This window comes from Ctenopharyngodon idella, chromosome 13, assembly GCF_019924925.1.
Source record: "Ctenopharyngodon idella isolate HZGC_01 chromosome 13, HZGC01, whole genome shotgun sequence".
NCBI classification, from domain to species: domain Eukaryota; kingdom Metazoa; phylum Chordata; class Actinopteri; order Cypriniformes; family Xenocyprididae; genus Ctenopharyngodon; species Ctenopharyngodon idella.
This window is the reverse complement of record NC_067232.1, coordinates 27,421,607-27,565,785: the sequence shown is the minus strand read 5'-3', so window position 1 is coordinate 27,565,785 and position 144,179 is coordinate 27,421,607. Positions and strand designations below refer to the sequence as shown.

General features: G+C 36.3%; 3 protein-coding genes across 4 annotated transcripts; 2 read left to right on the top strand and 1 right to left on the bottom strand.

The window, feature by feature from the left end:
- Positions 1-7,643: 7,643 nt before the first annotated feature.
- On the top strand, positions 7,644-21,665 carry msh6 (mutS homolog 6 (E. coli)). The gene is given in 18 exon segments (XM_051916670.1): positions 7,644-8,002; positions 10,109-10,314; positions 10,424-10,599; positions 10,916-11,475; positions 11,477-11,730; positions 11,733-11,918; positions 11,921-12,046; positions 12,049-12,093; positions 12,096-12,533; positions 12,536-12,667; positions 12,670-12,996; positions 12,999-13,469; positions 14,260-14,552; positions 16,038-16,155; positions 16,237-16,326; positions 16,425-16,579; positions 17,718-17,917; positions 21,446-21,665. Coding segments are annotated over 18 exon segments (4,092 nt in total). The 5' UTR covers positions 7,644-7,769; the 3' UTR covers positions 21,528-21,665.
- Positions 21,634-52,605, bottom strand: fbxo11a (F-box protein 11a). Its single transcript, XM_051916785.1, is given in 23 exon segments — positions 21,634-22,955; positions 23,894-23,992; positions 24,077-24,185; positions 24,264-24,371; positions 26,007-26,117; positions 26,704-26,847; positions 26,938-27,014; positions 27,503-27,588; positions 27,779-27,901; positions 29,235-29,415; positions 29,522-29,739; positions 30,973-31,110; positions 31,200-31,306; positions 33,532-33,643; positions 33,809-33,915; positions 34,466-34,598; positions 34,860-34,943; positions 35,292-35,421; positions 35,798-35,891; positions 35,894-35,938; positions 36,022-36,106; positions 36,711-36,838; positions 52,283-52,605. Coding segments are annotated over 23 exon segments (2,637 nt in total). The 5' UTR covers positions 52,371-52,605; the 3' UTR covers positions 21,634-22,825.
- A 5,094-nt stretch (positions 52,606-57,699) lies between these two features.
- foxn2a (forkhead box N2a) lies at positions 57,700-123,499 on the top strand. Of its 2 annotated transcripts, none has more exons than XM_051916769.1 (6): positions 57,700-57,880; positions 112,135-112,685; positions 115,955-116,079; positions 119,712-119,761; positions 120,132-120,200; positions 122,302-123,499. In XM_051916769.1, exons 2-6 carry the CDS (start codon positions 112,152-112,154, stop codon positions 122,745-122,747), a joined length of 1,224 nt encoding a protein of 407 aa, XP_051772729.1. In that variant the 5' UTR covers positions 57,700-57,880; positions 112,135-112,151; the 3' UTR covers positions 122,748-123,499. The 2 variants fall into 2 exon arrangements, with proteins under 2 accessions (XP_051772729.1, XP_051772728.1); XM_051916768.1 differs by lacking the exon at positions 57,700-57,880 and adding an exon at positions 88,730-88,894 and having other exon boundaries at positions 122,302-123,498.
- Positions 123,500-144,179: the final 20,680 nt, after the last annotated feature.

Below are 144,179 nucleotides of genomic sequence, written 5' to 3'. Positions count from 1 at the left end.
GCACAAAACCCGCCGACAAACAAACATTGTCCTAATGAGCGTCCGGACAGTTTGTATGTGCTCATTCACGCCGGCTCTGGCTAATTAGATGCTTCTGGTGGCACATTTGGCTGCTGTACATGCAGAGCGTCTCAATTCTCAGCATAAATCAAACTATAATAACCTCACTGCTGCATCCCGCAGCGCCGGAGCCGCATCAGCCTCTGTGGAACATAAAGATGATTCAGCGACTCTATAGACGAGTGAAGCACCACTACATCTCCGAGAACAGAGACATCATCAAAGCCGCAGAGCTCGGCTGGAGCTCTCACTCCATTTTCTATCGTTCTGTTACTCTAATTTTCTCCTGTGGAGGAAAAGGCAAGGCTACAGCTGTTGTTCAAATGTCGGGTTAGTGAACTGAACAAACCTCTAAAACTATGCATTAGATGCAACTTGTCCTAAACTATTTGTGCTTCTGCTAGAGACAGGAATGATTCCTCAAATCATGACTCATCATACAGAGGTCTGCTGTTACAGGAACGCAAGAATATCACAGGCCGCATTTCAACGAATTTCTGATTTTTGCACAAATCAGATAATTTTGCATGCAAACAGCAAAAACACATATCAGATTTTAGCATCCAATTTGGACCACTTTCATGTAGTTTTACATCCAATATGCTTCCAATATCAATAGTCTAAACTCTCAGGTTCTCCTCTTATTTCACTATTTTTCGCCATTAAATGGGGAAAAATAGGGGAACAGTTTGAACAATGTAAGACTGAACACCGTTACTGACAATCCTCATTTTGGCTGCGTGAGATTCTCCATCTTGTTGTTGTTGAGCTGTTAAAGCTCCGCCCTCTTCTGGGAGCAGCAGCTCATTTGCATTTAAAGGGACACACACAAAAACTGCGTGTTTTTGCTCACACCCAAATAGGGGCAAATTTGACAAGCTATAATAAATGATCTGTGGGGTATTTTGAGCTGAAACTTCACAGACACATTCTGGGGACACCAGAGACTTATATTACATCTTGTTAAAATCTGGAATATTTATATATCTTCTAAGAGTGAATGAGGAGTATGTTATATCACTGACCTTTTGCCATCTTTATGACTATTGTGACAGATTGTGTACTTCAGGCTGAAGTGTGGTGTGGCTGAAACAGCTGATTATACACTGACTCTTGAGGGAAGGTGTAAGCGCAGGTTAAGACCGAGGATTACCGCAGTGATAACCATATAATCCAGCACTCCTACAGGGAGTCATTTACCAGATCAAGTGCTATGATGCGAGTCCTACAGTGTGTGTCTGCATTAAACATGCTGAGGGAGAAAAGGACAGTCGGATGAATCCCTGAACAGATTAAGGTGTAGATTAAAGGTAAATTGTGTTCTTTTTCAATTAAAATTAGTTTTTATGTAACGTGCTGCAAAGAAATCTGACTTTTACCTTCAGATGAGAAAAGAAATCTATGGAGAAATCTATTCTTTGTTAATCTTCTAGGTTGAATTAGTTCAGTCATCCTCGTTTTCCACCTGTTTGTTTCCTAGGTTACAGATTTGATTAGTGTCCTTAGTTCAGGTGTGTCTTGTTAATTAGTCTCATTAGCTCCTCTGTTTTCCATGTGTATAAGCCCTAAGTTTATGTCTGTTCTTGGTCAAGCTTTGTTTAATGTTATGTGGTGTTTGTAGTTTGTTTTCCTGGTTATTTCCCCTGTTCCTTGTTCGGATTACTCTATTAAAAGTTCTTGAAGATAGAAGGCCTTTATTAACCCACTGGAGTCGTATGGATTATATAATTATGATGGATGGATGCATTTTTTGGGCTTCAAAATTTCACCCCCCATTCACTAACATTATAAAGCTTGGAAAAGCCAGGATATTTTTAAATATATCTGATTGTGTTCGTCTGAAAGAAGATAGTCAAAAATTTTCATTTTTGGGTGAACTATCCCTTTAAAGAAGGGACTTGAGCCAAATAAGCAGATATTACATGCTTCATCTTTAATAACCTAAAACAATAAGACCAAAACCTACTTTAACAAGCAACTATAAGAAAGCATCTGATTAAGATAGTTTCTGCTTGTGTTGATTCTGCTTTTAAATCACTTTTTTTCACAATGCAAATTTTAAAATAACACATCTTTGCCAGAACCGTTTTAGTCAAAATCTTTATTCAGCGTGCAGATAGCATTGTTTGTTTTTTTGTTAACACAAAGGTTGCAATGTTAATCACAAACCGGGTTGACCTAGAAACCGGAGTAATCGAGATAACAGCTGCCGCTGCCCTTGAACAAAGCACTTAACCTCAGCTTGCTCCAAGAGGTCTGTCCCTGAAATTAGCATACTACAAGTCGCCTCGGATGAAAGCGCTTGGTAAATATCAACCATAAAGCAAATCTCATAAAAGCAAATGAGCTAAACCTCCGACATAAACTCAGCGAAGATGAATTCAATGTCGCCGAAGGTCAGCGTGATGCTGGACCAGGTTAAAAGAGCCTCCTCGTCCACAGGTGCTGATTCCTAATTACCTTCTTTCTGCTGAGACATTCAAGTCTCAGATCTCCAATTAATGCTCAGATTAGCTCTCGTCGCCCTGTCCTTTCATTCTATCTTTCTTTGAAATTTCTTCCCAGCAGGCAGTGGGCTGCGTGGATCGGGAAATGTTTACACTCCAGACAGTGAGATGATGAAGCTGTCTGAGACATGCACATTCACGCTTGGTAAACCCTGAATGCATTGAAATTCTGAACACTTAATTATAATTAATTACGGAGACATTAAGATAAGCTCCTTAAAGATGAGTTTGCTCATTTATTCATCCGTTCCGAGTTACTTTCTCATGCGAACGACTAAAGGAGATGTAAAATGTTTATGATGCCCTTTCCTTTACAACAAAAGTTTAGAAAAGTCAAGTTATATGTTTATATATACTCACAACTCTGAATTTTTTCTCGCAGTTGCGAGTTTATATCTCACAAAATGACTTTTTAAGTAATAAAGTCAAAATTGCGAGTTATAAAGTCAGAATTGTGTGATATAAAGTCAGAATTGCGATATAAAGTCAGAATTGCGTGATATAAAGTCAGAATTGTGAGATATAAAGTCAGAATTGCGTGATATAAAGTCAGAATTGTGAGATATAAAGTCAGAATTGTGAGGTATAAAGTCAGAATTGTAAAATATAAAGTCAGAATTGCGAGATATAAAGTCAGAATTGCGATATAAAGTCAGAATTGTGACATAAAGTCAGAATTGCGATGTAAAGTCCGAATTGATTGATATAATGTCAGAATTGCAAGATATAAAGTCAGAATTGCGATATATAAAGTCAGAATTACGTGATATAAAGTCAGAATTATGTGATATAAAGTCAGAATTGCAAGATATAAAGTCAGAATTGCGAGATATAAAGTCAGAATTGTGATATAAAGTCAGAATTGCGTGATTTAAAGTCAGAATTGTAAAATATAAAGTCCGAATTGCGATATAGTCCGAATTGTGAGATATAAAGTCAGAATTGCGATATAAAGTCCGAATTGCAAGATATAAAGTCAGAATTGTGAGATATAAAGTCAGAATTGCGATATAAAGTCCGAATTGCAAGATATAAAGTCCGAATTGTGAGATATAAAGTCAGAATTGTGAGGTATAAAGTCAGAATTGTAAAATATAAAGTCAGAATTGCGATATAAAGTCAGAATTGCGTGATTTAAAGTCAGAATTGTAAAATATAAGTCCGAATTGCAAGATATAAAGTCAGAATTGTGAAATATAAAGTCAGAATTTTATGATATAAAGTCAGAATTGTGAGATATAAAGTCCGAATTGCGATATAAAGTCAGAATTGTGATATAAAGTCCGAATTGCGATGTAAAGTCCGAATTGATTGATATAATGTCAGAATTGCGATATATAAAGTCAGAATTACGTGATATAAAGTCAGAATTATGTGATATAAAGTCAGAATTGCATGATATAAAGTCAGAATTGCGTGATATAAAGTCAGAATTGCATGATATAAAGTCAGAATTGCGTGATATAAAGTCAGAATTGCATGATATAAAGTCAGAATTGCGAGATATAAAGTCAGAATTGTGAGATAAATGTGACTTGACTTGGAATAGGATCTGGGCCACAAACACAAAGGTGCTGCATTCACCCAGAAACTACAGTTACTGAGATGGCTGCCATACTCCGTCATGACTTAGACCTGGAGTTAAGTGCTTAACTACAGTTTGCTCCATAATTATATTCTCTGCAATTAGTGTACTGGAAGTCATTCTGGCTGAAGCATCTGCCAAAAGGCTGAGAAGCAGAACGATCTGGAGGAAGGAGGAAACTCTCTCTCAACCGTGGCCAGACGCTGTGTGTGTCATTTTGACTGCTACAGGGAAACCTATTAAACAAACAGCAATTAAGCTTCAATGATGCCAGACAAATCCATTTGAGAGAGGAGAGTATTATAAAGCAAGGTCAAATTAAATACACCCTCATAACTGTAATAATTATTATTACTGTTGGCAGGGTACAAAGATAATAACATCATCAGTGAGCATATAAGAATACCTAATAAAAACACATGCACATCTTGACATGACTTGATCGGAGAAAGCAAAAACAGAAACATATGTTGTGATTCGATGCTGATTCAGGCTATAAATTATGACTCATCATCATGGCTTGTGTTATTTTTACCTGTTGTAAAGCTTATGGGGGTTTTCATATCCATATGCCAAAGAGCTCTTTGGACTTTTGTTATTGGACCTGCTTTTCCCGCATACACTAATTGGATCAATTATTAATTTGCCAAATGGAACATTACAGGTTAGGTGCTAAAAGGTGCTGTATCGAGTTTTTCTGTGTGAAAGGTTAAACAAAAAACATTCAATGCCTCATAACAGATAAACACCTTAGACGCTAAGAATAGTCAGAATAGGGAGCCGTAACCACCGCAGGCGACTTAATGAGAGAGTCAACAGAGATTGGAAATTATCCTGACTAAACAAATGACAGCGTGCAGCTGAGAAAGTGTTCACTTTAAAGCACAGCTTGCTACCAAGTCTGTGTTATTATACTTCAGTCTGTCAGATTTAATAATCAGTGTTACTGAACACACCGAAAGTCATGAAGATGAAACCTACACCTCATCCTCCCATAGAAATACACAGAACAGGAGTCTTACAAACACCTCTGCAATTGCTTAAAGGGGTCCTTGATTATGATTTTGCTTTTTTAACTTTAGTTAGTGTGTAATGTTGCTGTTTGAGCATAAACAACATCTGCAAAGTTACGACGCTCAAAGTTCAATGCAAAGGGAGATATTTTCTTTTACAGAAGTCGCTTTTTAAGGACTGGTAGGGACTGCAACGAGCTTCTTCCCAGGTTGGTGACATCACAAACCCAAAATTTACATAAACCCCGCCCCCGAGAACACACAACAAAGGGGGCGAGGCCATGTTGGGCTGCTTTAGAGAAGAGGAAGAGTTGTTGTAGTAGAGTGTTGTTGACATGCCGTCATTTTACGCCGGACTGCTTCACAAACGAGGGTCAATTCAACACAAAAGATTAACATGACGGCACATGCTAGTGGATGAGTTGAATCAACTCCACAGCAACTACATAAATTTATCCACTAACCATTCAGAAACGTCTAAAAGTTGTAACTTCTTCCTGAGTCTCTCCATCAGTGTCGACTCCGGTTTGAACAATGTAAGGCTGAACACCGTTACTGACAATCCTCATTTTGGCTGCGTGAGATTCTCCAGCTTTGCTGTTGTTGAGCAACCGAAGCGCGAGCTGTTAAAGCTCCGCCCTCTTCTGGAAAGCGAGAGCAGCAGCTCATTTGCATTTAAAAGGACACGCACAAAAACGCGTATTTTTGCTCACACCCAAATAGGTGTGAGCAAAAGCAAATAAAACCTATTAGAATTATTACAATTAACAGGACCCCAAAGTCACAGACTTACAGGATGCTTTTAATAGGATGATATCAAAATAATGACCGACCCATCCTACCCAAGACACATGAAGAAAATTATGAGACCATAAAAAGTTTTACAAATCAACACAATTAACAGCTTCTAACCCATCCTGTTGTTCCTGTATTGCATATCCCATTCATATCCATACACTATACAAGTCTGAGAACACTGAAAGATGCTTCAATTTTGCATTACGACTAATTTTATACGTTTTCTCATTACAAATTACCAAAGTAGGAGAACACACTTACATTTGATTCGTCACCTAGATGTTGCAGAATCTCATTTTTACAAAATAACTAACATTTTTTTAACAAATTATGGATCAAAATACTAGAAGAGAAATGTCCGGCCATTTGCTGTGTGATCATGCTAATTTGATGTGGGACGTTACACGGGCTAACACTGCACTCTGCTGACGTAATAGGAAAACTGCATATGTCATAACAATATCTTTCTAGTCCGAATCCATATCTCTTTCAAACTAATATGCTGCCTTCTCTCATACATCAAATAAATAAATAAATACATTTACACGTACTCAAGAGTCCCCTCATGACAAACTTAAAACTGTGGATCTCAAAATAAATGAGGCTTCACGACCCGAGTGGGTCTAATGAATAAATTAATAATATAATAAATAATATAATAATAATATAATAAAGTTTTTCAGTGTCACTATCAGCTGTATCGTCCAAACCCTGGCAGAAGCGGTCACGATAAACTGTGATTGGTCCATTCTGACAGCGCGGAGAAAAGTAACAATACATTTTTCCGCGCTGTTCACAACGGACTAAATCATAGTTTCTATCGTGATTCCAGGACAAGGATTAAAAATATAGTGTTTTTGTGGACGGATTTATTTATGATGGGATTGCATGATAGTAATAGATATAAACAATTAGATTTCGTTCTAGAGCAAAAATGTCTCTAATAAGCAAAAAAGTAGTGCCCTCTTTTCTCATAAGTATGGAATTATTGTTTATTATTTATTTAAAATAATAAATAAGTAAATACATAAGTAAATGTACAAAGAAATATAATTTAAAAAATAAATCCTATTTATACGTTTATTTCCTTATTTATGTATAATTGTATTTTTTCCACTTTTATTTATTTATATATTTATTTTTACATTTCTTTGTCCATATGGTAATGAGCCATATTTTGGCTTTGTACATAAAGTTTCACATTATTTGTATTAATAATTATACAATATAGGCCTAAACTTATTCTTTAAATCGTTACGGACGTGACAAAGTAAAAATAAGGTAATAAAAGTATAAATAATAATTTATTTCTGTTTTTTTACATTTCTTTATATATATTTATGTATTTATTTATTATTTTGGCAGTTTTGGAATTCCATAAATAACAACATACTATTAGTAAACACGCTACTTTTCCCCATTATTTTACATTTATTGTATTTGTTGCTTATTTTTTGTTCTATTAGTCGTTAACATATAAAAACAATGATATATATTCTAACATATTCTAAAAGTATTAATACATATACGCGTTCTAAATGAAAAAAAAAAAAAAACGCATGTCATATCAGCCACGTGGGTAGTGTAAAAGGATACACAGAGGCTCCTATTGGTCCATATTCTCGCGGCGTCACATGACCCTCCTCTTCCCTTTCCGTGTCCACCAGCAGCAGCATTTTCCCGCGAACTCTCAGCTCCACATCAACTCAGCTGAGCTGGACAGTTCTGGGTCTGTTGGAATGGAATATATATGAATTCATTTTTTGCATAATTGAACTCCATATTGCACAACACCCTTTGGGAAACATGGCGAAGCAAAGTTCCCTTTTTAACTTCTTCACCAAGTCGCCGCCTCTGGCAGTGAAGGCCAAATCAAACCCTTCTCCAGTGGAGGCAGATGCAGTGAGCAGATCCAACACCTCACCTAAAGAAGAAGCCAAAGTCAACAGCAAGAAAACACCATCAAAACCTGTCAAATCTCAAGCTAAAGCTGGACATGCGAAACTGTTCGGAGAGAAAGCAGACACTGCAAAGGAGAGGTACAGTAACTGCAACTCTATTTGTGCAATGCAAAGATAATGTACTGGTTACCATGGTGACACCATGTCAGTACTATGGTACAGTAATGGTATCATGTGATGGCAAAATCATGGTACATTGATATACATTCAATAGCACTAACATTTTATTTACAAATAAGTACCATGGTTATTTGGACATGTACTATGGTTTTATCATAGTGTAGGCTATACCACATTATTATTATTTTTCCTTAGTTATATTTAAATGTTCTTTCTGTACACATATGTGTATATGTACCTGAAAAACCACAACAAATTCCTTAAATATGAGTCCACGTGCTACTTTTGCCTGTTTGGCGGGAGACTGTGGAGGAGGCGGATCAAATTTCATTGCGCCTTTCGGGATTTTTTTTTTTTTTTTTTTTCTCTAGCTAGCATTGTCCAATAGGAGCGTCCGTTACAAAAATTCTCCACAGCAACAATCCGTTACTTCGTAGTAAAAGCCGTTACTACAGTTATCGCTAGTTTAAATAATAATACATACATTTTAGATCGATATATACAATATGAGGAGGAAAAGAGTGTAAGATTCCTTAAAGCGTGTTATTTGTTTATTTGTATGATAGTGGTGGCTAATAATACCAAGTTAATTTTATTTTATTGTACAAAAACTGTAGTATTGGAGCATTTAACTGTTACCAGTTGCTTTTTTTTTAATTTTATTAAGCATATGAATTGTTGTGTATTCTTTAAAATGTTATATTTAATGCTTGTATTTAAAGGTCGATCATTGTTTTAAATGTGTTCATACAAACATAGTTATGATACAGTTATTTCATACTAATAGACCCTTTTCACAGTCCGTGATGACGCGTTTTAACGGTCATCAATATCGTAAATCCTGCAGTTATTTATATATATATATATATATATATATATATATATATATATATATATATATATATATGTACTTTTAAAACGATGTTTTATAGTATATTTTACCGTTGCATCAAAAAATAAATAAATAAAAAATAACGCCGCTGTGAGGGTGTTTCTAATACAGCGGCTATTGAAGTGACTGTAAAAAAACATCTTTCTCTCTTCTGACTGCCGTTATCAATTTATCAAAAATGCCGTTACCGTTATTTATTTTTTTTTTTTTGTCCTCTTTTTTGAAAGTTATGAAAACACTATTTTGGAGTTTTTCTTTTGCTATTTGTGCAAATGGAGACTCAATATATTTAATGAAGTCTCTCATTCACCGCTACAAAAGTTTCTAATCACATTCAATCGGAAATGTCCTACTTACCCACTTCTTAAGTCGTGATTACGAGTTCGTCGTGCTTTGTTGTCGGAAAGAACAGGAATAATGGTCCGAAATCGCGTACTGTTAAGTAGGTACTACATTTGAATTTAAATTTACTTCACGACCGCTGAAAAAGTATGTTCTATATATAGTACGAATGCCTGCAGTATGAATGAATTCGGACGTAGTACATCCGCCATGTTGTTACTGTCACATGACCTACCAGCGTCAGTTATGTCCCTTCAACTCCATTAACAAATCCTCTCCCGTGGCCTCATGGGATTGTAAAGTGTCCATCGTATGCGCACTTCAGAATCTCACCGGAAGTCATCCGGGTACTTTTCGCGTACTATATAGTAGAGAAATATTCGATTTCAGACACAGCACATATTTATTGGGAAAATCTTAGTAAACCAAAGTGATATTTAGCGTTCCATTCATTGACAAACATATAAATATTCACAGCGTATTTCGGTGAAATACGGACTATTTTCGCCGTGTATATATAAAACACATGAATTAGAAGCATATTGTATAAATATGCTTTAATGACGGAAAAAGGTGATGTTGCTGAAGTGGAAAAAACTTGTAAAGCATTCCTGTCACAGCAGTAATCGTTCTAGCCTCCGCCATGTTCAAAGTTCAGAGTAGTAAGTGCGACTTGCGAGGGCGTTCATATCCAAATTTTCATCTTGTTGACGAATTCAGAAGGTTAATGGACACGTATGTAAACTATTCAAATATTTAACGTAGCATTCATAAAGTATTTGGACACTTAGGCCAAAATATGTATCACAAAGATTATTGTTTCTCCCCAGAGAACAGTCATCCATGTTTAGTGCTGGCACTCTGGTATGGGCCAAGATGGAAGGACATCCCTGGTGGCCCTGTATGGTTGTTCCTCAACCTCTCACCGGACAGCAGATGAGGGGCCGTGGCCGAGACCAAAGGCTTCACGTTCACTTTTTCGATGAACCGCCAACCCGTGGTTGGGTTAACACAAAATACATAAGAGAGTACCAAGGTGAGCAAGGATTTATTTACAAATTAATGGTAATTAGAATATCAAATATTATTCAAGTGTGTATAATACTTCATTCTGACCTAACATCTTTTCTTGTTATTCTTTCAAGGCTCTGATAGCACAGATGCCAAATCCGGAGGCATGTTCTTCAGCGGTAAGCCTGTTATACGTAAAGCAATGGAGCTGGCAGATGCTGCAATGAAGCAGAGTCCTGAGCAGAGACTGAAGATGTCCGTGTGCATGGATCCCTCAGATGAAGAAGAGGAGAATGATGAGGATATGGAGGTGAGCAAACACTAGATCGAAGTAAATTAATATTCACGTAAAAGATACATTTAGTTTTAAGGGGATAGTTCAACCAAAAATTTAATTTCTCTCATAATTTACTTGTCTTAGTCTTTCCAAACCTGTATGACTTTCTTTCTTCCATGATTTTGAAGAACATTACCATGCAGAATATAGCGTCTACAGGCAAAAACGACACACAAAACTAGTTCATATGACTTATTTGCTGTATTCCAACTCTTCTGGAGTCATGCAGTAGCTTTTCATGAGGAACAGACCGAAATTAAAGTCATTATTTACCTATATTTTATTATAGGTTGAGAAATCAACCATATCGGATGTGGAAATGTCTGAGGAAGAGGCTGAAGAAAAGAAGAAGCCCAGCCGACGTTCATCTCGTGCTGCAGCTGAAAAGAGTCAGAAGTCGAAGCGTCGGCGCATTGTGGTGGCATCTGACAGCGATGACTCCGGTGAGGAGTTCAAACCTGATCAAGCAGGAGGAAGCAGCGACGAGGAAGAGGAGGAGGAGGAGGAAGTGAGTAGCGGGGCTGAGGAAGAAGAAAGCGAGCCGGAGCCCGAACCAGACAGCCCTGTGAAACCGGTCAAGCGCAAACGTCCTTTAGAGAAGCCTGCTAAATCAAAGAGCAAACCAGATACCCCAAAACGAGCACCTGCAACTCTTCCATCCGTGGCGTCCAACACTAAGTCTCGACTCTCTGCTTTCTCCGCCCCGGATAACTTCGAAAGTCAGAGTAGCAGTGCAAATGGGACAGATGGAGGATCTACTGTGTGGGACCATGAGAAACTCGACTGGCTGCAGGACGGCAAGAGAAAGGACGCACAGCGTAAACGCCAATCTGACGAAAACTACGACCCCGACTCTATACGTTCCTGATGATTTCCTGAACAGGACGACGCCTGGAATGCGCCGTTGGTGGCAGCTGAAGTCTGAGATGTTCGATACCGTTCTGTTCTACAAAGTTGGAAAGTTCTACGAGCTCTACCATATGGACGCAGTGATTGGCGTCAACGAACTCGGCCTTACCTTCATGAAGGGTACTTGGGCCCATTCTGGCTTCCCCGAGATTGGCTTTGGACGCTTCTCAGACGTACTTGTGCAAAAGGGCTACAAAGTGCTCGTGTGGAACAGACCGAGACCCCTGAGATGATGGAAGCACGATGCAAAACATTGGCGCGTCCCACCAAATTTGACCGCGTCGTCAAGCGAGAGGTTTGCAGAATCATCACGCGAGGGACACAGACGTACAGCGTGCTTGACGGCGCCCCTTCTGAAACTCAAAGTAAATATCTGTTGAGCATTAAGAGAAGAGCGAGGAGGACAGCGCAGGCCATGGCCACATCTACGGGGTCTGTTTCATTGACACCTCGGTGGGACGCTTCCATGTCGGTCAATTCCAGGATGACCGCCACTGTTCCCGGTTGCGTACCCTGTGGCACACTATTCTCCAGCCCAGGTTCTTTTCGAGAAGGGCAACCGTCAGCTGAGACGTTGAAAATCTTTAAGGCCCTCTTGTCATCCACTTTACAAGAAGGCCTCAATGCTGGTTCACAGTTTTGGGATGCCCAGAAGACCCTAAAGGTCCTTGCTGAGGAAGACTACTTCAAAGAAAGCAAAGCGTCAACTGATGATGAAAAGGGATCAGTGCTGCCTCCAACTCTCAAAGCTATGACGTCCGAATGTGACGCTCTAAGTCTCACTCCAAAGACGGGTTATGAACTCGCTCTTTCGGCCCTTGGTGGCTGTATGTTCTACCTAAAGAAATGTCTAGTGGACCAGGAGCTTCTTTCCATGGGCAACTTCGAGGAGTATGTTCCTGTCGACGTGGAGATGGAGCAGGCTGGAGGAGCGTCTTGTTTCTTTGCCCAGACCCGTCAAAGAATGGTTTTGGATGGAGTGACCCTTGCTAACCTTGAGATCTTCAGAATAGCTCACCGGGTCTTGAGGGAACCCTACTTGAACGATTGGACACGTGTTGCACTCCCTTCGGCAAAAGGTTGTTGAAGCAATGGCTCTGCGCCCCTCTTTGTAATCCATCCTCCATTAGTGACGCTTAGATGCTCTGGAGGACCTGATGGGCGCTCCGTCCCAAGCGACCGAAGTCACCGACCTACTAAAGAAGCTTCCGGATCTCGAAAGGCTACTTAGCAAGATTCACAGCATGGGTACTCCTTTAAAAGGACAGGACCACCCGGACTCACGAGCAATTCTGTACGAGGAGGTCGTCTACAGCAAACGTAAGATCGCTGACTTTCTCGCAGCACTTGAGGGATTCAAAGTTATGAAAGAAATCGTGTCGATCATGGAGCCCGTCGCTGAAGGCTTCCGATCGAAACTGATGCGCCAAGTGGTGCTCCTCAAGACAGAAAACGAAGATGGGCTTTTCCCGACCTCTCGCCAGAGCTCAAACGTTGGGACACTGCTTTCGACCATCAGAAAGCTCGCACCACAGGTGTCATAACTCCAAAAGCTGGCTTTGATCCGGAATACGACCAAGCCCTAAACGGAATTAAAGACTGCGAGAGAGGCCTGCAGGAATACCTGGACAGACAGAAGAAGAGATTGGGCTGTAAGAATCTATCCTACTGGGGAACGGGAAGGAACCGCTACCAGCTCGAAGTTCCAGATAGTGTTTCCGAGAGGAGCGTGCCAGAGGAGTACGAGGTGAGGTCCACTAAGAAGGGCTGGAAGCGGTACTCTACCAAAGAGATCGAGCAGCTGTTTTCAGAGATACAGAGCTGGGAAGACAAAAGAGATGCAGCGCTGAAGGATTGCATGAGAAGACTCTTCTACAATTTCGACAAGAATTACAAAGACTGGCAGACAGCTGTTGAGTGCATGGCAGTACTTGGTAAGAAAAATAAACTGTTTTGTGTCAAATGTTTTTGTTTTCATCAAAACATTTCATATAGAATATCATATATACCACACCAGGTTTTGACATTAACTTTTTGGCTCCTCAGCCACTCTAGCTAGTGGTTTTCCAAAGTTACTAGCCATTGAGCATTTTCCCTGGCCACAATTTTGACATCAATACCATGGAGAAAATCTGCCATATAGATATTTTTAATATTATCTCATAATTTGGCAGCAGGTATATTAGGCTGCTGTCACTTTAAGACCTGACGCACGGATCCATTATACTGTTACACATGCGTTTTCTTTCTCAACTGTTTATCTTCACTTCAAACATAACTGACTGTGTTTACGTGAATACTCTCAGACCGGCATTTTGACATTATTTTGTATGTATTTGACTGTTTAAGCACAATAAGCAGCGAAAAAGAACTCAATTCAGTACTGAGAGGGTGCGCACTTTGGGTGTGAGCACAAAACCTGCATTTGGCGGGTGTTAATATTAAGCCCTGTACCATAATTTACATCAGTAATGCTATATTATTTTCAACTCCTAGCTGAAAATAAGCAGTTTTTTATATTAGACTAGTTTGACTTTTTATTCCTGAATTTTACCTTTTTCAGAATTGTGGACTGTTTTGGACAACAGAAACTGCTCCAAAAGTGGAACATTTTCAATAAAATACCATGCTTGCTTAAAAAAAATTAGTTTTAACTCAATATGTGAAATTGGTACTAGAATAATAATTGGTAAAATGATACATTTCTGTTGTTCTCACCACCAGATGTGCTGTTGAGCATGTCCCGGTACAGTCAGAGCGGCGACGGGCCCATGGTGAGACCAGAGATGGTTCTTCCGGGTGACGGGTCTCAGTCGCCCCCCTTCCTGGATCTGAGAGGGTCCCGTCACCCTTGTGTCACCAAGACCTTCTTTGGTGATGACTTCATTCCCAATGACATCTTCATTGCTTGCCCTAGCGGTGAAGAAGAAGAGGGTCAAGATAACGGTAAAGCACTTGCCCCATGTGTGTTAGTCACCGGGCCAAACATGGGAGGCAAGTCCACCCTAATGAGACAGGTGAGTGTTGGTAATCAGTTTTCAAGATGACAAAAACATTATTCATGGTGTTAATTAAATGTTAATGAAAGTGAGCATTGTTTTTTGGGTGAAAACTATAAAAAACCTAATTCAAATGAATAAAACTGAAATAAAAACTAAAGTCACACTGGTATTACCATTCATTTCTTGTCCAAAATACATTTTACATTTATGATTTTGACAGATCCTTTTATTCCTAAAATTCATGCTCTCATAAAATACACTTTATGAGTTTATGAATTCTTGGGAATTGAATCCTTGACCTTGGTGTTTCCATACTTTACTGTTTCAACTAAAGAAATACAATCCTTAATTTATTTTCAGTTTTAAAAATCCACTAAATCCAGATCTCCAATCTAGTCTGATGTGACGTTCAGTGTTGCAAAGGGAGTAGATGAAATGTTGTGTCTTCAGCTCATGTTTGAAAATAATTATGAATCGACCCAAAATAACTGATTTAAACTGAATCATGACCAAATTTCAGATTTCATTGTGCATGTAGCAAAGAATTGTAATCGAATCATTATCAGAACGAATATTTTCACTCTTACAACCCTAATCACTGAATAATGACTTTGAATGTAGTCAAGAAACATTTAGGCAAACTTTACCCGATAATGTGTTCAGCAGCTGTTCAGGCAGGAAGAAGGATGTGGTCTGAGCTCCTATTTCTGGAAATGCAGGTTTCTACATCATGTTTTCAGAATGTTTAGTTGTTTATGCCTGGAAATTCTGTCAATGAACATAATATTAATGAAACCTTCAAAAATCATGGAAAAGTCTTGGACATTTTTATATTATATAAATTGTTTTAGTAAAGGCAAACTCAAAAGGAGTGTGAAATCTACACATACTGAATTTATGACCTATTAATTGAGAGAATATATGGAATATTTGTACATTTAGGGATTAATTTCTCTCACTGCAGGACTATTGAAGTCTTGATGTTGTTTTTGTGCTCTACTAGAACAGGTTTTCCTGCTTGAATGTTCATTGTTTTCCTCATATTCTCCATTGTTGCAGCTCCTCTCTTCCCAGTCTGTCAGTAACGCTGTTTAGTTCCGTCTCTATGAAGCCCCTCCTTCTGAAAAGCACAATGTGCTCTGATTGGTCGGCTGGAGCAGTGTGTTGTGATTGGTGTGTTTGGGAAATGTCCGCCCCTTACCATAACCGCCAGTTTCAACACACTACTAACTAACTCAACCAGGCCCCGCCCCTTTATTCTGTGTATGAATTATTTAAATGAGGAATATTGTGAAGAAAACTCAAGATTACAATGGAGGCGTTTCAGGGAGTTCAGAAACACTGACACTGATATAGAGAAGAACTCCCGCTGGAGGGACTTTTTCATGCTCAAACAGCAACATTACAAACTAAAGAAAGATGAACATGTAAAAATGCTCAACTCCCTGTTAAGTAGAAATAAAGTAATATGCAGATTCTTTATACGCCCATGTCTTTCAGTGTGGTCTGGTGGTGATCTTGGCCCAGCTGGGCTGTTACGTGCCTGCTGAGAGTTTGCGTCTCACTCCCGTGGACCGAGTGTTCACTCGTCTTGGCGCGTCTGATCGTATAATGTCAGGTAAGTTGCTGCTTGCTTCTTTCCCGTTCAGCGTTCATATGTGTGCTTTACTTTGAATACTTAATCTACCATGTTTTCTAGGTGAAAGTACGTTCTTTGTGGAGCTCAGCGAGACTGCTAGCATACTTTTGCACGCCACCAACCACTCCCTTGTCCTGCTTGATGAACTGGGTAAATTATCTGTTCATCTCACAGTAATCAAATGTAAAGCGACAGTTATGAGAGAATATCTCGGTGTAAACTGAATAAGTGTTCTACTTGAACTGCAGGCAGAGGTACGGCCACGTATGACGGCACAGCCATTGCGAGCGCAGTGGTGAAGGAGCTGTCGGAGAAGATCTGCTGCCGTACCCTGTTTTCCACTCATTACCACTCTCTGGTGGAGGACCACGTCCAGGACCCCGCTGTGAGACTCGGACACATGGTCAGTTTCACCGTCTTCTTCTTCCTACAGAAAGTATCACTTAACTGACCAAAGAAAATACATACTGTGGAAGTACAGCCAGAAGGCATTAAAGGGTTAGTTCACCCAAAAATGAAATTTCTGTTATTAATTACTCACCCTCATGTCGTTCCACACCCGTAAGACCTTCATTCATCTTCAGAACACAAATTAAGATATTTTTGATGAAATCTGAGAGGTATATGACTCGTCCATAGACAGCAATATAATCAACACTTTCAAGGTCCAGAAAGGTACTAAAAACATTGTTAAAAGAGTCGACGTGACTGCAGTGGTTCAACCTTAATGTTATGAAGCAATGAGAATACATTTGTGTGCCTAAAATAACAAAATAATGACTTTATTCAACAATATCTAGTGATGGGCGATTTCAAAACACTGCTTCATGAAGCTTCAGAGCTTTACGAATCATTTGTTTTGAATCAGTGGAGTGCGTATCAAACTGCCAAAGTCACGTGAAGTTTCAAAACACTTATGCCTCGTTTACTGAAATCATGTCATTTTGGCGCTCTGAACCACTGATTTGAAACAAAATATTCGTAAAGCTTCATGAAGCAGTGTTTTCAAATTGCCCATCACTAGATATTGTTGAATAAAGTCGCTATTTTGTTTGTTTTTTTGTGCACAAAATGTATTCTCGTCTCTTCATAACATTAAGGTTGAACCACTGCAGTCACGTCGACTGTTTTAACGATGTCTTTAGTAGCTTTCTGGACCTTGAAAGTGTTGGACGAGTCTATGGACGAGTCATATACCTCTCTGATTTCATCAAAAATATCTTGATTTGTGTTCTGAAGATGAACTAAGGTCTTACGGGTGTGGAACGACATGAGGGTGAGTAATTAATGACTGAAATTTCATTTTTTAGTGAACCAACCCTTTAAGACATTTTATGTTTACATTTCACTGACCCTTCGTAAGCAAGAAAGGTCTTGCGCAATAAAGTCGACATGAATTAAAAAATGGACCGTATTTATTTAAGTCTTTCAATAATTTGGCTTGGTTCACCTATAATTTGCTTCCCCAGGCCTCCCATTCGATAGGAAACAGCAAAGCACTGTGAAATAAGTGATTGTGTTTACATTTGTTTTTGTCTCAGGCCTGTATGGTGGAGAATGAATGCGAGGACCCCAGTCAGGAGACCATCACTTTCCTCTACAAGTTCATCGGTGGCGCGTGTCCCAAAAGTTATGGCTTCAACGCAGCCCGCTTGGCAAACATCCCGGAGGAAGTCATCCAGTCCGGACATAAGAAGGCCCATGAGTTTGAGAGGAGCACCGTGTCTCTCAGGATATTCAAGTAAGACACTTTATGAACCGTGTTCAGATTGGACCATTTTGCGTTGTGACGTTTTCATGACGATTAAGCACATTTTCCCCCAAAATGATCAATATAATCTGTTTGGGCACACTTCATTAAAGCTGCTGTCCATAACTTTTTTTAGTTAAAAATGATCCAAAATCAATTATTAAGCAAGTACATAACCAATCAGTGCTCATCTTCTTACCTTAACCTGATTCACAGCGGTAAGCTTGTAATAATGTTTTCTAATTTGAGTGGTTCGGGTCGGTTTCTGTGGGAAATACGAGTTTGCCTTTGTTCGTTTTTGCGTCATTAATGTCTGGATAAAGGAGTCCCGTCTAGTAGGCTATATCGCGTGTGTGGCTGGAATAATTAAATTTGTCATTTTGATGGTGACCTGTAATCAAGAAAGTTCAAAACGAAAGTCATCACTAACAACTTGTGAATCACCAGCAGTAAGACTTCAGAGTGACTGAAATTAGATTACATACGTGGGATTACACGGTACTTACAAAATATTTGTATTTCAACGAGCTCTAACGAACATTTAATTGCTTTTTGAGGTTAAACGAACAATATCTTTCAAATAAATTCGAATGGGATAACGCTTAGACTGTACAGAAATTGAAATCTACGGGTAACGCTAATACACACTAAATAGGACAATACAATTTGAGAACAAAGTATAACAATAATAAATATAGCTGCGAGCAGCAGTTATCGGGGTTTCGGTATTTCACGGCCTTTAAGCACATGCGTAAAAAGGTATAAAGGTTTTAATTAGCAAGCCCATAACCATCTCCATATAGATGGAAAAGACCATTTACAGCAAATACAGCTAATTTATCATAGGAAATATATAGTTTTTAAAGTTTTTAACAGTTATCGAGGTTGAGCCAGAAACCTAGGACTAGTTCGCCAAAGTTGGTTTTTGAAATAATCTCCAATATTTAACGAACGATTCGATGGACAGCGGCGATCCTAGAGGCAAAGTTGCTCAGAATGAGGAGTTCTTCCATGTGGTATGAATGTTTCACATGAATAATATGAAGGCGCCCCCCGGTGGACAATTTCTTTTGAATTTCTCACAAGCCTCTAGGGCTGTGAGTCAAACATGCCGAGCAAGTTTCGTTCCGATCGGCCTCCGTTAACCTTGTCCGATAGCTGCTCAAACTTCATTGGCCGATGACGGCCATGTTTTTCGAGATACGTCAACGTCCTCATAGACAGTCACGGCCCCTCGGATGAAGACGCTGCAATGACAATTTAAGTTGATCAGACTAACGGTGAAGTAGTTATTGCCGTTTTCAGGTTTATTACCTGTTATAGCGCCACCAAGTGGTCAGTCGCTGCATCCTTTTTCACGCAACCACAGAATGAGCTCTTACATAGGTGTGCCAAGTTTGATGAAAATATCTCATTTTGTTCACGAGTTAAAGCCATTTTAGTAAAAGTGGCTCCACCCACTTTGAACATTTTGGCGGCCCCTAGGGACCTTGAATCAAAATTTAAACCTTTTTTTGATAATTATTGACAATCAGACTTCAGAGAATCTCGCTGCACTGGTTTGGTTCTGATCAGTTCGATAACCTAGGACTAGTTCCCAATCCGAATCCAAGCGAATCTATCCGCCTTGAGTCAAGGATTCCAACGATATAAAACACTTGAGTCTACGCCTAACGGTTTAGGAGTTATGTTATATTAGGAGATACTTTTCACCGCTGTAGCGCCCCCGTCAGGCCGTTCGGGGCGAGCCTTGGTGACATTGTAGACAGTGTGAGTACTACCAGCCCTCAAAGTTTCAAGTCTCTACGACGTACGGTTTGGTCTGTCCGATCACTTTTAGGGGAGAACGCTGATCCTTGTATGCGCACACGCGAAACTCTGTATATTTTTTTATTTTACAATTAAATTTTTTTATATTTATAATTTCCGGTTTGTGTATACTAAAACCTGTTTCGTTTGTGCTTCACTGCGTATGAAGAAAGCAAGAGTATGGATGCACATGAATCAAAGATCTATTTACTCAAAAGTTTGCAGAAAATGCGAGTATGGATGTGCATGAATTAATAACGATCTGTTTGCTGAAATGTGGCTTTCGTAGGGCAGTACATCACGGACTTATGTCGCTTTAAAGCGTTCTCTGTGACGGCCGGGAAACCGCGACATGAATGGGCTGATGGCTGTGTGCATTGATCTTTTTGCCAAGTTAAAAAAAGGCTGATACAGTAAAAAGTGCTCAAAATGTGGCTTTTGTTAGGGCAGTGCGTCATATTTCAAGGACATAACTTTGTGGCAATTAAGAAATCGCGCTGGGAAATGGGCTGTGTGCACTGTCATAATGCCACGTTTATTGGTTCATGAAACATTGGTACAGTAAAAATGAAAAAATTTGGATTTCGTTAGGGCAGTATAGGCTAATAGGCCTACTATATTGTTCCATATAAAAGTACTGGAACTGTTAAATGTAGGCCTACTAAAATGTCGTATTTCACAAGATCAAACGCCCCTTTATTAAACCACTTTGTTGGATTTAACGCATCCTTACAGGTGGCAGAGAAATGCTTGTTTTCTTCATTCAGTTCTGACAGCGCTCATTGCGAGCAGAGCCATAGACGTAAAGGACTTTAAGGGAGGCACATGTTTAAAAAATTTTTTTTAAATAAATTAGCTGGATTCATCCTAGATTAACTGGTCTAAGAAAGCCAAATTTTGAGCAAATACAGCTTATTAATTCATGTGCATCCATACTGTAGCTTTCTTCATAGGCAGTGACGCACAAATGAGACGGGTTATAGTATACACAAACCGGAAATTTTAACACGTGCGCACGTGAAACTGTTTTTTTTTTTTTTTTTTTTTAAGGTCCCTTTAGGGGCTCCATACCACTGGTAGCATGATTTATTGTAAAAAAAAAAATTTCAGTTGGTCAGAACAGAAGTGGCAGACATGTTACTTGCTTGTTCAGATGACATTTTCCAGTGAAACTTGCGCCGTATCTTCACTGGACGCGCCTGTTGAAAAGCATTTGTCCTTTGTGTCAGTACAACATAAATAGAACGAGACATCAGTTTATTGTCGGAGATGTCGCTCGTCTTGCACCACGTCATCACTGATAACAATGGGCGCCTTTTGTCGCGCCGCTCGCGTCCGGTGTAAATACGGTGTTATTATTTTGGACGTACTTCCAAGATGTAGTATCTAATTCTGAAGTACAGTTAATATCCAGACTGGTGCATGACAGACGTACACCTCAGAACATTAGATTCGTCTGCGCTGATGCACAACCCACGTAAAGAAGATCATTCCACAAATAACTGCAATCGCAGGTTTCAAACAGAGATGGCGACAAAGAGGCAAAACTTACAACTGTGATTAATGTGAAAAGTTTCTCAAGTACCAAAGCAGCACATTAAAAGGTTTTCTTAGTCAACTCTGGAGTCATGGCGGGGGGGAAAAGTTATTTCAGTAATTTTAATGTTTTGATTTTACTTAATTTATTTACAGTGTTATTTCTTTTGACAGGAAATTGTGCTCATTCGCTGAAGACTCCACCGCTGATCGTGAGCAGTTCACCACACTGGTTCAGATGATCGGCAGCCTGTGATGGAAAACGTTTCGTTTTTGTTTGTTTCCAGTATTTCTGTTCACAATTCCATGAGTTATTTTTTTTTTTGCCACATAGAAAGCAAGCAAGCATCTCACTACTGAAATGATCTAATAAAGTTTATTTTTAAAAATGTAACACGTTCCTCTTTGACTAGGAAATTAAACTTTTGATTAATTACTACCAGCTACATAATGGTTATTGAGTACTTCACAATATATTAAGTCTAGATGTCATGGAACATGCATACAATTCAGGCTGTATGAGAACCCACGGTCACCAAATACAGTTGGATGGAGGGGGGAAAAGCACAAAAAAAAAGCTGTACAGATATTCCTCAGAGCTTCAAATAAGCAAGAAGCCTCTTAAAAATCTCCAGCAATGTCACTTCCTCTCGCACGTCAACTCACTCGGAGTGAAATGGCGCGAGAACGCCATGCTTTCGCAAGTCTGGTGTCTTGCGTAACCTTTTTTTAATCTATCCTGATGTCGTCCAATCAGGATAAAGGGGCGGGGATTATCATTTAAATCACTTGGGCCAAATCGTTCCCACTTGGACGCTTTCCTTTCACACTCAAAACATTGCTGGAGAATACTTAGTGTTTCTTTCTCTTCTTTTTTTTTTTCATCCTCAAATCTCTTTCACAGAAAGAACATACATCCTGCGACATGAGAACAAATACAGCAATCTAAGGTATAAACAACCCCAAAATTAATATACTTAATAAAATAAAAAGACATTCAAGTACATTTAAGATTTTTGCTTGAAAATACAAAACTACATGAGAAAGCATTAAAATCAAACCTCAATAACTCAACATCTTTAAAAAAAACAAAACCAAAACTGAAGTGCTGGGTCATTTTTTTTTCCCCGTACATATACAAGAGTGCGGTGACGGCTGCTTGGAGAACAGGTGCATCATGGGAAGCATTGTGAGTCTATTCGCTCTAGGTCCGTTTCTCTCGTATGTGGCTCAAACCACACTCTTCACCGTCCTCGTTTACCATCCGTCATCCCACAAATCCTGAGTCGCCACCTTCCCGAATCCCGGTGCGTGATCCGAGAGCATCGCAACCGCTTGCAACAACGGTAGGGAGAAACAGGATCACAGAGTGACTGTGTTTGCATTTGTTAAATAGAAATGTTTCCTCTGTCCACGTTTACACAATGCTTTCTTTTTTAAAGAGTTTCTCCTTTTTTTTTTTTTAATAAAATTGAATTATTTCTAGCGTGTAATCTCATCTGCACTGGACTGAGCACACAGAGTCTGTAGGTCGGGACGGGCCGGCGCTCTGCTTCAGTTGTGCTGCAGCGTGTTGGACTCTATAGGAGGGGCCGAATCGTACAGCGTGTCTGTGTCGTGAGTCGGCTCTCCGGCTAGTGTGCACGGGTTTGACAACGTCCCTGCGCCGCAGTCACAGAAAAACCTGCAGACAAACACATTCGATTAGTAAACTATGAAAACTGTTTGCAGCATTGATGATAATCAGAAATGTTTCTTGAGCAGCAAATCATCATATTAGAATGATTTCTGAAGGATCATGTGACACTGAAGACTGGTGCTGAAAATTCAGCTTTGATCACAGGATATAAATTACAAATATATTCACATAGAAAACAGTTAATTTGAATTGTATTTCCCTATTTTAATGTATTTTTTATCAAATAAATGCAGTCTTGGTGAGCAGAAGAGACTTCCTTAAAAAAACAATACAGTATTGAGAATCTTTTTTTTTTAATTTTCTTTTAAATTTGCATATGTATACTATAATGATAATACAAAAAATAGTCAATCTGTACTTAATTTAATAAAAAATAAAAAAAAAAAAAGATACAGTTATGATAATTAGCCAAAACAAGGTCGGTTTGCATCAAATTTAAAAATGTTTGGATCATATTTTACACACACAAAAAATATATAATTATGTTTCTTAAAATGTAATAATAATTATAAAATAATTATAGGGTGATTTTTAAACATTTTTAGATCATATTTTTTATGTATGTATATACACACACACACCAATAATTTATGCTGATTAAAAAAAAAAAAATCCAAATACAATGTTATATCCAAAAATTGTTACTGTTATAGATGTTTTTGCATGTGATGACAGTTGGAGAGAAAATGTGCTCAAGCAAATGTCACAATTAAAAATATATATAAATGGCCCTTTTTATTATAATTTATAAATCGGCTGATTCCGATTCCTGGCCGGTTGATCGGTGCATCTCTATTAGAAACGTCTCTTTTTCCCACATTTCTTCCAAAAAAACATTCCTTAAAAATAGGCTTCTCTAATGCAAAATTTTTAGTAATAAATGCAAAGCAAACTCATGGTAAGATTTGAAGGGCATGACTGACCTATCATGTCTAATAAATTCTACGTCGTGCCCTTGATGGCATTTCTTGATGCAGTTCACACAGATGGCGTTGCGGTCTGTGGTGTTACAGGTGTGACACCTGCACGGAAAAACAGAGCAGTGAGAAAGCAGCCGCTGAAGTTACACGCAAACAGTTCAAATGGACATTCCTGAGGAGCGTTACCTGTAAAAATCGTGCATTGGATAGCTGGTGTAACTGGAAATCTTGTACAGGCACTGACCTCTGCTCACCGCTTTCTCAATGGCATCCTGATTGTTCATGATTTTGTTGTCTGTGAAGAAGATTAAAGGGGAACGCGGTTCATTTCAAGTTCATTAAAGTGAGCAGATTCAAAACGTTCTCAGTTTACCTTTCATTGTGACGTTGACACCAGATGCAAGAAACAACCCACCGAAGCGGTTGTTGAAAATCTGATTGCCTTCTAATGTCGCCGTTGCGTGATTTGTGATCTCAATACCTGCAAACAGCAATTATTTGCATATAATGAATATTTAATATGCATCTCATATCTGTATGATTCTGTGAAAAAGCATTTTCATTGTCATTTCAAGCTAAATCAATTCTCCATATCGATTATTCAGAGTGATATCTGCTGATAACGATACCGATAGTTTGTGAGTTCTGCCTTTTATACCTTCTTTTAAATTAATGATAATTTCATTATGATTAATAATTAATCATTATATTTTGAAAAAAAACTTTATTCTCTCCATTTCATCAACTTGTTTCAGAGTAACTGGTATCAGTTATAAACAAACACATTACTCAAATTAATATTAACACACATTAACTAAATTCTGAAGATTAAATTAATATTTCTTAACTCTCTGAATGTTAGTCATTCATATGATTACTATTAATATTGAACATCAATATTATATATATATTATATATATATTATATATATCGGCCCTCACTATCAGCTGTTTTTAAACTATATAATTTGCTTTTATTGGCCGATATATTGGTGCATCTCTAATAAATATCAATATATGCCCACACAAATCTGCAGAAAAAGACACTAAAAATGTTTACTATAGAAAATCATGATAACAGGGCTGACAATCCTAACAAAACATAAGCGATATTTGTTTATCCACATGCTTCCTGTTCACTTCATGTCATCGTTTGTTTTACATTTACAGAATAGTGCATTATTTTAAATTCTACTTAAGATGGTAAAAACACTGATGCGTAATCTGAGGACACGACTTCAAAAATTAAAAAAAACAAAAAAAAAAATAAATAAATAAAAAATTAATGGCAGTGCAATAAATACTATCATGTATACATCCAAATGCACTTTACAAGTCATTTTGTACTCACTGTTCTTAGAAATGTCTTTTTTTCCCCTAGGGATGCACCGATATGAAAATATTGACCGATACCGATAACCGGTAATTCTTTATATTTGAAAGCCGATAACACACACATATATATTATATATATCCTTTTTGAGAGCCTGATTACAAAAACAAAAGTTTCACCATTAAATCCATGTCCCAAACACACAAATAATGTTCTCATTATAATTTTATGTAGCCTATATGACAGACTTGCGCTGTACGTTGTACTTGACTATGATTTCAATCATATTTCAAGCAATTCAAAACAACAGTGCGCATCTGAAGTGTCTCAGCTGGAGGAAATAATCCATTATTTATCGGCTTTAATATATCGGCCAAATTTTCTTATCGAACCGATAACAGTAACATTAAAATATATTGGCCGTTAACAGATATGATGGTCGTATATCATGCATCCCTATTTTTTCTCCCACATTAATACAAATTTGAGGAGAAAACATGCTTAATTGTTGTAAAAAAAAAAAAAAAAAAAAATCTTAATGATCCTACAATAGGCTCCGTGCAAAGTAATATATTTTTTTTAATAATAAATGAAAAGCTTTTCTGAAAATAAATAAATAAATAATAATAAATTGTACAAAGAGCCTTTATGTAAATTTTTCTTAATTGAAAATGTGCATATTTGCTAATACAGAAATGGAGAAACCTTTAAAAATTAAATAAAAGTTCAACTGATGTTTAGAAAAGACCTAAATTATGTACGTCTAAAAAAAAAATGACTTTACCAGCAGCAAATCCGTCGAATATCCTGTTCTTGCGCAGCACAGGGTGACTGTTAGTGCTAATGAGGACTCCCGCCTGGGCGTTCCTGAAGATATCGTTCTCTTCCAGCAACCCTACAACATACAAACTCAACATCATGATGCTGAAGTGCACACACCTGCTCAGTACTTCACACTGTCAGTTCAAATCCCATTATTCGTGTATCCGACTGGAATCTGATCTAAATTATTGACTGTCCACACAGAGTATCGCAACTGTTCAGATTTGATTTGCGTGTCCCGTGTCACTCTTTAGTTTTCCGGAATATCTGCATGACGCTGCATTGGTAGGCATTCGCCAAAAACAACTGCAATATGGAGGGGTTTGCAATACAGATGTTGTCTTATTTACTGGGAGTGATTCTAGCGAACCAGCAGCTCACATAACACCCAGTACTCTCATCTGTCCTTTTTGGGAGATAAAATGAAACTAACTGCTGATTCACTCGCTCTCTTGAGAGCATAGTTTTATATATTTAGAAATAAAGAGCTATGTAGTGCAATCATTCAACAAGACAGCGTCAGCTCCATTTGAGACCAACAAGATTTTAGGGCCGGAGTTGAACTGATCTTTCCGGCCGGACACAGGCCGGGAACTTTATTGGTGGAAAAGGGGTACGAGATTACATGAGACATAACCGAGCATGAACAAGACCATCACCTCGTCCTCCGTTGAATATGCAGATTCCTCCGTCCCTCCCGTCGTGGATCTTGTTCCTGCGGAGTGTGGGGTTGCTGTCGGTCTTAATCCAAACCCCAGCCATGGCGTTGTCAAAGATCTCGTTGTCTTCAATAAAGCCTAAACCTGAGAAGAGATTCAGAGGACGCTTATTTTTCTGATCGAAACAGAAATATCAGCCTTTATATCAATCGAGACCTCAAAAAGGAACATTACCTGAATTGTAAACAAGAATTCCTCCATTTTGTCCACCCCAGATCTTATTCCTCCTAATTTTGGGATTGCTGCCAGTTCTACAAAAAGAAATGCAAAAAAAATATTAATTTTGTGTCACTACTTTTTAAAAAAAGTCATGTCATGAAAGATACATGATGGTAGAGCTCATCGTGATCATAATCACAAAAATAATTTACTCATTTACTTTGGAAATATCATGCATTTATTAAAATTCTAAAACAAATATTTTCTACTTTCTTTTTAACAGTAGAACTTTGAAAATAAATGCAATAATAAAAACAATAATACAAATTATATATATAAAAATATAAATATATAAATAATAATGATATAAAATTTACATAAAAATACACAGGACCAAAAACAGGGTTAAAAGTGAGAGCATGATTGTGGCACAATAATCATTTTATCACGATTATCATATTAGTTGAAAGCCAAAATCATAAATGAAAATAAAATTCATAACTGAAGTATCGCCCAGCCCGACATGATGGTTCTCGAAGTCTCTTAAACCTGAAAATTAGGATACAATGACGCCACTGACCTGATCTGAACTCCAGAGTACATGTGGTTATAGATGTCGTTGTCTTCTAGCACCCCGTGACCATTATCATAGAAATAAACGCCCACCTGCGACAAAAACACATTTAATGCATCACTGCAAGAAGATCAAGAGACTTCGATCTGGAGTAGTCCATCTCAAATGCCACCTGTGCGGTCATGCTTATGCCAAGTTTGGTCTTTTGAGCCATAAAATGCCAAATGGGAAACATTTGGAAGCAGGTCACATAGATTGAATGCAGATCGGAAGTGTACGTACCTGTTTTCCACTGTGTATCCTGTTTCTGCGGAGCACAGGTGTGCTGCCCGTGGTCACCCACACACCGGCCAGCGTGTTGCTGTACACCTCGTTCTCCTCGATCACACCCTGACCCTTCTCATGCTGCAAACCAGAGACAGAGAGAGAGAGATGGGAAATCAGGGATGAGTCTAAGCTGATGAATTAGTGAACAACCTGGTTATTACAACTAGAACAGGGTTGATGAAAAGCTAATAATTAAAGTCAAATTAAATCCCTATTTTTTTTTTTATAGAAAATTGCAGTATTTATAATAAATGATTTATACATGCACATCATTATTATGCGCCCTACATTTGTTCTTGTTTGAAAAGCAGTTTCACTCGGATATACGTCACAATAGGGAAGAAAAGACTATCACAACTTCAGTTTCATGCTATTAAATCGAATGTAACAAAAAGTACAGATGCACTGATATATCAGCCAATAATCTGTATCGGCCGATAAAAGCACACTATTGGCTATAAGCCGATATTTTAAAAATAGTCAGGGCCGATATATCCTGTCAATCAAAAGAGGGCAGAAAAATGCGCTGAATTTGTGCTTTGTGTAAAGAAAATGCTAAGAAACCAGTTTAATGTTCAATATTAATAGTAATTATATGAATTAATAACATTCAGAAAGTTAAGAAATATTAAATGTGTGTTAATATTAATTTGAGTAATGTGTTTATGTTTATAACTGATACCAGTTACTCTGAAACAAGTTGATGAAATGGAGAGAATAAAGTTTTTATTTGCATTTCTTTCAACATATAATAATTAAAAATGATCAATTATTAATTATAATAAATTATAAGAACCGATAGAAGGCAAAACCCCCAAATTATTGATATTGGCAGATATCATTCTGAATAATCGGCTATCGATATCCGTGGAGAAATTTAGTATCGGTGCATCTCTAATAAAAAGTAATATTTTATACAGCAAGGATGCATTAAATTAATCAAAAAAGACAATAATATGTAATTGTATTTAATAATATATATATTTAATAATATAGTAACACTTCAGTTTAGGATCCAATTCTGACTATTAAACTAGTTGCTTATTAGCATGCATATTACTAGGATATTAGCTGCATGACCATATTCTACATCCATAATCCTACCCAACACCTGAACTAACAACTATCTTACTATTAAAAAGCAGTAAATTAGGAGTTAATTGAGGGAAAAGTCATAGTTAATAGTTAGTTATAGCGAGAATTGGACCCTAATCTAAAGTGCGACCATAATATATGTAATAATATTTTGCAATATTACTGTTTTTATAAAATATCAAAATAAAACATTTCCTAAAAAAGATTACATGTGTCATGTGACCATCAACCAACATCAGAGAAAATCTCAGTGGGACTTTTTACATCTAACAAAATAAGTTTGTGAATTATAATGTGTTTTCGTCTGTTCACTCACCACATAAATGCCTCCATGCTGTCCGTCGTGGATCTTATTGTGCCGGACAATCGGGCAGCTGTTGGTCCGGATCTGGATTCCAGCTAAAGCGTTGCCATAGATGTCGTTCCCTTCGATGAGACCTCGGCCGTCGCCGAATATGTAAACACCACCCTGGTTGCCATTAAATATGGCGTTACCCCTGCGATTGATCAGACGAGAGGTTGTCATTTTGCACTATACAGATAACGCAGTATGTACTGATATGATTAGACTGCAGAAATCATATACTTATGTCTATTAATCACCTGATCGTGGGGTCGCTGTTTGAGGTAATCCACACACCCGCAAAGTTGTTTGCATAGATCTTGTTCTCGATGAACTGGCCTCGGCCCTTCTCGTGCACGTAGATGCCGCCCGTCTGTCCGTGATGGATCTCGCAGCGCACTACTGTAGGGTTAGCATACGCCTTCACCTCGAAACCTGCTATCCGGTTCCTGTGGATGTTGCAGCTTTCAAAGTAGCCCTGCAGAGGGAGCCAGAGAGTCACGAAAACCAGACTCGCATCAGTGTTTTTGCCAGGTTCAGAGTTACATACTACTCTTACTTGAAATGCAGTATGCTGTGCAAGTATACAAGTTTTCTGTAAACTACAAAACAAGGATATTTTTAGCAAAAAAAGGCAAAAATGAACAGTTTATAACGGTTATCATTTTCTATACTATTTAAAACACAATAATAATAAGTATGTGGAATGCAGTATATACTTTATTGCATGTAATACATCATAATTTAGAATGCGAGTCAAAAAAAAAAAAAAATTAAAACTAAATAGAAATACTAAACAAAACTAATAAAAATGACAAACGCAAATAACAAACTAAAATTTAAGTGAAAACTGAAAATATAAAATAAAAGCCAATTCAAAATATTAATGAATACTGTATAGTATATAAATAACTAAAATAACAAAAAATTGTATTATTTGAAAATAGAGTTGAAATAAAATTTAAATATTAGATGATAAACTTGAATTTAAAAAACAAAAACAAAAAATAGAAATGTTGCCTTGGCAACTAACTGAGCTGAAGTACTAAACTAAAACAGAAATTAAAAATAAATTAAAGCTAAAAAGAAATACTAAAATACCAATAAATGACAAATGCAAATAACACAAATAAATAAAAGCTAAATAGAAAAACTAAAAAACTAATAAAAATGACAAACGCAAATCAACTAAAATTTAAATGACAACTGAAAATATAAAATAAAAGCCAATTCAAAATATTTTTAATAGTATATAAATAACTAAAATAACAAAAAAAAATTCATTAATTGAAAATCGAGCTGAAATTAAATATAAATATTAGATGATAAACTTGAGTTTAATTTTTTTTTTTTTTTTAGAAGTGTTTCCTTGTCAACTAACTGAAATAAAATAAGTTGAAGTACCAAAAAAAAAAAAAAAAAAAAAAAAAAAAAAAAAAAAAAAAAAGCTAAAAAGAAATTGACAAAGCGCATAAACTACTAATAACAGCAGGAAAACTAAAAATAAAAGGAAAACTTAAAAAAAATATATTTAAATTATATTAATAAATAATATAAAAATGTTAAAAATGTTTGGTTTAATTCTGAATATCCCTCATGACTCTGTATGTTTAATATCAGCCCGTGGATGATTAAGAGAAAAACACACAACCACTAAGACTCTTAACTCACAGACACAAACACGGTGAGCAGAGACACAAAGCGTTTTTACCATGCCATGGTCAAACGTGAACACCCCGACATCTCTGCCGTGATGGATGTGGTTCCGTCTGATGATGGGATTGCCGTGGTTTTTCACCCAGATCCCCGCTAGAGCATTATTGGATATCTCGTTGTCTTCGTAAATGCCCTGCAGAGCAAACGGAGAGAGCGACGGCGTGATTCATCTGCTACAGAGGACCAATCTAACGGTATACTGGGGACAGAGTTTCATATTACCTGTGCGTGGTCCGTGATATAGAGCCCTACATTCTCACAGTCACTGATGTTACAGTGTTTGATGGTGGGTGACGCTCCCTGGCCACTGACACACACTGCAGAGCCCACTGCACACAGATAACACACGGCCGTCACCATCAGACACTCAGCGGACGGGTTCAGAAATACAAACGCAACTCAAAAATCTCTAAATACACATGATTTGAGGTCATATGCATGTTTTGTTTACTCAGGAAAAGCAATTAATAAGCAGTGCAGTGGAACGCAAAACACGTGCTGATTTAAATACCTAACCACAATTATGAGCCACAGTAATGACGATGCTTGACTTCTAGACACTCACTATTGAGCACTACAACAAACGTGCAATATATTATTATGAGTAGTGGTAGTAGTAAGTAAAGCTGCATGATTAATCAATCTCAATTCAAAACACCCATGCGATTTTATTCCTAAAGATTCAGCTATGTCTATTAAACCTTTGACAAGTATGATCACACCGATTCAGATCTGCGTTGGTGCTGCTGCTGACCCAGAGAGAGCAGTTGTCATGTATGAGTATGAAACAACTTCACAAACAGTCTTTTCAACCACACAGTATCATTATTTGTGTGTTACAATCATTCAAATGATCACAGAAGTACTGGGGTAAAAGTTTATATATATAGTTCGGATATAAACACTGATGTCTACTGTTGCGATCAAACTTTTTGAAAGTAACTTGATGCTTCAAATACAGATTGTATCAATTACATCGTTACACCAGTAGGTGGAGACTATTTAAAAGATAAATAAATTCGTCACTGAATCACTCATTCACCAGATTTGTTCCAAAACACTGATTGATCCAGTAATAAAACAAGGAGTCATTATGAGTGAGTCATTGAATCATTCATTCAAACCGATTTCTTTTTAAAAAAAGAATGAATTTAAATTAAATATTTTTTAAACAGTCTTCAGCAATTGACATTTTGTCAGAACCTCTAGTAAATGACGTTTTGTTTTAGTTGTCTGTTCAGAATCGTGGGAGAATCGTGATTTCTATTTTTTTTTAAAAATAGTGATTCTCAATTTACTCATAATCATGCAGCTCTAGTAGTAAGTATATTTTAAAGACATAAATTATACATTCTTGTAGATACAGCACTATATATAAACTTTACATGTTTATTGCATTCATGTGGTTTTTAAGTCTATTGTCTATGTAAAATTAAAGGGTTAGTTCACCCAAAAATAAAAATTTTACCCTCGAGCTGTTCCACACCCTTAAAACCTTTGTTCATCTTCGGAACACAAATTAAGATCTTTTTGATGAACTACCACTTTCAAGCCCCAGAAAAGTAGTAACTCCCAGTGGTTTAACCTCAATTTTATGAAGTGACACAAGCGCTTTGTTTGTGCAAAAAAAACAAACAAAAAAAAAAACAAAACGAATTTATTCAACAATATCTAGTGATGTGCTATTTCAAAACACTGCTTCATGAAGCTTCGAAGCTTTACGAATCTTTTGCTTCGAATCAGTGGTTCGGAGCGTGTATCAAACTGCCAAAGTCATGTGATTTCAGTCAACAAGGCTTCGTTACATCATAAGTGTTTCAAAATTTCAATAGTTCACGTGACTTTGGCAGTTTGATACGCGCTCTGAACCACTGATTCGAAACACAAGATTCGTAAAGCTTCATGAAGCAGTGTTTTGAAATCGTCCATCACTAGATATTGTTGAATAATAAAGTCGTTATTTTGTTTTTTTGCCGCACAAAAAGTATTCTCGCCACTTCATAACATGAAGATTGAACCACTGCAGTCACATGAACTGTTTTAAATATGTCTTTAGTAGCTTTCTGTGCATTGTAAGTGTTAATTTTTTGCTGTTATTGGAGGCCTCACTGAGCCATCAGATTTTATTACAAAAAATCTGAATTTGTGTTCTGGAGATGAACGAAGGTCTTACGGTGTGGAACGACATGAGGGCGAGTAATTAATGACAGAAATTTCATTTTTGGGTGAACTAACCCTTTAAAAGTGGTAGTTGCATTGGATCTCTATGGAGGGACAGAAACCTTTCAGATTTCATCAAAAATATCTTAATTTGTGTTCCAAAGATGAACGAAGGTCTGTGGAACGACATGAGGGTGAGTAATTAATGACAGAATTTTCATTTTTGGGTGAACTAACCCTTTAACTGTTTGTTAATTTTTGCACATTGTATGTTTTCTTGCTCTGCGAGAAGTTTCGAAGTAAGATTGTACTTATGTACAGGGTACAGCGTACTATGACGATAGTAAAACCTTGATATAAATGGAGAGAAAAGAAAGAAGCAATCTGCGGTCACCTGTGCAGGTACTGCGGATGATGCAGTGGTCAATGATGGGGCTGCAGTTGACGGTGATCTCCAGGCAGTGATGAGCGTTGTGATGTTGAGCTGATTTGTCATCAGGATTGAACTGCAACAGATAATGCACATCTGTTACAAAAACACCTTTTTGTTTTCCCGTGCATGAAGAACATACAGGTTTGGAACGACATGAGGTGAGCAAATGATTACAGGATCTTCATATTTAGGTGAACCATTGAACCTTTTACTGAAGACCGCATATGAAGAAACTCACCTTTATTGTCATATATCCTACATACGCGTCCTCTGATCCCTCCATGAACACAAACGTTGAATCTCTAGTGTTCTCGATGATGACTTTATCCGCTACTTTCCCTGGAGCTGCAAAAGCACATGTAAGATTAATATTTAGGTTATACAGAAGAAAATCTCACTATCATTTGGTTTTGAGTCAATAATTTTTATGAAATTAATACTTATATTCTGCAAAGATGCATTAAATTGATCAAAAGTGACAGTAAAGACATTTATAAAGTTGTTCTTTTAAACTTTCTATTTATGAAATAATCCTGAAAAATCAGTTTCCACACAAATATGAAGCAGCACGACTGTTTTCAACATTGATGATAATCAGAAATGTTTCTTGAGCAGCAAATCATCATATTAGAATGATTTCTGAAGGATCATGTGACACTGAAGACTGGAGTAATGATGCTGAAAATTCAGCTTTGATTACAGGAATAAATGACAATTTACAATATATTCACATAAAAAACAGTTATTATAAATTGTAATAATATTTCACAATATTACTGTTTTTACTGTGTCAAATAAATGAAGCCCTGGTGAGCAGAGACTTCTTTCAAGAAGATTAAGAAATCTTATTGACCCCAAACTTTTAAACAGAAAATATTCACATATATTCTCATACCAGCACCAATCATTGTGATGGGCGACTCGATGTAGATCCATTCATCTGTGTAGATCCCAGAGTGGACAAATATCAAACCGTCAAAATGGGCTTCCTGAACCCCTCCCAGAGCGTCTTCAATGGTGTCATAATACTGAGGAAAGAGTTGCAAAATTACAAAAATCATTTTGACTCGAAATTACAAAATAAAGACTGAGACACATTTGAAGCAGTTATTTGAACAAACTCTTAGCACTGAATATTAAAGAGGCGATATGTAGAATTCAGAAACACTTGTTATTAGCGACACCGGTGGCCGTTAAGTGAACTGCAGCCAGCAACTTGTTGATGCCTGATGCTTAACAACATCCATACAATGAATAAACAAACCATAGAATCCATCTACAGGACTCACCAGCATGTTTTCTCGTCCCTTGTATCTGGCCGGGTTACTGTAGAAATGTTCTGCGAAGCCAGGCTTCACATGAGCACCTTTATACTGCAAACACAAAGGTCAGCGATCCGTCAGTCAGTAATATGCTCTCATAAAGCTCAGTGATGAAACTAATGATTACTGACATGTCAAGATCTCCCTAATTATCACATTACGACACCATCTGTCCGCTTTTGGGTTCAGAGGGAAAAGACTAAATCACTCATTCTCAGATTAGTACTGTTGTGCTTGCTCTGAGGCTATTATATACACAATACGCAAGCATTTGCAGTCAAATGAGAATGACAAAAATAGCCCATTTAATTGTAAAAGGTCAGACAGAGCATGGAAAAAAGCTCTAAATACTAAATTATGATTTTTAGTTCAAAACACATCATAAATGGGGATCAGTACCAGTTGCTGAAAGCTCTCCTTCCAGGGATTGGGCTGTTCATACTCCTCTGGGTTGATCTGGTAGAACTTCCCAGACTCGGGGTGCATCATGGGACGTGTGTACTCGAAAACCTCCATGTAGAGTCTCTTCCTGCAGACCAGATGAGAAGAATCGAGATCAGTGACACTTACAAAAACACTACACTCTTAAAAAAAAAGGTTCAATATAAGATAGATCAATTTTAAAGAACCATTTGAATGCCAATATAATGTTTTAAATGATTTTTTTTCTAGTCATAAAGTATGTTTACGAGCTGTTTGTTTAATAAAATTTGATCAAAATAAAATAAATAAAAATTAATGATCCCATGATAGGAACCCCTAGAAGGTTCAATGTTTTGTCAATGTTTTCTCCAAAAACATTTTTTTCTCTCTAAACATTTTTAATCTTTTTGGCTAAAAAGGCTGATTTGTTGATTGAGAAAACCAAAAAAACACATACACTTTAGTCCAAATACCTAACTTACCAGAGGATGGGGTCGTTGGCTAGTTCACTAAAACGTTTACACACACAGGCCGCTCGACACAGGTCCTGCTCCAACAGATAGGAGAAGATTTTAGGACCACCTCGTCGGGAAGCTTGACCTGCAGGTACTGCTCCGCCGGGGACTGGAGCGGAAGAGAACCAGCGTTAATGAAAAGTCATCTAAAGCTGATATCAACTGTAGGCAACATCAAGTCTAATGTCCATTACCAGGTAAATCTTGTGATTTTCCCGACACTCTGGCACGTTTTGCCCGATGCCCAAAGTTTTCTGTTGTTGACGTGGAAGCACCCTTTGAACAAAGAAGAGTTTTCACCTGTTAGTTATGGCACATACAAAACATTCATGCTCAACTCTTTTTATTTCATGCAGAAAACCCGAAGGGAACCGCAGAATCCAGTCTTAAAAACGGAATTAACAGTATAATGTGGAACGTCATGGAATTTGGCAAATTTTCGATGAATTAATCAAAAATAAGGCTGAATTGCGATACGGACTAGTGTCTGTGAATATTAAAGCGAAAAATAAAACATTCCACAGGGCCCTTTTATTGTAAAAAAGAAAACCTTTTATGAATTCAATTGGTTAGACACATTTTAAGATTATTAAAATGTAATAAATGATTAAAACACAATCAGAAAAATTTAAACCGAAAACAAAGAATTTGAGAAAAATAAAACTGCTGTATAAGCTTCATTATTGTAATAAATCAGACATGCTTTTTGATTAATAAAGACTATTTTAGCCATAAAAATAGAATGCAGAACAATTAAAAATGGGAAACAGATTGCATTAAAACTGCTGCCTAAATTAATATTGCAAACACTTTTTATGCATACTACACTTCAAAATTGCTTCCTAACATGCTAATTTGATGTTGAGCAGCTTTTACACACCTCCATGTTGGTCTTTGTTGGACAAGCTGTTCTCTTCGGTAACAGAGATTTTCTTCGAAGTTGGTACGGACTATTTTGAGCGCCTTGACCGGATTCTTCTGCAACCATCTCGGCAGGATCTGCCTCATCTGTAAAAAATAAAAAATGTAAATCTACAGTTCATTAAAAAAAAAAAACAAAAAAAAAAAAAACTTGTTTCTTAATAATATAGCATATTAATAAACCTAAATAACACCGAAAGGTCACACTGGATAAAAAATAAATAAATAAATAAAGTTCCAAGCACACGCATAAAGTGGGAATTCATGCACATAAAAGCAAATCTCTAACTTGACAGTCATGTTTTTAGGAAAAACTGCTCATATCATCGATAGACAAAATAATATTTGCAAATTATACAATTTTTTTTAAATACATTTCTTGACTGAAGCCTGAGTGGCATTTAATTCACAATCTATTAGGGGTGTGATGAGATCTCGTGAGATTAAAATTTGACGAGATTTCTCGTCGAGGTGAAAAGCTGTCTCGTGATATTGCCATGAGTGTGAGGGTGAAATTAAGATAGAATATGCCACCGCTACGTTTACATTAGGCCTCCACTGTCCACCGTTTATAGAAATAAAAACCATTTAATTCAGTTGGATAACGGTCACTTCAATCCCATCCAGCTCATCCAACAGGAGCAGAAGAGTCGTACGTAGTGCAGCAGGGATCAGAGTTCACTGATCACATGACGACAGTAAGTGACGAGATGACTGACGAGACCATGGCGGAGGATTCGTTGCGCAACAGAGCCTAAGAGTCTGATAAAGGTCTTATCTTGTAGAATTCGCGCTCAGCACTGCTGCTCCCTATTCACTGAGTATGTGTGACTGCGAAAGTGGAAGTAAAACGTGAGCATGCATTCAAACATGATTTCAATAACCCGCATTTTGAAAGCCAGTCAGTTGAGTTTGTGGCAAAACCTTTTACAATGCTTGAGTATTGTTGTCTTTTACTGCATATGATCAGAAAGTAGAACTGAAACGACATTCATTACAAGATGATTAGTTAAAACATTTCAAATGACTATTTTTCTAGTCATGCATTTCATCATTGAGGATTTCTTAAAAATACTGTGTAAAAATCTTGTCTCGTTCTCAATCTCGTGAGCTAACCGTCTCATCACACCCCTACAAACTATCTCTCCTACTGTATATATCATGCAAAATTAGGGTAGATCATCCCAGATAATAAAGCATTGAAGATTCAGTGGGAAATCTATTTTTTTTTTTTCTTCTAACAATAAATAGCCTCATCAACATACTTTTAGCACTTGAAAATGTGCGAACTGAGGTAAAACTCTAACTTTCCAAACAATGGCAGGCACAATGATCACATACAGCCAGGGTAATAATCATCCAAAATCCGAAAAGCTGCTCCACACATCAAGAAAAATCAGCTGTGTTCTTTCTCTAGTATAAGACTATCATTAGGAATAAAGACAAACAGCATGCACCCTACCAAATCAATTCCCAGAGTCTTGCCTCAATGCTCCAGAATGTATTTCCTCTGCACTCAAACACATCTAAGACACCAATGAATAGTCAATATTTGCATAACTCATGTTTTCCCTGTAATCAGACATCCAAAGTGTCTTTGAATGTGGCGATTGCAGCTCAAACAATAATAATTCAAGGCAAATGAAAGATTAAGGACACTGCGGTCCTCGTCCTGACACACTTCCAGAGATAAACGCTCAGATCAGCAAAAGGTGGAACAACTTGGACTTCAGAGTTTAACAGCATATTGAAATCTCATTAAGGCACCGTACGACACATTTGTAAGGCAGTGCCAAAACAGTTGGGAAGGAAAGCCGCGGAGAGGCCGTGACCTCCTCCAAAAAAAAACACAAGGCTGATCTCCTCGGCAGCTGTAGCTAACGGAGCAGGTGACGCCAAACGCGGGTCAAAAGAGGCAGAGGTTGAACGGGCCGGCCATAACACCCATCCGGGGTGAATTAGCCATGCGGCATCCCTTTAATGACACTCCTGAAACCCGAGACGGAGCCGCCCCGCTGCCGCAGCCCAAACACATACCGTATTTCCTCTCCAGACTCCAGCGGGTCGAACGGCACCTCTTCAAATAGAAACGTTAGATTCATTTCAGAGAATGCTGATAGAACATAAAAGCCAAGTTCATTCAGAAATAGGTAACAGTAGACATCACACAGCGGTATTAGCCTAGTTACTAAAATAAATATGGTGATCTCAATATTTTTTAGTCTGACTGACTCAAAGAAATGTGAAGACATACTTCACACTTAAACTGCATCTTATGCCAACTTCTTGGTTAGAAGACAAAAATGCAAATTTTATGCTGATGGTCAAACATATGTGTGACAAGGTGGACACTTTTGCAAACACGTCATTTACCAGCGTACAAAACATATGTTGTGCTTTTACAAACCATCTGTTCTATATACAGTGTGTAAACTTAGAATTAGAGCATCCCACATAATAAAAGCATCAAAGACTGAATGGGAAAAATTATGACATACTATAATTAAAGTATGCATCCATCAGGGCTCTACGCTTACATTTCTTTTTAGGATTTAAAAAAAAATTTAGGAGCACCATTCTGATCAATGACAGAAATGAACCTTCCCATTACAGGGTGACATTTGACTCCTTCAATTGATTTCCAGGGTCTTTTTTTAACCTTTTTAAGGTCATTTTTTTCTAACCTTATTAAAATACAAATTCTTAAATTTATATTTATAAACTAGTAGGTGGCAGCATGTCACCGTCTTTGTCATGGAATCATTCATTCAAAACGACTGATTCATTCAGGAACGAAGCAAGTGACTGTCTTTATGAATGAGTCATTGAATCATTGACTCGCCCGATTTGTTCAAAAAGGCAGATTCAATTATCAGCGAAACGCCGCTGTGTTTAGCTTGGAGATGCATTGTTTGAAACTATTTTTGTTGACGAAATGGATCACAATACTGTGTCTAAAAGTTAAGTCACTTAATATTGACTTCTTGTTTACTGAACCGTGGTGTAAAATCAACATCACATTTGCAATCGTGCTGATATTTAGGGAAAACAGCAGTCTTGCTCATATGATATTGCTTAACTATATCATATATTATAAATACTGAAAACAAGAATTCATACAGGGGCATTTTTGCACCCATATCTCAAATTCTATTAATTTTCAAGCCCTGTTAATTTCCGGTAATCCGGTATCTGATAGATTTACAAGATTATAAAATTTACAAGTCATTCATTTACAAATAATTGCAAAAGCATTTCATAAATACTTTTAATAAAAAAAAAAAGAATATTTTTCTATTAAATCTCTTAGTCTGCATTTATATTGCTTGATGCACATCTATTTTTTGGCATATCATATTTCCCATACATACATTGCTATGGCTATCACTTTGTAAATACTGCAATGTCCCGCATTTATATGTGAACGTCACTTCAGAAACTTTGCAGAGTGTAAGTGGCTGTTGGTACTCTTGGCAGCACAAAAAAACAAAACTTCTATTCAGATTAGGGATGGGCATTTTTCCAAAATACTGTATTTGAATATTTGAGCTCGTAAAAAACGAATATTCAAATATTCGTTTATTTAAATGACGTTAAACGAGAAGGACTTTTTTTTTTTTTTTTTTTTTTAATTCATCAAGATTTTGTAACCATTTCTGAACAAGCTTACGATTAGGCAATATACACAACAAGCTTACATTATATCTTAAGCTTTTCTTTTAGTTCAAAGCTTTAAACAATATGTGCAAAATATATAAAAAGAACAAAAGCATTTAAGCTCAAGCAGCACGAACAGGAAAAACGCTAATAAAGCAGACAGCGCCAGTTATCGTACAGAACTTACATAATACACTCGAGTCAGTATATGGTTATCGTTTTCATATTGTTTCACATGTTCAAGTTGAGAAAACAATAACATCCACATGGTCGGGTGAGAAAACACACTGCACTGACAGACGTTGCAGAAACACAAAGATAGGTATGCTAAGCCAAGTTTCTAACAGCAGCACTTTGTGTTTTCTGTTCGCAAATATGTCTCCCTCGATGAAACTTAAAGGAAGCATATGTCTCAAAATCATTTTGCTATCAGATGTTATCTTCTCGGCTCACTTGGGGTACAGCGGCGCTTACCTGTCATGAATGCAGTGATGGACAGCTGTCTTTCCTCATTCAACGGGTGTTTTGATTTCATGTGCTTTCTCAATATGGTGGTGATATTATGATAACTCGGTTTCATTAATTAATTTGATCAAAAGTAATTCCATTTCGTAAGATTTGTAATTCCAAACTTCGCGAGGCAGACGACAACATTGTGATGATCAAATAAAATTAACTTGTTAAACGAGCTCCACAGCGCCACCCGGAGCATTTAGTTATAACTGCGAGTTTTAGTGCTTAGGATTTATCATGGATTCAATGCATTCACGGCCAGCAAAGCAACATAGTAAAATTCGAATAATATTTTTTTTTTTTTTTCGAATATTAATTACATATCGAATATTCGACTATTTATGCATACCCCTAATTCAGATTCTGAAATAAAAGACCAAAAAGAACGTTGACTTGTATTCAAGTCTTTCTTGGGATATAGTGCACAAGTCGCGCAGAATTTTCTATGAATTTTGTTGTTTTTGGAGTCTAACAGCTGTGGTCACCATCTACTTCCACTGTACGAGGAGAAAACCCAACATGAACATTCTACTAAACATCTCTTTCTGCGTTCCCCACAAGTCATACAGTTTTGGTTGAAGAAGAGGCTGAGTAAATGCTGATTTTTGGGTGAACTAGTCCTTTAATTGTCCAAATTCTCAGGAGAAAGCGCTTCATAATTGATGGGATCTCTAAAGGGCACATCTGACAATACACTCACTTGCAACAGCACAATATTGCAGTAATATTCTCAATGGTCATTGCTATGGTAACCCTCCCCATCTGATGGAGGTCACATACAGAAGGTGGTCACATACAGGACAGCATCTCTGCAGCATCTCCATTTATTCTTCAATTCTAGCATTGACTTGTACAGCAGAAAAAAATGAAAGTTCAAGTTCAAGTACTTTATTGCACAAAGCTGCAACAAGAGATTGCAAGAGACTGATTGGAATAGAAACAATTCAGCTCCATCAAAAGAGAACAAGAGACATGAAACTTGATCTGTCAATTATACAGTTTAGCAGTCATTACAAAAATGCAGACTGCAGAATGCCACAAATGACTAATCAGCATCAAGTTATATTAGTCTCCAAGCGCTCGGCTTTATTGACTTTAGCAAGAAAAACAGAGACAGTAAACAGGTTTAATTTTGATATCATGTCTTCAAACCCTGATAATAACTTTGAACGAAGCAGTGGGTGAAGACTTGAGTGTTTGTTAGACTGCTGAAGACGTTTGGACGGGCCTCTTCGGGCTTCCTTCACGTCTTTAATCTCACAAAATGAGGTTTCCCCCGAACTGAAAGTGAAACTAACTGCTGTTGTGAAGAAATCGAAAGCAAAACATTTAACAGTAATCACATCAAACGGATGATTAGACTAACAAGGGGTTTCAAACCCATATCATCACAATGTCATGCAGCAAATAAGTCTCTAGACCACATCATGTGCTATAATATGACATATAAAAGAGGTTCCTCAAATCATGAAGACAACAGACAGCTCAGAAACCAAGAAAAATCCAGCATCCTACACCTCAACAACTCTGGGAAAACAGGAAAAATTATAGCAGAAGACTCGTGATTTAATTAAATCTCTGTTGACAGACTGTCTTATGAATATCGGACACAAAAATGCGCCTTATCAAAAATGCAAACATCAATCTGAGTAACAGTAATTGGTTGAGTACCAGTGTTCAATATGCATTTTCAAGAAAGAGCTTGGCCTACTGGATTTGCAAAATATTTCTAGGGTCATTTTACAGTAAAATCAAATCTTTAACAGATTCGACTTAAATTTACATTTAAAAAAAAAATGCATATTTCATTGCAGGGCTCCAGACTGCAACTTTTTTTCCTGCAGACTAAATTTTGTTAGAAGTCACACTGGTGCAACCACCACATTGCCCAACTGATAAGAGTTGCCATTTCTGTTGCACGTAAACATCAAACGGCAAACGAAACCGAAGCAGAACGAAACTGTGTTACTCATTTGAGCTGCAAAGCGTGGACCAGTTTTCGGCTCAGACAATAATAAACACTGAACTGCAGCACGAGCACAGAATAGGCTCTCACGTACCGATCTCGATCACGCGATACTGTTACTACAGAGTGTTGCCCTGCCCTGGCCCACTGGATCTACATGACGAATACAGTGTTGTAGCCTAACCACCACGAAACTCAAACAATAAATGCCGTTTTGATGCTCTTTAATGTGGCGTGACAGATCACTGTACAGGCGCCTCATTTCAACCAGCAGCGCGGAGCGCGAGTGTATGTGATCATCTCTTCCTATTTAATACTAGTTACAGAATAAACAAGAATGAACATCTGAAGGTATATTGAAAGATACAGTACAACTTACTGAAATGTATAATATCTAATGTAATTGCTCAATCAGTGTTTCAATGACGGAAAAACATCAATAAATCAGCTTGTAAACACTGTCACATAGCATTTACCTCAGGCGAGTCCACAGCTTGTTAGTTTGTCAGAGAAATGAACTCTTTTGCTAAATATATGAACTGTATTAGCCTACATATTCATTACTTAACTTGTTAGTGATGTCTTGATTATTTAATGTATGTTTAAATAAATCGGTCATGAACATGACAGCCACTGTGTAAATGATTATATTTCTACAACGAATTAGAGTAAAAAACATAATTTTATAATCAGATTTAGAAGTTAATGCCAAAAATGTGCAGTTTACATGAGGTAGTTTGCATACAATTTGTTATTTGAGTGTTGATTATTATATCTAAAAATAAGGAGCAACTGTATTTAGGCTAATAGTTTGGGCTCTGAACCTTTATTATTATTATAGCAATGTGAAAGTAATATATTATTACAGTAATATAGCAAGTAGGGGCTCCCTATATAGTTTACAGCATTAGCAGAGATCATTTTAATTATCCTTAAGAAACTTTTAAATTCATTTAAAGACAGAGAAACAATTTGTTCAGTAAACTACTGTTTATTTATTTTTAAAGCAATTTGTTTAGTTTTCTCCCCCTGCTGTACCGAACCGTGACCTCAAAACCGAGCTAGGTACCAAATTGTCAGTTTTGTGTACCGTTACACCCCTAGCTTACTGTAACCATGGTCACAGAAATAGGCAAATAGTTCAAATTATTAATTTCAGGGTTCATGCAAACTTTTAAGAGTGAAATTAAAGCACTTTAAGGACTTTTTAAAGTGGTTCACACTTTTTCCAGCACTTCAAAGCTTTAATTTTAATGTTATTTTTAATGTGATTTGTAAAACTAAAAGATGAAGGAAAACTAATGCTTTGTGGCAAACAAACTTATTTAAAAAAAAAGACATGAAATTACCAATATAACCAGTAGATGGCAGCAGAGGAGCACTTATTAGCCATTTCCACTCCCTAATATATGGAAAAATAGTCTAAAGTGATAAAGTCTCATGAAAAACAAAAGCTTTTCTTCAAATTGTGACTGAATTACACAGAAAGCAATTAAAGAGCGCTTATTTTATAATCACTAAAGCCGTCGGTAAATTCAGCATGGTATTAAATATTCTAATAGTAGAATATTTAGACATTCTCCATATAAAAATGTTGGTTTTTGCACATTACTGTTGTTAAATAAAGCTTTTAAATAATTTTAGATATCAGTTCAAACTCAGTGCTTTTCTGTCAAATTTCCAATAAACAAACAATGTAATATTATAAGTAACTGCACTTATTGACAGAAATATACCAACTTATTAAATGGTTTTGTCTTTTGACCATTAAAATAAAATGACAAGCACCTTAAAAACACAGGTGGTAAAGAGAAAGTCACATGATGAATCAAAGTTCACAAGTGTTCTTTCCTGAAGTTGAGGTAAATACTAATAAAAGGTGCAAAACACCATCATGATAACATACTCGACACTAAAATAATACAATACAGTTTAACAACATAGATGCAACATAAAACCCTAATGAACGTAACTGCCTCATGCATTCAAGACTTTATACCAGTATTCAAAAGTCAGGCTCTGTAAAGCTGCATTTAAGCAAAAAGTAACAACCACCCAAAACCTACAAAAACCTCAGTTAGCACAGATTTACATCACTACATAATGCATTTCTAAATTTGCACTGTGGATTGCCAAGTTCAGTTTTCAGCCCTTAAGTGCATTTAGACAATAAACATGCTGTTTAACTATCAGCTATTAGCAGCCTACAAACCCAACAGCGGCACTTGAAACTCAATATACTGAGATGAGCGTCGGGACAAAGGTCAGGATTGAGATACAAAGCAATTCACTCAAATTTAGTATCATTCTCATCAATAACACCAAGACAGGCCGACATCTCAAATCTGTAGCTAACATACATGCAGTGTGGTTCAATAATAAACACGACAGGCGCTTTAGGCGGTTTTCTAAAGCGATACTAATATTAACCACTAACATTTCTAGTGAAACTGCTGATTAAAGATCCCTCAGAGGCATCAAATGGTGAAAGTCACAGTCATGGTCATCCAAATGCCACATTTCAAATTAGCACCAACATTACCACTGGATTGCCACCAAACATGACACGCTCTTTATCAGCACGTTGTGGGAGGATGTTATTAATAAAGCATTATAATCTGTAGTAAGTCTAGTTTACCTTCAGGTGAGTAGGATGCCATTCTGCACGGAGGATCATCCGTGAATGAGACACATCCTGCTAACGCAGCGCTGTTGCTCTGGTTGCACCGGGGGCTCTCCAGGGCTACTAGTCCAGTAACCACTACAAACACGGTGTCCCATCAACTAGTTTAACACAACAGACAGCATGTTGTCTCCAAACAAAGATCATCCACACTCAGGCATTTAAAAAGTGTTTTCATTCTGTGGAAACGTTATTATTGAATAATTATTGCGGTGTCCTGCACACTTGCACAGCATCTATAAAGTATTTAAAACAACATTTTTATAATTTATTTATCATTACCATGTCATTTGAAGTCCTCAAATAAATTAAGAGACTACATAATAAGAAATGTAGATTTTTCATCAAATTTAAAGGGGACCTATTATACCACTTTTCACAAGATGTAATATAAGATCCCCAGAATGTGTCTGTGAAGTTTCAGCTCAAAATACCCCACAGATCATTTATTATAGCTTGTCAAATTTGCCCCTATTTGGGTGTGAGCAAAAACACGCCGTTTTTGTGTGTGTCCCTTTAAATGCAAATGAGCTGCTGCTCCCGGCCCCCTTTCCAGAAAAGGGTGGAGCTTTAACAGCTCACGCTTCGGTTGCTCAACAACAACAAAGCTGGAGAATCTCATGCAGCCAAAATAACGAAAGTTTTCAGCCTTACATTGTTCAAACCGGAGTCGACACTGATGGAGAGACTCAGGAAGAAGTTACAACTTTTAGACGTTTCTGAAATTTATGTAGTTGCTGTGGAGTTGATTCAACTCATCCACTAGCATGTGCCGTCATGTTAATCTTTTGTGCAAAACCCGTATGGACGCCCACTATACATAGCGTACCTGTTTGCCAAACAGAGCCATACACACCAGGTTAACGTTTATGATTGCTATCAAATGCTGTGAATGGTCTAATATTTTTTCCAAAATATCGCTCGGATATCACATGATCAGTGCTGAAAAGGTGCTAAAAAAATAATGCACAGGTCATGAGACTAGACATAAACAAAATCTCACACAAAGCTAGTGAAATTTTGGCCAATTCAAAAGCCAATTTGATTTTAATAAAATAATTTGTTGCTTTTATCTATTTGAGCCACATTTTATCATTTCAATCCATTCATCCAAAACCAGAAGGAAAAAAGAGAGTAAACAAATAAATCCCACTTAACCTACTGACTAAAAGAGCTTCTATCAAAGTCCATTTTCTTGAGAAAGTCTCACGCTGGGAGTACGCCTGACAGCATGTTAAGCTTCACTGAATAGCGTTTAAACAATCTGTAACATCTGAATCACAATACTGGATCGCCCCACCTTTCATTAATATTCTTTTCAAACTACAGCCACTAATCTTCAAAGACATACATGACTCCCTACAGGACACACATGAATAGATGGTGAATGGGATTTAGATGTTATCAGCTCAAGGTATTTGACTTAATGAAGCTTGTGAGCTTCACTGGTTCATTACAGCAGCAGTTCATCAGCAAAGTCATCATTGTTACGAGTTTGTGTGGAAATTAAGGTTATTGATAAACATTTATTGCATTGAAACTATACATTTGATCAGTTCATGCATTCCCTAGGAATCGAACAACAGTGGAAACACAAAAGATTACCACTGGGAAACAGAAGAAACATCTAACTAGTAGTCACCAAGCCCCAATTTAAGTAAGAAATCATGAACGCCGGTTGCAAACCTCGCTGTTACTAAACACCACATAGATCCTCTAAGTTATGGGTATTTCTCAGTCCAATTCTGGCCCATCCTGTTTTAAAGCTCTGCCGTTTGACCCAGTTTTCGTAAGAAAGATACATTCCAGCTTATTTCCAAACATTCCCTTGCAGTGCCCCAGTGGAGCCGACCAAATAAAAATATGTGCCAGACTCACCTTAACATGAGAGTTCCTGTAGCATCATTGCTATTACTCACAAACCCAAAGATGTGTTCGGGACGAACTGCAGAACACCACCAATGCAATAAACATCTGACAAAAAACATACATCCTAGACCTAGAGTTTTACCATGACAGTAAATTCAGCTTTTCCAGGAAGTACTCTAGAAGGTGAAGCACCTGCTATGAGAAGACCTTCTGTTAATCATCTCAATGTTTTGGTTTATGGTGGTAAGATATGGGAATTATGGGACATTAGGACTGAGCTACATTATATCATGCCACCTGTTGCCACATTTATAGAAGACTCTGCCAATGCGGAGGAAAAATGGGAAAGCTAGGGCTGCAAAAATAATCAAAATAAAAGCAAAATTGCAATATGGTTTGTGTGATTATTAGGGCTGGGTATTGACACAAATTTCACTTGATTTTGATTCACAAGTGTGAGATTCATCAATTAACGAAGTTTTTATAATAATGTTATAATAATAACTGAGATAATTCTGTTTCTAAACCAATTTATTTTTTGAAATATAAACATTTAAATGATAGCTATTTTCGTTGCCGGATTTATTCAAACTTACATTACATAACATGTTAAGTAAAAATATAATGAATATGAAATATAGTGCATATATTTAGCAAAATGTTCCTCTCTAGCTAACTATTCTAGCTGAATATCAAGCTATGGGCATTGAATGGCTTTTCTGAGGTAAATCTAACATTACGTGACATTGTTTACCAGCTGACGTTTTTCCACGGTTTAAACTGATTGAGAATAATATGTATTTTAGTAAGTTGTATGATATCTTTCAAAATACCTTCTGATGTGCATTCACATTTATTTTCTGCTTTAACTAGTAGTAAAGCAGAAAAGATGATTGGTTTACGTGCTCTTCGCACTGCCACTTCTCTTGAACTGAGGCGCTACATCTGTCACGCCACATTGAAGAGCGCCAAAACGGTATTAATATTAAGTTACCATTAGTTAACTACATTAGTTAACATGAACTAATAATGAACTGCACTTCTACAGCATTTTCAGCATTAACTAATACATTATTAAAATCAAGAGTTGTATTTGTTTACGTTAGTTAATGCACTGTGAACTAACATTAACAATGAACAGCTGGATTTTTATTAACTAACGTTAAAAAGAATTGAATTGAAACAGAAATGAATCGAGTTGCAAGCTTGTGAACTGAAATCAAATCGTGAAATGTGTGTCAATGCCCACCCCTAGAATTTCGCAAAAACTGACAAAATTTGAAAGATGAGACTTTGTTTAATATCAAAAGTAACAAAGCACAAAGCTTATTGCGATTTATTGAATGGAAGGCGCGTTACAAATATCCGTTTATTCTTCAACTGAAAACAAAGACTAAAAAACATGCTTGTGTTGATAAATGACATGCAATTAATTTTAAAACGTATTGTATGATGAGAAAATGCTGTATTATTGTTACTAAAAATAAAGCTGCATCTGATTATGCTATGTTAGCTGCTTCACAAAATAGTGTTTTCCTCTGAGGCGTGGTAAAGCATGGTACTCGCAAAAAATCAAGAAAATTAGATTTAAACCATAAGACTAAACGTGCTGAGCTATATAACAATAATTCGTTTTCTGTCTATAAATATATCAAAACAGTTGTTCCCTTGTCTAATAAAACATGTAATAAATTAAAGCGTCTTTGGTGTTTCCATGGTTTCTACAAAATAAAACCGGAAACCGAGGTAACGCGGGTATAACGCAATTGACAGGCGACTCCTCACACGTCCCGGAGCCTTAGTTAAAACACTTAGTTAGTTGCAAACATTTGGGATATTGTAAGTACTCAAGTGAACAAAATATACAACACTGGCCTAGTGGTTTTTGGATATTTTACTGCAAATATCTTACATATTGCACCTTTAAGACATAAATATTAGTATTGTAATTGTACAGTAGTATTGTAAGAGAATATTCTATTAAATTCTCTATTTTTTCCAATAGTAATATTGAGTTTATTCATATTATTTAGTAATAATAATCATAATAAATAACAATAATAATTCTTATTATTTTACAGTCATATTGATATATAATCACAAAATATTTGGCCAAATTGCAGCACCACAAACAAGCAAAGCAAACCTAGAACAAGGATATGGAAGTAAAATAATAACTAATGTCTAATGTAATCTTGTTGAATTGCACTAACTGAAAAAAAACAATGCATAGCATTACCAGTGCTTGCATTTCAATGCATTGTATTTTCAGTAGGGGTGTAACAATATATCGTGTCACAATATATCGCAATACAAAAATGCAACAATATTGTATCGAATATGCATTGTGCATAGTTCACCCAAAATGAAAATGATAAGTTTCGTGATTTTAAAAGGAGGGCTCTTGCTTTTTGTTTATTACCCATTTACAATCTGAGTAGTTTAGTTTTTCATGCTGCCAAGTACACTGCAAAGTTTCTGGATTGACAACCGTATTTAAATGTGCGATTGAATAAGAAACTGCGATGATAGACTAATGGACGAGACAAAATGGGACGTACTTCATTCAACAGTTTTTGCTCTAGTACCAAAACTGTTACAGAGAACTAGAGCAAAAATTGGTCAAGATCTTGTATTGACAATGCAAGAGGTGAGCACTCTGTAAAGTCTCCTCCAGCACATCCCAAAAACTTTCAATGAATTCAAGATCTGGACTCAGAGATGCAATCCATGTGTGAAAATGATCTCTCCCAACCATTCTTTCACAATTTAAGCCTGATGAATCTTGACATCGTCATCCTGAAAGCTGAATATGGCCATGATGTGTCTTCCTACATGGTTGTTTAAGAAATGAAAAGCTACACACTCCATCAATTGGGGTTAGAAGAACTGTTGCCAAACATATTACATGGTAGAAACATAATAATCACTGCAATAAAAATGCATTTGCCTATTTAAATGCAAACAGCGACTTGTTTTGGGCCGGGCAGCGTATATTGTACATATGAAATGACATTCTCATCTTAACCAAAATGTAGCTCAACTCAACAACAGCATGAAGAAGGCCGTTTAAAGCATGTTTTCAATGCAACACCTGTCTCACAACCTCGATTACAGAACATTCCCATAAGCTGACAGCCATTCATTTACATACCCAGAGCTGCTCTATGTGCTGAAACCATCCTTCAATTTCAGTCTCGCTCTAGTCCCATGACAACACTCTAATTAGAAGTTAAGATGTGGTTAGTACAACCAGCTCTCGAGTTTGATTGCCTGAATCCCAAACAAGGTGTCCTGCTGTTAGATTTGCATGGCAAATTACCAAACTATTACAGCTGTTGGACTGGGTGGCCAAAAGGACTAGAGGTTCATCAGAGTTTGGACAACCTTTGAAAGCATTTGGATGGTCAACCAACCTGGCAGTTAATCTGTCATAACCATAATATAACCAATCAATGATTACATGCAACACAACACTGTTAATCAGAAGGGCTCATGACCCAACTATCAACCAAAACTGTTTACTAGTCATTACAACTCATCAAAAAGCCAATCAACCCCCAACAACAATAAACAAATCAATGTGGGCGTCAAGTTTACAACATCCAACACAGCTGACTAATTAAACCAAAGGAAAAAAAGTAAACAGGAAGCCTTTGCAAAAGTAATACCATGTTTTTGGACATTTACTATGGTGCACCTGGAAGTACATTGGAGCATCATGTGTACTGCCACAGTACTTTTCTGTAAATGCATTTACTCATAGTTTACATACTTCGAAGTACACCATGGTACACCCATAACAACAAATTACCATGGTAAATAGCCAAAACAGTAGTGTTGAACTTTGATATAGACCTTACAAATTGAGTATTATAATGGAATCATTGTGCTTTGATGGTATCATAAGGTAATACTGCGGTACACTTAACAAATACCATGGTATTTACATGATACTTCAAGAATACTACGCTGCTACCATTGAACATGTCTCTGTGACATTGTTTTTAGACATACTGTGGTAATACAAAAGTATGTTTTACATCTACTTTCTTGCACCATGGTACTACCAAAGTATTCATGGAAGTTCCCTGGAAATCCATATTACACAAATTTCAGTACCACGGCATATATTAGTGTACCATGGTATTATCATTTGACACACACCATCACTGTACCATGGTACTGCCACAGTACGTCTTTGTAAAGGAAATTACCATGGTACAAGTCCAAACACTATAGTAAACGGGTGTATATTACGATACTAAAAGAAAACATATTCATGTACAGCGGTATTTCGAAAAATACCATGGCATTACCATGGTGCTTCTGGTTCTATTAAGTGTATTCACTGCAAATGCCCGAATTAAAGAGTTTAAGCTATAATCTAATAAATAATGGTTGTGATAGTGGCATTTACTCAGGTTTGTGCTATAATTTGTTGGCTTAGCTGTTATGCTGCTAACAGCAGATGCTAACCATCACAGGGCTGTAAAACAACTGACCGCTGCCATTTCTCACAAATATATAATCGTCGGTGCCACCATTTAGACTAGTCAGACCAAAAATCAAGACTAGTTCATTCTGAAACATACATTGTCAAAATGTACACGTTAAATTGGGTTTATAGTAGACAGGAGAGCAAATCAAGCCCCGTTGAACAAAGCGCGGCCTGCGGGGAGATCAGAAGCCTCGGTGTTTCCTGACGAATGAACATTAACACAAATAACCTCAAAATACAACATCACCACACGAATGCTGCTGGAATCTACACAAGCCTTCTAAAAGGAGAGGGACTGATGTGAATCAAGGCCAAGTTAGTGTTTGTTGTAGATATATTCACCCCTTTCTGCGTTGTTTCTGTCCGGCGGTACCGGGCGCGGCCTCGACACTCGCCGGGGTCTGCGGTTAGTCGCTCTGACGGAGTTCATTTGACGGGTTTCTGGTTAAAACACACACCGCTGCAGCCCTTTCCTCTGTATCCTTACACTGTGCTGAGCTCGGGAAATGTAAATAAAAGCCTAAAGTGCATTGCACTGAGAATCTGCTTGGTCTGGGCTCCGGAGAAGAGGTTTTACTGTCCAGGCGCTCCGGTCCGAGAGCTCCGATTTCGATTTTCAGTGGCAGGAGGAGCCATTTACACACACACTCACACACACTTACACATACACACTCACACACTCCCATATACAACCACATGGCGCTGCACACGACCAATCACAGTAGATTTTCCTCTTACAAAAAGTACCATGGTAATACCATAGTATTACCATATTATATACTATAGTAAATACCATGGTACATGAAAATGGTAAGCATTCAGTACCATGGTGGCACCAATGTGCCATGATAGTGACATACACTAAACTATGACACTGAAGCCGGTGTACCATGGTATACAGAATAACAGCATGATAGGCCTAACATGTCCAAAATACCACGATAAAAAATAGTACTATGTTTTGTTATGTGGCAGAAACATTGTAAAATGATGGCAAAGGCATATTTTGATATAGAAATGTTATTATATATGATATATAATATTAAATATGGATATATACAGTACAATAATATATATTTTTATTTTATGTATATATAAAAACATTAGAAAGTTAGTTTGTTAGTCTAATAAATGATGCAATGTCATGAGGTGCATCTTCATCCACATATATATAGCCTATTTATATTTGTCTACAAAACTAATTTAGTCTTTAGATTAACACATTTTTAAGATCTTTCATATTTAGTGCATAAACTAAAATAATCTGATGTCATTTTTGTACAATCTATAAGAATCACCTTTGAATAATGAGCATACAATGTTGTTGTAGGCAGGAGGTGTTTTCCATTTTTGACCAAAACAGTGGTCTGAGTATGAAGACAAGCATGTTTTTCTTTGAATTTAACAAGTTACAGCTGGTTAGAAGGTCATTTATGACAAGACAAAGAAGAAGAGTGTAGTTCTCATTCTGGGTTGCATTTCCCAAAAGCAATGTAAGCTTAAGTAGATCGTAGAAAACGTTTGGCACAATAGTTTCAACCTCGGCTTACGACCCAGATAGCAACATTGTGTCGGCCCAGATCCGGCCCACACCTGACACGCGTGGAATGATGATCCGGCTCACATGCCGTGTGGAATGATGCACTCTGGCGCTCCGTTCCGGTTTGCCAGATCAGGAGCACAAGCAGGCCAAAGCAATGCCACATGTCAGCCAAGAGCAAGAGCATTATATATAGAGTAATCTCAGCCTTAATAAGCTTGTTAACAAGCAGAATCACTGAAGGAAAGAAGATAACAGAAACACAAGATAATTAACACACATTGAGAATTAACTGGTTTAGCTCTAGATAATGTTGATGGTTAATTCGTTTGAAGTCGCCATTATGTTGATCAGTGTTTCAACGAGATGTGCTCTTGACTCTAGATTTAAGTTAATTCTCTTTCACCAATTGCAATAGTGTTTTACTAAAGGCACTTGTATGTTGTTACAGAAAGAAATTGAAGGGAAAACAAATGTTTATGACATTTAAATGAGTGTCATAAAATAGTTTTGATGTTTTTATGTAAATTGATGATTTACATGTTAATAAAGCTGCTGTGATAGGAAGATCACTGTAATGCATCAGTACTGTGAAAAGGTGAACAGAAATGCATTGAAACACATTTAGACACTCATCATACGACAAACCTCAACAGAATATTCAATATTTAGCTCTGAACATCATAAAACAAGCTACTAAAAAGTCACCAGGAAAACAACAGCAACAATACAAGCAAATAGTAAAAATTAAAGGAAATAATAGGACAGTTCAGCTGCATCATTTATTCATGCCACACAATGCATGCTAGGAGTTTTGTACTACGCTGGCACCCAGCATACATTGCAGCATGAAGCTTTTTGTTGATTTTCACCATTGTTGAGATTCATATTCTTGATGTCTGAATGAAATGTGTTGTATAAACACACTGTTACAGCAGCCAGAGAAGACAAAAGTAAAAGGTCAAAAGCGCAACTAAAGGGAACACTGATCATCATAATGGTGACTCCAAATGAAACATTTTCAAAAGAACACTTCATTTCCCAGAATGCATTACCTTGTTGATTTGTTTTGAATTGCCATTTATTATATATCATTTTCTGTCACTCAGATTCAAATTCTGTAATAATCCTGAAAGCAACCTGTGCCTTAAAAACCTCTAAATTACTTGAAATTTGTTTAAAAAAAAATTGTATGCTCCTTGTATTTATTGTAGCTGTGTTTAACAATGATAATGCCCATTTGTTATTTGAAAAGGTTTGATAAAAGTATATGAAAAAAGACTTCTTGTGTGTTGTGGTCAATTCAATTCAAATTCACACCCATTAGAGGGAGCAAATTCTTCAATTGTGAATTTAGCACAACCCTTATGTGAGAAAGAAAATGGCAGATTGCTAATGGTAATTTTATTATTCATAAATGATTAAATATTAATGTTGCAGTCATTTGTGCCCCACTTGCACAGCAGGTGATGGTTATTTAGCAGTAATTTACAATCGCAAAATTAAACCATTTACTGTATGTTTTGAGAGAAATTAATAATGCAACAATCTTCATATTAAAAAAAAACATGTTTGTTGATGTTTGAACTTGATCAACAACAAATTGACAGAACTAAATGTTTGGCCTTGGTGTCTTTACAATGAATAAATCTTTTAAAGATCAATTTAGTTGTGCAACAAGTAACATTATAAACAAGATAAGCTAATAATTGTTGGTCTATTAATATATGGCATAACATTTTCAATGACAACCACCTAAAAAAAAAAATCATTAAATAATCATAGACTCAATTAACTCAATTTATTAAAACAAAATATTACAGATTGGATTAACTATTTCTGACCTTGTAAACTGGCTTGTTGTTCTAAAGTTTGGCCACTAGATGACCCTGCAGACCACTGTATCACAACAGACCAACTAGACATGACAAATGAAGTCAAACAAACTAGTCAAATGAAGAACAGCTATAATTTTTGCCCATATATATGTGCTTTTGTTCTGTGTAGTTTCTTATTGGCACAAGTGAAAGGAGTTCAAGAGTTCTCCTTGATATTCTGGTTGCAGACTCCAATAGCCGCTCTAAAAAATGCTGGGTTAAAAACAGCCCAAGTTGGGTTGAAAATGCACTCAAAAAAGATTTTTGATTCTGTTCACTTTATTTAAACAATTCATTTTGATTCAACACCATTGTTTTAGGTTTCTGGTTTAAATGTGATTGATTCATGTTAAATTGACTTGAAACAGTTACTCTTTGACTTAACTTGATGTTTTCATATTGAAATAACATGTTTCATCATGCAAAGGGGCTGAACTGAGAGAGTAAATGTTGAAATAAAGTGTTATTTTAAGCATTTTTTAGCAAGATGAGAAAATGCACTTGTGCTTGGGTTGAGGACCAGCTAACAAGAATTAAAGTTGTTTTAATTATAAAAAACAACTACTATGGGTATGCCATGGATGTAACAAAACCATCTTGACTAAGGCCTAACAATAAAAGTCTTTACAGAGTAATTATTCTTAAATAATGTAAAAGTTGTAAAAATTGTTCTTGAATGCATTCACTAAATAACCTAATCAATTAAACTGGATTACTTATTTTAATTTTTGTTTGATATTAATTTTAGGATAATTGAATGTAATAGTTTTGGACAAATTAAGAATGTTAACCTGATTCAACTAAATGGCATTGAATTAACCTTATGTAATAAACTTAAGTTTACTGAAATAAATAATGTTAATTAAATGCAACATAACTCTGATGACATAAAAAAGTTAAGTAAATCCAAAGTATCATTTTTTTTGAGTGTGAATAAACCCAGCAATTGGGTTGTTTTAACCCAGCAGTTGGGTTAAATGTTGACCCAACCTGCTGGGTAGTTTTATTTAACTCAACTATTGTTTAAAAATTACTGCATTGCTTGATTTAAAATGAACATTTATTAATATGTTTAATGCATTTATTAAGTTTTTATGAATAATAATTAAACAATAAACACATTTATTAAATGGATTGGATAAAATTACCATTAGCAATCTGCCATTTTCTTTGTGCTAAATTCAAAATTGAAGAATTTGCTCCCTCTAATGGGTGTGAATTTGAATTGAATTGACCACAACACACAAGAAGTTGAACTGGAATTTGAATCTTTTTATATATACTTTTATCAAACCTTTTCAAAGACAGGAAGTGGAATAAATAAATGGCAATTCATTGAAGTCGCCATTATGGTGATTAGTGTTTGCTTTAGGTTGAGCTCTTGACCTTTTATCAAGTTCCTTTAGATTTTTCAGAGTTTTTATATTATTATTATATTATATATATTATAATATATATATATTATTATATTTTAAGTGTTCCTCGAATATGGGGCAGAACCCAGCAAATTAAAATATGTTCTAAGAATGTTAGATGTTCTAAAGATGTTCTCTGAACATCCAGTTTTTTAAATGTTTTAAAAAAAAACATTTTCCATTTCATCATTTTGCAGACATTATGGGAACATTTTTTGACTGTTCTCTGAACATTCTGAAACAATTAACATTAAAATAACTTTGCGTTTCGGGCATCCCGAGTCCCGGTGTTGTGCCGAATTTCAACCCCCTGCCAGATTATTACCCCCCTAGTATTGGTAGGTTTAAGAGTAGCTGTGGGGGAGGGGTTAGGATTAGGGGTGGGGTTAAGATTAGGCAATCAGGTAGCAACTTTAACAAAGGGGGGGGGGGGGGGGGGGGGGGGGGGGGGGGGGGGGCAATTTGGCAGGGGGTCAAAATTCGGCACAACACCGTCTCGTGAACCTTTCCCGATCCCATCCCACCCTCTCTCTACAACTTCGCTTCCTGTCAACTTACTGTCCTGTCACAATAAAGGCCAAAAAATGACGAATGTGCAACTAAAACTTTTCAGGAAAAAAATTCCATGATCAATGTATTTGTGCTAATGTTGTCTATTGGAAAGCGTTCCTAAATTTGCCATAACGTTCTTCCTTCTAAACTCAGCTCTTGTGCACATAATATACCAGCTGATCATAAACCGAAACCTTTGATTAGATTTTGAATATATTTCACAACAAACCAGTTAGTGCTTTATGCATAAATGTGTACCTGCTGTCACAGAATATTGTTAATTCTTGCTGAAAGCACCCGTGTGAGGGTGTGGCACACACAGAGTGGCTATCAGTGAACTCCAGCTGGTGCTGCCAGTGACAGGAAGCTGCTTGTGTTTGTGTGTGTGAAGCAGGATGTGGCATGTCGCTCACATCAACTGTTGAACAAATGCACAGTTCCCTATGGTTGGCGCTAAAGGAACCGAAACTGCTTGTTGTCAAGGCCAGGACTGAGGCTGCTCACTTTTGCAAGACTATAATACACCTCCTGATCTACTGAGATTTCTTTGACTGAGGTTGGTGCCTCTCAGTTCCATTCAAAACGACTGCAAAAACTCTCTTTTAACTTTCAGCCATAGAACTTTTGAATGAATGTATTGAATTGACACATTTGTCAGACTATTTTATTGTGCATTCAGGTATTTTTTACTACATGACCTTGGTGTTGCTTTTTTGCACCGTGTTTTACCGGCGAGCGATAATTGCAATAATTGTTGCTTCTTAGTTCAAGATACATTTGATCAGGATGTGTTCCTTGGGAATAAAACCCTTGACCTTGAGTTGAAAGTAGTAGCTAGTGTTTATTATTATTTATATACTACTATTATAGTATTTATTGATATTTTGAAATAGGTATATATTTTTATTTTCATTATAATTTATAATTTTATTTTTTATGTGCTGTTAACATTTTTAATAGTTTTTCTATTTAGCTTTAATATATTTTTATTTCAGTTTTAGTAATTTTTGTACTTGCAACATTTCTAATTTTATTTTTCATCTTTATTTTATTTTATTTCAGCTGTATTTTAATTAATGGAAATGTTTTTTAATAGTTTTAATCAATAGTGCTACTGTCTCGAAGGCTCATTTGAATGTCTAAATATCATATTTTTTGTGGTGTTTGCAGGCATCGCTACTTTCGCTAATTCTTATGGATAATGATTTGAACAAAGACATAATGCTGAGCTTGAACTGTTGTTGTGTAACTCACAAAACATTTTTGCTACACACGAAATACATTGACATTAATGCATTTAGCAGATGCTTTTATACCAAGCGACTTACAAAAGCGGAACAAAAGCAGTTTGTTAAAGAGCCAACAAAATATATAATATACAATGCCAGGTTTATTAAAAAAATACTGAGAATAAAGGTTTGTTGTTGTTTTTGTCCTAGTGCTTTTCTTAACCAGTGGTTCTCACATTTTCCCGAAATTTGACCTAATTCCTAAAAAATTATATACATACAAATTTATTTTACATAAATGGTTGACACACATACAATTAGCCTACCATCCCACTTAACATACACATAAATTGTAAGAATATGACTGTATAAACAGTATAAAGTAAGGCTATTAAACATCAGTCCCAAACTTACTTTTGTTAAAACAATAGTCTAAAGTTAGTAAGTTGGTATGAGCCACCACAGTCATTTTTTTTTTTTTAAATATACAAAAACAACACAAAGTGAAAGTTAAGTGGTGTTATGGGGTTACAGAAACAACAGTTTATGGTGAATACACAATATTAAAATGAACTGTTAATGAAACATAATATGAACACTGAACCTGAATGCAAATCCTTCCCAGGCTAACACCCGAAGTACAAATTACGTAAATTATTGGCACTTAATTTCATAAATCACTTATTGTTAACGTAACTACGACGTTGCGTACTCGTAATTAATTTTGTTTTATTGAAGCGATACACAGCGCGCGCCGCCGCATTTGCGCGCGCAATTGTCTGACAGATCGTTTTTCTGAGGTAAGAGACTTTTTTTTTTATTTCGTAACAATTTACGAAAATAACGTTCTAATAATGACACTTACATATAGCCTGACAACACCTCATCTCCCCGCAGATACTGAATCGGGACAACACGTTTTTCTCAGGCACTCTTTACTTGACAGAAGAATCAACAGAATCTTTCAAAATAAAAGTCTCAATTCAGAAACAAAAACATTACTTCACAACCGCTAAGAAAATATGTTATATATAGTATGAATGTAATCTGTACGTACTACATTCGCCATGTTGCCCTTATCACGTGACCTACCATGAGAAATAATGTTTTAAACCATATCAGATTTATATTTTCTCCCAAGAGATGATAAACCAGAATATCCAGAGATTTGGGCTCTTTTGACTTTGACTACCACCTAGCAACCACTCAGAACATAGTAACGTACTAACAAATAGCTGAACCTATTATACAATATGCCGTCAGTGGTCAGAATGTATTTTTTCTTGGCCTTAATCGTCTTTTTCCCTCTAGCTCGCTGAGTGTGATCTAGGCCGCTGCCATGACAACCGTATCATGTAAAAATCACATGCCCTTGTGATGCTATCTGTCTGCCATTGCACTCAAACCAGTACTGACACAGTTATCGACTTCTTCGGACAGCGTGTTTTTACTCGGCTTAATCTAATGTTTTTACCCCAAACCTGACTTTATGTAACCCTAAACGGCTCTTCTTTGTCCCTCCACCTTCACTGTGTTCCTCTGTGAACATCTGAGACTTCATTTTAAACACGTCTAGTGTATATGTCGAGTCTGATGCAGTTATTGATCCGCTCTGAGAGGTCGTTCCCCTCTTAAAAACAACAGATATACAGTGACGGCAAAAAAGTATGTGGACACTTTAACTGCCGCCGTCCCGCTAGCACTCTTTTTTTATTGCCTATCACATATTTTAGTAATCAATCGAAATTCAAAATTCAGCCTGTGAAAACCGTTTTGAAATTGGACATGGCATTACCATGGAAATGGTACTTTAAATCCTTTTAGCTGGCTCCTCCCCCTAGTGGGCGGTGTCACGTTTCATATTACAAAATTTATTTAAAATATTTTATAATCAAAACTTTTTTTAATCTTGACAAAAAGCATATCGTCGGAAAGGTCTGAGACTCACGGTTCCACGTTTGGCGACTGTTTTGTGATAGAAGTGATACTGTGACAGGAATTTATTAATTTGTTACAGGAGAACGCATCAGATGGAATATGGATGACACCCGGTGGCTATTTTTGGTATAGCGCCTAAACAAAATCTCGTGGGAACTTTAATTTTTGTGATATCAACTTCAAATTCGGAACACAACTTGGTTAGACTTATGGCATTGATTTTAAAGCAATTTTAGAGTAAAAATTATTTTGTAAAATATTGTATAAAATAAAAAACGTTTCGTACAGTACATTTGCTTTACAGTAAATTTAAACTTTAAAAAATTACAGTCTTCTTTAAAACTTGTGGAATATTTTTACAATTTAAATATCTGTTTTCTTTGTGAATATATAGTAAAATGTAATTTATTCCTGTGATCAAAGCTGAATTTTCAGCATCATTACTCCAGTCTTCAGTGTCACATGATCCTTCAGAAATCATTTAATATGATGATTTGCTGATTATTATCAATGTTGAAAACAGTTTTTGTGGAAATTGTGATAGTTTTTCAAGATTATTTTGATCAGTTTAATGCATCCTTGCTAAATAAAAGCATTAACTTCTTTCAAAAGAATCTTCCTCATTCAAAACTAATAATTTATTTATTTATTCCAATGACATTCAGAGTAGTTCAGTACAATTTAGCATTCCATATGCTGTGAAAAAGCTTTTAAACATACATGAACAATGTGTTTCAGCATTGTAGATTTCAACAGGGATTGGGATATTTATAGCTGAAGTTGTATTCGTAATGTTCAGCCATTAGATGAGCATCAGTCGCTTCACTTAGTGGCGGCGACACAGACACAAAGGTGCTTTTCACTCCCAGAGAAGCCATTTTGTTTAATGAAGATGGACTAGTGTGATGTGTTTTTAGTTTTCTCTGAGGACCATGACAGACGTCTCGGCTTAGGATGGTTTTTCTCAGGACTGATATTTACTAATTTGATTGTATTTCAGAAATCAATCAGTAATGTGTGCACAGCTGCTCACAGACGCGTTCTGACTTGTCTGATTGTCGGATCCAAATGACGTATTGACTGACAAGTGACTATAATGAGCACAGAGGTGATATACTGCACTCAATGACATTTGTCGCTCATTTTTGAGTTTAGGACTGACTGTCCACATTGTTATTTGCTAGTGATGAAATCTGATCCGTTTGTTCAGTATAGCCAACATCCCGTAGATCTACATCAGTTGCCATAGTAATGAGTTCAGCGTCAGCACGACGCCAAGAGACTTTCTCATACAACATTGAGAGGAGCTGTTAGTGAGGATAGAAATCAGGACATTTTGCCTCTGCTCACGTTGAATTCATTAGACAACATCATTTTTATATTTTTATATAAATAAATTTTATATATATTTTAATATTATATAATAAAAATATGCAGATAATAAAAGCAAATTAAATAATAATAAATAAGCAAATAAAAATGAAATAATTATCCTTTGGAATGATTCCTTTCATAATCTTAGACTTTTTTATTTGTCATTTACCCATAAAAAAAATGTTAATAATTTTGCTAACTGTTGGGCCTATGCAATTCATGGTGACATTAATACATGTATTTTATATATTTTAGGTATTTTTTATATTTATTTTAATTGATATTTTTATTTGTTTGCATTTTATACAATTCTGGTACTATAAATAAATAAATATATAAATATTTATATGTGTGTATGTGTGTGTTTGTATATATATATATATATATATATACACACACACACTAAAAAAATAACTGTAAAAATATTAAACAAATTTACACAGTAAAATACCATTTTCCATTGAAACAGTAATATACCATAAAACAATGCATTCTGGGTAATATTTGTCATTTTAAGAAAAGAGGCCTAAAGGCTACTTTCTCGAAAACAACAAATAATATTACCAAGAATGCAATGTAATATACAGAATGCATTGTAATATACAGAAGTAATATACTGTAAAAACAATGCATTCTGGGTAATATTTGTCGTTTTTGAGAAAGCATCCTATAGGTTACTTTCTCAAAAATGACAAATAATATTACCCAGAATGCATTGTTTTTACTGTATATTACTGTTTCAATGGAAAACAGTATCTTACTGTGTACATTTGTTTATGTATATATTTATATAATTTTCTAGCTTTTTCATTTTTAATAGTTTTTCTAGCTTTGCTCAGCTCTAAATATTTTACTTGTTAAAAACAGCTTTTTGCAAGTACAGTCTCTATAAAATAACTTTAGTTTTGCACAATTCTGGTACAGCGTTGGGTCATCATTTTGATGTCAATACTGAAGAATCCACTGATCTAGATAACGAACTTCATTGATAATCGGGTTTCACTGATACACACTTATTTACCACAAATAACCACCACATCACACACTCAGATTATACACATGAGCGGTAAGAGATCTCACAGTTTACCTTCACACCTCCCCATGACACACTGCGAGTGTGTCATACTGCAGCCCACACACATGCCAACGCTCCAGCCAGGGTGCATGCTGGAGTCAGAGGCTGTTACTGAAGGATTCTGCTTCTGTATTTGAGAAAATGACAAATAAGGAAGTCTCAGATGATGACAAGGACAAACTTTACCTAAAATATACAAAATTACTTTTATACAGAAATTTAAAACATCCATTATAGAAGAGGAGTTTTCAAATTATTGTATGTGAAAATGCTTTTCTAATGTTTTTTTAATATATTTTATGCTATTATAATTTATAAAATTATAAAACATTATATATATATATATATATATATATATATATATATATATATATATATATATATATATATGTTTTTATAAAACAGTTACTCCATATATTAAAGCAAATATATTATATCGATGCAACTTTCATGAAGTAAAATCACTAAAAGCTTTCCTTCCGCTGGAAAAAATAGTCTATGACCGTGAACAAACAGAATGTGTTATCTCATGGATATCAACTAAAAACAGACTAGGAAAAGTCAGATGGTGGCAAAGACTTGAGTAAGTTAGTCAGTAGCGAAGACTTTTATTTTGAAAGGATCGACACTGTTGTGAACACTAGCGCTGTCAGTGTCAGGGCACGAGAAACAAAAGGACAATATATTGCAGCGGACATTCAAACGGATTTAAAAAAATAGGACTGACCTCAAGGAAAATGTTATATAGATGCAGGTAATACAAGCTTCAGATGATGAATATGTTTACGTTGCTAAGGGTGTTGTTTTGAATGTGTAACGCGCAATATGGCGGAATAAGTCCCGCCTTCTAAATAAGAGCCAATCGCCGATTGGTAAAGTCATCGCATCACTGCAGCGGCGTTAGAAGCTCCGGTTTCTATAGAAACAGTCAGACGCGCGCCTCCGAAATGAGGCACAAGAGACGCGCATTTGGGACTGCGCATGCGCATTAGCTTGATCCAGCCTTAAAAATACCGTTTTTTGTCATGATTCGAGTATTTAGAAACAGAATTTATGAGACAGTTGTTGTCAGATTTCATTGGTGATTTCAAATATGAAATTTAATCGAAAGCTTGGTGAACAGCTTTGGAGAATTTGATGTTTCCCCATTCAAAGAGATAGAAGCTGCACTTGCATGTCCGAGAGGCGTTTCAAGATGGCCGCGAGTGAAATGACTTCTTAAAGGGACTTTGGTGATACATAAAACCACTGGGTGAATAATTAGCGTGAATAAATCACAGCTATTGACCAATCAGAATCAAGGACTGGAACTAACCTTTTTATAATGTAATATATAAATTTATTTATAGACCTTATGCGCCAGAGAAACGTGTGCGGCGCCATCTTTATTGTCTATGAACTTCCGTTTTTGCGGTAGCTCTGTCCATTTCTATGGCATCGCTGTCAAAGAATAATTAGCTGGTGAAGTGGATTTTACTTGTTGTAGAGTTAAGAAAAGTTATCATGAGCATTGTAATGTTTAAAGCAGATGTCTTAACAAATGTCAGTAGGCCGGGAAGATTTTAAAACGAGCGGTTCATTCATAAATATGTAAGATCGCTGTGGAAATACAAACCGAGCGCAGCGCTGAAAAGAAGCGGGGCTACAGGTCTTAATATTTGTAATGGTAAAATAATGAGTTATGGCTTAACAATTTTTTTTTTTTTTTTTTTGAGAATATTTATAATGGTAAAAAAAAGTCACACACACAATGTAGTCTGACATAATATTTTTATGCAATTATATTTTTTGCAATTATAAGTATTATTCATGTACTGTAATAATATACATTTCCTCATTAAATAATAATATACATATATATAATTATTACCTCTATCAGACTTTTAATGAGTTACGGCTCATAAATGACAGATAATAAAAACAAATTTGATACAGTAGTAGATGCACTTTTATACAGAAGAGGATTAGGGCCAAGCAATAATAAAAATAAAAAAAAACATCTCGAGATTAAAATCATTATAATGCGAGATTAAACTCGTTAAATTTCACTAAAAAAATTCAATGTTGAGAATAAAGTTGTGTTTCGAGAAAAAAAACATTAGATTTCGAGAAAAAAGTCTAAATAAAATGTTGGGAATAAACTCATTACATTTTGAGAATAAAGTCATTACTTTTCGAGAAAAAACTCATTAAATTTCGAGAAAAAAGTTGAAATAAATTGTTAGTATAGTATATATTTCTTTGTTATTGAAAGAAAGCTTGACTAGTGGTCCAACTCTGTCATGTCATCAGTATGAAATGAATATGACACTGATTGAATGCGTGTTTATTCTCAACATTTTATTTAGACTTTATTCTCAAAATTTAACGAGTTTAATCTCGAGATGGTTTTATTTTTTATTATTGCTTGGCTCTAATCCTCTTCCGTACTTTTAGTTGTGCTCAGCTGTAAAATATTTAATCAGCTAAAAATAGCCCTTTGTAAGTACAGTCTCTTTTAAAACCTTTTATCTAGTCATCACAAAAAAAAAAAAAAAATGAACAAAACAATATTTATGGAGCAGTCATGGAAATTCCGAGTGTGAAAATCCTGATAAAAGAGGTGTAAGTCATTGTCTGTATGAATTGCATTTTAAATGTTTCCTGTTAAATAAATGAATAGGTCTGGACACAACGAGCACGGCGTCATGGCCCATTTACCTCCATTTCCAATGAATCAACAAGTCCGTCTGCTAAGTGCTAAGAGACCAGCAATACAGTGCCGAACGTCCCGCCACCTCTGGCCTGTCCCGTCACAGAAACCTCCCCCCCCCCCAAGCAAGCATCAGAGAAAGGGCAGATGGCTCATTACCATAAATAGGACAGTGAAAGCGAGTGAGGCCGCACGGACCCGCCATAAGGATACTGCACCCCTCAAAAAAAAGAAAACATGTAAAAGAAGTGACGGTTGCTAGGAGAAACAGAAAACAGCCCTCCCTCCATTCAGCATTAGTGTTAGCAGCCCCTCGCTGCTGATCTCAGGGCCGTGCCCGGCGCTGATGCTCAGGGACAGATGGCCGATGGGCCCCGTCGGCCCCGCAGCTGGGTACGGTTTGATCCAACACGGTAGGAGCTGGCACCAGGTTCTCGCACCTTCTCCTGCCCAGCCCGAGCCTCACCGTACACTAAGAATAGATCACTGTGACACTTTGTCCTTTAACTGTAACCGTGATCCGCAGTTACACAAAGAGTAAAATGTTATTGCATATATATATATATAAAGTTTGTATGTGTTTTTGTATCATATTTGATACATCAGGCTTTTATGGCTCATATAATATGATTAAATTTCATAATATGGAGCTCAGACTCTCAAAAATGCAACAAAAAAAAGCAATTTGGTGCAGATGCTGATTGTAAACCCTAACGCTCAAAATAATTAATTGGTTTGAGTAGGACAAACTGAAATGAAAGAAATGAGTTCAGTCAAATCAACTTTTATGAGTATTTAGCACTTTCTCTTTTTTTTTAAGTTCACAGAACTGATATATTTTGAGTAAACTGAGCTGTTTCATTGTTTTGAGTTTTATGAACTTATTTCTTTTAATTTAGACGAAGTAAGTTTAACTGAAATTGGGCTGGGATTTCTATTTCCAGCATGCTTTGCCCATGGCACTCGAAAGGGAGAGCAAATGTTAAAATTAAGTGTTATATAAAGTTTTTTTTGTGCAGGATTAATATTAAGTGGGAGATTTAGTAGTGATTAACTCTTAATTTATTAGAGTTTCTGTTAATGTGGGTTTTTGGAGAGTTAAGCTCTGGGTATACTTCCTTTTTTTACACATACGCTAGTGTACGGCGCACAGTTAAATGCACAGCCAGGCAAAGTATACTTCATTTGCATGCGCAGTTTTGAGCAATCTCTCGCCACGAGTTACAATCCATGTAAACATCTTTGTATTCTTTCATGCTAGAGTTGTACAAATGAGGTTACTTTCTAACCTCTTCACACTATCTCTCGTCTGTATAGGCCTCCATTGTCGCTGTAGCTTGCATGCGTTCTGGTCTGTTCTGTTTATGCAGTTTTTCTTCAACTACCTGGTGAATCGATGTCCCCAGGGAATGGTTGCCACCTTGTGGATAAACTAATTACTGCAAAAAAATATTAAATGCACATGTGCAACCTGCACATACAAGTACGTGCGGTTACAAAAATCCAGTGGTGCGCGTACAGTACACGCGTACTTTTCTGATGGCAAAATTTGTGTACGCTGACCCTCACGTACGCGTAAAAAGTGAACTATACTTTAGGCTTTTCCATCTTGGTGACAAGTGGTGAATGCGGCTTGGTTTGAGAGCAAGTATGTTAAATGCTTTATATTGCTAAACTCATTCAGCAAGTGCTATACCATGTTAATGTTAACATGTTAGCAAATTAGCAAGTTAGCATTTTTTGAATTAGCTTGTTTTAGGGGGTGTCCCCCGGTAAAAATCATGTTTTTTGGTGGGGTTCCCCTGGTAAAATTTGCATTCGGGGGCTAAATATCATGTTATTTGGGGTCGCTTCAACCTGCGGACATGAAAAACAACCAGCGGTAACCATGTTAAACTAGCCCAATTCAGCAGGAAAACCACGGACTTGGCAACACTGATAGCTAGCTAAGTTTACACTAATAAAAATGTTTACATTGAGGTTACATTATAATTTTAAGTTAAATGTATGAATTAGTGTACTCAAACATTTCAAGTTAAGAACAATTAAAATGTATGAGTACAAAATAAAAATCTGCCAGTTCTGCTTACTTAAACTTAAAAATTTTGAGGCAAATTTTTTGAGTTTTGCCAACTTATTCAGGTTTCACAGTGTGGACAAAAATTAAAATGAAATTCCGATGCTTGTAATGTAAATCAGTGAGATCTTTATAACAGTATATAACAGACTGCTTACATAAAATGCATATAAATATCAATATCTGCCAGTAATATGTCTTAGTAAGATGATATTTAAATGCTTAGTTTTATGATTAAATCTCTGTAGTTTTAAAACATATAATGCAATGATGATTGAGAGATGAACTAATAAACCTTCCTCAAAAGCCTGACGATCATATTTGAACATGATCTTAACATGAGTTGCTTCAGTCCGGTAAGTGTTCATCCTGAAATATTACTAACAATATTACTAAGTTGTGAAAGAGTTGTGAAAATGACATGATCTAGGAGCTACAGTTGCCATTGTAAAGACTGTAAGTCTGTCCCTCACAGCCTCGTTTTCATCCGCGTTAAATTCAATATGGCGTCTAACCTTAAGGTCTTTGCCTGGAGCATAAGGATCATGATGCAACAGACTGGCCATTACTGGGTCACTTCTTGACCTTCTCAGACTGTACCAGACTTTAGGAGAGAGAGACACATATGCTGATCTAAAGCCCTTGAGACTCGAGTGTGAAGTCAAGGCATATGGGAGTCTATGATGTGGGCTGAAGCCATTGATAAATCACTGAATACTGTTAAAAAACACCAACTGACTGAATGCAAATCTTTCTTTTAATGTGTTTTTCTGTATCAGTTAAACTGTCATGATACCAAGTAGCTAGCAAATATGTTGAACTATTATTAAACAAAACTAATATTGTTCTGAATGTATGTGCACATTACCGCGATATATTCCAGTTAAACTTTTTCAGTTGTTTAATTGTTGGTCTATTATAGACATGCATCAGAAGGATGTTTAAGCTGTTGTTTTTAGCATCTCATGCCATATGCTTTGTTTTATTAGATGCTGTCAAATTAAAAGAAGTGCATGGAAAACACTGTGACACGCTGGTATTTTGAGGCTTGGGTACACAACATTGCATTCTGGGAAATGATCCTGGCAGTGTTATTTAGTAGCTATTATAGTATTTATTAATATTTTGGATTTTATTTTTATATTTTCAGTTTTTATTTTAATTTTAATTGAAGTTTTAGTAATTTTTGTATGTACTGCTTTTGTCATTTTTATTAGTTTTGGCCTTTTTTTATTATTATTATTATAATTAGCTTTATTTTTTATTTTAGTTTTAGTAATTTTAGTACTTCAACTTCAACTTATTTTATTTCAGTTAGTTGCCAGGACAAAATTTCAAATTTTTATTCATTTATTTTTTAGGTTTAAGTTAGTTGGTTAGTTATATATTTAGTAATTTATTTTAGTTTTGCAATTATTAATTTGTTTCACTTTACATTATTTTTTTTGTTTTTACTTTATACATTTATTTTTATTTATAATATTAATAATAATGTGTATATATTATAAATATATACACATTATTATTATATTATTAGTTTTGGCTTTTTTATTAGAATTAGATTTATTTTTATTTTAGTTTTAGTAATTTTAGTACTTCATCTTAAACTTATTTTATTTGAGTTAGTTGCCAGGACAACTAACTAGATTTTTTGATTTTTATTTATTTATTTATTTTATTTTTTGGGGTTTACATTAGTTGGTTAGTTATATATTTAGTAATTTATTAGTTAGTTATGTATTTTGTAATTTTTAGTAATAACTTTTGCAATTATTCATTTGTTTTACTTTACTTTTTTTGTTTTACTTTATTCATTTAGTTTTTATTTACTGTATGTATTTACATATATATATATATATATATTTATATATATTATTTTTTTTTTAATTGTTTTATCTATTTATTAATTTTATTTCATTTAGTTTTGGTTAACAATAACAACACTTCACCCTGGTCAATAAAAAGTTAATTTATTAAATGTTTTTGACAGCACTTTTAGATTTTCATAAGAAAATATGATTGATATTTGCCCATACAAAAACCACTACAATGCCAGGATGTTGTTAGAGGTTGCCAGGGAGTTGCTAACCAGTCACTAAGGTGTTCTGAGTGTTTTTTAGGTCATTGCTATGCAGTTTCTGGAGTGTTCATTATAGTTCATTATATAGGGCTCATTAGGGTGTTGCGAGATATCATGCATGCATAACTTACAGTTAGAAGTTTGTTCAAATTAAGTATCTAAGAAAATATGCAAATGACCGAGAGACATTACAAGAAAAAGAGGGAAACTGGACTAGAAAGCTCAAGAAATAAAGAAAGGTAATGGCAATAGAGGGCTAGCGTTAGCAGAAGTGTGTGTGTTGTTATGGAAAGCGAGAAAGGAGAAGCTGCAGCCGTAGCCCCATTTCGCTGTCTCACCACCTCCCCATGACTCCTGGTTGCGTAGGAACACGAGGCCCATTCTGCCCTACGGACACACTCCTCGCTTCATTAGGCCTGCTCACTGAGGCGGCGAGAGCGAGGCAGCACGCGTTCTTCACACACACACACACACCATACACACTCGCAGACCGGTTCCCCAGAATCCACCGAGCCTGCAGGCAAGGGTCACACACACCCACCCATGAGGAAAACACACTCATCCACACATCTGCGGCCTTATTCGGTGTGTGTGTTTACTCTACTGTACATTTTCACACTTACATTTGCACCTCACCTTAAAACACACACATAAAGGCATAGAAAATTATAGGCTTGATTTGCATATTTAAACTCATCACGAGATTTCACTCACTACGAGTCTTCAGTTTCTTCTTAATGCAGAGGAACATTAGAAGAGGATCTGTGATAGACTTAAGTTCTCTTGAGACAGCCAACATACTGAACTGCTTTTTAAACTGCTATCAAGCTAAAACCACCAAACCTTCAGACGGTTCCAAAGTCCTATAGACTTCCAGTGAGCGGGGCAAAATGTTTATGCAGTAACTCTAATAGAGGATCACTAGCAAGGCCTAGCAACTACCTTAAGACATGCTAGCAATGTGTTAAAATATACTAGCAAGCAACATGCTAATTCATGCTAGCAACTTGCATGTTAGCAAAATGCTAAACCATACTAGCAAAGCAAGGCCGGTGCCAAGGGCGGCAGGGCATTCGCGGGCCATGCCCCCCGACACAAGTTACCGTGCCCCTCTCCTGCCCTCATTCCCTGCTGAACACGAGCAAATTTGAAAGCAAAAGTGAAAGTCAAACACGAGCACACATTCAAAAGCGATTAGAAATTCGTTACATGCCCCCAGATAGCCTTCGAAATAAGATGCTGCTCATGTGTTAAAACATGCTAATTCATGCGAGCAACATGTTAAAACATGCTAATTCATGTTAGGAATGTTTTAAAACATGCCAGCAACATGCATATTCATACTAGCAATGTGTTAAAACATGCCAGCAATGTGCTAATTCATGGTAGAAACATGCTAATTCACTTGCTAAAACATGTTAGCAAAATGCTAAACCATGCCCTGGCGCCAGCTCTGTAGCAAAGAGCTACTTCTTGCTAGCAATGTAGTAAACATGCTAATTCATGCTAGCATTTTGCTAAAACATGTTAGCAAAATGTTAAACCAAGCCCTGGCGTTGGCTCTGTAGCAAAGAGCTACTTCTTTTGCTAGCAATATGTTAAACATGCTAATTCATGCTAGCAACATGCTACTTCTTACTAGCAATATGTTAAAACATGCTAATTCATGTTAGGAATGTTTTAAAACATGTCAGCAATATGCATATTCTTGCTAGCAATGTGCTAAACATGTTAATTCATGCTAGCAGAATGCTACTTCTTACTAGCAATGTGTTAAAACATGCTAGCAATGTGCTAATTCATGCTAGAAACATGTTAATTCACTTGCTAAAACATGTTAGCAAAATGCTAAACCATGCCCTGACGCCAGCTCTGTAGCAAAGAGGTACTTCTTGCTGGCAATGTGGTAAACATGCTAATTCATGCTAGCAACTTGATAAAACATGTTAGCAAAATGTTAAACCAAGCCCTGGCACTGGCTCTGTAGCAAAGAGCTACTTCTTGCTAGCAATATGTTAAAACATGCTAATTCATGTTAGGAATGTTTTAAAACATGTCAGCAACATGCATATTCTTGCTAGCAATGTGCTAATTCATGCTAATAGCATGCTACTTCTTGCTAGCAATGTGTTAAAACATGCTAGCAATGTGCTAATTCATGCTAGAAACATGCTAATTCACTTGTTAAAACATGTTAGCAAAATGTTAAACCATGCCCTGGCGCCAGCTCTGTAGCAAAGAGCTACTTCTTGCTAGCAATGTGGTGAACATGCTAATTCATGCTAGCAACTTGCTAAAACATGTTAGCAAAATGTTAAACCAAGCCCTGGCGTTGGCTCTGTAGCAAAGAGCTACTTCTTGCTAGCAATATGTTAAATATGCTAATTCATGCTAGCAACGTGCTACTTCTTACTAGCAATATGTTAAAACATGCTAATTCATGTTAGGAATGTTTTAAAACATGTCAGCAACATGCATAGTCTTGTTAGCAATGTGCTAAACATGCTAATACATGCTACTTCTTGCTAGCAATGTGTTAAAACATGCTAGCAATGTGCTAATTCATGCTAGAAACATGTTAATTCACTTGCTAAAACATGTTAGCAAAAACTAAACCATGCCCTGACGCCAGCTCTGTAGCAAAGAGGTACTTCTTGCTGGCAATGTGGTAAACATGCTAATTCATGCTAGCAAACTTGCTAAAACATGTTAGCAAAATGTTAAACCAAGCCCTGGCACTGGCTCTGTAGCAAAGAGCTACTTCTTGCTAGCAATATGTTAAAACATGCTAATTCATGTTAGGAATGTTTTAAAACATGTCAGCAACATGCATATTCTTGCTAGCAATGTGCTAATTTATGCTAACAGCATGCTACTTCTTGCTAGCAATGTGTTAAAACATGCTAGCAGTGTGCTAATTCATGCTAGAAACATGCTAATTCACTTGCTAAAACATGTTAGCAAAATGTTAAACCATGCCCTGGCGCCAGCTCTGTAGCAAAGAGCTACTTCTTGCTAGCAATGTGGTGAACATGCTAATTCATGCTAGCAACTTGCTAAAACATGTTAACAAAATGTTAAACCAAGCCCTGGCGTTGGCTCTGTAGCAAAGAGCTACTTCTTGCTAGCAATATGTTAAACATGCTAATTCATGCTAGCAATGTGCTACTTCTTACTAGCAATATGTTAAAACATGCTAATTCATGTTAGGAATGTTTTAAAACATGTCAGCAACATGCATATTCTTGCTAGCAATGTGTTAAACATGCTAATACATGCTACTTCTTGCTAGCAATGTGTTAAAACATGCTAGCAATGTGCTAATTAATGCTAGCAATTTGTTAAAATATGTTAGGAAAATGCTAAACCATGCTAGCAAAGTGCTACTTCTTGCTAGCAATGTGTTAAAACATGCTAATTCATGTTAGCAATGTGCTAAAACATGCTGGCAACATGTTAAAACACCCTTTCTTTCTATCTATCTATCTGTCTATCTATCTATCTATCTATCTGTCTGTCTTTCTATCTGTCAGTCTTTCTCTTTTTCTTTTTCTTTTCTTTTACTATACCTTCAAAACCTTCAAACTTTAAGCTTTAAAACTACATCAAACTACTTCAAACTGAAAACCTTTAAACTTCAAATTTCTTCAAACTTGCTTATCAGGATTTCTCAAGCCAACATCAAAGTTTATCTTGACAAACTTTATTTGTTTTTTGATCTAGTTTAAATATAAATTTTGTCTCTACCATATTACTTTGGTAATTAATTACAATCATTAAACTTTTCGTACACAAAATAAAGGTTCCAAATGCCATAATAAAAAAAAAAAACATTTTTTTTGGTTCCCCAAAGAACTTTTCAGTGAACAGTTCGCCATTTTTATTCTTAGTGTGAAGAACATTAATCTAAAGAACCGTTTTCCGTTATAAAGAACCTTTTTGTTAAAGGTTCTTCATGGAACCATCGATACCAATAAAGAACCTTTATTTTTAAGAGTGTAGAAAAGGTAGACTGTATCTATTTTCAAATCTGCCATTTTTAATAATACCATGTTTAAAAATGAAGACTCGGTTTGGTCAATTGTTGTCATGCAGTAAGAGTATGTGGATAATAAAATAATTCATATAAGCGTTTTAAAGTATTGTTTTATATGTTTTGCATAACACAGCTCAGATCATTTGGTCTTGAAAGAATATTTTCTACTCTTTATTTATTGTTTTTAGAAGTTTAGACAAAGCATTTGTACTGAATGTCTTGAATATATATACACATTTTCCTTTGCAAAAACATAGTAAAAAAAAAAAAATAAATGTTAAAGACAGAGAAATAAATTATTTTAAATATTGAATTAAAGTATTACAAATACAAATTTAAAGCATTTAAAGACATTGAGAAATTAAAGACTTCCCACTAGTGATTTTTCTTTGCACATTCCCATGTACAAGATACAAATCCAGACACGTACACACATGTGATATTTACACATATCAGTCCTGTGTGGTGTGAAGTTCTCCATTAGAACAATGATGGCAGCTTTAGCATGTGCTGCGGCCCACGCTGGGGCTGATGGTGCCAGTGACAGCGGCAGACAGCATCACAATTGTCCCACAAGACAAAAGTGCACTTGTGCCTGAGGCTGTGGGTGAGGGGCTCAGCTAAGAGGGACTTCACTGCACTGCGTTCCTCTACCAAACACTACTAACTATAGGGCTGGGTAAAAAATATTGATTTCTCGATTTTAATCCATTCTCATTTTTATGAACCCATATCGATTCTTAAATCCCAAGAATCTTTTAGGGTACGTTACACGATAATGTACTAAAAACGGAAAAGCTTTTAATTTGCATTTTTAATTTGCAAAAACTCAGAGTTTGGGTGGTTTCTGTGTTACCCAGTTCCTGGGTCAGACGTAACAACCCAGTGTTTGGGTAGTTTTTGTGTTACCCAGATCCCGGGTCAGACGTAACAACCCAGTTCCTGGGTCAGACGTAACAACCAGTGTTTGGGTAGTTTTTGTGTTACTCAGATCCTGGGTAGACGTAACAACCCAGTGTTTGGGTAGTTTTTGTGTTACCCAGATCCGGGTCAGACGTAACAACCCAGATCCTGGGTCGGACGTATCAACCAGTGTTTGGGTAGTTTTTGTGTTACCCAGATCCCGGGTCAGACGTAACAACCCAGTTCCTGGGTCAGACGTAACAACCCAGTGTTTGGGTAGTTTTTGTGTTACTCAGATCCTGGGTCAGACGTAACAACCCAGTGTTTGGGTAGTTTTTGTGTTACCCAGATCCCGGGTCAGACGTAACAACCCAGATCCTGGGTCGGACGTATCAACCCAGTGTTTGGGTAGTTTTTGTGTTACCCAGATCCCGGGTCAGACGTAACAACCCAGTTCCTGGGTCAGACGTAACAACCCAGTGTTTGGGTAGTTTTTGTGTTACTCAGATCCTGGGTCAGACGTAACAACCCAGTGTTTGGGTAGTTTTTGTGTTACTCAGATCCTGGGTCAGACGTAACAACCCAGTGTTTGGGTAGTTTTTGTGTTACCCAGATCCCGGGTCAGACGTAACAACCCAGTGTTTGGGTAGTTTTTGTGTTACTCAGATCCCGGGTCAGACGTAACAACCCGGTGTTTGGGTAGTTTTTGTGTTACTCAGATCCCGGTTCAGATGCAACAATTGCTAAGGAAATTCTGATAAGTTGCTAACTGGCTGCCACAGTGCAAGCTGGTTGCTGTGGCACTGTTATGTGGTTGCTAATGTATTATGATTTTTTACCACATTGCTAAGGCGTTCTTAGCATGTTGCTATGCATTTGCTAAGGTGTTCTGCATGGTTGCATAGTAGCTCATGTCAAAAGAGCCCACTCACAATTCTCTATGATATTCTGGTCTCTAGATCACAATACTTGAATGTAAGACTTTGGCGTTTCTTTCACCCATTTTACAGGTATGTAAACAGGTATGACAGCTGTGAAATGATTACCTCTGAAATAAGATGAGAAATGTCTCAAAGAAAAAGAAAGGATTCATATAATCACAATCGTTTGTGTGTCTGTGTTTAAATGCCTTCGTTGATCTTTTGTTTTGGTGTCTCACTTGAACAGCAGCCAGTTCATCTAACAAAAGCCCTTCTAAACAGGCCTGAAACACAATACACCGTTTGGAGGTGCAAATCAGATTATCCTATTGATCCTGAGTTGTTTTATTGCCTCTGTAAATTTTGTTTTTCTTCAGTAATGGTCGTTTCACACAGGCCAATGAACACCTTTGGCAGTTAATTAAGTGAAAAGTGAACGAGTTTGAGTCGTAAAGTCTTAAAGGAGCGGTATTTAATCAAGTCACAATGTGCAGGATGCATTTGTCGTATTATGTGTTTTCATTTTTTACAGTTGGACTGTCCTCATCTCTCAAGTAGCAGGTTTACTTGGACTTCCTGTTTATCTTTCATCCGTGTGTTTACATTTCATCTTATAGAGTGCAACAGTCAGGGTCCAGAAGTAAAAACTTTTCTCCATAGGGAATTTTTTTTAACAATAACTTATAAACCTTTAAAGACAGACCTTACTGTGAGTTACGAGGTTGTTAATTGGAGATGCAGCGATATGAAAATTTTGGCAGATACCGATAACCGATAATTCTTTATATTTGAAAGCCGATAACCGATATATTGACAAATAAATCTAAATCAAAATTTTTATATAAATTTTGAGAGCCTGATTACAAAAACAAAAGTCTCACCATTAAAATCCATGTCCAAAGCACACAATTATAATGTTCTCATTATAATATTATGTAATCTATATGACAGATTTGTGCTGCACATGTTGCACTTAACTGTATTTTCCTTTTTGAAGTGATTTCAATCATATTTCAAGCAATTCAAAACCATCATGGTGAACAGTGCACATCTGAAGTGTCTCAACTGGAGGAAATAATCCATTATTTATCGGCTTTAATATAATGGCCAAATTTTCTTATTGGGCCGATAACGATAACATTAAAAATAAACATATATCGGCCAATAACAGCGGAATTCATAGCGAAAAACTACATTACCCATGATGCTGTACAGAAAATTCCACCAATCAGAGAGTCGAAGCAAGCAAAACTCGCCAAAAGATCTCTTAGCTCCGCCTACTCCCATTAAGTACAAGTACGAGTCGGTCTCCCCACGTACTCAAAATGTTTAAATATTTCAATATATATGCATATTTTGCAATAAAATTAAAATATATTGTTTATATATATTTATATGTAATCAACATTTGTAAATGAGCTTTATATTTTTCCATCATTTTTAATTTGATTATGCTGTTTGCTTCATGGGATTGTAGTTCTTTCCCTCACTAAAGCTGTTAAGTACACAGTCTTGTACTTTTTGTCCGATTTTCAAATACTCTTTTGCTTCAAATCAAAGTTTGTAATGCTATGATTCACCTCATAGCTGGTCGGTTTGGTTCATGGCTTAAAACGCTTTAACAAAGACTTTTTTGAAATCCCTATGGGAGAAAAGAATGGAAAAAAATACTTCCAGAACCAAGTCGCTGAAAAAGTGGGCGGGCACTAATGCACTCTATTATATTGCTTTACTGATATCTTTCAAAAGCCAGTCAATACCCCACTAAACAGAATCAATATGACAAAAAAAGAGTTTATTTATTCTGTATATCTAGGCCAAATCAGACCGAGACTGTGGGCCAATTGCACTGCAGCTTCTGCACCTTTTGCACTGCATGTCGAGTGTTTTATTAGCGTCATGTGTCTATCAGCACAGATAAGAGTCAAGCAGGAGCTGTTGACACATTTCATAAAGGCCTGACACATACAAAGGCCTGTCAAACACGGGGCTTCTGTAAGCAAACACACTCCACTGTCACAGTGTTTAATAAGGCTCTCTGTGTCAGGCAAACGCCACCCGTGGAGATCCATCCACACTTCACATCTGGAGGAACAGAGAGTCTGTCCAAACGCCGCCTGCTTGTGTTTAATAGTCTATGTTCTATAGGTATCACTCATGTGCATCTTTGTTTTGTGTGTGTGTGTGTGCATGTCTTTAAAAGATCATTTTTAGTAATAATATTCTTTCCACAAGTCATCCATCCAGAATCATTATTTTATTTGTCATATTACACGCTATTTCAAGCGCTAATCATAGCACCGCTATGGGACAAAATGATGAAAACTGACATCATATGGTTTTTATTTTTTAGAAAGAAAAGAAAGACAAAGCAGATGGCCAATGGGAGTGCCACAGTTAGTCTGCACTTGCCCTCAGGTGAATGCAAATAGTTCTTGTTAACCCGGTTTGGCCGACCTTACGTCTTTATCTATGTAAATGCTCTTAAACTGCCAGACAGTGAAGGCGGTGGCTTGTGTGTTTTTGCTGCCTGCAGGATTCTGTGAGACATATACCTACATTGTATTTTGACATACAGTTGATAAACAGTGAATCTGAATCCCAAATAGGGAGTTTAGAGATTCATAGCAACTTTTTATTTTTAACATAGCAACTGCACAGCAACACTCTGGCAACAACCCAAGACACCCAAGCAACTGCACAGCAACACTCTGGCAACAACCCAAAACATAAGAAACTGCATAGCAACACTCTGGCAACCACCCAAATCACCCAAGCAACTGTATAGCAACACTCTGGCAACCACCTAAAACACCCATGCAACTACATAGCAACACTCTGGCAACCACCTAAAACACACTTGCAGCTGCATAGCAACACTCTGGCAACCACCCAAAACACCCAAGTAACTGCATAGCAACACTCTGGCAACCACCCAAAACACCCAAGCAACTGTATAGCAACACTCTGGCAACAACCCAAAACACCCAAGCAACTGCATAGCAACACTTTAGCAACTGTGTGCTGATTGGTATTCTAAAACACCCAAGCAACTGTATAGCAACACTCTGACAACAACCCAAAACACCCAAGCAACTTCATAGCAACACATTGACAACAACCTAAAACACCCAAGCAACTGTATAGCAACACACTGGAAACCACCCAAAACACCCAAGTAACTGCATAGCAACACTCTGCCAACCACCTAAAACACCCAAGCCTGTATAGGAACACTCTGGCAACCAACCAAAACCTAAGCAATTGCATAGCAACACCTGGCAACCACCAAAACACCCAAGCAACTGCATCAACACTTTGACAACCACCCAAAACACTCAAGCAACTGCATAACAACACTTTGACAACCACCCAAAACACTCAAGCAATTGCATAGCAACACCCTGGCAACCACCCAAAACACCCAAGCAACTGCATAACAACACTTTGACAACCACCCAAAACACTCAAGCAACTGCATAACAACACTTTGACAACCACCCAAAACACTCAAGCAACTGCATAGCAACACTCTGGCAACCAGCCAAAACACACTTGCAACTGCATAGCAACATTCCGGCAACCACCCAAAACACACAGGCAACTGCATAGCAACACTTTGGCAACCACCTAAAACAACAAAGCAACTGCATAGCAACACCTTAGCAACTGTGTAGTGAATGGTATTCTGAAACACCCTAGCAACTCCATAGTAACACTCTGGCAACCACCCAAAACACCATAGCAACTGTATAGAAACACTCTGACAACAACCCAAAACACCCAAACAACTACATAGCAACACTCTGACAACCAGCGAAAACACCCAAGCAACTGCATAGCAACACTCTGGAAACCACCCAAAACCTAAGCAACTGCATAGCACCACTTTGACAACCACCCAAAACACTCAAGCAACTGCATAGCAACACTCTGGCAACCAGCCAAAACACACTTGCAACTGCATAGCAACACTCTGACAACCACCGAAAACACCCAAGCAACTGCATAGCAACACTCTGGAAACCACCCAAAACCTAAGCAACTGCATAGCAACACTTTGACAACCACCCAAAACACTCAAGCAATTGCATAGCAACACTCTGGCAACCAGCCAAAACACACTTGCAACTACATAGCAACACTCTGACAACTACTGAAAACACCCAAGCAACTGCATAGCAACACTCTGGAAACCACCCAAAACCTGAGCAACTGCATAGCAACACTTTGACAACCACCCAAAACACTCAAGCAACTGCATAGCAACACTCCGGCAACCACCCAAAACACTCAGGCAACTGCATAGCAACACCTTAGCAACTGTGTGGTGATTGGTATTCTGAAACACCCTAGCAACTTCATAGTAACACTCTGACAACCACCCAAGCAACTGCATAGGAACACCCTGACAACTACCCAAAACACCCTAGCAACTGCATAGCAACACCCTGACAACTACCCAAAACACACTAGCAACTGCATAGCAACACCCTGACAACTACCCAAAACACCCTAGCAACTGCATAGCAACACCCTGACAACTACCCAAAACACACTAGCAACTGCATAGCAACACCCTGACAACTACCCAAAACACCCTAGCAACTGCATAGCAATACTCTGGCAACCAGAGATGAAGGTGATTTTATTCAGTATTGTGGATGCAGAAAGAGGAAAAGCCTAAATGTTGGTCATTTATTCAGGATAATGGGCAGGTCAAGCAGGTTTGCATGTGAGATGATAAAATGACAGAACAGAGTCTGGCTTTAATGTGATACTGAAGACTGCAGAGATGGGTTTGCAGACTAGAGTACATTAAAGAGCTGCCTTAATTCAATAACCTTCCACTTCCAGATACAATGTCACAGCTCGTTTTGATGAAGTACAGCAACAAGCGCGATCCATGCTTGCGCGAGAGCAAGAACGCGAGATGGATAGCACAGCGAAGTATCTGGTGAACAAACCATGCTGGTCATTAATGGAGTGTTTTATTAGCTTAGAGCCACCTGGAATGGAGTGGAGTGCCTGTGTATTGGCTGGGCGGACATGCAGTGTGTGTGCGACGTGAAGCGAGGCATTTGCGCTTACTTTCAAATGGTCTGATTCATTTTCTGCATGAAAGGCTCTCAGTGAGCTGACTACAGCAGCCGCTAGCCTGCTCAGATTTATGGGCTATAAAAGCAGCAGGGTATCTGACCACTACACCAGCACACACACACACATGAACATCGTCCACTCCCAGACTGCATGGACACGCCCTTACACAGCATCCACTGATCAACCCCGGCTCACTTCATCTCGCACAGTGCATCTTCCCATCCTTTCCGTTCACTTTCAGTTCCAAGATATTCAAGATTTTTATTTGTCATGAATAATGTTGACTTTTGTTCCTCTCTTGTAAGTCGCTTTGGATAAAAGAATCTGCTAAATGTTTTGAGCGGTTTTGATTAGAAAAAAGGATTAGAAGTCAATGAACAAATAGCAATAAGGCAACGAGTAGCCAAATGTTTTTTGACTTCTAATCCTTCATACTTCATACAACCGTTCAAACACACTTTAAGGGGCCATTTACACAAAACTAAAAACGTAAAACTTTTTATGCATTCATTCACGCGAAAATGGCGTTTTGGGTGCCTGAAAATGGAAATGTTGAAATCGGGTTTTAAAGTGCAAGTTTTTTAAAACTATAGCGTTGTCGTTTCCATGTAAACTACAATAACACGAATTTGTGAAAACGGTGACGCCATGCACATTACATGTTCAGTCTTTAGGCGCGTAGTGTTTCTCTACAAAGTGACATCGCCATCTACTGGCCTGGCATGAATAATACAGCGTTTTTAGTCGTTTTCACAGATCCGTGTGAACCGGGATCGTTTTGATAATGGTGTCGTCTGTACGCAAAAAACATCATTGTTGTGTAAACATAACCTTAATTTAAAAAAATCAATTAATGCAGAAATTGGAGTTTAAGGGGCCGTTTACACTACACCGTTTTCAACTAAAACCAGAAAACTTTTTATGCATTTTGGACGTTCATTTGCACGACAATGCCGTTTTGGGTGCCTGAAAATGGAAACTTTTGAAAACGGGTTTTAAAGTTTTTGAAAACTATAGCGTTATCATCTCCATGTAAATTACAAATACACAAATTTGTGAAAATGGTGACGTAATGTGCATTATATGTTCAGTCTATAGACGCGAAGTGTTTCTTGACAAAGTGACATCGCCATCTACTGGCCTGGCATGAATAATACAGCGTTTTTAGTTGTTTTTGTGGATCCGTGTAAACCGGGATCGTTTTGATAATGGTTTCGTCTGTACGCAAAAAAAAAGCAAAGGAAAAACTTCTCCGTTTTTAGTACATCATTGTTGTGTAAATATACCCTTAATTTTAAAAAATCAATTAACGCAGAAATTTGAGTTTAAGGGGCCGTTAGCACGACACCGTTTTCAACTAAAACCGGAAAACATTTTATGCGTTTTGGACGTTTATTTATATGACAACAGCGTTTTGGGGGCCTGAAGATGGAAACTTTTGAAATTAGGTTTCAAAGTGCAAGTTTTTGAAAACAATACCGTTATCGTCTCCATGTAATCTACAAAAACACAAATTTGTGAAAACGGTGACGTCATGCACATTACATGTTCAGTCTATAGATGCGTAGTGTTTCTTTACAAATTGACATCGCCATCTACTGGCCTGGCATGAATAATACAGCGTTTTTAGTCGTTTTTGCAGATTCGTGTGAACAGGATCGTTTTGATAATGGTTTGGTCTGTACACAAAAAAAAAGCAATGGAAAAACTTTTCCATTTTTTGCACATTATTGTTGTGTAAACATACCCTAAATTTAAAAAAAATCTATTAACTTAGAAATTTGAGTTTAAGTAGCCGTTTACACGACACCATTTTCAACTAAAACTGGAAAACTTTGTATGCGTTTTGGACTTTCATTTACACGACAACAGCGTTTTGAATGCCTGAAAATGGAAACTTTTGAAAACGGGTTTTTTGAATACCGTTATCGTCTCCATGTAAACTACAAAAAAACACAAATTTGTGAAAACGGTGTTTACGTGTGTTACGTGTTCAGTCGGCGGGTAGTGTTTCTTTACAAAGTGACATCGCCAACTACTGGCCTGGCATGAATAATACAGCATTTTTAATAATTTTCGCAGATCCGTGTGAACGGGATAGTTTTGACAACTTTGTCATCTGTACGCGCAAAATGCAATGGAGTAACTTTTCCATTTTCAGTACATTGTTGTTGTGTAAGTCAACACGCAAACTATTTAACTCATAATACTGCTGTATTTCTGAATTTAAATAGGAAATTCAATGAAAAAATATGAAAGGTGGGACTTTATTTTTTATTAGTTGAGAATTTATTGAATCAGATAAATTGGGAAAGTCATGAAAATTCTGTGATGTCAGGCATTTTTATTCCATGTTGACTTTAACGAAGGACATGTTCTTGGATCAACACGCTTGTTGGTCTTGGAGCAACATTCCGATCGACAAATCAGATTTTAGGGTTACAACATTTTTATCAACCAATTATTTGCTTCTAATTATAAGTGCAAAGGATGTTTGATAGAAATGTTATTCAAGGACCATGTCCATAGCCTGCATGGCAAATGGTGGTCAAACACCAACCCCAGTGGCAAACAGGTGGCTCCTTAACACATTCTTTGTCCTCAGAAGCAACACAAAGACACACTTATTCCTATTCTCAAGTAAGAATCCGTTCCATTTTATTTACATGATTGCTCAAAAGCTTCCTTAGGAGAATCAGGCCAAAACATTTCATAACTCAATTGCTCAGAGCCGGTCTCCTTCAAGTGTTTTATATAGTTCCTCAATCTGATTAGAACAGGCCAGCACAGAGTACAAGTCTTTTTAAAGGCTGATCTCCACTCAGCTACATTGGCGAGTTGATTGTTATATCTTGTCTCCCGACCACTGGTACTGCAACTTCATTATCTCTGGGAATTATGGGAGGGCTTGTGGGAGAACGGGGCATCTCACAAAGTGCCTCTTAGCTCTATGAATAGCTCTGATCAGGAACACGATGCTACAGTAAGGACTGAAAGGACATGACGTAGGTGAATGGATGCCATGTACTCAACGTCCTCTAACACTCGATATAATGTTCACAATATTGCTTCTCAGTGACTTTGCTTAGTAGGGTGTGTTCCTGGATCAACACCCTTTTTTAAAGCAAATATGGAATAATTTATTCAAAAATGAAAACATTATTTACTCACGCTCATGTTGTTGTTTCTCTGTGGAACACTACATTTTTGAAGAATTTGTCTGCAGTCAATTCTGATGAATATCAAAGACATCAAAACTGATTGATTTTTGTGTCTCTTGACCAAAATCTGACATGACATGTCTAAAAAACACCACATTTTATTTGAAAGCTACAATAAAAAGGGGGAAAAAACTAGCATTTTGCTTATTTGGAATAGAATGCATGAGTCTGATCTGCATTAAAAAAAGCAGTAAAGTTAACTGATGCTAAAACCATTAAAAACCATTTGCATTACTTGAAATAAAATAAACGGTAGCTGAAATAAAATATAAAAAACTTATTTTATTTCAGCTAGTTGCCAAGGCAACATTTCTCATTTTCATTTCGTTTAACTTGATGTAATAAAATAAAGAAAACTAAAACTAAAATAAAAATTAATAAAACATTATTTAAATTAATATAAATATAGATTTAAAAAAATATATTTTAAAAACAACAAAACTAAAAGTAAAACAAAAATGTAAAATATAAAAATCAAAACTAATTCAAATATTAATAAAAACTAATAGTATCTCAATACTACTTAAATACACTCTAGAATTTTTATATATATATATATATATATATATTTATATTTATATATATATATATATATATATATATATATGGGTCATTGACAATAAGGTTTTTAAAAGTGTAAAAAAAACATAATGGAGATATAATTAATTTTGAAGTTTTATTAAGTGTTAACAATGAGATTATGTGGTTTTTATAATCAATTAACACTGCTTTTGTCATTTTTTACAAGATGGACAAAATTTGTCACCAAAAAAGTCATTCGGTTCAACCAAAATTTCAGTTTTACCGAATGACAATATTATCAAACAATGCTAACAGGCTGATATCTAGCTAGCTAGCAAAAGGACAATCAAACATTTTATATTTAGTACAAGTTTTTAAAATATTACAACATTTTCCATGTTTTATAGCGGTTGTACCAAATGACCTGATGTTTCGGGACATGCGTATGATCAAGAGAAAACGTGAATTTTTCAAATAGTTAAGAGAGAGTTAGTTACTTTGCTTCATGACCATGTGGTCCTTTGAAGGTGTCTGAATGATGTCACATCCTGTCACATGATATTGACCACATGACTTGATCCAAAATGTTTCCTTTATATTGGTTACTCCGAATGACATCAATGAAATTCATTTTTCTGGACATTCTTTCTCATAACAAAGCAACGACTTCTACACATAATTTTAACACCATGTTATAAAATCATGCCAGAATAAAAAATATATACATTTATTACATTTTAAGATATTTTAATCACTAATGAAATGGCTGTATTGGCCTTTGGATGATTAAACCGAATGACCTTTTGACACTTCAAAATCTTTAAAATACCTTTATATGAAGCAAAATATAATTAAAACCTTTCGGATTCAATAAAAGAGATCTAGTTGTACTACCTTACATACTTTGGATGTCATATCTTTGTTTTTTATTATTTTTAAGGCCTTGGGAAAAAAATGACCCGTCACGTCATTGAACCATATATTTATATATATATATATATATATATATATATATAAACCATTCAACATAAAAGTTTGTGTTTATAGAATATATGTTTTTGACAGCACATATATATATTATATATTTATATATATATATATATTATATATATATATACTGTATATAGGGAACAAAATATGTAAAAAAGACAAAACCTGAACTCTAAGCCTAAACCAAACACTACAATCTGACTGGCTGATGGTAATATTGCTCCAGGACCAACAAGGATGTCCAGGAACGTGTCCTATAAAAGAACTTTTAATTTTTAGCATGTAAGCGAGGCAATAACTCATCTGCAACAAATCAAAGAATGGATGGTTGAATCACATCATCTTTCAGTTCACCACAAATGGCGCATTTAATTTACAAGTGACAATGTGTTGTTGACATTGTCTAGACACACATACTGAACCCCATGTGCAGTCCTGTCACGCGAGACTGAGATAAAATGGATTCAGTCGCCTTGTGTTTAGTCGATTAACAGTAATACAAATAATAAAACATTGTAGACGGTGTGTTTGATATCCCTGTGGTTCAGGATGCCAGCGGCTAACATTGACAGCAACAACAGAAAGGGTTCGTTTCCATTGCAAAAGACTGAAGAAATCCTGCTCGTCCAGTTTAAACGACAGATAAGTGTCGTATTTCATAAGGACAGACTGTTACAATGACCTGAATTCCTCTTGGTATAAATCCCCTGGCATTATCACTAAACTATGGGTTTCACAGCACGTAAGTACTAGGCTAGTGGTGCTTGAAACCTCCTTATCATCAATCATCCAATCAACAATACAGTGGTTTTCTTTGCCTGTAGCACAAATAGAGGAAATCCAGCCGTCTTGCCTCCATTTCAGGCGATGTTAGGGTAAGATGCGTGAGTGAGAAGTCTTGTGCGACTGCTTTTGCAACCATGTGTGAGAACAGCACTTTGGTGAGATGGAGCAGATGCACACAAGCAACGAGGTCATGCAGTTGTTACTGTCTCCTCCAGCCCTAGATTACTTAATCCTCATGCACTGGTTGATGGAATAATTTTCCCAGTTTACTCTAGAAAACATTGCCTGTTTTATGGTCATTTACTGTTGATTAAACAAGCACTTTAGGCGTTAACAGTGCTTTTAACCTTTCACACTGGGGATTTTTACACAGTACTTCACCCTGGGTTATTGTCTTATTAAACCTGGGGCTAAGCTTGAGTAAAACGTTTCACACTTGTAATTTAAAAAGGGGATGTGCACCCTCCAGACAGGGAATTGTGACACTAAAGGATTGTTATTTAGTTGTTTAGGAACAAACAACCAATCATAAACTGGTTCTGATAGAAAGGTGTCAGAATACACAGTGCATCAGTTTGTTGTGTATGGGGATGCATAGCCGCAGACCAGTCAGGGTGCCCATGCTGACCCCTGTCCACCGCCGAAAGAGCCAACAGTGGACATGTGAGCATCAGAACTGGACCACAGAGCAATGGAAGAAGGTGGCCTATCATAAACTTGCAATTCTGACTTTATAACTCGCAATTCTGACTTTATAACTCGCTCTTGCAGCAACATCTCTTCTCTGATGATGAGGGCGGGGCAACCTGTCACTCACATGAGATCCACCAATATCAAACCACAACCATCCAATCTATTCCCCATTGACAAAATCAAGCCCCACCCTACATTTGTTCTTGTTTGCAAAGCCGTTTCACTCGGATATAAGCCACAATCGCAACTTCCGTTTCATGCCGACTTTAACAGTGCTTACGTCATAAAATATTCACATGCTGTGTTTAGTTTCACCGTCTGAGAGAAAAATGAAAATGTTGACAAAATGTTGGATTAATTACTTAACCATAACCCATATTAAAACATGAAAGATATTAAAACATGAAAGGATAGAAATTACCCCTGTGTTTTTAAATGCTTGCTTAAAAATAAGGTATAGGTTCTAAAAGTGAGTTTTCAAGAGGTGCACCGATATATCGGCCAATAAAATATGTATTAGAGATGCACTGATATATCAACTAATAATATATATTTTAGAGATGCTCCGATATATCTGCCAATAATATATGTATTAGAGATGCACCGATATATCGGCCCATAATATATATATATATATATATATATATTAGAGATGCACGATATATCGGCAATATAATTATATATATATATTAGAGATGCACCGATATATCGGATAATAATGTATATTTTAGAGATGCTCCGATATATTGGCCAATAATAATGTATTACAGATGCACCGATATATCGGCCATTAAAATATATATATATATATATATATATATATACATATTAGAGATGCTACGATATATCGGCCATTAAAATATATATATATATACATATTAGAGATAATATATCGGAATAATATATATTAGAGATGCAACGATATATTGGCCAATAATATATATATATATATATATTATATATAATATATATATATATATTAGAGATGCACCGTATATCAATAATCAGTCATTTAAAAACAGCTGATAGTCAGGGCTGATATATCCTGTCAATCAAAAGAGGGCAGGAAAATGCACTGAATTTGTGCTTTGTGTAAAGAAAATGCTAAGAAACCAGTTTGGTGTTCAATATTAATAGTAATTATATGAATTAAAAAGTAATTATATGAATTAATTATATGAAGTAATTATATGAATTATGAATAGTAATTATATGAATTAAAAACATTCAGAAAGTTTATTTTTACTTTCAAAATAAAATAATTAAAAATATAATGATTAATTATTAATTATAATGAAATTATCATTAATTTAAAAGAAGGTATAAAAGGCAGAACCCCCAAACTCGTTATCGCTCTGAATAATCGATATCGGTGGATTGATGCCACTATTTTTAGTTCCAACAGTTTTTAAAAGAGACCATATTTCTTAGTGTAAAGAACATTTTAATAATCTGAAGAACCTTTTCCACTATAAAGAAGCTTTTGTGCAGTAGAAAGATTCCAACTGATGCCAAAAGAACCTTTGTGAAAAGCCCAAATAATTTTGTATCAAACTCAGTACCAAGTTTGGAAATATTTAGGTTTAACTACAAACTAAATGGGGAAAATCATAAAACATATCCGTTGAGAGATTCACCAGAGAATATGAAGAGAATTCATATTAAGGTGAAAACACATTAAATAGAGTGGAATGGCGCGCGCCAAGAAGCTTCACCACCAGCGCTCGCGCGCGCTGCAGCAGTTGCCAGGGGATATCGAAGGGGAGGGGTTATGATTGGCTGAAGTGGGTCTGTTGCCTTGGCAACGGCAAAGGGGTTTGGTAGCGTTGCTGTGCGGCGTGATCTGTGCGCAGCGCGGATGGAGGAAACAGTTTGAGGCAGAACACTCCGACTACTGACGCGCTTCAGCGGAAAACGGGTCCGCGTGCTTGAATGTGAGTAACGAAATCCAGTTTGCCGCTTTCTGTGGTGTCGATGGAGTTTATATTTGTGTGACTGGCGCAGAAAGTTAACATTCTACATGCAAGTTCACGTGAAAAGCATGGGCGGATATCAGGCTGAGCTTCGGTTCCTGTATTGTTTCTCAAGTGCTCTTGTTTGTTGTCGTTCAGATGTCGAATTTCACGGCATTCTTACAATCGGAATCATTTAAACGCGCGCATTCCTTCGCTTCTGCCATGTGCTCGAATCCAGCAAACAACTTCTTTTGTGATCGAGGACACTTGCTCAAGTGTTCTCGCGCACTTCTGAGTGGAATACCGATATTGTACATTATTTTGAGCGTCACTCTTTTGTCTTTGCCCGACACTGATAGCGAATTCCCGCGAAACTCTTTGAGTGAACAAATCGAATTTAAAAATGTTTCAACGTTCCATTCGTTTGTGATTGGATTCTATTGTCTGTTCACATTTGTATATGTGGGTAGTTGATTAATAACCTGAATATGAACTTTTTAACATGTTTTTTTTAATTATTATTATTATTATTAATCATACTAAAAGATCATATATGATTGGTTAATACACACATATTTTCTAGTTCACATCATAACGTTACATTTATTTGAATTTATATACTTTTAGATGCTATTTTTATTTTATTTTTAGTTTAAGCGACTTGAGACAATTTAAATCTCATGTCTCTCAATTAATAGAGGTCAAAAATGTACGGGAAATGTTTAAAAATAGTTTTGGATGGAGCATGTCAACTAGCAACATTTATGACTGAACTATTAAAGATTGATATTTGCCAATATCTAAATCTTTTTAATTGGAATAAATTGAAATGTTTTCATTTATGTGGTTTTCATTGGTTTACATAAAGACGTTATTGACACAACAGTTATTTTATTACTGATGGATGGATTGAGACTATTATTTGGCTATTTTGTGATTATCACCATTGGCCGATAATTATGACATTGGTTCGCCGAGTGTCAGTCTTTTCTGTTGTCGAATATTGTTTTGTGAATTAGATGAGTACATAAGTGAATCAGCATTGGCCACCCTCCTTTCTAGATATTGCTATTGGCGTTGGTTATTTAAAAAAACGTATTGTTTGATCACTGCTCTTAATGTAAATGAAACTAAAATGTGTTACAAACATTGTAAGTCACTGTCATGGGTTATGTGAGTCATAACACCTACACTGCCAGAAATCTGTTGACATGCATGCTTGCCATACCACCTGTGTCAGGGATGTTTTTGACAGTTAACTTTACTTGGTAAATAACTTAGTTCCTCTCAGGTCTTGGTCAAAACATCCATCCGTTCTCGCAGCATTTTGAAAATGAGCCTGTCCGTTGCCTGCTGCGGCGTCCATATGAGCTCCATTCACTGGAAGCTTGACCTCATTGACATGATGCAATCTGTTCACAGGATAATCACTTTCAGATCAAGTCTGCTCATTGATTGAATATCCTTTGCTACTTTTCCCCAAGGCTCAAGTCACAACAACTTATTATGCCAATGATCACATCTCCAATTCATAGCCTTGATTTTGAATCCCTTAAAGTCTTGGCATGGCATCGCTTCACGAGAAAGTTAGCTGTGGGAATTCTCTTCTAATCTTATCAAGAAGATGTTTTTATGATGCCTGCTGTGGTCACATGTATTGTGTAGAGGTTAATGTTTGACACCAGTAGTAATTGCAAAATATTGTCGGCTGGAAACGGGAATTTGGTGAACAAGCATTGGTTGCTCGTAATGCTTAGCCCTAATTAAGAAGTACCTCATTGATGTTAAGATTATTAATTGAGTTAAAGTCAGACTGTTTAATTGTGCAGTTGAGAGGGTGGAGGGTTGGTCAGTTCTTGAATTTCAACAGATGTTGTTTGTTGACAGCAAGACCCAAGATAAACAGCACACAAAGACGACAAGAAGATAAAAGATACAACCTGTTGTTTAACTGCCAGTTGAACGGACTCCCAGGAGTTTGTAAATTTGCAGTGAGTCTTTTGAAAGTTAAACGTTTCAGTTGGAACCCTAAAAGGTTTTAGTCTTCTAGTGTATATAAACCTGTTTAAGTTCCTAAAAGAAATTTTTATTTGTGTAGTTATATTTTAAAGAACCCAGAAACCAATGCACTGATCTGAAAAGGCTTTAATGTAACATCAATAATTAGTTTACTCTTCAAAAAGTCATAAAGCTCAAATCATAAACCGTATGGAAAAAGTGCAAAGAATACTGAAAAATCTTTGTTTTCGGTCGTATTAGCCTTCAGGTCAACATGACATCAAAATGGACACTTTTTACTTTCTTAACACATATTTTTGGTCTTATTGTGAAAGAGTCATACACTCTAAAAAAAAAAAAAAAAAAAAATGCTGGGTTAAAAACAACCCAAGTTGGGTTAAATATGGACAAACCCAGCGTTTGGGTTGTTTTAACCCAACGAATGGGTTGTTTTGGGTTAAATTAATATTTGCCCAACATGCTGGGCAGTTTTATTTAACTCAACTATTGTTTAAAAATGACTGTATGTCTGGCTTAAAATGAACCCAAAATAGGTTAGAAATTAAAAATCAGACACATAATTACTAGAGGAAACAATAATAATCAAAGGGTGAACATTTATTAATAAGCAATTTAATAAATGTTTATTATTTAATTATTATTTATTAAACTTAATAAATGTTCATTTATTAAACATATTAATAAATGTTAATTTCCAACATATTTTGAGTTCATTTTAAGTGAGCAATACATTAATTTTTAAATAAAACTACCCAGCAGGTTGGGTCAAACATTTAATCACTGTCCATTTTTAACCCAACTTGGGTTGTTTTTAACCCAGCATTTTTTAGAGTGCTCATTATAAAAAATTGTCTTCATGATCTTTTGCTTAAATATAATAATCTGCGCCACCCATGAAATGGCTTTCCTTTTCCGCTGACATCACCAAGCCCTCTAATTTTTTGTCCCCCTCCCCTCCAACCACCTGTCATTGAGATTAAACACCATCTAATCAATTCTTTATGCATAAATTTAAAGGGATAGTTCACCCAAAAATGAAAATTATCTCATGATTTACTCACCCTCAAGCCATCCTAGGTGTATATGACTATCTTCTTTCAGACGAACACAATCTGAGATATATTTAATAATATCCTGGCTCTTCCAAGCTTTATAATGGGAGTGAATGGGGGGCGAGATTTTGAAGCCCATATAAATGCATCTATCCATCATAAATATAATCCATACGACTCCAGGGGGTTAATAAAGACCTTCTGGGTTTTTGTAAGAAAAATATCCATATTTAAAACTTTATTAACTATAATAACTAGCTTCCGGCCATATGCATCGATTTGCAGCGGAATAGTGACCTCTGACCCCACACATGACGTAATGATGAACACGGAAGCACAGCGGATAAAGCAAAACAAAACACCGGTCACGAATTAGAAGTGTAAAACGAAATTTTTTAAAGAGAAATGTTGGTTGATTTCGATATAATTGAAGAGGAGCTTAAATTTGTTGCACAGCCCTATTTGTTTAAATCGTGAAACGCGTCTAAGCTTACGATACTCCTACATCCTGCGTCATACATCACGGGTTACTCTTGACTTGCACAGTATGCGACCGGTTTTCTGGCAGAAGCTAGTTATTTTAGATTATAAAGTTATAAATATGTATATTTTTCTTCCAAAAACCCTTCACTTCAGAAGGTCTTTATTAACCCCCTGGAGTCGTATGGATTACTTTTATGATGGATGGATGCATTTTTTTTTGTTTCAAAATCTCGCCCCCCATTCACTCCCATTATAAAGCTTGGAAGAGCCAGGATATTTTTAAATATATCTCAGATTGTGTTCGTCAGAAAGAAGATAGTCATATACACGTAGGATGGCTTGAGCGTGAGTAAATCATGAGATAATTTTCATTTTTGGGTGAACTATCCCTTTAAGATGAATCATTTTTTTTCCTCCTCATTCAATAACATGTTTCACTCAAAACATCATATTATGGAAGTAAATTGTTTACAAACACAGTTTCATGTTCATGAAAGTGAGATAGTGTTCATTTCTTGTAGGTAATTCTATAGATTTGATACATTCTTCTATTACGATTGTTTTGATTGTAAATACCTCTGCAGAAATTGAAATTAGATGACCTGGTGGTAGAAGTCCGCCCTTGGGCTGATCTATGAATTCTGGGAATTTTTTTTCACGTCACGTCAAGTTACTGTCCCATTGAGAGCCTCTTACTCAAGCGAACGGTGAATAAACCCCCTCACTGGTGTGTTTTAATGGACCACTCAAGTTAGTACTCCTTTCATTTCTTTCAGTCGCCCACATCACCGAGGCAAAACACTTTTGAAAAGCATTGGAAGCGTTCCGGAATGCCTGTAAAGAACGGAAGTGTTCACTGATGAGGATGTGAACTGGCTGAATGGATATTTCTCCGGATGGGTGTTGCAGACATTGTGGGATGTCCTGTCTTAGACGTGGAACTAAACACTCAAGGGAAACTCTGGGTCCGACATGTTTCACGACAGGCCAATTATGTCACGCATGTTGAGAACTAACTCTGAAACAAAGCCGGAAGATGATTGAAAACCAGAATATGTCGGTTGCATGTTTAGTCAGCGATGTAGGGAAGTTTTGCTGTGGCTCACTTGACAACATCAGAAGTGATGGACGTTGAATTGTTGATGTGGGTTTATTGAGCTGATGTCATTCACCTGTGCGTGACCCCGTCCTGACTAGGTTTGGGAATCAGAATTTACACTGAATGTTTTCCATGATTTACTTCATCAAAAGCATTAAAAGAATTCTGAAAGAAATCACAATCACTGAATTCCATGTATAATTCCCATCACTAGTCACACCTCATCCGCCCATTTTCTGGAATCAGTCACCGGGCCGTGTTGACGCTCGTCTGTTGATACTATCTGGCCTTTGTTTGCAGGTGACTGTTTGTAACGACTGCAGCTGCACGTCACTCATCAGATAGACGTCGCCTCCCTTCTCGTCCTCCTCCTCCCTATTATCTGTTTTCTTCTTTCCACCCGATCAGGAGGAGGGACATACCCCAAGATCTCCAAAGGCCGCAGTTGTCTTGGTTACTTGTGCGCACTAATCCAATATAGGTGGATGCTCCAAAACTGGGTTGCAAATGTAAAAATAGTGCTTTCCTCTTGAGCAGACCTTCCTTGAGCTCCATCAGAAAGGCAGTTTCTTACTTAGAAGTTAGGAAATGTTAATTATGTTGTGATTTTTGCCTGAATGCTTTGGGTACTTGGGGCAGTTCCATATTTCTTTCACTGTTTTCACTTCCCGACAAAGACAGGAAGTGTTTTAACAGTAGTGCAACAGCAAATGATGTTTGTTGACACTTCATGCGTATTATTATATATTTCACAGGGCTGTCAATCAATTAAAAAAAATATAACATGCCAATTATTTGTTCAGATTTATTGCATATTAATATTATTAGCTAAAAATTTCCCAAATGATTAAAGACAAAACGTTTCTTTAAAGTCAGTGTAAATTGTTTTGTCTTTATATCATTGAATGTACACTCTAAAAAATGCTGGGTTAAAAACAACCCAAGTTGGGTTAAATATGGACAAATCCAGCATATTGGGTTAAATGTTTGACCCAACCTGCTGGGTAGTTTTATTTAACTCAACTTTTGTTTAAAAATGACTATATGTCTGGCTTAAAATGAACCCAAAATATGTTGGAAATTAAAAATCAAACACTTAATTACTAGAGGAAACCATAATAATTAAAAGGTGAACATTTATTAATAAGCAATTTATTATTTATTAAATGTTCATTTAATAAATGTTAATTTCCATCTCATTTAGGGTTCATTTTAAGCGGGCAATACAGTAATTTTTAAACAATAATTGAGTTAAATAAAACTACCCAGCAGGTTGGGTCAAACATTTAACCCAATCGCTGGGTTTGTCTATATATTTAACCCAACTTGGGTTGTTTTTAACCCAGCATTTTTTTTAGACTGTATAGTCCATAATCCACAACAATCCATTTTGCAGTCGAGTTTTGTTAAAAGTTGTTCACATCAAATGCGTTGTTGCATTCTGGCTGCAGTATTTTTTATTGCTTTTCTACATGCATAAACGTGAGATTAATTTAGTTAATTATTTGGCATATTTTTAATGACACTAAATTAATGTTACATTAACAGTCCAAGTATTTTATCATTTTTTTAGTGCAGCCCCAAGAATGATGGGAAATATAGTTTGGTCGCACAAACCTGTAACCTTGAAAATCGGATGGAATGAGAAGTATTGTCAGGAAAGAGGTTATACAGTAAATATTCACAGTTGCAATTTATTATAATTAATAAATTTCCTTAACTGACACGCCCCTTACTCAAAAAGTTTGAGGTTAAAGGGTTAGTTCACCCAAAAATGAAAATTCTGTCATTTATTACTCACCCTCGTTCCACACCCGTAAGACCTTCATTCATCTTCAGAACTCAAATTAAGATATTTTTGATGAAATCCGAGAGGTATACGACTCGTCCATAGACCGACACTTTCAAGGTCCAGAAAGGTACTAAAGACATCGTTAAAACAGTCATGTGATGCAGTGGTTCAAGCTTAATGTTATGAAGAGACGAGAATACTTTTTGTGCGCAAAAACAAAACAAAAATAACGACTTTATTCAACAATCTCTTCTGTGTCATTATCCTTACGCAGCTGACACACACCGAAGACTTCCGTGTTTACATCTGAATGCAGGCTCAGTATTGGCCAAAGCTGATCACGTGATCAGCACGACGCATGCGTGTGATGCTGACACAGGAGCCGGCCAATAACGAGTCGGCGTTCTGACGTAGAACCTGGAAGCGCTGGACGTAAACAACGTATGAGAATGACACAGAAGAGATTGTTGAATAAAGTCATTACTTTTGTTTTGTTTTTGCACACAAAAAGTATTCTCGTCTTTTCATAACATTAAGGTTGACCCATTGCAGTCACATGACTGTTTTAACGATGTCTTTAGTACCTTTCTGGTCCTTGAAAGTGTCGGTCTATGGAAGAGTCGTATACCTCTTGGATTTCATCAAAACTATCTTAATTTGTGTTCTGAAGATGAACGAAGGTATTACGGGTGTGGAACGACATGAGGGTGAGTAATTAATGACAGAATTTCATTTTTGGGTGAGTTTTTCCGCTGATAATCACGACGTTGTGGTGGCGCTCAGTGAGCTCATCTCATAAATGCGATAATTCCGACATGACTTGAAGGAAGCACAAGTGCATTTGATGGATTAACCAGCAGGTTTAGGACGAGTCATCCGTGGCTCATTAAATTCCTAAGACTGTTTATCTGGGATGAGAGACTCTTTCGTCATCCTGCATCCGTCAGTTGGTTGCAAACAGCGTTGTTTGCAAAGAATCTCACGTGGCGGGCCCTCGTCGTGCGTTTCCCTCCCCCTTCGATCTCCGCGTCTGTCGTGGCTCCGCACAGGGGATTTGATACATGCTGCCATTAGTGGCCGTTCTCCCATTGAAAGCGATGCTAATGTGACCGTTGGCCTGATTGCGAGGGAGAAAGTGAGGATCTGGACGTGCCTTGTGTCACTGGTAACAATGGCCCTTTGTGTAGGTCACTCCTTGCTCAATACATGGGGTTTGTTTAATTGAGAAAGCAATAGGACAGCAACGTTACCCTCGGACAAGACTAGATTACACACACACCAGTGCAAAAACAAGAACTACCGGATTGGCAGATGACAGTTTTTATTATCTGTGCAACAGTGCAAAACTCGGTGCAAGAAAACGGAGGCTGTTTGAGCTGAATTTTAGCGATGGGATTCATAAGGAATTGTCCTTAATTACATGTCACAATCAATGTGTTTTTGCCTGAAGTTTGCATGTCTGTAACTCAAGAAGTATTAAAGATATTTTAATATCCTTTTAGATTCTGGTTCTTAACTAACTTTCCTTTTGGTATCTTTATTTTAAAGGCCCTCGATGGTTCAGTCCCAGAGATATGGAGATCTTAATGCGGCTCCATGAGTAAATTGTTAAATTGTACACATTTTCAGTGGTCAAAAATCAAATGTGGGTCACTTTGCATACAGCTGATACTTCTTTCTTTTAAAGAGGAATATCTGAAGAACAAATAATGTTGAAACTAGAAATGTATCTCGTGTTTTTCTATCAACTCAATTGCATAGCTGTCTGAGTGCCATGAATGTTCCTTTTCCAAAGTTTGCATGCCTGTAACTCAAGAAGTATTCAAGATATCTTAATATCCTTTTAGATTCTCATTCTTAATAAACTTTCCTTTTGAAATCTTCATTTTGAAGGCACTATATAATTCAGTCCCATAGATATGGGGATCTCAAAGCAACTCCATGTTCAAATTGTTGAATTTTACCCATTTTCAGTCATCGAAAACCAAATGTGGTTCACTTTGCACAGGTATGTCCTATGCAATTGAGTTGATAGAAAAACATTTCTTGTTATAGATCATTATTTGTTCTTCAGATATTCCTCTTTAAAAGAAAGAAGTATCAGCTGTATTCAAAGTGACCCACATTTGGTTTTTGACCACTAAAAATGTGTACAGTTTACTCATGGAGCCGCATTAAGATCTCCATATCTCTGGGATTGAACCATCGAGGGCCTTTAAAATGAAGATACCAAAAGGAAAGTTTGTTAAGAACCAGAATCTGAAAGGATATTAAGATATCTTTAATACTTCTTGAGTTACAGACATGCAAACTTGAGGCAAAAAACACAAGAAGTGCTTTTTGCCATTTTTGAACTGTCACCATTGGCATATTATGAAACAAAGATTGCTAAAGTCAACAGATTTTACTAATAGATCTACCAATCTCTGTGTAAAAATAAAATAAAGACACTGCCATCTTAAGTCATTTTTACACCCCTCTAATTTGGCTCCAAATCTCATTTTGACCCCCTCTACAAAACAGTAGATTACTCAAAAAATATACATCGGTGACATTTAATATTTTGGCTTTCATCACTGTTTATGTTTGTCTTTCTTCAGAAAAAATATTTAAAAAATCAAAAATTTGAGACAAACTGGATAATTTAAGTGAGCACTGAGGTGATTTTAAGGCCATCTTGCCTACTAGGGTCAAGATTGGCATGGCAAGTCGCAAGGTATAAAGTTTGCACTCTTTTAGCTGTGGACGTTCACTTCTCTGTCAAAGCAGAATTATTTTTGTGAAATGGTTCACATACAGTCACTTCCTCTTGTAGTTGCACTGAAGCTTGTCTTGACAGTGCAGTCACATGTAGATTCATGTTTCCAAAACAAAGTCGACTGATAGATAGCACACAAGATTCAGGAAGTTACTTGAACCTTGTTAAATTAAAAAAACGCCACATTATATTACTGTGTAAGAGTGTTCTTGGTGGGGGGAAAAAGCTGTTTGGCTGTGATTGAACTTAAGTGGGCTCATACCCGGTGAGATCATATAATATTTCCTCTTGACTCATTTCTCGACTGAACACATTAAGATTGAGAAACAATCGGTTAGAAGAAATGGCTCATTTCTAGAGAGACCTTGAACACTCAGGCCTAGTTCACTTATAGTAGGACTCAATGAATCTGTGCTTTTGTTAGGTTTCGTTTCAGTATTGACAGCGTTTACATTTACATTTAGCAGATGCTTTTATTCAAAGCGATTTACATTGCATTTAATGTATGCGTTTTATGATTTTCCTGGAAATTCCCTGTTGAACTAGGTAATTTCTACATCAGTACAAATTAAATGTTTCATTGTTCATGTTCAACAAAATACTGATGACTAATAAAAAATCTGCAAGAGCAATGTTTGTGTCACCAACTAGCTCGCAGTACGATTCACGCCACTTCAGAATTAAAATTTCCTGATAATTTACTCACCCCCATGTCATCCAAGATGTTCATGTCTTTCTTTCTTCAGTCGAAAAGAAATGAAGGTTTTTGAGGAAAACACTCCAGGATTTTTCTCCATATAGTGGACTTCACTGGGGTTCAACGGGTTGAAGGTCCAAATGTCAGTTTCAGTGCAGCTTCAAAGAGCTCTACACGATCCCAGACGAGGAATAAGAGTCTTATCTAGAGAAACCATCAGCCATTTTCTAAAAAAAAATAAAAATATATTTACTTTTTAACCACAAATGCTCGTCTTGCACTGCTCTGCGATGCTCCACGCATTACGTAATCATGTTGGAAAGTTCACGCGTGACGTAGGTGGAAGTACCGATCCAGTGTTTACAAAGTGAACGTGCAAAGACTTAAAAAGGTAAAACAATGATCTCAGACAACTTTGAAGTTGGAGGAGAAAATGAGTTTTTCGCCCTACTTCCTCCTACATCACACGTTCCAACATGATTACGTAATGCGTGGCACATCACAGAGCAGTGCAAGATGAGCATTTGTGGTCAAAAAGTATATATTTTTTATTTTTTTTTAGATGGTTTCTCTAGATAAGACTCTTATTCCTCGTCTGGGATCATGTAGAGCTCTTTGAAGCTGCACTGAAACTGACATTTGGACCTTCAACCCGTTGAACCCCAGTGAAGTCCACTATATGGAGAAAAATCCTGGAATGTTTTCCTCAAAAACCTTCATTTCTTTGACTGAAGAAAGAAAGACATGAACATCTTGGATGACATGGAGGCGAGTAAATTATCAAGAAATCATGTTAACAGGCAAAAAAAAAAATTGCTTTTACAGTGATGACCTTTCTCTGATAAAAGAACATCTTATTCAGCACAGTCGTCTTGCTCTAATCATGGAATTCCTGGAAATTATTTCCTTGATATCAGCGGCTGATAGTGTGACGCTATATTAAGACATAAGTATGGACAATATATCACCTGACCTCTACAGCTCTCACACTGTCGGCAGAGTTAAATGAGTGTCAAACTATTTTCCATGCGCGGTTGTATTTTTAGTCTCGCCTCCGTAACGCTTTTCTCTCTCTGAACTTATTAGCCTACTTCTGTGAAAGACTTTTGCTTCCCAGCGGAGCGGCGTGGGAACGCTTGTCATAATACCTGGAGTATTAGTCCATGTTCTTAATGAAACGTCTTTATGACTTTCAGCGTATTGAAAGTCATCAGTGGTGTTTGCACAGGGCTTTAAGACACACCTGTGTGTGTTTGACATAGAGGTGGGACGGTCTTGTCTTCAAGTCAACTGACAACCGTGAATGAGCCGGGAGGTTCGAGGCATGATTGTGACACATGGTTTAACACGTCCAAACGGCTGATAAAGGGTGTGGTGACACCCTCTAGGGCACAACAGCACAACTCTCGTCTTTTAAACGCTGCTTTCTGTATGTTGCTGTCCTTGCAAAGTCTTTCTCTTTTGCTTTTGCCATTCCAGATGTTGATGTTTTCCCTCTTTCTTTGCCCATGCAGTTTATTTTAGGGCTCAGAACTGAGGCGCAGTGATCTCTCATAATGCTGGCCTCAGCATTTCCAGGACGTATTGATCTCTGTCCATTAGACGCTCTATCTTACTCGGCAAAACATCACCCCACCTGATGCCGAGGGATAAAACGGTCTCCTTCTGATGGCTTTTTAGGTCATCGGCTTCATTTTCACATTCTTCTTGGTGACCTCAGGAAAAGCCAGCTGGATTTATGTGTCGTAGACTATAGCCCTTCAGGAGCTTTCATGGGTCAGAAATGGTTTTTGGTGGTAGTGTACACACCTGCCAACCTTTTTGATTACTCAATTGCAAGTTATCAATAATTAACAATTACATAATGCAGTTTACGCAGGATATATGAGCTATTATGAGGGTAGAAAGGACTTTTAAAGGCTGGACCTCCATGAATTATGGAGCAGGCTATCAGTTTTCCTCCTGTGTAAAATCTGTGCTGTTTTCATGCTCCCAGATTGGAGGGAAACGCTGGCTTGGTTTGGCTTTAAATATTGCAAGAGATGCCTTCAATCATTAAGATGAAAGTTAAGGAGTAGGAAACATTTTCTTTAGAAGCACAATCTTAGAAAAAAAAAAAGGTTCATTATAGAGCTCTAAGAATGCTTTATGCAAAATATAATCCCTTAATCATCCTGATTAGATGGTGAAAACATGATTTTTATTGTAAATTTTTCATTTATTTTTGCTAATTTTAGTAAATTTTCACATTAGCGTGCACATCCTACGCTGTTATTAATACGGGGATCGGCTGGAAATAGCGACCTCTCCTGGATTGATTTGGTATTAAAGGGTTAGTTCACCCAAAAATGAAAATAATGTCATTTATTACTCACCCTGATGTCGTTCCACACACATAAGACCTTCGTTAATCTTTGGAACACAAATTAAGATATTTTTGTTGAAATCCGATGGCTCAGTGAGGCCTGCATAGCCAGCAATGACATTTCCTCTCTCAAGATCCATTAATGTACTAAAAACATATTTAAATCAGTTCATGTGAGTACAGTGGTTCAATATTAATATTATAAAGTGATGAGAATATTTTTGGTGCGCCAAAAAAAAACAAAAATGACTTATATAGTGATGGCCGATTTCAAAACACCGCTTCATGAAGCTTCGGAGCGTTATGAATCAGCATGTGTGAGAAAATCAAAGCCATAAATCTAAACCGGTTGTGTTCCAAATTTGAGGTTGAAATCTCAAAAAATGAGCTTTCAGTAAGATTTTGTTTGGCTGCAGTACCAAAAGTTTCCACTAGATGAAATTCGTCTCCCATTTATTTCCAGTGCGCTCGTTTTTGACCATGAGGAGCACGAGTGTGACTATTTTTTTTTTTCAGGACCATTTAACCTTTTTAAATCATGTCCATGATTTATTTTTGTGTGTGTGTGTGTGTGTGTGTGTGTGTGTGTGTGTTCACACAGCAAATGCCAAAACCTTTACCAAGTTTCATACCATTCCGATGAAGTAAAAAACTCTTTAAAAAAAAAAAAATTGGTCAAAAATGACCAAAAAACATTTTTTGTCTTATATTAGATGTTCATTAAGTTAAAATATGTTCTAGTTAAATGGTTAAGAACAGAAACTGCAGTTTCAAACGGATAGTTCACCCCGAAATTAACATTGTCATCATTTACTCTCCCTCATGTTGTTCCAAACCTTTCTGAAAAATATCAAAGTTTTTTGCCTATACAAAGAAAGTTAAGAGGTCTAATGTTGTTGCAAAAAATCTTTTTTGTGGTCTGCAGAAGAAGAAAAAAAGTCATACATGTTGGGAATGTATGAAGCCAATAAGAGGACATGGTGATAGAAAAAAATATGAGAAGAAAATTATGGGAAAAATATGTTAGTGGTTAGTTCCTCGAGAAACTATTGTGAGAAAAATGCAAAAGCATTGAAATATTTGTCCTCCCATCTCATATTTTTCCATCACCAGAACTTTTGCATTTCCTGGAGAAACTTTACATTGACTTGCAAAAACGCAGACGGAATCGCAGAATCCAGTCATAAGAACGGAAATTTACTGTATAAGATGGAATTTATATAATGTAGTAATAATAATAATAATAATAAATTATTCTATTTATTAAATCTATTAAATCTAAATTTAAGGAATAATCACAATTTTTCCATTTTAACTGTAAAGCTCTGTTTTGCAGCACTTTGTTTGACAAAAAAAGTTTGTTTAATGTCATATGATTAAAAGATAAATTAAATCAATGTTTTATGCCTTCATTTGATTGCCAGACAAACTTAAAATACACTACACAGAACTTCTGAAAAAATAAAAACAAAACATTTCATAAAAACAATTTTTTTTTATTCATTTTTATGAATTCAATTATTTAGACATGCTTTTTGATTGTTAAAATTTAAGTAAACCATTAAAATAGAATCTAGACAACAAATTTGATAAAAAATATATAACAGAATTTGAGAAAAAAATAAAGCAGATTTCATAGGGCCTAAAAAATGTAATTTTTGTTAAACCTTTAATAAATTGTTGTTAAATTGTATAAGTTTTATGATTTCAATTAATTAGACATGCTTTTTGATTACTCCAATTTAACTTAACTATTACATTAAAACGGAAGAAGAACAGAATCCAGAAAAATTCAAATGGAAAAAAAACGGAATTTGGAAAAAAAAAAAAAAATGGAATTTAGGAAAAATAAAACGGATTTCTTTGTAATGGCCTCAAGTCAGAAATATCATGCAGGAATATCCCACATCTTTAACATCCATGGAATCTTTCCATTCCACAAATGTTCTTTAGATTTTAAAGAAAAAAGTAGTTCTTTTTAGGAACTGTTGACTGACAGGTTCTTTGAGGAACCCAAAATGCTTCTTCTATGACATCACTGCGAAAACACCCTTTTGGAACCTTTATTTTTAAGAATGTATAGTTAGAAAAAAAATTGCAATTTTAAAAATGATCACTGCAGAAAACAAGCTGCTGCTTTAAGACGGAAGAGATTGAAAGGGTCCCGTCGCCGGCACCTGCCTCCCTCTCTCATGAATGAAAGGCTTGGCATTGAATGGGAATTTTAACTTGCAGATGAGCCGGTGGCATCTCTGTGATCAGACCCCGGTGTCGTCTTCCCCGCTACAACCATCCCTCATTAGCGCTCGCTCTCCCTCCCTCACAAGTGCGCCATTACCGACCGCCGCTTTGATGCCGCTTGATAAGAGCACCGATAATTATGATAATCACAACGGCAATGATAATCGACTATGAGCTAATCACATAAAAACCACTTCCCCTTGTTGCTCGACAGCGGTGCTCAAACGTAGAGGAAGTGTGCTGCGCTTTTATGGGCCACCGGCTCCCCCGCTACTACCCAGCAGCACCTGGGAATTATTAGGGCTATGCTGCTCGGTGTAGGTCAGAGTTTGTGTTGCTAATAGGGGTTAATGAACTACCCAGAGGCTATAGAGCGGAGCGCGATTGAAGTTAATGGGTTAACAGGAGCAGTCTTGTGTGTATGGTAATGACTCCGGTGAGTTAAGGGTACTTACACAATTACAACACAGTAAAGGCAACGAGTCACATCAACATGTCTAGTAAACTGAACCGTTATGCATGCTTGAACGTCACACACACACACACAGTCTTGACTCTGAGCTGCGTTGTATTTCTCAGTGTTCTGTTTTAAATTAATTTTATTTCTTCTTTAAAGTTTTTATTTATTTATTTGGTTTTAGACATTTTATTTTGTTCAGTTTTTTTATTTTTATTTTAATATATTTTGTTTATTTTGTAATTTAATTAATTTTTTTTTTTTTTTTTCTAAGATTTGTTTTGAAAATTGGGATGTGAATCCTCAGAACATATATTTACTTATATTTTTTTTTAATTTTTCTTTTTTATTCTAAGATTTATTTTGAGAATTGGGATGTGCATCCTCAAAATAAAATAAAAAATACATTCTGAGGTTGCACATCCCAATTCTCAAATAAATCTTAGAGAGAGAAAAAAAAAAAAAAAAAAAAAAATACATAAAAGAAAAGAAAAAATGTTCTTTTTTTCACATTTTATTTATTTATTATTCCCTCAGTGTTGTTTTATATTATTTTTTATTTCATTTTTTAAAGTTTTTTATTTTGTTTTAGTTTTTTTTTTGTTTTGTTTTTTTGTTCTGTTTTATTATTTATTATTTAAAAATATAGTATTTTTTATTTTGTAATTTTATTTTTTTATTTCAAAATTGTTTTTATTTTTTTTTTTTTTTTTTTTTTCAATTTTTTTAAGAATTGGGATGTGCATTCTCAGAACATATATTTTATTTTTACATTTTTTTATTTATTTTTCTACGATGTATTTTGAGAATTGAGTTGAATTATTTTGAGAAAAAATGTAAAAAAATTAAATAATAATAAAAAAAACAGACCACTGAGGGGAAATATATATATATATATATAATATATATATTCCTCAGTGCTCTGTTTTATATTATTTTTTTAATTTAATTTAATTTTTAAAGTTTTTATTTATTTTGTTCTTTTTTATTATTTCATTTAATATAGTATTTTTTTAGTATTTGTAATTTTAATAAAAAGATTTAAATATTTTTCTTTCTAAGATTTATTTTGAGAATTGGGATGTGCATTCTCAAAATAAAAGAAAAGAAAAGAAAAAATATTTTCTGAGGAAGCACATCCCAATTCTCACGCACATCCCAATTTTTTAATTCTTTTTTTTTCCCCATAGATTTATTTTGAGAATTGGGATGTGTATCCTCAGAACATTTTTTTTTTTTTTTTTTTTTTTTTTTTTTCCTTTTCTTTTTTAAAGTTTTGCAAGCATGTTCACTACGCTGTGTGTCATGGCTCAGACTTTCCCCAACCTTTTGAAGGAAGATTTCCATGTTTGTGTTTTGGGCTTTGGGGAGGAAGCTTCGCTTTAATGCATTCGGGCAGTTCCGTTGCTGCCTGACATGTCTGATAACTCCACTTTCCTGAGAGTTATGATTCATCATGCACTGCTTATGACTTATTTATTAATTTTACTGTTTCCATGGCGCTCCTCTCAACCTTTCATTTGCTCACTCATTCTCCGCGAGCTCTTTTCCAGTTGTCTCTCCATGTTCTCCTTTGATCAGATCATCTTGTGTCTTCTCTGGACCTGAAGTTTTTCTGACGCTCCAAGTTCTTGCTCATTTCTGAGTTTGTGTTTCCTAAAGAATTTACTTGTGTCCTTGTCAGCCATTCACTATATGTACGTTTCTCATTTATTTTGTGTAAAAATATAATTTATTAATAATTACAATAACATTGATTTCCATTAAGTTTTAATGGTAACTTCAGCAATAGAGTCAGATGTTGATTCAGTAAACGATCTGACACATTTAGTTCATTCAGCGAAAGATTCGTTCAAACTCTTGGCTTACTCTCTTTAGTAGGTTCTTATTTTGAACAAGTAATTACTTTGCGACCGCTTAAAGGATTAGTTCACTTTCAAATAAAATTTTCCTGATAATTTACTCACCCCCATTTCATCCAAGATGTCCATGTCCTCCTTTCTTTGTTTTCATCAAAAACCTTCATTTCTTTTCGACTGAAGAAAGAAGGACATGAACATCTTGGATGACATGGGGGTGAGTAAATTATCAGGAAAATTTTATTTGAAAGTGAACTAATCCTTTAAAAGTTCTATATAGTATGTATATAATCCGCCATTTTGTCATTGTCATGTGACCTATCAGCATCAGTTGCATCGCTTCATTGCCATTCACAAATCCTCTCCCACGGCCTCATGGGATAGTAAAGTGTCCATCGTATGCACCTTTTAGAAATAGTAGGTCATCCGGGTACTTTTTGCGTACTCTTTTATGAGTACTGTGAATTCGGACATACTACTTTTGTCACATACAGTTTTTCAGCCACTATATAGTAGATAAGTATGCATTTTCTGATGCAGACTAGGTCTTTTTGAACGATTCTCTGCAAGAACCGACTCATACCAGTCATTTGTTCTTGAATTGGAATATACTGATAACGCTGTTTTTGATTCACTAAAAAGAACCATTCATAAGAGTCATTTGTTCTTGAATTAGAGTGTACTGATTGTGCTGTATGTTTTTGATTCACTGAAAAGAATCAGCTCATAAGAGTTGTTTGTTTGTGAATTGGATTGTACTGATTGGTTCTTTTTAGTGAATCACAAACATACAGCGCAATCAGTACACTCCAATTCAAGAACAAATGACTCTTATGAATGGTTCTTTTTAGTGAATCACAAACATACAGCGCATTCATAAGAGTCATTTGTTCTTGAATTGGAGTGTACTGATTGCGCTGTATGTTTGTGATTCACTAAAAAGAACCAGCTCATAAGAGTCATTTGTTCTTTAATTGGAGTGTACTGATTGCGCTGTATGTTTGTGATTCACTAAAAAGAACCATTCATAAGAGTCATTTGTTCTTGAATTGGAGTGTACTGATTGCGCTGTATGTTTGTGATTCACTAAAAAGAACCATTCATAAGAGTCATTTGCTCTTGAATTGGGTTGTACTGATTGCGCTGTATGTTTGTGATTCACTAAAAAGAACCATTCATAAGAGTCATTTGTTCTTGAATTGGAGTGTACTGATTGCGCTGTATGTTTTTGATTCACTGAAAAGAATCAGCTCATAAGAGTCATTTGCTCTTGAATTAGGTTGTACTGATTGTGCTGTATGTTTTTGATTCACTGAAAAGAATCAGCTCATAAGAGTCATTTGCTCTTGAATTGGAGTGTACTGATTGCGCTGTATGTTTTTGATTCACTAAAAAAAATCAGCTCATAAGAGTCATTTGCTCATGAATTGGAATTATTACAGTCTTTTGATGATCTTTGGTAAGTAATGAGTCACAAATATGTTCAATGTTGTGATTTATATATATTTTTTTAGTTTATTTGTCACACTGGAAATATAAGGTCAATTTGTGATTGTTTTTTATTGTAGCGGAAAGTTTTAGTATTTAGCATCTGAAACTAACCTAACTGTGTTGCGCGCTTCTCGAAACACTTCTGAAGTTGTTGTTTTATGCATGACCCGTACCAGTCTGGTCCTGTCTGACCTAGTTCAGCATTAAAAACACTAGTAAAACCTCCATCCTCTCCAGAGAGAGATCTACACCACCCACACCCACCGCAGAGCGTCTGGTGTCAGTGTACGAGTGGCGCGCGTATGATGCATGCGAGAGTGATGCCATTTGATGGCTTAACTGGATGGACTTTCCCTGCTCTTATTCAATCCACTGTCTAATCCGCCCTCCTAATTGAACTGACAGCGCGGTTGTCATGGTGACATTGGGGGCACGGATTGAGCGTGGTGTGACTAGACGGTGGGGATTTGCCAATTCGCTTGACGCCAATGACCCGCTTTCTGCCGTAATGCCGCGGCTGGGGCTTATCTGTCCCTTTTACATAAATATATTTGTGCGGTTTGGCTTAACGGTGTGCCAACTGTTGGAGCACAATTACTGATGATGATCTGAAACAATAGCATGAAACGTGAATCCATATGAAGGCATTATAGTGACATAATGGCATTAGAGAATCCACACAAATGTGATCCAGATCAGATGGATTTTATTTATTTATTTTGTTTGCTTTTTGTTTTATTTTATCTTTATTTTTTATTTTATTTATTTGATAGTTTTTAATTTGTTTTTCTTTTTTTTTTTTTTTTTAATTATATTTTATTTTGTTTTTATTAGGGCTGGGTATTGACAATTTTCACGATTCGATTCGATTTCAATTCGATATCGATTATTTTTACACTAAATGGCAAATTTTCTAGAGGAAAAAAATCTCTCAACTAATGCTGTAAACTACACATGGGAGTCAGTTGGTACTACTTTACTATAATATTGAAGGTTAAAATTTACTTATTTATATACAAACACTTAAATTACACTCAATTATGTTTTTTTTATAATAAAGTTTAGAATTACATAATCATATTTCTACTCCAATTCGTTTTTTTGAAATATAAACATTTAAATCATAACTGATTTATTCAAACATGCATTAAATATTGAAGAACATTATAATGAATATGTAACGGTGCATAGCTATATTTATCAGAATGCTGCTTTCTAGAGTTCACTTTTCTAGCTGACTAACGAGTTTATGGTCACTGAATATGTTTTTCTGAGGTAAATGTGACGTTACGTGACATTGTTTACAAGCTGTTTTTATTGACGTCTTTCTGAGGTTGAAACACTGAGCTATTACACGAGACATGATACGGATTTCGGTAAGTTGTACTGTATATTGTAACATACCTTCAGATGTTCATTCATGTTTATTTCGCGCTGTAACTGGTATTAAAGCGGAGGAGAGGATGTTCACATGCGCTCGTGCTGCCGCTTCTCTTTAACCGAGGCACTAAAGCGATCTGTCACGACACATTAAACAGCGCCAAAACGGTATTTATTTTTTGAATCTCATAATAAGATGGACGTCATTTGAAATCTGAGACTTTGCTTCATACCAAAAGTAACAAAGCACAAAGATTTTTGCGATTTATCGGATGGGACGCGCGCTACATTACATGTTCTGTTCATTCATCAACTGAAAACAGACTAGACTAATCGATTAAAATCGAGAAATCGTTTTTTTTTTTTTTGTTTTTTTTTTTACCCAGCCCTAGTTTTTGTTTTTTGTTTTTAATTTTTAAATATGTATTTTTAGTTATTTCATTTTAATTTTATTATTTAGTTTTATTTTAGTGTATTTTGGGTATTTATTTTTTTCCCTTTTGTTTTTATTATATATATATATTTATATATATATATTAGTGTGTGTGTATGTAAAAGGATTTTATTTATTTTGTTTGCTTTTGTTTTATTTTATCTTTATTTTTTTTTGTATATTTTATTTACTTTATTTTTTTTAATATTTTTATTTCAGTTATTTTAGTTTCTATTTTATCACTGTTTTTAAAAAATTATTTATATATATATATATATATATATATATATATATAATGTAAAATTAGTTGGCACACAATTAAAGGGGACCTATTATGCTCCTTTCACAAAGATGTAATATAAGTCTCTGGTGTCTCCAGAATGTGTCTGTGAAGTTTCAGCTCAAAATACCCCACAGATCATTTATTATAGCAAATTTGCCCCATTTGGGTGTGAGCAAAAACACGCCATTTTTTTTGTGTGTGTCCCTTTAAATGCAAATGAGCTGCTGTTCCCGGCCCCCTTTCCAGAAGAGGGCGGAGCTTTAACAGCTCACGCTTCGGTCGCTCAACAACAACAAAGCTGGAGAATCTCACGCAGCCAAAATGAGGATTGTCAGTAACGGTGTCAAACCGGAGTGACACTGATGGAGAGACTTGACTGCCGTCATGTTAATCTTTTGTGTTGAATTGACCCTCGTTTGTGAAACAGTCCGGTGTAAAATGACGGCATGTCAACAACACTCTACTACAACAACTCTTCCTCTTCTCTAAAGCAGCCCAACGTGGCCACACCTCCTTTGTTGTGTGTTCTCGGGGGCGGGGTTTATGTAAATTTTAGGGTTTGTGATGTCACCAACCTGGGAAGAAGCTCGTTGTAGTCCCTACCAGTCCTTAAAAAGTGATTTCTGTAAAAGAAAATATCTCCCTTTGCATTGAACTTTGAGTGTCGTAACTTTGCAGATGTTGTTTATGATCAAACAGCAACATTACACACTAAAGTTAAAAAAGTAAAATCATAATCAACTCATAATCATAATCCATATGATGGCATTACAGCGACATAAGGGCATTAGAGCATCCACACAAATGTGATCAGATCAGATGGATTTTATTTATTTATATTTTTTGTTTGCTTTTGTTGAAACGTGAATGTCATGATGTCATTACAGCGAGAGCATCCACACTATTGCAGTCCGAACCAGATGGATAGCGATTTCAACATGCTTTCAGTAAAATTCCCACTGAACTGTTTCATACAAATGCAAATAACCGGCAGCGATGCTCTTCTGCACGGCCTTTTATAGGCAATAGGTTGCCTAAGCAACACTGTCACCTCTCGTTCCATGGTAATGGATGAGCGGAGACGCACTGCTTTCTGGATGTGTTTTTTCCTTCCCCATTCTCTCCTCAGCCAGTAGCCACTGATGGTTTCTCGTGGCTGGTTGGCGCTCTGGTGGATGGATAACTAGCAGCTGCTTAAGGAGGTGGGCGGAGATGAGAATGAGACCGGGTCATCTCAGACACTCTCAAGAAACCTCAACAACCCTCAGACACAAGAGCCGCTCCTTCAGCTGCGACTGCTGAACGACTGCGAGAATACCAGCAGACGAGGCTTTCTCAGAGAGATTTCTCAAAAAGAGAGATTATTGGATGGGAATGAGGGAGATTAGAGAAGAAAATGTAGCAAGAATTTTAGCCTAGAGCTTGTCCTCTTAAAAAATGGTTGTAAAAAGGCGTCCAATTATTAAAGGGGTCCTTGATTATGATTTCACTTTTTAACTTTAGTTAGTGTGTAATGTTGCTGTTTGAGCATAAACAACATCTGCAAAGTTACGACACTCAAAGTTCAATGCAAAGGGAGATATTTTCTTTTACAGAAATCACTTTAGACTACCAAAAACGGCTGGTCGAGCTTCTTTTTGTGTTGGTGACATCACAAACCCTAACATTTACATAAACCTGCCCCCGAGAACACACAACGAAGGGGATGAGGCCATGTTGGGCTGCTTTAGAGAAGAGGAAGAGTTGTTGTAGTAGAGTGTTGTTGACATGCCGTCATTTTACGCCGGACTGCTTCACAAACGAGGGTCAATTCAATGCTGGATTTGCACAAAAGATTAACATGACGGCACATGCTAGTGGATGAGTTGAATCAACTCCACAGCAACTACATAAATTTATCCACTAACCATTCAGAAACGTCCTTAAAGTTGTAACTTCTTCCTGAGTCTCTCCATCAGTGTCGACTCCGGTTTGAACAATGTAAGGCTGAACACCGTTACTGACAATCCTCATTTTGGCTGTGTGAGATTCTCCAGCTTTGTTGTTGTTGAGCTGTTAAAGCTCCGCCCTCTTCTGGAAAGGGGGCCGGGAGCAGCAGCTCATTTGCATTTAAAGGGACACACAAAAACGGCGTGTTTTTGCTCACACCCAAATGAGGCAAGTTTGACAAGCTATAATAAATGATCTGTGGGGTCTAATTGTCAATAGAGTTTTCTTCCCAATCCTATTTTTTGGTCATACTTGAATTGATTTATCACTGTTTGCACGAGTTTGAATGTAATATGATTTAAAAAAAAATTTTTTTTATAAATGCATTTGGCATAAGTCGCACGGGTATATTTGTAGCAATAGCCAACAATACACTGTATGGTTCAAAATTATCTATTTTTCTTTTATGCCAAAAATCATTAGGATATTAAGTAAAGATCATGTTCCATGAAGATATTTTGTAAATTTCCTACTGTAAATATATCAAAAATGTATTTTTGTGAGTGGATATGCATTGCTAAGGGCTTCATTTGAAAAACAATTTTCTGAATATTTATATTTTTTTTTGCACCCTCAGATTCCAGATTTTCAAATATTGTCCTATCCTAACAAACCATACATCAATGAAAAGCTTATTTATTCAGCTTTCAGATGATGTATAAATCTCAGTTTCAAAAAATTTACCTTATGACTGGTTTTGTGGTCCAGTGTCACATTTGAAAGTTTTCGAATAGGTTTAAATGATTGCTACCAGATTACTACTTTTGTGCAGCCATTCGTACTTTTTTTTTTAATTTTTTTTATTTTATTTCTCTCCTCAGAAGACGTCCTTGATTTAATGGGTCCAATCATCGGGATGTCGCCGGATAAGAAAGCAGAATCCCCGGGCGTGCTGGCGGAGCGGACGGACCTGCGCGGGGTTTGTGGGACGTTGCCCGAGGCCGAGTGCGCCGCCAGCCCTCTCGCCACCAGCTTGGACCGCAGCTCCAGCTCAGGAGACGAAGAACTCACCAACCTCAACTGGCTCCACGAGAACCTGCTCCAGAACTTCACGCTGGGAGGCCCCGAGGCCCAGTCCAGGCCCAGTCCGCTCTTCGATATCGAGGGCAACCACGGCAGCTCCGTCATCTCCTCGGCGGCATCCCATGGCGGAGAGTCTGTAAAGTCAAAGCCGCCGTTTTCCTTCTCTCTGCTCATATACATGGCCATCGAACAGTCGCCCAGCAAGTCGCTGCCGGTGAAGGACATCTACGGCTGGATTCTGGAGCACTTTCCCTACTTCTCCAGCGCCCCTACTGGCTGGAAGAACTCGGTGCGGCACAACCTCTCCCTCAACAAGTGCTTCCGCAAGGTGGAGAGGAGCCTTGGGAAGGTGAGCATAGCAAAGCAAACTAGTTAGTTGTGTGATTGAGTCATTTAACTAACACTCCTGAGGCTAAAGGGATTATTATTGCCGTTTCCATAGACATCAGTATGTACTTTACAAACTAGCTAATTTTTTTGCTAGTACTTGTATTTAAATGTCTGAAACCTAAAATATACTTTATGTTGTTGAAAACACTGAATAGTTGTGATATGCAGCAAGCTCTGAGCACATCCGTCTCTGGCTCAGTGCCAGCCAAAGTGTGAACATGCATTTAAATTTAGCAGTTGATCATGTGATGCACTGAACATTCTAAAAGAGTGCATTAGTGCCCGCCCACTTTTTCAGCAGTGTTGGTTCCGGAAGTCTTTTTTCATTCATTTCTCCCATAGGGATTTCAAAGAAGTCTTTGTGAAAGTGTTATAAGCTTTGAACCAAACCAAAAATCTACGAGGTGAATCATAATACTACAAACTTTGATTTGAAGCAAAAAAGTTTTTGAAAATTGAACAAAAAGACAAAAACTTAACTGTTTTAGTGTTGTAGTGTTTGTGTTTAAAGGATTAGCTCACTTCAGAATGAAAATTTCCTGATGAGTTACTCACCCCCATGTCATCCAAGATGTTCATGTCTTTCTTTCTTCAGTCGAAAAGAAATGAAGGTTTTTGAGGAAAACGTTCCAGGGTTTTTCTCCATATAGTGGACTTCACTGGGGTTCAACGGGTTGAAGGTCCAAATGTCAGTTTCAGTGCAGCTTCAAAGAGCTCTACATGATCCCAGACGAGGAATAAGAGTCTAATCTAGAGAAACCATCAGTCATTGTCTAAAAACAAAATAAAAATTATATACTTTTTAACCACTCTGCGATACGCCACACATGACGTAATCACGTTGGAAAGGTCACGCGTGACGTAGCCGAAAGTACCGATCCAGTGTTTACAAAGTGAACGTGCAAAGACTAAGTCAAACGGCCTTTACAAAATAAGTAAAACAACAATGTCGGACGATTTTGAAGTCCCGCGTGACCTTTCCAACGTGATTACGCCATGCGTGGCGCATCGCAGAGTGGTTAAAAAGTATATAATTATAATTGTTTTTTTTAGAAATGACCGATTGTTTCTCTAGATAAGACTCTTATCCCTCATCTGGGATCATGTAGAGCTCTTTGAAGCTGCACTGTAACTGACATTTGGACCCGTTGAACCCCAGTGAAGTCCACTATATGGAGAAAAATCCTGGAACGTTTTCCTCAAAAACCTTCATTTCTTTTCGACTGAAGAAAGAAAGACATGAACATCTTGGATGACATGAGGGTGAGTAAACTATCAGGAAATTTTAATTCTGAAGTGAACTAATCCTTAATGATACTAAAGTAGCACTGGGCTGTAGTCTGAGCTGTGACTGTGGTGCAGCGGTTGTAGCGAGCGTAAGTTTTGAGGATTTCTTCGCTCCGGTGAGAAAAAGAGCTGGGGAATCCAGTCAAGGTCACTGAGAGCAAACACACTCTGACAGCAGCTTATCTCAGCACAGAGATCACCACACACACTCTGAGCCAAACACAACACTTCTACACTCCTAAAGAATGCTGGGTTAAAAATAACCCAAGTTGGGTTAAATGTTTGCCCAACTTGCTGGGTAGTTTTATTTAACTCAACTATTGTTTAAAAATGATTGCTTGCTTAAAATGAACTCAATTAGCATTTATTAATATGTCTAATAAATGAACATTTATTAAGAAGTTTAATAAATAATAATTAAACAATAAACATTTATTAAATTGCTTATTAATTAATGTTCACCTTTTGATTATTATTGTTGCCTCTAGTAATTATGTGTCTGATTTTTAATTTCCAACATATTTTAGGTTCATTTTAAGCCAGACATATAGTCATTTTTAAGCAATAGTAGAGTTAAATAAAACTACCCAGCAGGTTGGGTCAAACATTTTATTTTATCTTTGCCACTTTTTATTTAGAGGAGCGTAGAGAGAAGATCTGTAAATGTATGTTGCAAGCTAGGTTTGAACTTGTCGCCCACATGAGCACCACAGCTTAACGTGTGTGCACTGACCATTAGGCCGCAGCTTTTTGTTTTTCTTTGTCCTAATGCTCTCAAACTGCTTTGTGTCCGTCCTCCTCTGACTATACGGTCAGTGTAATTTCCTGACGCCGTAATGTTTACTAATGGCAGCGAGAGAGAGATTGTGTGTAAGTGGCCGGCTGTGAAATGGTCTTTTCTCGACCCGGGAGAGGTCAGCGGCGAGAGACTCCCAGTGAGAGGCCATCCGTCAGACAGACACGCAAAGAGAGAGACCGAGGTTTCAGATGACACTGCCTGGTTTCGGGTTGCCATGACAACGTTTCCTCCTTCCTGTTTATGAGCAGGCTGGTAATCTGAGTCAAGGTTATAGCCCTCCTCCTCCTACCTATTCCTCTGTGTTTCTCTCTCTCTCTGTGTGCGTGTAAATAAATAAATATATATATATATATATATATATATACATACTGTAAGCTTCATTTTCTTTATTCAAAATATAATTTCTTAATTTTTTCTTTTGAATTTGTGATGTCTTTGTGCATTATTTTGCTGCTTGCCAGATTGAGACTGTTTTCCATCACTGATCAATCTCAGATGTAAAAGTTGAGGGTTTTCTACTTTTAACACACTTGATTTCCAACAAAATCCATCCTTTTGAGTGCAGTAATAATTAACTGATACAGTAATTATGAGAACTCATGGATCAGATCCTGTCATAAACACCCTTTATGTCATTTACAACCACATTCTGATGTTTATCGGGCGCTTTTAACCGCTGCTCGTAAACTCCCAGCAGGGTCTATATTGCCAATCACATGCTTAGATGATCACATTAAGACACTGTTCAGCAGTGAGTGTCTCTCACCGGGCTGCTGTAAAAGTGTCGGCCTGTTGTGTCGTTTTCTTTCTGTTTGGAGTGAAATGGGCTGCTACATAAAAATGGTGTTTCTTGCACACCTGCCATTTTCTGACGCCCTCAAACTGCAGGATAATGGCTGTGGCTTATATTGACAGTTTGGTTTTTAAGCAGGATATATTTCCATAATGCGGACAGAATCCAGTCATAAAAATGGAATCTACTGTATGTCTTTGAGATCATGAGCAGTAGTTAACCAATCAGATTGGACTTTGTGGTTCCAGTCAGCGTGCGCTTTTTACAGTTTACTTCAGATGTGCTGAAGTCACCTTCTGTCTCTGAGTATTTGCTCATCTAACTGTGTGTGTTGGTGTGGTTCTGGTAGGTTAATGGCAAGGGTTCTCTGTGGTGTGTGGACCCTGAATACAGACCCAATCTGATCCAAGCCCTGAAGAAACAGCACTTTCCCACAGCCCACTCCTTCTGCACACCCCCTGCGTCCCCACCCAGGTAACACACACATTTACTATTGTACAAACTAAGTAGACTCAAGATGCACACTGTTGTTCAGTGGAAATGTGTGGGATGAGCCCGTCCACCTAAACCGATCCTGTTCCATACATTTCCATTGAAGGAAAAAAAAAAAATCACCAACAACTCACTCTGGCTAGAAAGTTGCCAAACAAACCTGCATAAAACTACAATCTGTATAAGCACCTGATGCAGTATGTCAGCACACACGTTCAGTTGATATTCAGTTACTGTTTTTGTTGGGCCCCATCTGATATAAAATAGTTTTAATTACAAAAATGGCGTGTGAGTTGACCACTACGGTCATTTAAATGACGCCTGACTGTTCCAAAATGGCATAAAGATGCTGAATTAAATTACTGTAGATGTTAAAAACTTGTGTAGCCCCACACATGACATGCAGGGGGAAAAAAACGAAATTTGTGCGCACTATTTACTATTTCGTTCCCTCGATTTGCTAAATCGTGTGCACGATTTACTATTTCGTTCCCTCGATTTGCTAAATCATGTGCGCAATTTACTATTTAGTTCCTTCGATTTAGTTCCTAGCAAATCGAGGGAACGAAATAGTAAATCATGAGCACGATTTAGCAAATCGAGGGAACGAAATAGTAAATCGTGCGAACGATTTAGCAAATCGAGGGAATGAAATAGTAAATCGTGTGAACGATTTAGCAAATTGAAGAAACTAAATAGTAAATCGTGCACATGATTTGGCAAATTGAGGGAACGAAATTGTAAATCGTGCGAACGATTTAGCAAATTGAGGGAACGAAATAGTAAGAAGTGCGAACAATTTAGCAAATATTTACTAATTCGTTCCCTCAATTTGCTAAATCGTTTGCACAATTTACTAATTTGTTCCCTCGATTTGCTAAATCATGTGCGCAATTTACTATTCCGTTCCCTCGATTTGCTAAATCGTTCACACTATTTACTATTTCGTTCCCTCGATTTGCTAAATCGTGTGCACGATTTACTATTTCGTTCCCTCGATTTGCTAAATCGTTCACACTATTTACTATTTCGTTCCCTCGATTTGCTAAATCATGTGCGCAATTTACTATTCCGTTCCCTCGATTTGCTAAATCGTTCACACTATTTACTATTTCGTTCCCTCGATTTGCTAAATCGCTCACACTATTTACTATTTCGTTCCCTCGATTTGCTAAATCGTTCACACTATTTACTATTTCGTTCCCTCGATTTGCTAAATCATGTGCGCAATTTACTATTCCGTTCCCTCGATTTGCTAAATCGTTCACACTATTTACTATTTCGTTCCCTCGATTTGCTAAATCGTGTGCACGATTTACTATTTCGTTCCCTCAATTTGCTAAATCGTTCACACTATTTACTATTTCGTTCCCTCGATTTGCTAAAACGTTGGCACGATTTACTATTTCGTTCCCTCGATTTGCTAAATCGTGCACACCATTTACTATTTCGTTCCCTCGATTTGCTAAATCATGTGCGCAATTTACTATTCCGTTCCCTCGATTTGCTAAATCGTTCACACTATTTACTATTTCGTTCCCTCGATTTGCTAAATCGTGTGCACGATTTACTATTTCGTTCCCTCAGTTTGCTAAATCGTTCACACTATTTACTATTTCGTTCCCTCGATTTGCTAAAACGTTGGCACGATTTACTATTTCGTTCCCTCGATTTGCTAAATCGTGCACACCATTTACTATTTCGTTCCTTCGATTTGCTAAATCGTTCGCACTATTTACTATTTCGTTCCTTCGCATTTGCTAAATCGTTCGCACATTTACTATTTCGTTCCCTCGATTTGCTAAATCGTGCACACCATTTACTATTTCGTTCCTTCGATTTGCTAAATCGTTCGCACTATTTACTATTTCGTTCCTTCGATTTGCTAAATCGTTCGCACGATTTACTATTTCGTTCCCTCGATTTGCTAAATCGTGCACACCATTTACTATTTCGTTCCTTCGATTTGCTAAATCGTTCGCACGATTTACTATTTCGTTCCCTCGATTTGCTAAATCGTGCACACCATTTACTATTTCGTTCCCTCGATTTGCTAAATCGTGCACACCATTTACTATTTCGTTCCTTCGATTTGCTAAATCGTTCGCACTATTTACTATTTCGTTCCTTCGATTTGCTAAATCGTTCGCACGATTTACTATTTCGTTCCCTCGATTTGCTAAATCGTGCACACCATTTACTATTTCGTTCCTTCGATTTGCTAAATCGTTCGCACTATTTACTATTTCGTTCCTTCGATTTGCTAAATCGTTCGCACTATTTACTATTTCGTTCCCTCGATTTGCTAACTCGTGCACGATTTACTATTTCGTTCCCTCGATTTGCTAAATCGTGAGCAATATTTACTATTTCGTTCCCTTGATTTGCAAAAACGTTGGCACGATTTACTATTTCGTTCCCTCGATTTGCTAAATCGTGCACACCATTTACTATTTCGTTCCTTCGATTTGCTAAATCGTTCGCACTATTTCATATGCGTTCCTCGATTGCTAACTCGTGCACGATTTACTAATTTGTTCGATTTGCTAAATCATGCGCACGATTTACTATTTTGTTCCCTTGATTTGCTAAATTGTACACACAATTACTATATTCGTTCCCTCGATTTGCTAAATTGTTCGCACGATTTTCTACTTCGTTCCCTCGATTTGCTAAATCATGCGCATGATTTAGCCTATTTTTTTTTTTTTTTTTTTTTTTTTTTCTGCATGTCATGGGGAGGCTCCGTAAAATCAAACAAACTTGGCGTATAGCTTGTTCACACCAAGGACGATGACTTTAACGATAAAGAAAAAGATATAGTTACAAAAATAATTTTAAATGTAATAGAATAGCAGAATCCACATCACTACTATATCAATAACTGCACAGAGGAACACTATCGTCGGAATCCCTTCGTAAGCCTCGTTCAGACTGTCTAATTTTGTGCACATCCGATTGGAATCCGATTATATTTAGCAAATATGAATGCCAAAAAAAAACCACATGAAATGTTATTTTCTTTTCTTTTTTTTCTTTTTTTTTTTCTTTTTTTAATTTATTTTATTTTATTATTTTTTTTTTTATGTTCATATGTGGTTTGAAATCATTTTCAAATTGCATTTCCGGAAATCAGTTTTAGTCTGACCATAAGACATCATCTGTATTGCAAACCCCTCCATATTGCGGTTGTTTTTGGCGAATACCTACCAGCGCAACATCTTTGCAAAAGAAACCAATGCAGATATTCCAGAAAACAAGAGCGCCACGGGACTCACAAATCAGATCTGAACAGTTGTGATACTCAGTGTGGACAGTCAATAATTTAGATCAGATTCTAATCGGATACACAAATAATGGGATTTGGGCTGACAGCATGAACATAAGCAGCGAGACAGGAACTATAGAGTGTTACTGACAGACTGGGAAGAGAGGAGCTGCAGCAGTGTACAATATGGGGAAAATAATGTGTTTTTTGAACATTCAAGCATAAAAACCTATTGAAGTAGACTTTGAAAAAGGGCATAATAGGTCCCCTTTAAGTTGTCATTCGGAGCTCAAGTCGAAGTGAAACTGATTTATGTCTGTCTCTCTGTCTTTCGTCTGTCTGACAGTGCCTTCTCACCCGCACGTCACCTCTTCCTTCAGGACTGCTCTCTGAAAGGTGAGCCATTTCCAAGTCAAAATTAAAAACATTTACATCAGAATCCATCCTGCTCGAGGAGTGTCATAAGCAAGGAAATTCATTGGTCAGAAAGTATGAGAACTCTGTGAATGATGTTTTTTTTCGATGTAGGCTGGACTGTTTTCATTATTTATCTTTATAAAGCATTCTCTCTCTCTTTCTCTGTCACCTTGAGTATGGTGGCAGTGTTCACTCTCTCCTCTGTCTGGTTAGTAATGAATAATTCAAAGCTTCTGAAGGGTTGCATGGAAACAGAAACTCCAGCCCCTTGATTTCCCTCCGTAGACTTTCTCTCACACACTAACACTGAGCAGTGCTCTGACCGCTGTGTGTCTCGTGTCTTTTACAGAGTCTGACATTGATGCCGCGACTGCTATGATGCTGTTAAACTCTGCCCCCGGACACCACAGTGACCCCTGTAAGAGAAGACCTCCGTCAATCTGACATCCTGACCATCAATAATCTTTTCTAATGTTCTGTAGAACATGTTATCTGATGTTCTGCCTACCTCACCATCCATCCGTCTGTTCTATCTATCTATCTATCTATCTATCTATCTATCTATCGATCGATCTATCGTTCTATTGATCGTTCTATCAATCGTTCTATCAATCGATTGTTTGTTCTAATGTTCGTTCTGTCTATCATTCTATATGTCTGTCTGTCGTTCCATCTCTATCTGTCGATCTATCGTTCGTTCTAATGTTCTGTCTATCATTCTATCTATTGTTCTATCATTCATTCTATCGTTCGTTCTAACGTTCTGTCTATCATTCTATCTATTCTCATTTGTTCTATCCATCTTTCTATCATTCTATCGTTCATTCTGTTCCTTCGTTCTGTCGTTCGATCATTCTATCAATCGATCGTTTGTTCTAATGTTCGTTCTGTCTATCATTTTATCTGTCTGTCTGTCGTTCCATCCATCTCTATCTATCGTTCGTTCTAACATTCTGTCTATCATTCTATCTGACTATCTATTGTTCTATCATTCGTTCTATCCATCTTTCTATCATTCTATCGTTCATTCTGTTCCTTCGTTCTATCTATTGTTCGATCGATCGTTCTATCAATCGATCGTTTGTTCTAACGTTCGTTCTGTCTATCATTCTGTCTGTCTATCGTTCCATCCATCTCGATCTATCGTTCGTTCTGTCTAGCTATCGTTTTATCTATCGATTGTTCTATCATTCGTTCTAACGTTCTATCTATTTATTGTTGTCATTCGTTCTATCCATCTTTCTACCATTCTATCGATCTATCTATCGTTCGTTCTGTTGTTCTATCCATCTTTCTATCATTCTATCGATCTATCCATCGTTCTTTCGTTCTATCACTGATTGTTCTATCTTTCTTTCTATCATTTGTTCTATCACTGATCATTCTATCATTCGTTCTATCGTTCGTTCTGTTGTTTGTTCTGTCGTTCTTTCATTCTATCCTTCGTTCTGCCGTTCGTTCTATCGTTCTATCATTTGTTCCAATGTTATGTTTATCATTCCATCGTTCTGTCTATCTATCGTTCGTTCTATCTTTCGTTCTATTGATCGTTCTATCGTTCTTTCTTTGTCGTTCCTTCTATCCTTCGTTCTGCAGTTTGTTCTATCTATCTATCTATCTATCTATCATTCTGTCATTCTATCGTTCGTTCTATCCTTTCTACCATTCTGTCTGTCTGTGTATCTATTGTTCTATCGTTCTATCTATCGTTCGTTCTATACATTGTTCTTTCGTTCTATCCTTCGTTCTGCAGTTTGTTCCATCTGTCGTTCCATCTATCATTACATCTATCATTCCTGTCTATTGCTCTATTCATCACTCTATCACTGATCGTTTTGTCATTCGTTCTATCCTTCGTTCTGCTGTTCGTTCTATTGACCATTCCATCGTTCCATTTCTTGTTCCATGTATCATTCCATCTACCATTCCATATATTGTTCCATCTATCTCTCTATCTATTGATCGATCAATCGTTCTATCTATCTGTCTGTCTGTATCTGAGTCTGACGTTCTGCTCCAGTGTCTCATGTTCAGTTAGTATCTAGTTCAGGTTCATCCATAAAGGCACGTTTGCGTCTTTATTTATGGGGATGGTTTTGCAAATATGTCTGTGTAATGACTAAAAGCTCTTGCTGGTAATTAGTGCAGCATTGCACTTCCTTCACACGTCTTTATCCTCGTTAAGCGTGTCACTGTAGTGTTCTCTACCTCTAATGAGCCTTAATCACCCATAGCAGAATAAACCATCATAAGAGGGCTTCATTAAGACGGGCGGATGAAAGCACTTGATGACGCGTTTCATAACGGCAGTTTACAGATTGACACTTCAAAGGAGGAAAATTTGTCTAAATCTCATGAAACCTGTCAATCACACAGACCCTAGTAGAGCCTAAAAACAACATCAAGACTTTGAAAAAGGGCATAATTGATCTTCTTTAAACATAACATTTCAATGATGATGTCAGAAATTCGTTACGAGTGTTCTGTCCATGTCATAATTGGTGCGGTTTGGTCCACAGGTGACCCGGACAGCCCTATAGACCTCTCACGCCCGGACTCGGTCCTAGTGAGCAGCGACCCAAAGCAGGACCACAACTACAGCAGCTCCTCCTTCCAGCGCTGCTCGTCTCGCTCTTCCTCGTCCTCCTCGTCCTCACTGTCATCCCTAGACGAGGCAGGCTGCGACTCCGGCCAGGGCCGCCGCGCCGGCAGCGAGGGTTTCCACAGCGACGAGGACTCGGAGGAGGAGAGGAACTCACGCCTGCCCTCGCTTCCCGTTCGCCGCCCGCTCACCGTCAAGTGCCCTCTTCCGGGTAAACGGGCCCGCCACGAGTCCAAACCGGAACTGGACGAGGAGTTGAAAGAGGCGGCCGGGTCTCTCTTACACCTGGCCGGGATCCGTTCCGGCCTGGATCTCTCTAAGCGAACGGCCAAGAGTAAAAAACTGGAAAAGCACCGAAAATGAAGCCGAAAAATCCCTAGACTGTGTATCAGTGACTGTGCCTCCCATCATGGAAACCCTCTCTCTTGTTTTGTTTTTTTTATCTACATTTTTCATTTTATATGAGAGATTTTCCCTCCCTGACTCAAACTACGGCAATAGCGACTTTCACGCGGAGGTGAACGAAGCCATACTGAGACTTTGGAGCGCGAATGGAGCCGTTCAGGATTTCTCTCAGTGAAGTTGGATAGGGAGAGACTGATGTGTTTTCTCTTAAACGTTTGCATGCTTCCTCTTTAGGTGAGTGTCCTACTCTTCCAAGTGAATCTGTGGCGTTTCTACAGAGAACGAGTGCATGTCCGTGTTGTTCGAAGCACTAACCTCTCCCGTCGTCCACTTTATGAACGCGCTCCAGAAAATGGAAAACGAGAATTACGTCAAGAGTTCCCAGTTTTTTGTTTTGTTTTTGAAGTACACAACAAAGAAATGCAATAATTATCATCAGGCGGCTGGCGTTAAGTTCTTTCTCTTCATCAGAGGCACTGGATATCATTGCGGATGGCATGCAGAAAGGATTTATGGATAACGGATGACTTTTTTTCTCCATCAGTCGTGATATTTATGGGGTAAATCTCATGAAAATACATCAGGGTCACACTTCACTCCAGAATCAAAAAGAAAAATAAATTGTTTTGCACCCAAAAATGAAATTTCTGTCATTAATTACTCACCCTCATGTCGTTCCACACCCGTAAGACCTTCGTTCATCTTCAGAACACAAATTAAGATATTTTTGATGAAATCTGAGAGGTATATGACTCATCCACACACTTTCAAAGTCCAGAAAGTTACTAAAGACATTGTTAAAACAGTCATGTGACTGCAGTGGTTCAACCTTAATGTTATGAAGCGAGAGAATACTTTTTGTGCGAAAACAAAACAAAATGACTTTATTCAACAATCTCTTCTGTGTCATTCTCATACGCTGTTTACGTCCAGCGCCTTCAGGTTCTACGTCAGAACGGCGACTCATTATTGGCCGGCTCCTGCGTCAGCACCACATGCGTGCGTCGTGCTGATCACGTGATCAGCTTTAGCCAATACTGAGCCGGCAATCGGACGTAAACACGGAAGCCTTCACTGTGTGTAATGATAATGACACAGAAGAGATTGTTGAATAAAGTCATTATTTTTGTTTTGTTTTTGTGCACAAAAAGTATTCTCGTCACTTCTTAAAATTAGTTGAACCACTGCAGTCACATGACTGTTTTAACGATGTCTTTAGTACCTTTCTGGACCTTGAAAGTGTTGGATATGGACGAGTCATAAACCTCTCGGATTTCATCAAAAATATCTTAATTTGTGTTCTGAAGATGAACGAAGGTCTTACGGGTGTGGAACGACATGAGGGTGAGTAATTAATGACAGAATTTTCATTTTTTTAGTGAACCAACCCTTTAATATGAAACCATTATTATATGAAAACTCATTTTTTTTGCTTACAATAATAAGTTTATAGGAAAAAATGTGCTTGGTTGTTATGAAAATGTTAAATGCGTAAATTTTTTTAAATGAAGAATATTATTTCTTATTTGATTTTCTTGTTTCGGGGTGCACTATGACCTGAACATGTGACATGTTTCATGAGATTTACCCTATAAGTTAAAAACAATGAAATGCCTGACTGACTGGAATCAAATCCTGATCTGGAATATCAACACAGGATCAAGCATCACCGGGAGGATTAATAAACACAAAACCGCCCTAAATGTCCTCTGAATTGACTCAGAATAAATAGTACACATTTTCCCATCATCCTCGTTTATTTCGTTTGCGCCTCTCTTCGGTCTCCGCGATCTGTTTGGATCAGTTTTTTGTGTGCGAACTGAAACCGGCCTTTCATGGCAGAGCTTGCTGTTTGATTCCCTCTGTCCAGACCCTATGCAAAAACAACGGAAGCCGTGTAGCTCTATATTTCCTCTATATATATATATATATATGTGTGTGTGTGTGTGTGTGTGTGTGTGTGTGTGTGTGTGTGTGTGTGCCCATCCGTTGCGTGTTTTAACGCAGTCAGCAGACTTTGGGAGGTTCAAGACTGTGGGTGTAGATGTACAGATGCATGAAACCTGTCAAGAGAAGGTCATATTTCACCTCAAAATCAAAGCAAAAATAGGAAATAATGTATTTTTTTCTTGACAATTTAAGCACATTTCCCCTCCAAATGACTGATGTCAGCATGCCACATTGAGCCAGCAGAGAATTCTGGGGGAAAAAGGCACATAATGAAATGCCTTTTAATATCTCATTTATTTTCACTACTGTAATGTGAAAACAAAAATGTATATATTATGTAAATTGTAAAGTATTTATACTTCTTCATGGTAGTATTTGTTGTATTGCCTCTAATTTATGCTGATTTTAATTTAATATTACAGTATTTGTTACCATAATACAGTTAAAAAATGTTTTGAGGAATGAGAAACGACACAAATAATTAACATCTGAATTCATTACAGTAATGGGATCTGCTTCATTTTGTTTTTGTGCAATATTGTGCATTTTCTTTCTTTTTTTAAAATTATATTTTGGGGTGAAATATGATCCGCACGTTTTCATGAGAAACTACTGCCACATTTACAAAAACAAAACATGTTAGCACAGGTACATGAAAGCAGATGTTTTAAATATTCATATTTATTCATGCTGTATGTTTGTAGAGGCAGTATGCATCTATGCCATGGATACAGCAGCCAGAATCCAAGTATGCTCCGCGTTTGTTGTTTTGCCTCGTTTGACCCTCTGAAATTAGTGCTCTAAAAAACTCAACCGAACCAGAATCCCAGCAGCTCATTTGAAATGCATGACCTGTGCCAAAACATGTAAATCACTGCCTCAAAGACACCTAGACGAGTTCATTAAGACGCCACAATTGAAAATGAAGAACAAAAGGGTCACGTTTAATGAGCTATTGAATTGTTCATTTAATTTGGAGCCCATGTTTTGTTGTCTTTCTGTAGCAAACAACATCAGTGTGACTGTCTACAAGACCTGTTTCTGTTCCTCGTGCCAAAATATCAAAGAATGATTTAATCACTGCCAAGACTGGTTTACTAACCCTTTCTCTTTTTTCTTGATTTTTGTGCATCAGGTTATGAAGTATTGAATATTAACCAATAAAACTGCCAAGTACCTGTGAGGGCGAATCTCACCAAACATGTCCAGAACATTTTTCTTGATTTCACCTCAAAATCAAAATGTAGAAATTTAAGAAATTATATTTTACTTACAGACAATTAAACCTATTTTATGATTATCAATATAGTTTGTTTTCTTGTGCATTTCGGCAATATTTCCATGCACATTTTCCCCTGGATTATCATTGTTACATTTTTTTTAAAAATACATTATTGTGTATAGACACATACATGTATACATACATGTTTTAAGTGTGTGTGTGTGTGTGTGTATATATATATATATGTGTGTGTGTGTGTATATATTTATATATATATATATAATATATATATATTATATATATATATATATATATATAATATAATATGCATTAATGCAAAATTATGCATTTAAAACTTGCATATGCATTTATACATATGTGTGTGTGTGTATATGTATGTGTGTGTGTGTGTATATATATATATATATATATATATAATTAAAAACACACACACACTTTTATATACATTTTTATACTTTTTTGGGAAATATGATCAGGACATGTATTCGTGAGATTCACCCATGAGGCAAGATGAAATCTGGGAAAATATTGACCCCAAGTGTAACGTCTTTGATTTTCTATTTAACATGAGTGTATTATGAAATTGCAATTCCTGAAATAAATTTTGTAAACTGCCACTGTTTCTCTACACTGCCACGTGACCAACTGCTCGCTCGATATTCACTCCGCCATTCTCAGTTTCCATAGATGTTCCTGTGAATCAAATCTCAGAGGTTGAATTACATCTGTGAGAGCTTTTTGCCAACTGTGAACCGTAGATACGCGAGGCCTGTGCCGATGATGTGTCTCGGACGATGCTTGTGAATGAATCTGAAACGTCTGAGTGTGAAGAGCATCCATGTGTTTATGGTGGTGCGACTTCTTCTGTTCAGTGTTTGTCTCATTATATTTTCCTCATGTCGTCTTCTGCATAATATTGAGCGTGTCGAGACTGCATTGAATGATGTAAATAAATCTGACTTCTGTTCTGAACACTGACAGCTGCCACCTCAGTATCAGTTTGTTACTGTCTGTCAGACGGACAAACCCCTCGTTTTTTGTACGCTAACCTCTGTTAATAAAATGTTTATAAAATTTATTTTCGCCAAAGATATGCAATTGCATTATATATGGTATTACTGAATAAAAGATGTTGTTTTACTTAAGATGGTTTTGTCCAGATGTGAGTTGCATTGTCTGTCAATTTTTGTAGTTAGCTGAAATATATATACAGTAGTCAACATTTTTCATCAAAATTGTCCTAAGAAGAAGGTTTTAGGACAACTTTGATTAACTTTTTTGATCCACTTCAAATGTTGACTACTGTATAAAATATGCACAAACTTTATGTTAGATGTGATTAATTGTGTTAATCAATTTGACAGAACACACACGACATGTGTATATAGTATTATATATAAATATATATATAAATATATATAATATATATATATATATATAAATATATAATATATATGTATATTAATACTCATTTAAACCAGTCACTTTTGTCACATATATATAAATAATATATATATAATAATAAATATTTATACATACATACATACATACCTACAAACAAACATTTATGTTAGATGTGATTAATTGCGCTTAATCGATTTGACAGAACTTTATATATAAGTTCTGTATTATATAGTGTTTGTATATATACTCATATATGAATAAAAACAGTCAACTTGTCACAAATATGTGTGTGTGTGTATTAATATATATATATATAATATAATATATATATTATATTAGCGACAATATATATAGTTATATTAATATCATATGAAAGTCAATTTTTGTCACTAATAAATATTATATGAGTATATATATATAAATGCTATATATTTTAGCTCTGTCAAATCGATTAATCGCATCTAAATTTGTTTTATATGCATACAAACTTTTACATTAGATGCGATTTTTATATATATATAATATATATATATAGAGTAATACTCGTAGAGAAAAGATACACTGTTAAAGTACATTCTGAATTCCGAAATGTTGGGACATTTTTAAATTTGAATAAAATGAAAACTAAAAGACTTTCAAATCACATGAGCCAATATTTTATTCACAATAGAACATAGATAACATAACAAATGTTTAAACTGAGAAATTTTACACTTTTATCCACTAAATGAGCTCATTTCAAATTTGATGCCTGCTACAGGTCTCAAAAAAGTTGGCACGGGGGCAACAAATGGCTGAAAAAGCAAGAAATTTTGAAAAGATTCAGCTGGGAGAACATCTAGCAACTAATTAAGTTAATTGATATCAGGTCTGTAACATGATTAGCTATAAAAGGGATGTCTTAGAGAGGCAGAGTCTCTCAGAAGTAAAGATGGGCAGAGCTGTGAAAGAGTGCGTAAAAAGATTGTGGAATACTTTAAAAACAATGTTCCTCAACGTCAAATTGCAAATCTCATCATCTACAGTGCATAACATCATCAAAAGATTCAGAGAAACTGGAGAAATCTCTGTGTGTAAGGGACAAGGCCGAAGACCTTTATTGGATGCCCGTGGTCTTCGGGCCCTCAGACGACACTGCATCACTCATCGGCATGATTGTGTCAATGACATTACTAAATGGGCCCAGGAATACTTCCAGAAACCACTGTCGGTAAACACAATCCGCCGTGCCATCTGCAGATGCCAACTAAAGCTCTATCATGCAAAAAGGAAGCCATATGTGAACATGGTCCAGAAGCGCCGTCGTGTCCTGTGGGCCAAGGCTCATTTAAAATGGACTGTTTCAAAGTGGAAAAGTGTTCTATGGTCAGACGAGTCCAAATTTGACATTCTTGTTGGAAATCACGGACACCGTGTCCTCCGGGCTAAAGAGGAGGGAGACCTTCCAGCGTGTTATCAGCATTCAGTTCAAAAGCCAGCATCTCTGATGGTATGGGGGTGCCACGAACTCTTCAGCAGCTGGAATTATATCAGGCAAGAATGGGACCAAATTTCAACACCAAAACTCCAGAATCTCATTACCTCGATGCCCAGACGTTTTGAAAAGAAGAGGAGATGCTACACCATGGTAAACATGGGATACTGGGAATTTTCAGATTAATATTCTGGGCAAACAGCTCCATCTGCTGGTTATAAAATGAACTCATGAGATTCTTATGTTTTCTCTCATAAACTCATGTAAGTGTGTAAATCTAATGAAGCTTGTGTTAATTACCGACTCACACAAGACTTATCTAACAGACTCTAGTAAATCTGGCTAGTTTAGAGGCTGGTTTTGTGTATCCTGACACATCTTTATACTGTGAAGTGTCCAGTGAGTCTCAGAATAGACTCCATTGATAATTAGCACAGCGTCTCATTCACTTTAACTCAAGCTGAAATTACAGCCCCCTCCCAACCCACATCCATGGCAACCACACCACGCCAACAGTTGCATGGCAACCAGACAGAACTGAAGCCTCCAGGCATGAACTATTGTGTGAGGAGAGACAGAGATAAATGGAGAAATGATTGAGATGATGATGATGATGTGGGATGAATTCAGTGCTTTGCATTCGTTTCAGCCGGAGCCGGTTCAACACATTTATGTCTTATCTTTAAAATGGGAAATATTTTTGTTGTCTTCACATCAAAATGTGATAAAAACAAATAAATGATTAACTTCCACAGTCCAAACCAATAGCTTATTCTGATTTTCATTTCTTTTAATTTAAATGTTTATCCAAATAATGCATTACTTTGTTCAATGGAAATTCTTGGAAAAAGATACTAGTGAATATTACAAAAAGAAAATATCATTATATGTCTATCAATATATAATTGATTATCATATTTATCTTATATCCATATGCTTGCTTTCACCATTTTTCAAAAATATATTGGCTATTAGTTACATTTCTATAGTGAAATTTGTAGAACAACTGACCAGTGAAAAAAAAACAAAATTGCTAATTAGCATATTGTTAAATTTCTAAAGTGAAATTTATAGAAAAAACTACTAGCGAAAAGAACATAATTGCTAATTAGCATATTGTTACATTTCTATAGTGAAATTTATAGAAAAAGTTTCTAGCAAAAAGAAAAAAAAATGCTTATTAGCGTATTGTTACATTTCTATAGTGAAAATTTTAGAACAATTTACTAGCGAAAAGAACACAATAGCTGATTAGCATATTGTTACATTTCTATAATGGAATTTGTAGAAAAAATTACTAGCAAAACGAACAAAATTGCTAATTAGCTTGTTGTTACATTTCTATAATGGAATTTAAAGAAAAAATTACTAGCGAAAAGAAAAAAATGGCTAATTAGCATGTTGTTACATTTCTATAGTGAAATTTATAGAAAAAGTTTCTAGCGAAAAGAAAAAAAATTGCTTATTAAGCAGATGTTACATTTCTATAATGGAATTTGTAGAAAAAAATTACTAGCAAAAACAACAAAAATTGCTAATTAGCATGTTGTTACATTTCTATAATGGAATTTATAGAAAAAATTACTAGCGAAAAGAAAAAAAAATGGCTAATTAGCATGTTGTTACATTTCTATAGTGAAATTTATAGAAAAAGTTCCTAGCGAAAAGAAAAAAATTGCTGATTAGCGTATTGTTACATTTCTATAATGGAATTTGTAGAAAAAATGACTAGCGAAAAGAAAAAAAATGGCTAATTAGCATGTTGTTACATTTCTATAGTGAAATTTATAGAAAAAGTTCCTAGCGAAAAGAACAAAATTACTGATTAGCATACTGTTACATTTCTATAGTGAAAATTTTAGAACAATTTACTAGCGAAAAGAACAAAATAGCTGATTAGCATGTTGTTACATTTCTATAGTGAAATTTATAGAAAAAGTTTCTAGCGAAAAGAAAAACAAATAGCTGATTAGCATATTGTTACATTTCTATAGTGAAAATTTTAGAACAATTTACTAGCGAAAAGAACACAATAGCTGATTAGCATATTGTTACATTTCTATAATGGAATTTGTAGAAAAAATTACTAGCAAAACGAACAAAATTGCTAGTTAGCTTGTTGTTACATTTCTATAATGGAATTTATAGAAAACGTTTCTAGCGAAAAGAAAAAAAATTGCTTATTAGCATATTGTTACATTTTTATAATGGAATTTGTAGAAAAAATGACTAGCGAGAAGAACAAAATTACTGATTAGCATATTGTTACATTTCTATAGTGAAAATTTTAGAACAATTTACTAGCGAAAAGAACACAATACCTGATTATCATATTGTTACATTTCTATAATGGAATTTGTAGAAAAAATTACTAGCAAAAACAACAAAATTGCTAATTAGCATGTTGTTACATTTCTATAATGGAATTTATAGAAAAAATACTAGCGAAAAGAAAAACAAATAGCTGATTAGCATATTGTTACATTTCTATAATGGAATTTGTAGAACAAATTACTAGCGAAAATAACAAAATTGCTGATTAGCGTATTGTTACATTTCTATAGTGAAATTTGTAGAAAAATTGACTAGCGAAAATAAAAATGTCAAAATATTATAATTACATATGCCAAAATATTACCCAGTATGTTTGATTTCTTTTTTAATGTAGAATATTCTATTTTTAAGGGATTTTTCTATTCTTCTATCTTTTTTCTATCACTAATGTTTACGTCCTCGTATCAACGGTGGACAAACTTTCAGAGAGAAAAACTTTAGGAGGAACCAAGAAAACACACTGAAGCATGAACAGACAGTGATTCTCGTGAGCTTTTCATAATATCCTCAATAACCCGTCTATCATTTTTCCATCTTGGCAGCTTCAGCGCTGTTGGCACACTTATTCACAGCAGACTGACATCATCTGCTCCAGTTCTCATCCCTGATCAGCAGCTCAATCACCATCGCCTCTGTTCTCTCAGACACTTTTATCTGCGGCATCTCCTCCTCCTCCATGAATTCCCAGCATCAGTTTCTTCTCAGGTTCCTTCTGTAATGTCCTCATTTCTCCTGTTCCTCAACACTAGAATGGAGTTGTTTACTTGATTCTTTAATGATCTTTTTCATGATTTTTCTGTTTGAAATTAAAGGTAAAGTTCACTCAAAAATGAAAATTATCACATAACTGATTCACCCTCAAGCCATTCTAGATCTGTATGGTATTCAGTGCCATGTTATTACATCTGAAACCATCACTGTAGTTTTTTAAAGGGGCAATACCTGATTAATGACAGAAGTTCCAGCTGGATAAATGTCTCTTTCTCCTCTTCCCTGTTTGTGTTCGGGAGTCAGATTGAGTCGATCCTGAGCAGGAACAGCTGATGGCTTTGATTGACAGCACTAGCAGGTGAGGGTTCGAGTTCAGCTGTCCAATAAGCTTCTAAAAGCCCTGCGTCAGGTGGGATGTCTGTGTCTGAGCAGGGCTGTGATTGGCTGCTTTCATTAAATGCAGTGCCAGCTGCTGAGATGGAGCACAATGCAGGGATTGTGCGCAGCAGCTGCTTCAGACCTGAACATCACTATCACGACGCTGAACCTCCTCTGATTACAGACACGGACCTTCACAGCCTTTCATTTAGATCATCATCACGTCACACAGACTGCAACTAATTACACACGTCTGGCCTTTTATCCAAATATGGAAATCAAGAGCATCTGTCTATAACTGTGAAGTTATAATTATATACACTATACTGTTCAAAAGTTTGAGGTCAGAAAGGTTCGAAATATTACTGTTTTTAATGTCGGCTGTTTTAGATCAATTAAATGGAGCTTTAGTGAACATCAAAAACATTGAGAACATGTTTGAATGAGAGACATCTGCCCGTATTTAACCAGAAAGAATTCCACATCTGACCCAGTGTGTCATGATAAGAGATGCCCATCCCGTACACACACACACACACACACACAATCATCTCAGAGGTCACGGCAGCGCAGACAGTTGGCCTCTTGTGAAATTTATAGAAAAATACTAGCGAAACGAACAAAATTGCTGATTATCATTTTGATACTTTTGTATAGTGAAATTTAAAGGTGCTCTATGTAAGTTTTTGACTGTACTAAAGCTTAAAAATACCATAATATGTTTGCAGATATTTATTAAACATGCTGAGTTCACATACTCGTTTCTCTGAAAACCATTGCTACAGCCAGTTATTTTACTTTGCAATTTGCGTTCCGTGTCGGGATTTCTGTTTTTGTTTTGGTCTGTGCAAGACCGCACGTTGCCAATTTACCCAATAGTATTTCTCCACCCCGGGTTGCCAGGTGGCGGAAAACACATGCAGCGAATTGCAGCCATGGAAGCCAGTGAACAAACTGATCGCAGATTCAACCCAACCTAAAAAGCCTCAGCATCCATCTAAATATCTCTATGAATGGGAGCATATTAAAACACAATATCAACTCATCATAAAACAATAAATCAACTAATTATCTTACAGTGTGTAAATCTCCTCGCCTTCCAATGTCAATTGAGCTCGCTCCTGTTGCGTGTCTTCAAACTGGCAACGCGCGAGAGCGTTGAGTCTGAGGAGGAAGTAAATTTTCGCTAGTAAATTTTATAGAACATTTACTAGCGAAAAGAACAAAATTGCTAATTAGCATGTTGTTACATTTCTATAGGGAAATTTATAGAAAAAAATTACTAGTGAAAAGAACAAAATTGCTAATTAGCATGTTACATTTCTACAGTGAAATTTATAGAAAAAATCATAAGCGAAAAGAACAAATTTGCTGATTAGCGTGTTACATTTCTATAGTGAAATATATAGAAAAAAATGGCTAGCGAAAAGAACAAAATTTCTGATTAGCATATTGTTACATTTCTAAAGTGAAATTTATAGAAAATATAATTATTAGCGAAAAGAACAAAATTGCTGATTAGCATATTGTTACATTTCTATAGTGGAATTTATAGAAAAAATTAATAGTAAAAAGAACACAATTGCTGATTAGCATATTGTTACATTTCTATGGTGAAATTTATAGAAAAAAATACTAGTGAAAAGAACACAATTGCTGATTAGCGTATTGTTACATTTCTATAGTGAAATTTATAGAAAAAATTAGTAGCGAAACAATCAAAATCGCTGATTATTGTTACATTTCTATAGTGAAATTTATAGAAGAATATAGTAGCAAAAAGATCAAAATTTCTGATTAGCATATTGTTACATTTCTATAGTGAAATTTATAGAAAAAATTAGTAGCGAAACGATCAAAATTGCTGATTATTGTTACATTTCTATAGTGAAATTTATAGAAAAAATTACTAGCGAAAAGAACAAAATGGCTGATTAGCATATTGTTACATTTCTATAATGGAATTTATAGAAAAAAATACTAGCGAAAAGATCAAAATTGCTGATTAGCATATTGTTAAATTTTATAGTGAAATAGCCGTCCTGTCCCGTACACACACACACACACACACACACGGCAGCGCAGACAGTTGGTCTCTTGTTCGCCTCAACTGCTGCAAGAATGCAAGTAAATAACAACTGCAGAAAGAAAGCAACAGATGCTCTGAAGGTTTCAAAACTCACTGAATGTCGGACAGGCTGTGAAACGCCCTGCGGGTGGGAGAGAAAGTAAAGGCTTTTATGACGGTATGGCAATTTAGTGGAGCGCGTCCAATCATCAGTGCCATAATTTACTGTTGTATAAATCAATAAAACTTTCAGAATGAGAAAGATAAAGCGATCGAATATGATAAATGGTTGCTGAATCTTAAGAGCCGATTCTTTTTAATGAATCAACACATGAAGCGCAATTTTAGCATCAGCTTTAAATGTAGCCCCGCCCCTTTCCGGCGCCGCGCTCGTTGTGTTCTGTCGTCCATTTTGTATTTCCACAGCATGAAGGTAAATCCTACGGATTTATGAATGATCCGCTCGTTTTAAAACCTTCCCGGTCTACTGACATTTGTTATGACATCTGCTTCAAACATTACAATGCTCATGATTACTTTCGTTAACTCTACAATAAGTAAATCCACCTCACCAGCTAATCTTCGACAGCGATGCCAGAGCTACCGCCAAAACTTAAGTTAAAAGACAAAATTCTAAAATGGCTGCGCGCTTGTTTCTCTGGCGCATAAGGTCTATATTACATATTCCCAGTATCAGAACACGTGTATCTGTGAATCTCCACACCCCACAAATAACATACAATCCACTGAACAACAACTGAGTGCATCTGTCTGTGGCTGCCATTACTATGCTGTAATGTTGTTTTCAAGACTTAAAATGCTTTTAAATTCGTCATGGCCTCTAGCATACTCATTTTGACATGTGGCTTTAATCCAGTGAATCCCAAACATGTTTCTATATTTCTCAAACTTCTTCTTGGTGATTGTTTCCAATTTAAAAGTAAATTACTGTGTGCACCATTTTAATAATAGACTTCTAATAGTTTAGTTTAGTGCTGGTGAAAGCTGAAACCATAAAGACAAGGAAACCGTTTTAATCTATACAACACCAAGACTAATTTGATCATTGCAAAAACAAGTATTCATGATTTAATATATTAATCTAACTTTCCTCAACAAACTTTAGTCAGTCAAACAGAGAGAATTAGACACAACGATGATGTCATAATGCATGATGTAATTCCAAGGCTAGATGATTGGATCATACATTTTCCCCTAATTTAGGGGTAATTAAATGAACAGTACTCCTTTTCTGCACACTGTAATTCAAAAGGGACCGCTGTGACCGACCCCTAATCTTCCTCTGCTAGCCACAGTCCTTTCCTGACAATTCGCGTTGAATTCTCTCATTTCTTTAAGGAAGTAAATACAGTTAAAAGTTTTACCCCCAGTTTACCTCCCCTTAAGCTAACCATATAATTCATAATAGCAAAACCAAAATCTTTTGTTGTTGACATCAAAGATCGTTTATCCAATCAAAGCTGTTTTTGTGCGCTCATTCATGCCACTTTGTAATAATTTTGATAATCTGGGTCGCTAAAAATAAATCGTATTAAGTCTTAGACCGTTGTATACCAGTGAAAAAAATTAACGAAAATATTCCATGCACTTTTAAAATTTGGCTGCAAGTTTCGATATTGTAAAACGAGCCATCAGCTGTGTGCAGTTGAATGTGGGATTTAAACATCTGACTTGAGCAACTGGCGCACTGAATTCAGCAGGATAACAAATGCTGAGCCGTGCGTTCTCCAGTTGTCTGGGGTTCACGTCTGTCACCGTCTGTCTCGAGGCTTCACCCTTACAGCACACACAAACATTTGTCCGTCACTGTATAAAGAGAAAACCATTCGCTTTCACAACATTTGCTGCAAACCCGCAGAACACCTTAGTAACCAAATAGCAATGGCCTGGAAAATACAAGCATCACCACGGTGCCAACATAAAAATCAAGTTATTTTTGTATGTTTGCTGGGTTTTTATTTCATTAGGGCCCAAGCACAGAAGGTGCGTAGGCACCTATTATAATCATTGCCATTCTTCTTCTTCTTCTGCTTCTTCCGCACTGGAAGTCTATGGCAGCCCATAGAACTTCTTGCGGGAAAGTGAAATTTGGCACACTGATAGAGGACAGTCTGAAATGTCACTATAGCAAATTTGGAGTCTCTAACGCAATCCCTCTAGCGCCACCAGCTGTCCAAACTTGCACTTAGGTTTATGCTAATAACTTAAACTACAAGGGCTAAAAACAAATTCTGATTCCTTGGCTCAAGATGTTTCGATTGGACCCTATGATGGCATTTTCCATAAATTTTTCGAAAATTTTCCCACCATCTTGAATTTTCCGAAAAAAATTCTTTTGAACTCTTCCTAAGCCGTTATGGAATTTATGGAATTCAAGACGATTTGTCAAACTGTTTTCGACAAACGTGCAAACTAATTTGATGTAGCGCTTGTGAAAATAGACATAAGGCTGTATCTCCTCAAACAAGTGGTGCGTTCCAAACGGGATATATCGCCCTCCGGAGTGAAAACAATCATGGCCGCCATATTGAAGGGTCGTTCCAAACCGAAGTGCTCAAAACTGGCCACTTCAAAGAGCCCTTCGGAATGAAGGATTTCAAAGGGTACAACTGATGAACACTTCAGTCCCCCATGATCCTTTGCACAGGGAAGTTGGTTGGCGTCACAGAATGGGTACAGGAGGCTCGGAGTTCGATTTTACCTATAAATGTATGTATAGTATTTTTCTATACTACTGCAATATTTATACGCGATAGATTTGGTACATTATTATAGTCAAAACGACAACAAAAATACTTTACAGCTACCTTTATCAGTCCATTCAAATGTTCCAAATACATAGACACAATATACAATATGGTGATATAAACCAAAAATAAATAAATAAACTAACGTTAAATAAAAGGTGCAGCTTGCACAAGTCAACCAGTGTACAAAATGCACGACGAAGGCACCTCCTTGATTGTCTCGATAAGTGACGCAGAAGTGCGTTCCAAAAAAATTGTTTTTTTGACCCCTACACCTTTCATCCTTTCGAAGCTCTCTCTCTGGAGGGTAAACCCTTTGAAGGGATTAGGGCATTATAGGATTATGCCCTAATCCTTCCGAATAGAACGCAGGGTTGGTCCATGTCATCATAAGCATGACCTGAGGTTACATACTGCATTTGGCGCAGCGCCACCTACTGGTTCGGAGATATGAAAAATGGCTTCTTTTGCTTATAACTTCTGAACGGTTTGTTCAAAAATCATAAAAGTGGTCTTGTTAGATTCATGGTGTCAATTTTCCCATGTCGGCCATTTTGTGCGTCAGCCATTTTGAATTTTGTAGTAAAATGGTGTATTTTATGAACGCATTAGCGTATCGCTATGAAACCTGGTATGAGTCTTCGATACCATGCCCTGATGTACTCAAAAAGTTTCTGGGCAGCGCCACCTTGTGGTCAAAAGTTATAAAGAAATATACAAAAATGCTAATAACTTTTGAATAAATTAGCCTATTGTAATGAAGCTGGTCTTGATAGATTCCTAGATGCCGAGAACATACATACAATTTCATAGTCAGCCAAACTTTCTGTCCACCATTTTGATTTTCTTCAAAAACCTACTTTTTCAATACCGTTGGTCCGATTTTCACCAAAATTCAGACCATCTTCAGACCATGCTGGCAAACAGTTATGGATTTCATGTTGATAGACAAAGCCGTTTCCATATAACGCAGAAATAAAGTTGAGGCATGATGCCAAAATGCCTCTTGAGGCTGCATATCGACACCAAACTTTGCATGTGTCATTGTCACCTCACTCTGACCAAACCACATCAATTTAGTTTCAGCGCCACCTATTGGTCGAAAGGGATAAACCATTAAATCATTATTATTGACTGTATTTATGATTTTTCAGCTATTTTGCCTAAAATGATCTTAATAGGTCTTTAATTGCTCATTGTTGCAGTTGCTCCCAGCCATGGTGGCATGACTTTTTGTGCCTTCTTTGTGCTTAGCCCCTTAATGGCTGTTTGCAGCTATATTTTTATTTTATTTTATTTATTTTATTGACCTCCCCAACATAAGCACACCAGTGTGATGTTTATTCCCAAACATGAGCTCATCTGTTATCTTTTTGTTCCCCTAGATGATGTTTTGGAGGTTTAGACGATGCCTGGAAAAGAATAACAGAGACTTCAGAGACCTGAGAGAGGACAAACACCGTTTTGTATGGTTGTTTTAAATCAACTCAAATGTATTTATAGAACTTTTTTCTCAATACACATTGCTTCAAAGCAGCTTTACACATAATCATGATTACGTCATGTTTATGTTTATAATATCTTAGTATCTCCATGCCTCATATTCACATTTAGCAGATTAGAACTGGATGATAATATCGTTTAAATTTTGCGAAGAAAGCTTGATGTTCTGACCCCGGCATAAACTCACTTCATTTTGATATATTTTTCAGAAAACAATACTTCATATCTTAAGTCATTTTGCTTCTCCAGTAAATGTATCTTGATATAAGAATTTTGGGATATTTGTATTGGAAACCAAGACAAAAATACTGAGGAAGAACATCATTTTTTGAAGTGTTGTAATGTGTTATCAGACACCTGCTGCAAAAACACACGGACACAGACTAATAGGAATGTTGAAGATGCTTTTCGCCAAAATGGCTCTGTGCCGATTTGCGTCATCTAGAGAAAGGCAAAAATTCACTCAGCAGAAAGTGTCTGATGCGTCTGGCTCTCTGATTAGAGCTAGCAGGCTGTAAACATTTCCTGTGATTAAAATGTCATACCTGTTGGGTGACAAATAGGAGAAATACACACAGGCCTTGTTGAGGCTGCGCTCCGACAGCTGTGTCCGTGTGTTTAACGAAACCTCTTTGTGTTTCTAATAAACCTCCAGCCTCAGCTACATCAGTGCATAATTGAAGGCTGAGGCCACCTGACTGGCCGTGGTGATGACATCATGGGTCAAAGGTCAAACCCTCTATCAAAGTGATTGAAGGGGGTGAAAAGTCCGGAGTACAGTAAGTAACTTTGCTTCAACATTACATAGATCACCGCAGAACGTGACTAAAAGTTGAATGACCTCATGCTGGTCCATTTCCTCCTTGCTTGATTGCCACCCGAGGCGGACTTTATATTGAGATGAATATACTCTGAGAGGTTTGCTTGGTGGTTACTTCTCTATGGAAGCTTGTTTCCGCCACAGAATAAAAAATGTAAAAGATAACTGTGACTTTTTATCTTACAACTCTGACTTTTTTTCTCAGAATTGCATGATGTAAAGTTGCAATTGCGAGTTATAAAGTCAGAATTGTGTGATATAAAGTCAAATATAGGACTGACAACCATACTCTGCTGCTGTGTGAACGTGGCTGTAGGATCTTCTCACCCATTTCCATTTTCCAAGTCTGATAGCATAGAATAGCAATGGCACACCTATCCTCAACGATGACGCGGTGGGATTATGGGTCCGAATGTTACCAACTGACTTCCGATTGAGACGAATATAGTTTTGATATTCAGTAAGTAACACAAAAGCACTGTTCTTGCGATACAGAGATCTATTGACTGTACTTGCACAGGCTTGAGTGCTGCAATATTTCAGCCCTGCTGTCTGGTTTCTTCCCCTCTGGTGCCGTTGATTGTAAATGGACACATTGTTCTTGTTTTAAATTTGGATCTGAGAGAACGATCTTGAGAAATGTCTACACGTCTGACCACAAATCAAAAGTTGAGCATTTCGTCATTTGGCAATTCTGAGACTCACAGATGTTTCATTTCAGTCGTTTAAGATGGTTATCAGCAAGGCTGGTATGTTTGAAAATATTTTATTTTATTTTATTTTATTTTATTTTATTTTATTTTATTTTATTTTATTTTATTTTATTTTATTTTATTTTATTTTATCTATTTTCCCTCTCAGTGATGCACAACAATCAATGCACAATTTATTTTATTTTATTTTATTTTATTTTATTTTATTTTTTTTTTTATTTTATTTTATTTTATTTTATCTATTTTCCCTCTCAGTGATGCACAACAATTAATGCACAATTTATTTTATTTTATTTTATTTTATTTTTTATTTTCCCTCTCAGTGATGCACAACAATCAATGCACAATTTTATTTTATTTTATTTTATTTTATTTTATTTTATTTTATTTTATTTTATTTTATCGTTCTCTATTTTCCCTCTCAGTGATGCACAACAATCAATGCACAATTTATTTTATTTTATTTTATTTTATTTTATTTTATTTTATTTTATTTTATTTTATTTTATTTTATTTTATTTTCCCTCTCAGTGATGCACAACAATCAATGCATAATTTTATTTTATTTTATTTTATTTTTTTTATTTTATTTTATTTTATTTTATTTTATTTTATTTTATTTATTTTATTTTAATTTATTTTATTTTATCGTTCTCTATTTTCCCTCTCAGTGATGCACAACAATCAATGCACTATTTATTTTATTTATTTTATTTTATTTTATCTATTTTCCCTCTCAGTGATGCACAACAATCAACGCACAATTTTATTTTATTTTATTTTATTTTATTTTTTTATTTTATTTAAAAAAATCATTATATTTGGACAGCATGTTTGGTGTGCAAATGGTATAAATATACAAGCTGGCCTTTTGAGGACTATTTGAGGATTATTAATACAGAAAAATACTTTAAGTATGCAATTTATTCTTTCTCAGTAACATTTTCTTCAAAACAGTTGGTCCTTGATGACAGTAGATGATCTGAAAGAGAAAATTGACCGTACAATGGCTTTATTGTCCAGTGTAATGCATTGCATGCAAGTTGCTTTATGAAACACATTTGATAATGCATCAACCTGTAAATCAAGTTTGCGTAGCTAGAAGCGTTTGCAATCATGTACTTGAGTATATTGGCCTTAAATATTCTTAATGTTCTCCTAAAGTGTTCTTAAACATGCTGCATTTCTTCTCAAGTCAAGTAGATTTTTCAAACATATTGATAACATAAATCATTGCTCGCATCTCCTATATCTTTGTCTCTGCTTTCCCTCTCAGTGATGCACGACAATCAAACAGCTTGCGTGATAAGTCAAAGCAGATAAAACTCCAATGTTTTCCAGATCTTGTTTGAAAATGTCAAATAATCAGCAGCAGTGTTACTGCGACTCACATGACTCAGTACAGTTCTACAGCAAAATGACGAGTAGGGTTACGTATGGGGATTCAGAGTAAGCCAGATATAGAGGCTGCGTATTTACAGTGGACCTCCACACAGCGTTTGATGTTCGTCCAGCTCAGGGCTTCATGCTTCCGCTTGGCATCAACACACAGACTGATCTCATCTGTTTGAGCACATGGAGTGGAGTGAGTTTGGGGTGAGACTACCTTACCTGACCGGAAGGAGAGGGAGGAGTGTTTGGGAAACATAATTGACAACAATCATTTTTTTAAGCCAGTAAGCAAACCTAGCGAACACATGGAACAACCTAGCAACATGCTACAAAACTCTCAGAACGTGTTAGCAACTGTATAGCAATGCCCTGGCAAGTACCAGTATCACCAAGGTGGCAACGTAAAAATTCAATTATGTTTGCAAATGTTTGGTGGTTAAATATTTTATTTTATTTTATTTTATTTTATTTTATTTTATTTTATTTTTGATTTTATTACCCGGGCAAGTATCAACATCAAGGCAACGTAAAAATAGAATTATTTTTGCAATTATGTTTGGTGGTTTATTTTATTTATTTATTTTAAATTTCATTTTATTTGATTGCCCTGGCAAGTATTATTTTTAGTGGTTAAATATTTTATTTTATTTTATTTTATTTTATTTTATTTTATTTTATTTTATTTAATAGAATTATTTTTGCAATTATGTTTGGTGGTTAAATATTTTTAATTTAATTTAATTTAATTTAATTTTTATTTTAGCCCTGGCAAGTACCAACATCACCATCATGGCAAAAAAAAAAAAAAAATAGAATTATTTTTGCTGTTATGTTTGGTGGTTTATTTTATTTATTTATTTTTAATTTCATTTTATTTTATTGCCCTGGCAAGTATTATTTTTGGTGGTTAAATATTTTATTATTTTATTTTTAATTTAATTTTTTATTTTTTTTATTATTTTTTTTATTATTATTATTATTATTATTATTTAGCCCTGGCAAGTATCAACATCACCATCATAGCAACATAAAAATAGAATTTTTTTTGCAATTATGTTGGGTGGTTTATTTTATTTATTTATTTTTAATTTCATTTTATTTTATTGCCCTGGCAAGTATTATTTTTGGTGGTTAAATATTTTATTATTTTATTTATTTTATTTTATTTTATAGCCTTGGTAAGTACCAACATCACCATCGTGGTGACAACGTAAAAATAGAATTATTTCTGCAATTATGTTTGGTGGTTAAATATTTTATTTTTAATTTAATTTAATTTAATTTTATGTTTTTTTTATTTTTTATCCCTGGCAAGTAGCCCTTGCAACATAAAAATAGAATTATTTTTGCAATTATGTTGGGTGGTTTATTTTATTTATTTATTTATTTATTTATTTATTTTTAATTTTATTTAATTTTATTGCCCTGACAAGTATTATGTTTGGTGGTTAAATATTTTATTTTATTTTATTTTATTTTATTTTATTTTATTTTATTTTATTTTATTTTATTTTATTTTATTTTATCCTTGCAAGTACCAAAATCTCCACCATGGTGGCAATGTAACAAAATAATAATTTTTGATATTATGTTTGGTCATTAATGAAATATTTATTTGTTTGTTTGTTTTAAAGCAACCTTGAGCCTATATAAAGGTGCTATATCGACCTTATGCACCAGAGAAACAAGTGCACAGCCATCTTTATAACTTTGTGCTTGAACTTCCGTTTTTGCGGTTGCTCTGTATATTTCTATGGCATTGCTATCGAAGAGTAATTCGCTGCTGAAGTGGATTTACTTATTGTAGAATTAACGAAAGTTATCATGAGCATTGTAATGTTTGAAGAAGATGTCAAAACTAATGTCAGTTAAACCGGGAAGATTTTAAAACGAGCGGTTCATTCATAAATCCGTAAGATCTTACCTTCATGCTGTGGAAATACAAAATGGACGACAGAACACAGTGAGCGCAGCAGGGGCGGGGCTACAGAATGTCTATAAATTAAATGTATAATTATTAATATTATTATTAGTGGTGCTTAAATAACACACTTCTCCTGCCCGTTTCCCTGTCCAGTTCAGTGGCACTGCAGCTGTCAGTGGGCTCTTGACTAATAAGTCTGTTATTTTTGTGGTGAATGAGGTTGTCGTGGTCTCTTTTGGCTGGCGTTTCTTCGCACTGATAAGACGAGCTGTTCTCGGGGGTCAGTGAAACATGACTAAGGCCACACGGCTCCAGGTGTACGAAGACGTCAGCCATCAGGCATGCACTCCTCTCAGATTGTGCGTGTATGTAACTCAGTACATATCTCTGGCACATTTCTGAGCATATTAAATCAATGATAAAGGGATGAAGTCATAGCATTTGGGTGCCAGAGGGCCAGTTCTGACTGTTAATGTTCCTTAAAACCGGAGACAGAGCCTTGAACAGTTTATCGTGTTGTGTTTCGCCTTTAAATATGCATGCTTGGGGCGTAAAACAAATGAATGTGCATTATTTACTTTTGCGGGGACAGAATAAAGCAATTCAGAGATTCCAGTGAAGGTCAAGTGTCTAGGCGTCCCGACGACAAAAACACGAGAGGTTTAGCTCACGACTTTGGAATTCAAGACAAACAAGATACTCACAGCG

What these genes read in the sequence shown, in the direction of transcription:
- foxn2a (XM_051916769.1), top strand. Translation starts at nt 112,152, where the DNA reads ATGGGTCCAATCATCGGGATGTCGCCGGATAAGAAAGCAGAATCCCCG. An exon ending in CCCCCTGCGTCCCCACCCAG is followed by an intron (nt 116,080 to 119,711) that starts GTAACACACACA and finishes TCTGTCTGACAG; the next exon opens with TGCCTTCTCACCCGCACGTC. An exon ending in TCAGGACTGCTCTCTGAAAG is followed by an intron (nt 119,762 to 120,131) that starts GTGAGCCATTTC and finishes TGTCTTTTACAG; the next exon opens with AGTCTGACATTGATGCCGCG.